Source organism: Oncorhynchus tshawytscha, linkage group LG30 (genome assembly GCF_018296145.1).
Source record: "Oncorhynchus tshawytscha isolate Ot180627B linkage group LG30, Otsh_v2.0, whole genome shotgun sequence".
NCBI lineage: Eukaryota > Metazoa > Chordata > Actinopteri > Salmoniformes > Salmonidae > Oncorhynchus > Oncorhynchus tshawytscha.
The window spans coordinates 2,472,020-2,593,915 of record NC_056458.1 but is presented as its reverse complement, the minus strand read 5'-3'; the positions used below and the strand labels follow the sequence as shown (position 1 = coordinate 2,593,915).

General features: G+C 42.5%; 1 protein-coding gene across 4 annotated transcripts; it reads right to left on the bottom strand.

The window, feature by feature from the left end:
* Positions 1-4,396: 4,396 nt before the first annotated feature.
* Positions 4,397-68,151, bottom strand: LOC112229004 (LHFPL tetraspan subfamily member 6 protein). Of its 4 annotated transcripts, none has more exons than XM_024394869.2 (4): positions 67,717-68,151; positions 66,698-67,278; positions 5,529-5,627; positions 4,397-5,354 (listed from the first exon to the last, which is right to left on the bottom strand). In XM_024394869.2, exons 2-4 carry the CDS (start codon positions 67,080-67,082, stop codon positions 5,236-5,238), a joined length of 603 nt encoding a protein of 200 aa, XP_024250637.1. In that variant the 5' UTR covers positions 67,083-67,278; positions 67,717-68,151; the 3' UTR covers positions 4,397-5,235. The 4 variants fall into 4 exon arrangements, with proteins under 4 accessions (XP_024250637.1, XP_024250634.1, XP_024250638.1 ...); XM_024394866.2 differs by having other exon boundaries at positions 66,698-67,245; XM_024394870.2 differs by having other exon boundaries at positions 67,867-68,151.
* Between the last annotated feature and the right edge of the window lie 53,745 nt (positions 68,152-121,896).

The following is a 121,896-nucleotide window of genomic DNA, read 5'->3' as shown; positions in this document are numbered from 1 at the left end:
GGCTTCTTAAAGAAAAACTAACCGGTCTGTGAGAGCCGGAATTCTTACTGGTTGGTAGGTGATCAAATACTTATGTCATGCAATAAAATGCAAAATAATTACTTAAAAATCATACAATGTGATTTTCTGGATTTTTGTTTTAGATTCAGTCTCTCACAGATGAAGTGTACCCATGATTAAAAAAATTACAGCTTTGTAAGTAGGAAAACCTGCAAAATCGGCAGTGTATCAAATACTTGTTCTCCCCACTGTAAGTAGAGCCCTGTATTCTGGATGATCATGTCACATGACCTGGATTTTAAACTTTATTTAAATGTCCTGAGAACATGATTTTAAATACACTACCGGTCAAAAGTTTTAGAACATCTACTCATTCAAGGGTTGTTCTTTGTTTTTTTAGTTTTTTTACATTTTCTACATTGTAGAATAATAGTGAAGACATCAACACTATGAAATAACATATATGGAATCATGTAGTAACCACAAAAGTGTTAAACAACTCAAAGTTGTTGCTGGGGCGGCAGCGTGGCCTAGTGGTTAGAGCGTTGGACTAGTAACCGGAAGGTTGCGAGTTCAAACCCCCGAGCTGACAAGGTACAAATCTGTCGTTCTGCCCCTGAACAGGCAGTTAACCCGCTGTTCCCAGGCCGTCATTGAAAATAAGAATGTGTTCTTAACTGACTTGCCTGGTTAAATAACAATAAAAAAGAGTATATTTTAGATTCTTCAAATAGCCACCCATTTCCTTGATGACAGCTTTAAACACTCAGCTTTGCAGACCAGAGGATGGCCTTTAAACAGGTGAAAACAGATTTGAAATGGTGGGTGATTGAGTTAGTTCTGCATTTCCCTGCTATACTGGAGATCAAGCACAAGTTTGACTCACCAGATGAAGCATCAGCCTTCATCCAGAGATGCACCAGCAGGGAGGACTGTTGAATCCAGAATTCAGTTTGAATCAGGACCATCAAGGACTGTCAAATAAGTTATTTATTTTAGCCATTGCTATGATTAATTTCTTACCATGTTGGTTTAGAATGTAGGTAGAGTTATTGGGCTACTGGAACGAGTCATCTTTTTCTTTTTTCTTTTATAGCCCACGCCTCTCTCATAATTTAAGTTACTGGAGTTGGATTTGTGGAGGGGGGTCTAATTTTCAGAAATGAAAATTAGACCAAAACTTAAAGCAATTGTCGGAGGATGGTGCAGGGCCATCTGTCTTATAAAGACATTTTGATGAAGAGGCTTTAAGCTTTATTTTGGTGTATTGCACTTGTGATTTTATGAAAGTTAAATATTTCTAATAATTTAATTTGAATTTCGCGCTCTGCAATTTCACCGGATGTTGTCGAAATAACATCTAGCCGTAACATTAAGAAAACTTTTCATAAAAAACAAAAGAAAACATTAATGACGTTCAAAGAATGTTCTAATAATGTTATTTAATTATCAGCTTTGTATTAGTTAAGACCTCTTTGGGCTAGGGGGCTGTATTTTTACGTCCGGACAAAAAGCGTGCCCAAAGTAGACTGCCTGTTACTCAGGCCCAGAAGCTAGGATATGCATATAATTAGATCTGGATAGAATCTGGATAGAAAACACTCTAAAGTTTCTAAAACTAAAACTGTTAAGATAATGTCTGTGAGTGTAACAGAACTGATATGGCATGCGAAACCCCGAGGACAAACCATCCAAAAAAAAAACATTTCAGCCTACCACTGTTTCCAATGGCTTTCATGTTTATTATGAGGCGAAGTCCTCCCAGATTGCAGTTCGTAGGGCTTCCACTAGATGTCAACAGTCTTTAGAAAGAGTTTCAGGCTGGTTTTTGGAAAAATGAGCTAGAAGTTGTAGTTTTTCTAAGTGGCTCCCATTTTGGCTGTCATGTTTCCATGCGCGTGGATGAAGCATGTTCTTTGTTATTTATCTCCGGTAATGAACCTACTATTCTCCGTCTTAATTTTTATAATTTATTTTGTATTAGGGTTCCTAAGGTTTGATTTATAAATGTTGTTTGACTTGTTTGGATAAGTTTATTGGTAACGTTTGGGATTCATTTTGTATGCATTTTGAAGGAGGGATACCGGTGGATTATTGACTGAAGTGCACCAGCTAAACTGAGTTTTTATGGATATAAAGAAGGACTTTATCAAACAAAAGGACCATTTGTGATGTAACTGGGACCTTTTGGAGTGCCAACAGAATAAGATCTTCAAAGGTAAGGCATTTATTATATTGCTATTTCTGACTTTCGTGGCGCACCTGACTGGTTGAAATATGTTTTTCATGCTTTCGTATGCTGGGCGCTGTCCTCAGATAATTGCATGGTGTGCTTTCGCCGTAAAGCCTTTTTGAAAGAAGTTAAGCTTTGAAAGAAGTTAAGCTTTATTTTGATGTATAACACTTGTATTTTCATGAATGTTAAATATTTATATTTCTGTAATTTGAATTTCGCACTCTGCAATTTCACCGGATGTTGTCGAGGTGGGTTGCTAGTGGAAAGCCTGCGCTAGAAAGGTTAAAAAACAAGGCATGTTGGCTCTATACTGATGGCGCAGCGTACAAATTCCCATGGATGGAGAACTGAAAGACCTTGGGTTCAAATCTTACTCATTGGTTTAAATCTCACTGATGTTGTGCCACAATATATAAATATATTTTTGCATGATTAATGCCTAAGGAAATTAGTTTCCATGTATCCTATTTCTGCTTGGTGTTCAAAACAGTTCAACTAAGCTAGCAATGTTGTTGAAACATGTTCTCAAAACGTTATTTATCTACCTTCATATATTCTATAATTTCCGTTCTGAGAATGTTAATAAAATCTTCCAGGAAAACTTTCAGGGAACCATAGTAAAATGTTCTCAGAACCTCCCTGCAGCCTACAAATAAATTAACATTCCCAGAACAGGCAGAATTTTTACCGCCGTTCTCAGAACGTTTTACCCATCAGGTAACTCATGGCTTTGTTCCCAGAACCAATGGGAAACTAAAAACGTATGTTCCCACAACTTCAAAGGAGCCAAATGTGCTAGCTGGGCTGCCATGTCACCTTTCTCTTCCTCTCACTGCCTGGAAAATCTCCTCCTTCCCCTAACGCAGCATGTTGACCATGTTGTTCCAGCATGGTCGGAATCTCCTGTAGGTAGGGGTATCATGTTCTTGTTTTCTGCCATCTCAGGAACACCCAAGATTTTAATATTATCTCTGTTATCCAAATGATACATTTTTGCATTTCCTTCTGGATTTCTTCTATCTGGTCTTTCATTGTGATGGCGACATTTTCCAATGTTGCTATATGGTCCTTTGCTTCGCCAACATGGTTGCTCAGCGTATACATTTTCCCCTCATTTTCTCCATCGTGGTCTTAATTTCTGATTATTCTTATTTTGCAGGGACACACAAATTGCTCCGATTTCTGAGGCAAGAATGCTCAGTGTGGGCTCGCCAGTGGCAGTATCTGGCTTGGCTGGCCTATCTGGCCTTCATTTTCTTGCTAAACTTGGGTGGTTGTGTCAGCAGTGAATCCTTTGCGCACTTTGATTTACGGCTATCCCGGATACATTTATTTTCTTGTTGTAACAAAGCTGCCTCTCGCTTGCATGAGAATAATTATGCGCCAAAATGGCTAAATATCATTTTCAAAATCAATTTAGTGTCGAGTTCCCCAGAGGTCCTCAACTACAAAGCCACCCTCGTCGAGAGCACACGTGCCCTACCTCTTTCTCAACCTCTACTCTCTGTTTCTGAAAATGAGCTTTGAAAGTAATCACTGTCCACCAAAAGGCTGAGGGAGAGTCACAAAACACATGACCAATTAACAAAATTACCATTTGAAGTGAAAAATAAGACATTGAGAGACTTATTGAACTGACCGTGTGTTATTTTGATTTTCTATAGCCTTTAGCTGCAGGCTGTGTCCTTCAATGAAGTGGCGTGTTTACTAAAGGTCTGGCAGTGGACCGATGACATCACACTCTCTAGACAACAGTTTGGTGATATAGAACACTTTTAAAACCATCTGTGAAAATCACTTAACCCCCAATTTACTGTTGACTTTTCACTAAATAGCCAGGTGTATTGCAAAGAGCATGAGCAGTGGTTTGTGGGACTAGTGAAGAGGTGTGTGTTAACCCTTACTAATGATTTATCTCCAGCAGCATCTGTTGAATGGTCCATTCACCTCTCTTTCCGCTGTTCATAGTAAAGCCTAAACTCCCAACAGAGGTCATAACAGCCACTGAATGTTGTTAGAGCTGGCCATCATCAATAAAGACAAACATGACAGATAATTTTAACCAGGATTAACCGAGCATATGAATCACCATAATCACCAACATTGCTGTTACAGTTTTAAGAAAGAGTAATAGGCTCATGCCAAGTGATTCAATTCAGATTAAATGGCGCTACAGTGGAACTACAACTTCTCCACTGCTGAATGTTTTATTTGTTCATTAAGACTTCAAAGTAACAATATATATTTACAATGTATTTACAAAACCAAGTCAAATTAGACATAGTGTTTCATACAAAAAGGTGCGAATATGTTATTATAATACAATAAACGTAATACACAAAAACATACATCATTCATATTTGACAGATGTACATGGTTAGGGACTTCAATAGTCCCTGTTTATAGATATACTGTAAATAGACATGAAAACAGTTAAAAATTATTGCAAGTTACCAGTAAAGGTTTATATATTTAAGGCAACACTAAGCCAACGTGGGGACACATAACATATTCATTAAATACAGGATATAAAATACTCACAATAACAAATTAACATCAAAAGTAGAGTAATTTCTCTTTACTACAGGATTGTGCCATTACTTCAGTTACGATGAAGAGTTATAGTACAGGGACTGGAACACGACAGACTAGAGGGGGAATAGAGGAGCAACCAAACAAAACATGGAAAATAGAAAAGAGAGATGGAAACACATGTTGTTGCTCTTGCTGTCAATGACAACCAAGTATGTAGACTCCACTCTTTGAAGCGCTCTGCAGAACGATGGAGTGTCTCATTACGTGTGTTATGTATTGCTTTCTACTGCAGCATCAAATACAGCACAAGGTGGTCTGCTCATTTACTTTTCACTTACGACAGAGTGCATAGCTAGCCTACAGACTCTGTCCCCCTGATATTCTCCCTTGCTCTGAGTCTCAAATGTTTGGTGATGACAAGTGTTGTTTCAAGTTGTCATCAAGGCCGTCCTCCCTTGATGCCATCAGTACGGGTACTGCTTCCGTCTCTTCCCAGCAAAGCAGGCCATCCAGGTACATAACATCATGGCTGCTGCTGCCCCTGCTCCTGTGCAGTAGAACGCCCAGCCAATCTCACAAGAACCTGGATACAGACAGACAGACACAGACAGGAGACATAAACAGTGAATTAAAATCAGAGCTAACATAGCATAATATGAGCTGTGATCAAATTGAATGACTTGTTTGCTTATCAACATGTGACTTGAATATGATGATGTTGTGTGGATGTGACTGTGTGTAGATGTTTGACCCGTACCAAGCTCAAACTGGTTGGATCTGTTGCTGCATGTCTGTCGGACTTCCTCACTGTCCCAACCTAGAGGGTAGAGTGCACACCCCGACCCAATCAGCAACGCTGTACAGAGAGAGAGAGAGAGAGAGAGAGAGAGAGCATGTGCTAAGCTATGTCATAACAAACCCATCATACAGTGAATAGTGCAGCTTGCATTATTCAAAACCACTTAAGTTAAAAAGATAACACGTTCCACTATGACACATGATTTCCTGAGATGGCACTTTCATCAAGAGCCAACGAACACTTCCCAACATATTAATGTGGGCAGTGAAGGCAACAGTTTTACTCTAGCATTTTGGATTTGACATCAAATGTGTTATATGAGGAAGCAGTACAGAATGTCACCTTTTATTTGAGGGCATTTTCATACATATCTGTTTTACCATCTACAAATGAATGCATTTTATTTATCTAGTCCCCACATTTGAAGGTGTCATAAGGATTTGGACTAATTCACTTATAGTATTATATTTAGCATTTGGTCCCATATTCTAAGCACGCAATGACTACAGCGTTGGACCAGCGTTGTCCAAGTTATCAGAGGGTTTGACAGGGAGGGCTTTGATTGGCTCATCGCGCTCTAGCGACTCGAGGGGGCTTTGCTTGGCTCATCGCGCTCTAGCGACTCCTTGTGGTAGGCCAGTTGCCTGCAAGCTGACAGCGGTTGTCAGTTGAACGGTGTTTCCTCTGACATATTGGTGCAGCTGGCTTCCGGTGTTAAGCGAGCTGGTGTTAAGAAGCAGTGCGGCTTGGCAGGTCATGTTTCAGAGGACGCATGACTCGACTTTCACCTCTCTCAAGCTTGATTGGGGAGTTGCAGCAATGAGACAAGATCGTAATTGGATATTACAAAATTGGGGAGAAAAAGAGGGTAAAAAAATAATGTAGTGTCATTTTGGAATTTACTATAGACGCAACAATATGTTTTGATTGGCCAATGCATCTTAACTATAGTGAGTTTTTCCCCTTCCTCTTTTTCCGTCAATACTCCATTTTCTTGAACAAAATTTGACACCTCAGCTGAGAACTCCATTCCCTAAATGGTCAGCCGATGGCGCCACGTCCGTTTGCTAGTTTTCCTTCAAAAAGGGGGTTCGAAATATTAGCACTATGCCATAAGCGAGACCTCAGGAGACATTTAAGAAATGACACTCGAATCACGGGAAAGGATAAAATATCAGGAGTGCCTTCCGTTTGAATATCATAGAAAGTTGTTGTTGATGTAATTAAAACAAATATTTTCTCTGCTGCTAATAATTATATTTTGCTGGAGGAGAAACAGAAAAGATAGACACAATTAGGTTTATAGATCATACAGTCTCAGTTAACGTGAGAATGTAGAATGTCTTGATTGTCTATGTTGAGGAATGTGACGTCGTTCTCTTGTCTAGACTAATTGTCACTGTTAGCAACCAGTAGCTAGCGGCACAAGTTATGAGCTAACTAGCTAACTACATAATGTTATATTCTGACATCATTGACGCTAAATATATTTTGTTAAATTGTTAGCAATATTCACAATTGAATTCAAATCAGAATGCTTAAATTTAATATGTTTTTGTTAGCTTATGTTGTAGCTAGGTAGCTAGCTAGCTAACTGTTGTTAGCTAGAAGGCTCCAGAGTTGAATGACCCTTCTCAGCGACCAACAACTAGCTAGTAACATTATAGCCATAGCTACCTCTCCGACCGGTGATGGCCACAGAGGAGGAATGCCTCTGCTGTCAGGAGTGTGTACAAGGGCAGGGACTGCTAACAGAAATTGAGGAGCGTGCATGCCTCCTCGCCCACCCCAGCATTGGACCCCACACTGACAGAGGCATACTTTCCACCTTCCACATGCTGAAGAGGAACTGTAGTGAGCTGCCCAGACCAGACCAGAGGGAGCGTGAGGACAGATGTCCAAGTTCCTTTGCTGCGCATAAGTTAGCTAATGTTAACTAGAACCAGTAACTTATCACTCCCTGATCGATTTCATCTGTCTTTGTGATTGTTTCCACTCCCCTCCAGGTGTCGCCCATCTTCCCCATTATCCCTTATGTATTTATACCTGTGTTCTCTGTTTGTCTGTTGCCAGTTCATTTTGTTCCTCAAACCTACCAGCATTTTCCCCCTTGCTCCTGCCTTGTCTATTTTCCTGTTTTTGTCCTGCCCTAACCCTGAGCCTGCCTGCTGTCCTGTACCTTTGCCCTCTACTCTGGATTACCGATCTCTGCCTGCCCTGACCCTGCCTGCCATCTGTTACCATTGCCCCACTACTCTGGATTACCGACCTCTGCCCTGACCTGAGCCTGCCTGCCATCCTGTACGTTTGCCTGCCTGTGTTCGAATGAATACACTTTTGTTACTTTGACATTGTCTGTACCTGGGTCTTACCTTCAAACGTGATAGTAACTAGCTGGCAGTAGCCAGCTAACTAGCCACGGTAGCTAGCTAGACTGGTTCTACCTAGCTAGCTGACTTGCATCACGAAGTCACGTTAACGTTACATTAATTCATTTCCATACTAGTAGCTAGCTACATTGTGAAAAAGTAATGAAACAATTTAGCTAGCTACAAAACAAACTTTCCCATACTGATGTACTCACCTTTCTGAAAAGCCCATGGTTTTGTATAAAGACATGTTCATTCAACGTTTTGGGTGGAGGATGTAGCATAACTGGAAGGAATGTCACTTTTTATTTTCACCCATTCAAACCTACCCATTCATTTTAGAAAATCCCCCAGCCCCACATATTACAATTATCAATGGCAATGATGGTATCATGAGAGACAGTATCTGTTACCATGTGAGTGACATGAATGTCTTGCTATCTATGGTGCCTGACAGATAATATTTGTTTAATTCTTTGTAGACAATTGTGCCTGCCTACTGGTGCCTGGAGTGGGACATGCGAGTATAGCGGCTGAGGCCAGACAACCAAGTGGTGCTGTTTTGTCAGCTGCACCAGGAGCAAATTCCCCTCTCCTGATGGGCACTACGTGGGGTTCCTGGAGGTTGAGGAGTTGCAAGATATATAATATATTAAATGTTTAATTAAACAAAAGTATAAAAACAGGCCAACTGCACATCCTTGTCATTATTCGATTCTGAATGGACACAGGTAGAGGACAAGAGAAACCAAGTTGAATCTGTCTAACAGGACTTCAAACAGGTACATTTAAGTTCTTGGCCGCTACGAAGACCATGTAATTACCCAATTGACAGTTACAACCAATACGATCAGACCCTTTTTCCCAATTTTTGCCTAAAATGACACCCAAATCTAACTGCCTGTAGCTCAGGACCTGAAGCAAGGATATGCATATTATTGATACCATTTTAAAGGAAAAACTTTGAAGTTTGTGGAAATGTGAAATTAATGTAGGAGAATATAACACATTAGATCTGGTAAAATATAATACAAAGAAATAAACATGCCTTTTCTGTTTTTAACATTTTTTATCATCTTTGAAATGAAAGAGAAAGGCCATAATATACAGGATCAATATCATGCCAAATGTATTTGCAAATGTAAATCACCAATCCACAAATATAAATCACTTTCCACAAATGTAAATCACTAATCCACAAATGTAAATCACTTTCCACAAATGTAAATCATTTTCCACAAATGTAAATCGCCATCCACAAATGCTGTTCACTATCCACAAACACATTTTGATTTGAATTTGTAAATCGAGGGCCTTACGTAAAATGACTGCCATAAAGATATGCACATAGGAGAGATATGCGCAAACATGACAGATATGGCAAACCTGCAACTGCATATTGGGAAGAGTTTAGGTCACCGGACTTTTGTCAGGGATTTGACGACAAGAAAAAGACGAAGTTCTCATACGTAGAAAAAGGTTCTCATGGTAGAAAGCGATTTGTAGTCGTAGAAAACAGTTATCACGCGTATAAAAAAGTTAGCACGCATAGAAAGCGATTTGTGGTCGTCGAAAAGTTGATCCCATTGATGCTGTTGACCAGGATCACTGGTTGGTGCAGAAAAAAGGGGGTGAGTGTGAAATGGCTAGTTAGTTAGCGGTGCGCGCTAATAGCGTTTCAATGAAGTAGGTGTTTTCCTTGCTCTGCAAGGGCTGTGGATTTTGTTGCACAATGGGTAACGATGCTTTGAGGGTGACTTGTCTGTGTGTAGAGGGTCCCTGGTTCAAGCCCAGGTTGGGGCGAGGAGAGAGACTTAAGCAATACTGTTACAAAGTCTGAACCCATGTCCTACACCTCCCCTCTACCTTTTGCATGCCTCTCCTGGGCAAATGGTTAGAGGCCTCAGGAATACTTATGTCTCCTTAATGCTCATTTTCTGTGCAACATGAGACAGCGGATGGATTATAGTCACTTACAATGTATGATTTATCCTTCACATTTAGTGGTGCTATCACACTGGCCAGCTAATTCAACTATTTGGGTGATGAACGGGTGTACACCGCAATAGTGTTGCAAATATAGAGTAATCTAGGGCTAGGGTTTTGATTATTTATGTTGGACATAGTATGGGTACATATATGGTTAACATATTATGGTTACAATACTATAATTTATGCAGCCTTGAAAAGCAGGCATCAAAATGGCCGAACGAGAGGCTACCAGCAGTTTATAAAAATCGCTTTCTATGGGTACAAACCTTTTTTTTATGACTACAAATCTCTTTCTACCGTGAGACTTGTTATCTATGTGTGAGAACTTCTTGTCTACGCCTGAGAACTTCTAATCTTTTTCTTGTCGTTATATCCGACAAAAGTCCGGTGACCTAAGCGATTCCAAATATGGAGTTGCAGGTTTGCCATATCTGTCATGTTTGCGCATGTCTCTTCTATGTGCAAATCTTTATGGCAGTCATTTTACTTAAGGCCCTCGATTTACAAATACAAATCAAAAGGTGTTTGTTTGTAGATAGTGAATTGCACGGGGCGGCAGGCAGCCTAGTGGTTCGTGCGTTGGACTAGTAACCAACTAGTGCCTATTTTAATGTTAGCTTGCTAATACAGTGGATATTCGTTAAATCCCTCATGTGGTTAGTGAAGTCCAATTTGGATATATTTGGCTGTTTTCGCTGAATAACATTTAGAAGTGTCCCTTTTCAGGTTTAGAAGAAGTGACTGCTAAATGCTAACTCCCGTTTGTTGTTGTTTTCCAGGTTACATTTTTGGATGACCACCAGGACCTCAGCTGCAATTTCGTCTGCTGTTTCTCCATTCAATTCAACAAAATCAAGATGTGCTGCCATCATATATCTTACAATATTGGACTACTATTGGCAGCAGCGTTATATGTCCATGATTGGACGCATCATTGGTCAGCGACACAAATTCAACCTGGTCTAGGTCCTGTGTTGCCCATGTTACTAACATGTTACTCACTATGGCGTCACATTTTGTCCTAGCACATGTAAACTTTGGCTCATAAAGCTTCCGTGTCAGTTGTGCTGTGGAGTCCATAGATCTGTAACTATGATTGTGTCGCATAGTGTGGCATGCAAAGACACCCTCCTGCACAGCTAAACCATATTCTTCTTGGGGAGGCTCTACCGTCTTGAAGAATGTGGTGACAGAGGACATACCAACACGGGCAAGCAGAGAGGCTTTATGCTTTTTCGTCTGCTGATGTTCTACCACTGCCATTCTTCCCCGGCTGCCAATTGAAAGAGAGGACGCAGTGAACCATTCTATCATCTTGACCTGAGCATATTAAATGGAAATTCTCTCATCATGTTCATCATAAAAAGTGCATTTTTGTTTCTTGGAAATAGTCATTGTATCTCCTCTGTCTGCTCTTCTTCACTCTCCTTGTGCCACTCTTAACTTTTTATTTTCCTCCAATCTTTCTTCTCTTTTCTTCACCTGTCTTCCTTTCTTGCTCTTCACCTTTCCACCTCACTCTTCTACACTCTCTTGCTTCCCTCTTTTTTACTCCCTTCATTTTCCCTTCTCCTTCCTCTCCAATCTGTATTAATACATAGCATACTATTAGATAACCAACGTATTTTAACAGATTCCCATTGCTTGCCTCATGTTTGGAAAAATAAATTGGCAGGCTCTGTAACCATATCTTTACCTTTTACCTTTCACTCTTCTTTCCTATCCAGTCTTCCTCCTCTCCTTCCTCTCCACTGCTAATGCTATCCATGAACATTTCTAAATATATTTTCACAATACTTATTATAATGCAAAACCATTAAAATTGTAATCTACAAAAATATTCTCTGAATAAATTGTGCATTCATTTTAATATAATCATATTTTCAAAATAGCCTGTCCACTGCATGTTTAAATGTGAACGTTTTTTTTAACCTAGCTACCATAAACAGTAGCTAGCTAACCTAGCTAGCTAACTTAGTCTACATAGCTAACGTTAGGTTATGCTAGCTATTTAAAACCTTATAGAGCAGATAATCTATCTATATAATAAGTTGTGACATTATAACATCACTAGCTAGTATCTCAAACGATTGTAATTTACCTGGCTTGAAAATACGATTGTGGTGATGTTGTGGATTCACTTTATACTTGCCAGCTTCTGGCTGAGTTTTCCACAGCAGTTTTCTCTAAAACTATCGCGAGCAAGTAGTTAGTAGAAGAAGAAGAGTGAATGAAGCTGCTGTAGAGAGCAGCCCCCTCTGTTGGCCTAAACAAGCACAACGCGATTGAGACGTCAACCCGTAGGCTCTGCTGCCCGGTCTTTCTTGCCAAGTAAAATATTTCACTTTGCGGTCTGTTTTTAACGCACAGTTAAAAATGGGGACATTTCCGGGGACAGCTCCAGCCGAGGACAGGCCACCAAAAACGGGGACATCTGGTCACCCTAATGTACTCTTCCTTGGCAAATAAAGGTGTGGTTCAGGTATGAATCTCTGTGAGACATTATTTTTCAGTCATATCCAATACCAGGTATATCAAACTCCATTATTTAATTAAGAACTAATTCTAATTTACAAGGACAGCCTACTCCTTCCTCCCCATTGGGGATTGAACCCCTGTCTCCTGCGTGCCTGCAATACAGAAGACCATCAAATGCTTCTCAAAGATGCCCTCTGGTGGTCAAACTAGCAATAACTTGCATTAACAAAAAAAAAAGTCTGACAAATAGATAACGTGCCACAGAATGCTGCAGCAGCCCACAAGGTGTGCCGAAACTTTTAAAGGAGGATCCACTGTATGACTTTCTGTGTGACACAGTCCCTTCAGAAAGTACACTCTTGACTTTTTTAACATTTTGTTGTGATTTAGTAATTCTTGTCAACGATCTACACAAAAAAAAAGTTATGTCAAAGTGGAAGAGAAATTCTAACATTTGTAAAACATTCATGAAAAATAAAACATCTCTTGATTACTTAAGTATTCAACCCCCTGAGTTAATACACGTTAGACTCACCTTTGGTAGTGATTACAGTTGTAAGTCTTTCTGAGTAAGTCTGTAAGAGCTTTGCACACCTGGATTGTATAATAATTGCCAAATTGGTTGTTGATCATTGCTAGACAGACATTTAAGTCTTGCCATAGATTTCAAAGCAGATTTAATTCATTCACAGTCTTGGTAAGGAACTCCAGTGTAGATATGGCCTTGTGTTTTAGGTTATTGTACTGTTGAAAGGTGAAATCATCTCCCAGTGTCTAGTGGAAAGCATTTAGGATTTTGCCTGTGCTTAGCTCCATTCCATTAATTTTTTTATCCTGGAAAACTACTCAGTCCTTAACGATTACAAGCATACCCATAACATGATGCAGCCATCCCTATGCTTGAAAATTGTGTGAGTTGTACTCAGTAATGTGTTGTATTAGGTTTTGCTCTACACATAACACTTTGTATTCAGGACAAAATGTTAATTCTTTGCCACATTGTATGCAGTATTACTTTTGTGCCTTGTTGCCAACCGGATGCATGTTTTGGAATATTTTTGTTCTGTACAAGCTTCTTACTTTTCACTCTCTCAATTAGGTTATTATTTTGAAATAACTACAATCTTGTTGATCCATCCTCAGTTTTCTCCTATCACAGTTGTTGAACTCTGTAACTGTTTTAAAGTCACCATTGGCCTCATGGTGAAATCCATGAGCGGTTTTCTCCCCCTCTGGCAACTGAGTTAGGAAGGACACCTGTATCTTTGTAGTGACTGGATTTATTGATACACTATCCAAAATGTAATTAATAACGTCACCATGCTCAAAGGGATATTCAATGTCTGTTTTTTTAGTTTTTTTAAACCATCTACAAATAGGTGTCCTTCTTTGCGAGGCATCGGAAAACGTCCCTGGTCTTTGTGGTTGAATCTGTTTGAAATTCACTGCTCAACTTTACAGATAACTGTATGTGTGAGGTACAGAAATGAGGTAGTTATTCGAAAATTATGTCAAGCACTATTATTGCACACAGTCAGTCCATGCTACTTATGTGACTTGTTACGCAAATTGTTACTCCTGAACGTATTTAGGCTTGCCATAACAAAGGGGTTGACTACTTATTGACTCAAGACATTTCAGCTTTTCATTTTTAAATAATTTGTTTTAAAAAATCCTGAAACATAATTCCAATATGGTGTGTGTGGGCCAGTGAAAAAATAAATCTCAATTTAATCCATTTTAAATTCAGGCTGTAACACAACAAAATGTGGAAATCCAGGGATGTGGATACTTTCCTGCCAGCTGTAGCTTATTGCTTTACCACATGAAAGGTGTCGGGATTGTTTTTGTGAAATGCTATAGCTACTTCATCACTGTATCTCACTTTATGTGCAGTAAATGTCCCTCTAACTGACTGTGTATTTTTTTAACAGTTATGGTAGTAGCTAAACCAGACTGAAAGTGTTGATTTGGAGGTGTGATGTTGTGAGGATGTGAGTGAGATGATAGTGGAAGCCCAAGCAACTGGAGCATGTGGCAGGAGGACTTGGGGCTGTGTCCCAAATAGCACCCTATTCCTCATGTAGTGCACTACTTTTGATCAGGGCCCATAGTACTCTGGCTTAAAAGTATTGCACCCGATAGAGAATAGGGTGCCATTTGGGAGGCACACAGACACTGGGGTCTGGGTTTATAGCCTGGAGTCAAACACAGAAACACCACAGATAGTCTGCATGGTGATATGCTGTTTGTCTTTGACTGTCTGTCTGTTACTTTCGGGAGGTTGTAAGAAGTTACAGATGAAAGCATGAATGCAGTGCCACCAGTAGTAGGCTATATCTAACAAAGCATATTGTCATGGGAATGGCTTTTATTCAGAATATTCTGAAACCCTGACCTGAAAAGAAGAAGAATTTATGTTTTACTCTTATTGAAAAGCAAATTCATTGGGAGCTTAGGGAGAGGTATTTTATTTAAGAGCCCTCTGAAGAACTTTTCGAATATAACTCAGCCAGCTGACACAAGTTGAAACCACTCACATGCATAAATAGATACATTGCAATGTCTTGTATTCAAATCATCCTCTTAGTTTGCTGCCACCCCCGGCCCACTATATCATTGTCTTTCTCTAAGCCCCTTTTGTCTGTATGCATCAAATCCTTTCTATAGACATTCCACACATGCCTAAGTGTCTCCCTCCATTTCTTATGAATACAACCCCAGAAAATGCAGTATGTCATTTTATACTCTTTACAATTGAATCTCAAATCATTCAAGGCATTTTCATCTGGGTTAAAAGGCTTTGTGAAATGTCCACAGGCAGTATATGAGAGCAGGAGAGAGTAGTAGGAGAGAAATGCCTGTCTGGGAATAAACCACACCCTGAACATGACCTATAGGTCATTATGCCCTGAGGGATGCCATAAAGGAACAAGGCGATACAATAGAGAGGTAGGGTCCGTCTGTGAACGTCATCAGATAATACAGATAACAAAACCAAAGTGGGAAAAACAAAGAGGGCGAAAAAAGAACAAAATAGAACAGACAACAATCACAGAATATTAAAAGGGACACTTCATTATTTTAATTAATCAAACATTTTCTTAGGACCTTTTCTTCTTTCTTTTCTTTTGGATTACAAAACATAGAAAACGTAAGTTTTTACTTATGTAGACACTGGTATAGTGCTTGAGATGATAGGAAGTTAAAAAGTGGTGGTGTCCCTTTAAATGGTTTCTGCATAGTGTGAAGGTTTAGGGGAAAGTGAGTCACGTCTAATTAACATTATACTGACTTTTGAGTGATTTGGTAAACATTTATCTACAGCACCCTACTAATCAGCACCCTACTCCTTTTAGTGGAGTCATTATCTGTGCACCCCTTAGAATAGTCTTGCCTTGTTAAATAAAAAGTGGGGGGGGGAGTATTGGAAGGAGAACTGCCTGATGACCCACTAGAACAGCTGCCCTCTCTGCAGTGAGTGTATTCAAACGTCGAGCCGTTTTTGTGTCCCAGAGAGAGTTCCTACCGACAGCTCTCTGATCTCACTACAGAACAGGTGGCATGCTGTCGGGCAGCCCTCTGTCGGAGTCGCTCGACAGCACCACCAAACCTTAAAACTGTTCACTGAACTTGACGTCTCTACAGAAACAGGTGGTGCACCGCACCGTTAAGAGGCTCTGCTGTCGAAGACTAGCTTGACAGGACCTTAAAAACGGTTCAATCAACACAAGAGCCCCAAACAACACAGAGACAGCTGGAATGACAACTGTGTGACGTTTAAAACACTACCGTAGACCACCGACTCCACCTGATACTTGCAGAGTATTCCGCACAAGACCTTCAGGTCACCACTAGAGAATCCCATCTCTCAATACTTTAAAGAAACCATGCAGGCCATTTCTGTGTGAATGCTAGGACTATGTACTCTCAATCAATCTGTCACATTTATTTATAAAGCCCTTTTTACATTAGAATATGTCACAAAGTGCTATACAGAAACTCAGCCTAAAACCCCAAACAGCAAGTACACGTAAAATCAAATCTAATGTTATGTCACATGCGTCGAATAGAAGTGAAATGTGAAATGTTTACTAGCAAGCCCTTAACCAACAATGCAGTTTAAGAAATATATTTATTTAAATATTTACTAAATAAACTAAAGTCAAAAATTAACACAAGAAATGTTCATAACAATAACGAGGCTATATGCAGGGGGTTACGGTACTGAGACAATGTGCGGGGGTACAGGTTAATCAAGGTAATTTGTAAAGTGACTATCCATAGATAATAAACAGCGAGTGGGGGGAGGGTGTCGATGTAAATAGTCCGGGTGGCCATTTTATTAGATTAGTTGTTCAGCAGTCTCATGGCTTGGGGGTAGAAGCTGTTAAGGAGCCTTTTGGTCCTAGACTTGGGGTTCCGGTACCACTTGCCATGCGGTAGCAGAGAGAACAGTCTATGACTTGGGTGACGGGAGTCTGACAATTGTCAAATCAAATCAAATCAAATTGTATTTGTCACATACACATGGTTAGCAGATGTTAATGCGAGTGTAGCGAAATGCTTGTGCTTCTAGTTCCGACAATGCAGTAATAACCAACAAGTAATCTAACTAACAATTCCAAAACTACTGTCTTATACACAGTGTAAGGGGATAAAGAATATGTACATAAGGATATATGAATGAGTGATGGTACAGAGCAGCATAGGCAAGATACAGTAGATGGTATCGAGTACAGTATATACATATCAGATGAGTATGTAAACAAAGTGGCATAGTTAAAGTGGCTTGTGATACATGTATTACATAAGGATGCAGTCGATGATATAGAGTACAGTATATACGTATGCATATGAGATGAATACTGTAGGGTAAGTAACATTATATAAGGTAGCATTGTGTAAAGTGGCTAGTGATATATTTACATCATTTCCCATCATTAAAAGTGGCTGGAGTTGAGTCAGTGTCAGTGTCAGTGTGTTGGCAGCAGCCACTCAATGTTAGTGGTGGCTGTTTAACAGTCTGATGGCCTTGAGATAGAAGCTGTTTTTCAGTCTCTCGGTCCCAGCTTTGATGCACCTGTACTGACCTCGTCTTCTGGATGATAGCGGGGTGAACAGGCAGTGGCTCGGGTGGTTGATGTCCTTGATGATCTTTATGGCCTTCCTGTAACATCGGGTGGTGTAGGTGTCCTGGAGGGCAGGTAGTTTCCCCCCGGTGATGCGTTGTGCAGACCTCACTACCCTCTGGAGAGCCTTTACGGTTGTGGGCGGAGCAGTTGCCGTACCAGGCGGTGATACAGCCCGCCAGGATGCTCTCGATTGTGCATCTGTAGAAGTTTGTGAGTGCTTTTGGTGACAAGCCGAATTTCTTCAGCCTCCTGAGGTTGAAAAGGCGCTGCTGCGCCTTCTTCACGATGCTGTCTGTGTGAGTGGACCAATTCAGTTTGTCTGTGATGTGTATGCCGAGGAACTTAAAACTTGCTAACCTCTCCACTACTGTTCCATCGATGTGGATAGGGGGGTGTTCCCTCTGCTGTTTCATGAAGTCCACAATCATCTCCTTAGTTTTGTTGATGTTGAGTGTGAGGTTATTTTCCTGACACCACACTCTGAGGGCCCTCACCTCCTCCCTGTAGGCCGTCTCGTCGTTGTTGGTAATCAAGCCTACCACTGTTGTGTCGTCCGCATACTTGATGATTGAGTTGGAGGCGTGCGTGGCCACGCAGTCGTGGGTGTACAGGGAGTACAGAAGAGGGCTCAGAACGCACCCTTGTGGGGCCCCAGTGTTGAGGATCAGCGGGGTGGAGATGTTGTTGCCTACCCTCACCACCTGGGGGCGGCCCGTCAGGAAGTCCAGTACCCAGTTGCACAGGGCGGGGTCGAGACCCAGGGTCTCGAGCTTGATGACGAGCTTGGAGGGTACTATGGTGTTGAATGCCGAGCTGTAGTCGATGAACAGCATTCTCACATAGGTATTCCTCTTGTCCAGATGGGTTAGGGCAGTGTGCAGTGTGGTTGAGATTGCATCGTCTGTGGACCTATTTGGGCGGTAAGCAAATTGGAGTGGGTCTAGGGTGTCAGGTAGGGTGGAGGTGATATGGTCCTTGACTAGTCTCTCAAAGCACTTCATGATGACGGAAGTGAGTGCTACGGGGCGGTAGTCGTTTAGCTCAGTTACCTTAGCTTTCTTGGGAACAGGAACATTGGTGGCCCTCTTGAAGCATGTGGGAACAGCAGACTGGTATAGGGATTGATTGAATATGTCCGTAAACACACCGGCCAGCTGGTCTGCGCATGCTCTGAGGGCGCGGCTGGGGATGCCGTCTGGGCCTGCAGCCTTGCGAGGGTTAACACGTTTAAATGTCTTACTCACCTCGGCTGCAGTGAAGGAGAGTCCGCATGTTTTCGTTGCAGGCCGTGTCAGTGGCACTGTATTGTCCTCAAAGCGGGCAAAAAGTTATTTAGTCTGCCTGGGAGCAAGACATCCTGGTCCGTGACTGGGCTGGATTTCTTCTTGTAGTCCGTGATTGACTGTAGACCCTGCCACATGCCTCTTGTGTCTGAGCCATTGAATTGAGATTCTACTTTGTCTCTGTACTGACGCTTAGCTTGTTTGATAGCCTTGCGGAGGGAATAGCTGCACTGTTTGTATTCAATCATGTTACCAGACACCTTGCCCTGATTAAAAGCAGTGGTTCGCGCTTTCAGTTTCACGCAAATGCTGCCATCAATCCACGGTTTCTGGTTAGGGAATGTTTTAATTGTTGCTATGGGAATGACATCTTCAACGCACGTTCTAATGAACTCGCACACCGAATCAGCGTATTTGTCAATATTGTTATCTGACGCAATACGAAACATATCCCAGTCCACGTGATGGAAGCAGTCTTGGAGTGTGGAGTCAGCTTGGTCGGACCAGCGTTGGACAGACCTCAGCGTGGGAGCCTCTTGTTTTAGTTTCTGTCTGTATGCAGGGATCAACAAAATGGAGTCGTGGTCAGCTTTTCCGAAAGGAGGGCGGGGCAGGGCCTTATATGCGTTGCGGAAGTTAGAGTAACAATGATCCAAGGTTTTTCCACCCCTGGTTGCACAATCTGATAAAATTTAGGGAGTCTTGTTTTCAGATTAGCCTTGTTAAAATCCCCAGCTACAATGAATGCAGCCAGATAAATGGATTCCAGTTTGCAAAGAGTCAAATAAAGTTAGTTCAGAGCCATCGATGTGTCTGCTTGGGGGGGGATATATACGGCTGTGATTATAATCGAAGAGAATTCTCTTGGTAGATAATGCGGTCTACATTTGATTGTGAGGAATTCTAAATCAGGTGAACAGAAGGATTTGAGTTCCTGTATGTTTCTTTCATCACACCATGTCTCGTTAGCCATAAGGCATACGCCCCCGCCCCTCTTCTTACCAGAAAGATGTTTGTTTCTGTCGGCGCGATGCGTGGAGAAACCCGCTGGCTGCACTGCCTCCGATAGCGTCTCTCCAGTGAGCCATGTTTCCGTGAAGCAAAGAACGTTACAGTCTCTGATGTCCCTCTGGAATGCTACCCTTTCTCGGATTTCATCAACCTTGTTGTCAAGAGACTGGACATTGGCGAGAAGAATGCTAGGGAGTGGTGCACGATGTGCCCGTCTCCGGAGTCTGACCAGAAGACCGCCTCGTTTCCCTCTTTTTCGGAGTCGTTTTTTTGGGTCGCCGCATAGGATCCATTCCGTTGTCCTGGCAGAACACAGGATCCGCGTCGCGAAAAACATATTCTTGGTCGTACTGATGGTGAGTTGACGCTGATCTTATATTCAGTAGTTCTTCTTGACTGTATGTAATGAAACCTAAGATGACCTGGGGTACTAATGTAAGAAATAACACGTAAAAAAACAAAACACTGCATAGTTTCCTAGGAACGCGAAGCGAGGCGGCCATCTCTGTCGGCGCCGGAGATGGCGCCGACAGAGAGGAATTGTTTGGGCCTTCCTCTGACACCGCCTAGTATATAGGTCCTGGATGTCAGGAAGCTTGGCCCCAGTGATGTACTAGGCCGTATGCACTACCCTCTGTAGCGCCTTATGGTCAGATGCCGAGCAGTTGCCATACCATAGGGTAATGCAACCTGTCAGGATGCTCTCGATGGTGCAGCTGTAGAACTTTTTGAGGATCTGGGGATCCATACCAAATCCTTTCAGGCTCCTCTTCACAACTGTCTTGGTGTGTTTGGACCATGATAGTTTGTTGGGATATGGATAAGGAACTTGAAACTCTTGACCCGCTCCACGGGTCATGGTCTGGGGGCCAAACACGCCCATCAATGTTAATGGGGGCCTGTTTGGCTCTCCTTTTCACAATCACAATCAGTTCACATTCAGCTCCTTTGTCTTACTCACATGTAGAAGCATCTTTCACACCGCCCTCCTCTCGTAAAACTCACCAAAACAGGCCTACTCCACTCACAAGACTAATTGTATGTATAGTATGCAGTGAGCAATCCAGAGTGGGGAAAGATCATTATTTTTTACTCAATACAGCTGTACACTGTACAGCTTGAACTATTAACAACTTGACACAAGCTAACTTTTTCACCATATAACAAGATAATATTTTCACCCAGCATGAACTCTGACTCAACTTTCTACATTCTTCTTTAGCCCTCTCAAAGATAAGGGAATGATACAGTGTTTGCATTAAGCACAGCAATGTGAACGATAATAACAAACCAAGGATATGCCTTTGAGAGCATGTGGGGGAGAAAAATGAGGAAATTAGCTAGAGGGATAAGGATTATAATAGTTGGGCTAACTTACCGTGATTATGGTAAGACTTTTCCATCCTCAGTGTCTGACACATTTCAGCTTTGCTACATCGCTGCAAAAGTAATTTCCCACAACCAATCTATCGTTGTCTGATTCATTTTTGAAGACTTCATCTTTGAAGACTTTCTAAAAATACTAATTAAAGGTCAATTGTCATTGTCTATTGGCATTGCCTACAGCAACGAGTGTATTATAGTGTTTCCCACGACCTTCTTTTCACTCTAGGAGAAGAGACCATGGGGAGACATGGAATGAGGTTGGGCCAAGGGCTGGAAAGTAGGGAAGGAAAACACAACCCCTACAATTCTGTCTGGTGGAAAATAGTTTAGCTGAACATCAAAAGCAAAATGGATTCTAAACTCAGCAAAAAAAGAAACTGCCCTGTCTTTCAAAGATAATTCGTAAAAATCCAAATAACTTCACAGAAATTCATTGTAAAGGATTAAAACATTGTTTCCCATGCTTGTTCAATGAACCATAAACAATTAATGAACATGTACCTGTGGCACGGTCGTTAAGACACTAACAGCTTACAGACGGTAGGCAATTAAGGTTACAGTTATGAAAACGTAGGACACTACAGACACCTTTCTACTGACTCTGAAAAACACCAAAAGAAAGATACCCAGGGTCCCTGCTCATCTGTGTGAACGTGCCTTGGGAATGCAGATGTGGCCGGGGCAATAAATTGCAATGTCCGTACTGTGAGATGCCTAAGACAGAGCTACAGGGAGACAGGAGGGACAGCTGATCGTCCTCGCAGTGGCAGACCATGTGTAACAAAACCTGCACAGGATCAGGACATCCGAACATCACACCTGCGGGACAGGTAGTGGATGGCAACAACAACTGCCCGAGTTACACCAGGAACGCACAATCCCTCCATCAGTGCTCAGACTGTCCGCAATAGGCTGAGAGAGGCTGGACTGTTGTAAGGCAGGTCCTCACCAGACATCACTGGCAACAACGTCGCCTATGGGCAAAATCCCAGACAGGACCTTCAAACCAGACAGGACTTGCTGGACCAGACAGGACTGGCAAAAAGTGCTCTTCACTGACGAGTCATAGTTTTGTCTCAACAGGGGTGATGGTCGGATTCGTGTTTATCGTCGAAGGAATGAGCGTTACACCGAGGCCTGTACTCTGGAGCAGAATCGATTTGGTGGTGGAGGGTCCGTCATGATCTGGGGCGGTGTGTCACAGCATCATCGGACTGAGCTTGTTGTCATTGCAGGCAATCTCAACGCTGTTCATTACAGGCAAGACATCCTCCTCCCTCATGTGGTACCCTTCCTGCAGGCTCATCCTGACATGACCCTCCAGAATGACAATGCCACCATCCATACTGTTCGTTCTGTGCGTGATTTCCTGAAAGACAGGATTGTCAGTGTTCTGCCATGGCCAGGGAAGAGCCCGGATCTCAATCCCATTGAACACGTCTGGGACCTGTTGGATCGGAGGGTGAGGGCTTGGGCCATTCCCCCCCAGAAATGTCCGGGAACTAGCAAGTGCCTTGGTGGAAGAGTGGGGTAACATCTGACAGCAAGAACTGACAAATCTGGTGCAGTCCATGAGGAGGAGATGCACTGCAGTACTTAATGCAGCTTGTGGCCACACCAGATACTGACTATTACTTTGATTTTGAACCCCCGGTGTTCAGGGACACATTATTCCATTTCTGTTAGTCACATGTCTGTGGAACTTGTTCAGTTTATGTCTCAGTTGTAGAATCTTGTTATGTTCATACAAATATTTACACGTTAAGTTTGATGAAAATAAATGCAGTTGACAGTGAGAGGACGTTTCTTTTTTTTGCTGAGTTTATAATGGTTGGAAAAGGATAATGCTCCAAATTTGGTCGGAAATAATGTTCAAAGGAGAACCTTTTTCATTATTTCCTCGACCTGATATGAATATGCCAAATGCATACAAAATCCTCAACTTTACTTGCAATTTATCAGGCTGTAGCAGATAAGATCTGTCAGGTATGCCAGTGCCAATGGAACCACTTTGAAGATTTTGCTTCCCTGAAATAGATCATGCAGCTGCTTAAGCGAATCTTGACAAAATTATTACAGAACAAGTGCACAATATTGCTCACACAGAACCCCGAGGGCACCTAACGGCACTACTGTAGTTACGCTATAACATTTCTCTGACAGCCATCTGCTTACTGTATGAATCAGCTTAAATAAAGAACTGATATGCCGTCATAGCTGCTCTGATGTTGCCCTTTTATGAAGCTGCCAAGTGCTATTTTTGGATACAGGAAGAGGACCTTGTCTTAATGGAATAAGATACACAGTGACATTATTCATGTATTTTAACTGCCTAGCAACTCCCTTTGGGGATTCCAATTCCAGCCTGTTTTGATTAGTGACATTCTATACATTCAGCAGAACTGAGGTGACTTTCACAATAACACAATCGTGTTCTCTCCGAATTCACAATAACATGTTGTTAATGCAGCTCACTTCAGATGGCTCACCTACGATAACCTTAGTGTTTGTGCTAACTGAACTGCCCAACAGGGCATGAAGTCATTACAATTTGGAGGGCACAGAGGAGCTGTAGCAACCCTTCACTGTTACCCAACCTTAAACTCATACTGACCTGGAACAGTCAAAACAGCTCACTTCCTACCTTGCGATTGTCTCAGAACCTGGTGACCTCACCCCATTGGGAGAGGGAGGGGGGGGATGAGGGAAGGAGATCTATTGTCAGCCGCAAAAACATAATTTGTTCCAGTCACAGAGCAGAATACACACCCTTTAGATTAGAAAGGTGAGGCATCAACTCCACACCTGCTTGCTCACTTCACAACAGAAATATCTTTCTGCTGAAAAGGTCAAGTGTGGAATTCTAGTGCCACTGACCTACAATTCCTTGTCTTTGTTATGTTGAAGTGATTGTTTAACCCATTTCTATATTGGAGTGAATTTTTTTATTTATTTTATTTCACCTTTATTTAACCAGGTAGGCTAGTTGAGAACATGTTCTCATTTACAACTGCGACCTGGCCAAGATAAAGTACAGCAGTGTGAACAGACAGCAACACAGAGTTACAAATGGAGTAAACAATAAACAAGTCAATAACACAGTATAATTTTTTATTTAAAAAAAAAATGTCTATATACATTGTGTGCAAAAGGCATGAGGGAGGTAGGCAAATAATTACAATTTAGCAGATTAACATTGGAGTGATAAATGATCAGATGGTCATGTGCAGGTAGAGATACTGGTGTGCAAAAGAGCAGAAAAGTAAATAAATAAAAACAGTATGGGGATGAGGTAGGTAAATTGGGTGGGCTATTTACCGATGGACTATGTACAGCTGCAGCGATCGGTTAGCTGCTCAGATAGCAGATGTTTAAAGTTGGTGCGGGAGATAAAAGTCTCCATTTCAACGATTTTTGCAATTCGTTCCAGTCACAGGCAGCAGAGAACTGAAAGGAAAGGCGGCCAAATGAGGTGTTGGCTTTAGGGATGATCAGTGAGATACACCTACTGGAGCGCGTGCTACGGGTGGGTGTTGCCATCGTGACCAGTGAACTGAGATAAGGCGGAGCTTTACCTAGCATGGACTTGTAGATGACCTGGAGCCAGTGGGTCTGGCGACGAATATGTAGCGAGGGCCAGCCGACTAGAGCATACAGGTCGCAGTGGTGGGTGGTATAAGGTGCTTTAGTAACAAAGCGGATGGCACTGTGATAAACTGCATCCAGTTTGCTGAGTAGAGTATTGGAAGCCATTTTGTAGAGGACATCGCCAAAGTCGAGGATCGGTAGGATAGTCAGTTTTACTAGGGTAAGTTTGGCGGCGTGAGTGAAGGAGGCTTTGTTGCGAAATAGAAAGCCGATTCTAGATTTGATTTTGGATTGGAGATGTTTGATATGAGTCTGGAAGGTGTCTAGCCAGACAAGGTGTCTAGCGGTCTAAGGCACTGCATCTCAGTCCAAAAGGCATCTGTCACTACAGTCCCTGGTTCAAATCCAGGCTGAATCACATCTGGCTGTGATTTGGAGTCCCATAGGGCGGTGCATAATTGGCCCCAATGTTGCCCCGAGTAGGCCGTCATTGTAAATAAGAATTTGTTCTTAACTGACTTGCCTAGTAAAATAAATAAAAGTTGACGAGGGATTTGGTAGAGGAGGAGGACTTGGAAGACCAGCGTGGCAGATGATGGGGGAGAGGAAGTGTGAGAACAGAGAGGGAAGACCCTCACTTGGGAAGAGGTCAGTGATTGAGGTGGGGGAGCCAAGAGAGGTCAAGTGCCAAATAAAGATTTGATAACTTTTAGTCTGTCAGTTTTTGTGCAGTTATAAAATGGTTTGACTTAATTTATTGTCTCTCCATCCAGGTCCACTGTCACTAATATGTGGTAGTGAAGTTTTTCTCTGCTTAGCTGACAGAGATAGGAGATACAGGAGTCCATTCTGTACCAAGTATGTTATATTGGCCCTCCTCTATGCACAGCACTCTGTGGACTTCCTGCAGGTAACCACGCCACTCACCAATCACCGTCATAACTTAATCATTAGTGGTACTGAGAGTTCCTCTAATTACTTTGACGGTGTATGAAGGCATTGTATATAGGACATTTGTCATGTATAGATGATGATGATGATGATGATGACCAGCTGCTGTCTATTGGTTAGAAAGATGGTTCTATACAGAGTATGCTTCTATACTGAATGTATAGGATAGTCATTGCTAAACAATATGTGGAATGTAGGTAAGGGATGAAGCTCTCCACAAGGTAGGTTGGGCATTAATTCACAGCAGGCTGTTTAATACTGAGCCTTGTTGACTGACAAGTGGCGTGGATTGGAACAGTGCAATTCCATGGAAACAGTGATGCTGAGACTCAGGTTTTTCCACTTTAAAATGTATGTTAAAACAAACCAATAATTGCAAATTGTCAACAGTGCATAGAGTTGTATGGTTTGTTACACTTTGAAATCATCGTTTTTTGTTTGACATACATGTTAAAGTACAAATCTGAGGGATCACTCTTAACATGTAATTGCCCTACAGCTCAGTCCCACAGTGTTTTATCACTTACTTGGCTAAATGATTAGCAATCATTGCCTCTTTTGATATGGCCACAGCTGTCTTAAAATGGACTGTTACCTTGAATGCAACATTAAGATGTTAAAACATTTGAACTCTAATTGAACTCTGTCTGCGACATTTCCTGACATCTTATTTTCCTCTCTCTCTTTCACTCCAGCTGTTCTCAGGAGACAGGTCAGTTGTGTGTAGAGAACACGTTTGACCAGGTGGAGTCAGGCTTCTACTTCATCGCCCTGAACCACTACACCAATGAGACAGAGGACCAGTGAGTCACCAACTCATCTTATGCCCTACACAACTCAGCACATACAGTGGGGCAAAAAAGTATTTAGTCAGCCACCAATTGTGCAAGTTCTCCCACTTAAAAAGATGAGAGAGGCCTGTAATTTTCATCATAGGACCACTTCAACAATGACAGACAAAATGAGGGGGAAAAAAATCCTGAAAATCACATTGTAGGATTTTTAATGCATTTATTTGCAAATAATGGTGGAAAATAAGTATTTGGTCACCTACAAACAAGCAAGATTTCTGGCTCTCACAGACCTGAAACTTCTTATTTAAGAGGCGACTCTGTCCTCCACTCGTTACCTGTATTAATGGCACCTGTTTGAACTTGTTATCAGTATAAAAGACACCTATCCACAACCTCAAACAGTTACACTCCAAACTCCACTATGGCCAAGACCAAAGAGCTGTCAAAGGACACCAGAAACAAAATTGTAGACCTGCACCAGGCTGGGAAGACTGAATCTGCAATAGGTAAGCAGCTTGGTTTGAAGAAATCAACTGTGGGAGCAATTATTAGGAAATGGAAGACATACAAGACCACTGATAATCTCCCTCGATCTGGGGCTCCACGCAAGATCTCACCCCGTGGGGTCAAAATGATCACAAGAACGGTGAGCAAAAATCCCAGAACCACACGGGGGGACCTAGTGAATGACCTGCAGAGAGCTGGGACCAAAGTATCAAAGCCTACCATCAGTGACACACTACGCTGCCAGGGACTCAAATCCTGCAGTGCCAGATGTGTCCCTCTGCTTAAGCCAGTACATGTCCAGGCCCGTCTGAAGTTTGCTAGAGAGCATTTGGATGATCCATAAGAAGATTGGGAGAATGTCATATGGTCAGATGAAACCAAAATATAACTTTTTGGTAAAAACTCAATTCGTTGGTTTTGGAGGACAAAGAATGCTGAGTTGCATCCAAAGAACACCATACCTACTGTGAAGCATGGGGTGGAAACATCATGCTTTTGGGCTGTTTTTCTGCAAAGGGACCAGGACGACTGAGACGTGTAAAGAAAAGAATGAATGGGGCCATGTATCGTGAGATTTTGAGTGAAAACCTCCTTCCATCAGCAAGGGCATTGAAGATGAAACGTGGCTGGGTCTTTCAGCATGACAATGATCCCAACGAAGGAGTGGCTTCGTAAGAAGCATTTCAAGGTCCTGGAGTGGCCTAGCCAGTCTCCAGATCTCAACCCCATAGAAAATCTTTGGATGGAGTTGAAAGTCCGTGTTGCCTAGCAACAGCCCCAAAACATCACTGCTCTAGAGGAGATCTGCATGGAGGAATGGGCCAAAATACCAGCACAGTGTGTGAAAACCTTGTGAAGACTTACAGAAAACGTTTGACCTCTGTCATTGCCAACAAAGGGTATATAACAAAGTATTGAGATAAACTTTTGTTATTGACCAAATACTTATTTACCACCATAATTTGCAAATAAATTCATTAAAATTACTACAATGTGATTTTCTGGATATTTTTTTCCCATTTTGTCTGTCATAGTTGAAGTGTACCTATGATGAAAATTACAGGCCTCATCTTTTTAAGTGGGAGAACTTGCACAATTGGTGGCTGACTAAATACTTTTTTGCCCCACTGTATGTATCGCACCACCGTCCTCAAACTCCCGTACCCTTCTTTTGTTGATCTTTTTACCAATGTTAATGGATTGTACAAGTTGGGACTTCGATTCCATGCTAAATCTAATTCCATCTCCTGTATTGTTCTGCCCTCTCTATAGATTATGCTGATGCTACACTGTAAGAACCTGGAGATCTTTACTGGTTCTGAGGGAGGTGACGTGGACACAAACAGTGCCTGGGACACCTTCCATCACTACCTCTGTCTAGAGAACAGTCGGAGGGTGGTCAAGACATCTGCCACAACTTTGTGTCAGCTCTGCTTCCCCTGGGATCTAAAGGTATGGCACCGCACTCCCAACAGTCATGTATAATGACCTCTTATGGAGCAGCCCTTTTTTTCTCTCCAATTCTCGCCTAAAATTACATACCCAAATCTAACTGCCTGTAGCTCAGGACCTGAAGCAAGGATATGCATATTCTTGATACTATTTCAAAGGAAACACTTTGAAGTTTGTGGAAATATGAAAGGAATGTAAGAGAATATAACACATTAGATCTGGTAAAAGATAATACAAAGAAAAACCAAACAGTTTTTTTTTGTACCATCATCTTTGAAATGCAAGAGAAAGGCCACAATGTATTATTCCAGCCCAGGTGTAATTTAGATTTTGGCCACTAGATGGCAGCAGTGTATGTGCAAAGTTTTACACTGATCCAATGAACCATTGCATATCTGTTCAAAATGTTGTATCAAGACTGCCCAAATGAGCCTAATTGGTTTATTCATACATTTTCAAGTTCATAATTGTGCACTCTCCTCAAACAATAGCATGGTATTCTTTCACTGTAATAGCTACTGTAAATTGGACAGTGCAGTTAGATTAACAACAATTTAAGCTTTCTGCCCATATCAGATATATGTCCTGAGAATTTTTGTTTCCTACAACCTCATGCTAATCACATTAGCCTATGTTAGCTCAACCGTGTTAGCTCATTTGTGTTTTTTAAAGCAGAAATCAGCAGTTGAAACAAAAACAAAGCCATTCCCACCCATTTTGGTAAAACGCTAGGGATGGGGCTGGAGAAATGTAACCATTCTCAAATTCATAGACAGAGCTATGGATGCAAGGACTGGCCATCGCGCCTCCTTCTAAAACCCCATTGGAGGAGACGACCCAAGGTTCCTCGCCTCAGACCTCCTCCAATGGGTTTTGAGAAGGATGCAAGTAGAGAGGAAGTGAGGAGTTGAGCAGAGATTAATTGGGACAGAGCTCATGTCATTGTTTTAGTTGTTAACTTATGTTGAATGATACACGTATTATCGTTTTGCACTTATATCTTTGTTCTACACAGATTTTATTTTTTTATTTAACCTTTATTTAACCAGGTAGGCAAGTTGAGAACAAGTTCTCATTTACAATTGCGACCTGGCCAAGATAAAGCAAAGCAGTTCGACACATACAACAACACAGAGTTACAAATGGAGTAAAAACAAACATAAAGTCAATAATACAGTAGAAAAATAAGTCTATATATAATGTGAGCAAATGAGGTGAGATAAGGGAGGTAAAGGCAAAACAAAGGCCATGGTGGTGAAGTAAATACAATATAGCAAGTAAAACACTGGAATGGTATATTTGCAGTGGAAGAATGTGCAAAGTAGAGATATATATAATGGAGTGCAAAGGAGCAAAATAAATCAATACAGTAGGGGGAGAGGTAGTTGTTTGGGCTAAATTATAGATGGGCTATGTACAGGGGCAGTAATCTGTGAGCTACTCTGACAGCTGGTGCTTAAAGCTAGTGAGGGAGATAAGTGTTTCCAGTTTCAGAGATTTTTATAGTTCGTTCCAGTCATTGGCAGTAGACAACTGGAAGTGGAGGCGGCCAAAGGAAGAATTGGTTTTGGGGGTGACCAAAGAGATATACCTGCTGGAGCACGTGCTACAGGTGGGTGCTGCTATGGTGACCAGCGAGCTGAGATAAGGGGGGACTTTACCTAGCAGGGTCTTGTAGATGACCTGGAGCCAGTGGGTTTGGCAACGAGTATGAAGCGAGGGCCAGCCAACGAGAGCATACAGGTCGCAGTGGTGGGTAGTATATGGGGCTTTGGTGACAAAACGGATGGCACTGTGATAGACTGCATCCAATTTATTGAGTAGGGTATTGGAGGCTATTTTGTAAATGACATCGCCGAAGTCGAGGATGGGTAGGATGGTCAGTTTTACAAAGGTATGTTTGGCAGCATGAGTGAAGGATGTTTTGTTGCGAAATAGGAAGCCAATTCTAGATTTAACTTTGGATTGGAGATGTTTGATGTGAGTTGGCTCTAGCTTGTTGATATCTGATGAGACACCCTATGTGATTTGACTCTTGTATTATTGACTGTATTCAATAAAACTTCCAATGCCAAATTGAAATAATTTGTGATTCTCTAATTGATAGAAAATTGGAGATCCCAATCAGACAATTACTATAAAACAAATGTGTTTTCCTCCGTGCAGTGTTTGGTGAACGCATGGTGTTGTCCTAAATCCTCCTTTGAATGCTGTGCGTCCATCCTCACCCCCTTGATCACTGCAACGTATTATCTGGTCTGCTGGGAGGGTCCTTGACTGCCACCTGCCCTCCATTGAGGTCCTGCACAACTCCAGGGCAAGGAAGCGTGCAGGAAAGATCATCACCGGCCTTTCCACACCCTCTTCCAAAGACTACCCTCTGGCAAAAGGTTCAGGTCAATCACAACAAAAACCTCCCACCACCTGAACGGTTTCTTCCCCCGTGCCGTGGCCCTAACCAACCAGCCACTTGGTCCACGATGATCCTCTCATCCATAGACTTTGCACTATGCTCAAGTTTAGCTAACTAAACATGCGGCTTTGCAGTGCATCGCATTTCACAGAGGGCCATCAATTGCTTTAAAATGTGGTGAATTAAAACCATAAATTAAGTGGTAGAATACCTCTATTCTGGAATAATTCTCAAGTTAAAATACTGCATTATTAAAGGGATAGTAGGCTAGCTGTTCCTGGAGACTTCCAGTCATTGCAATAATGATAATTAGCGATGGCTTCAGAAACTACCTTCAACTTCCATTAAACTGCATGCTGAGCCATAATAATGATATCCATAAGTTCATCTTACTCTGGGTAAATAGAAAAAGGGCTTGATTGAAAAAAAAACAGACCACTATCCCTTTAAAGAGCAGTCTTGATAATAAAACGTAGTGAAAGTGTATTTATGTTAGTCATGACTTGGATATCACAGTCTTCCCTGCTTCTATCTTAACAATCCCGACATTGCTGCCATGTAACGTAAGGAAAAAGATGGTGATAAATTCACTACTGCTTTGCAGTTTTAAACCAAGTCAGGATTTGACATAATCCACCAACTGCCTCCCCCTGAAATTGAGTGTAAACACCTTCTGTGTATATTTCTGTAAATATAGACAGTACTGTAGCTATGCCTGCATAATGAGGTGAGTGTGTGATTTTAAAAAATGTTGTGATTAAAATGATTTTGCAAAGGACCACTCACTCTCTCCCTTAGAATTCCACAGAAATAAAGCTTTCCTCTCAGAAAGGGAATACGACACAAATAGAACTCAGCTGTAAAGTAGACTTGAGCCTTAAAGAGATTCCCCAGACAGATTTTGACGGCCTCCGTGAACAGAACAGTCTTTCTGACATCTTTGTATGTCTTTCTGTTTTATGTCTCTCTGTGAAGTCTGTATACACTGAGTGTACAAAACATTATGAACACCTGTTCTTTCATAGACTGACCAGGTGAATCCAGGTGAAAGCTATGATCCCTTATTGATGTCACTTGTTACATCCACTTCAGTCAGTGTAAATGAAGAGGAAGAGACAGGTTAAAGAAGGATTTTTAAGCCTTGACACAATTAAGATGGGCCAATATCCCTGTCAAATGATTTCGACACCTTGTAGAGTCCATTCCTCGACTAATTGAGGCTGTTCTGAGGGCAAAAAATGGGTGCAAATCAATATTAGGAAGGTGTTCTTAATGTTTTGTAAATTCAGTTTACAGTGTGTCTCCAGTGAGCACTGAACAGCAGATAGAGTTACCCATACTAGACATGAAGGATCCTTACAGCCAGGATCTCTGGTACAGGAATATGATTGTCCCCTATGTTTTTAATTCACCACTAGTACCTATAGAAACCCACATCTGGACATACTTGAGCTCCAACACACGAGGTGGTGCAGCCAAAAGCACCACACCTAGAAAGTAGCTTGGCCTTCTCTGTATGGGGGACAGTGCTCTCTTTCTCTTAAAAAACCCATCTAAAACATCTGGACTCACTCAAGCTCTAACTTAACACAATGTAGCTAGTGGAGCCAAAAGCACCACAACTAGAAACACATTGGTAAAAAGGTGAAGAGTGGGGAAGCCTGCAGATGTAAGAAAATCTCATTGATTACTGGACTCAATGAAGCAAATGATGACATACAATGTGGACACCTGCTTGTCGAACATTTCATTCCAAAATCATGGGCATTAATATGGAGTTGGCCCCCCCTTTGCTGCTATAACAGCCTCCACTCGTTTGGGACGGCTTTCCACTAGATGTTGGAACATTGTTACAGGGACTTGCTTCCATTCAGCCACGAGCATTAGTGAGATCGGGCACTGACGTTGGGCGATTAGGCCTGGCTTGCAATCGGTGTTCCAATTCATCACAAAGGCGTTCGATGGGGTTGAGGTCAGGGTTCTGTGGAGGCCAGTCAAGTTCTTCCACACCGATCTTGACACCATTTCTGTGTGGACCTGGATTTGTGCATGGGGGGACTGTCATGCTGAAACAGGAAAGGGCCTTCCCCAAACTGTTGCCATAAAGTTGGAAGCACAGAATCGCTTAGGATTTCATCGTATGCAGTAGTGTTAAAATTTCCCTTCACTGGAACTAAAGGACCTAGCCCCAACCATGAAAAACAACCCTAGGCCATTATTCCTCCTCCACCAAACTTTACAGTTGACACAGTTGACACCAAACCCAGATTTGTCCGTCAGACTGCCAGATCGTTGAAGCGTGATTCATCACTCCAGAAAATGAGTTTCCACTGCTCCAAAGCCCAATGGCAGTGAGCTTTACACCACTCCAGCCAATGCTTGGCATTACGCATGGTGATCTTAGGCTTGTGTGCGGCTGCTCGGCTATGGAAACCCACTTCATGAAGCTCCCGACGAACAGTTCTTGTGCTGACGTTGCTTCAGGAAGCAGTTTGGTACTCGATATTGAGTGTTGCAACCGAGGAGAAATTATTTTCTGTGAGCTTGTTTTGTGAGCTTCTGTGAGCTTGTGTGGCCTACCACTTCACGGCTGAGCTTTTGTTGCTCCTAGACGTTACTGCTTCACAAAAACAGCACTTACAGTTGACCGGACCAGCTGTAGCATGGCAGAAATTTGACAAACTGACTTGTTGGAAAGGTGGCATCCTATGATGGTGCCACGTTGAAAGTGACTGAGCTCTTCAGTAAAGCCATTCTACTGCCAATGTTTGTCTATGGAGATTGCATGGCTGTGTGCTCGATTTTATACACCTGTCAGCAACGGGTGTGGCTGAAATAGCTGAATCCACTAGTTTGAAGAGATGTCCACATACTTTTGTATATGTGACTTGTTTCAGGAAACCAGGTGTATGTCGCATGTCACTACTTTACAGGAGACCATTTGAACATAAACTTTTTTCATCAAAATGCGTTTTTGGGCAGAAATGCCTTTTGTAACATATGATTTTTCATGTGCCTTAATAACAAACTTGTATGCAATCTGTAAATACTAATACAATTGTTAAATTACGAGCCTAGTTGGTTTAGCCACAGAAAAAGGCGGCAACCTTCCCACTAGCCATGATTGGCTGAGATAATAAGTGGGCTGGACATGCCGAGAGATGAGTTCGGATTGGTCTGCCATGTAGCATGCTTCTGTCTATCTGAGCTGGTCAGTATGTGTAGGTAATCCTGTCTAACGCAGCATTTTTAAATAATATATTTGCGTAGTAGAACTGCACAAGCATTGTCAACATGCATGTGTAAAGTTACATTGTCTGACATTTTTTCATATATACCATTGATTTTTGTTGTTGGTACATTAGAAATTGATGTTGAGTCATCAAAATTGAATGATCATATCCTGAAAATGTTTACTAATGAATGTAGCAACAGTTAGGTAGATACAAAAAACATTCAATTAAATTGGGAAACTGATGCCAGAACACCAATACGCCATACAGTAATACCACCAATACCAACAAATGTTATCAATTTATTAGTAATATTTTTAATTACAAATAATTTCAGATTTCACAAGATGAATTGATTTAAAATGAACAATAAAATGAGGGTTATTGTTCAAAGATTAAGATCAAAAGATGAAGCCTATTAACTCAAATGTGTCTTTCATAACACAACATTGTCAAACAAATATATACAATTTATGTCCACTAGAACATTAGAAACACAAACATTGAACATAAACTAAATCTGGTTTCCTAACCACACCGATACAAACATTTTGTATGCAGTAAAACATGTTCATGGAATTTGTCCTGTATTGTTCTTCACTTTTACTTCAGACATGTTTGTCTTTGCCATGTTATTGTGTCACGTCCATCTCTGAGCCCAATCTCCATTGCTTTCTAGCGACTGACGGCTTCTTCACTAGTATCCAGTTCACATATGCCACTTTCACACATTCGGGTGCTCCTCCAAGTACTTCCAGATACTGTGACAAATTTGAACTGATCTTTTGTTCACTTGCATTGGCTCTTGCATCAGACACAATCGGGTCATCCCCATACCAGTTTATATCATCTCTTGGGCTTGGCCAGTAGAACTTGTTGACACCATTCCTGTGCATGCACTTTACTTTGACATTATGTTCTTCAACCTACAGTACAATGCAAGGGTATGGTTGTTCATCATAGTTCACGATACACCACTGTCCACTGTGGTGAGACTCGATGACATCTGGACGAAGTGGAGCTGAGGTATCCAGGTCGATGACATCTGGTTGTTGTGGAGGTGAGAGATCACGACCATTAGCCGGCATTGTCGGGAGGGTGACTTCTTGGAATCCGTAACATGCGCAATCCCACATGCCTTCCGCTGCATGGCAGAGACAACTTATGTCTCTATATTTCAGGATGCCAGGAGTGATTACTTACAACCTGGTGCATTCGCATGGTTCCTTTTATGGTAACCAGAGATACCTCCTCTGTGCCTTTGTTTCCACCTCTTCCTCGCTGACATAATGCAACTGTATTTGACTGCCAGAGTCCCTCAACTCCTGGTAGGAATCTGGTAGAAATCTTTTTCTGGTAGAAATGTTTATTGCATCCGTTATGTCTCTCCCGTGGCGGACCAAGAGGTCGGCTGACCTCTTCAATGAACCCCCCAGTCCAGCCGGAGCACCTTTTCCGTGACTGGCGTCAAAAAAGTTCCACGTAGTCCCCTGGAAGCCCTTCATGTAAGATTCTGTGCAAACTATGTAAAAGTTAACTTCCTGACTGATGTCTTGAGATGTTGCTTCAATATATATCCACATAATTTTCCTGCCTCATGATACCATCTATTTTGTGAAGTGCTCCAGCCCCTCCTGCAGCAAAGCACCTCCACAACATGATGCTGCCACCCCCGTGCTTCACGGTTGGGATGGTGTTCTTCAGCTTGCAAGGCTCACCCTTTCCCTTCAAACATAACGATGGTCATTATGGCCAAACAGTTCTATTTTTGTTTCATCAGGCCAGAGGACATTTCTCCAAAAAGTACAATCTTTGTCCCCATGTGCAGTGGCAAACCGTAGTCTGGCTTTTTTATGGCAGTTTTGGAGCAGTGGCTTCTTCCTTGCTGAGGGCCTTTCAGGCTATGTCGATATGGGACTCGTTTTACTGTGGATATAGATATATACATTTGTACCTGTTTCCTCCACCATCTTCACAAGGTCCTCTGCTGTTGTTCTGGGATTGATTTGCACTTTTCGCACCAAAGTACGTTCATCTCTAGGAGATAGAACGCGTCTCCTTCCTGAGTGGTATGACGGCTGTGTGGTCCCATGGTGTTTATACTTGCCTACTATTGTTTGTACAGCTGAACGTGATTCCTTCAGGCATTTGGAAATTGCTCCCAAGGATTAATCACACTTTGTTTTCTAAGGTCTTGGCTGATTTCTTTTGATTTTCCCATAATGTCAAGGAAAGAGGCACTGAATGTGAAGGTAGGCCTTGAAATACATCCACAGGTACACCTCCAATTGACTCAAATGATGTCAATTAGCCTATCAAGCTTCTAAAGCCATGACATAATTTTCTGGAATTTTCCAAGCTGTTTAAATGCACAGTCAACTTAGTGTATGTAAACTTCTGACCCACTGGAATTGTGATACAGTGAATTATAAGTTAAATAATCTGTCTGTAAACAATTGTTGGAAAAATGACTTGTGTCATGCACAAAGCAATGTCCTAACTGACTTGTCCTAACCAAAACTATAGTTTGTTAACAAGACATTTGTGGAGTGGTTGAAAAAACGAGTAAACTTACGACTTCAACTGTATATTGTGTGGCAGGGCCATCACTGAAGAAATTAAGGTGTTGCACGGCAGGGTACTGGTGTTTTATCATGTCCAGAATGGGGTCCAGGTGAGCCCATATGGTTGCTGGATAATGCCTTCTGCTGGGTGAGATGGTGCAGAAGAAGATGGGGGGCTCCACTGCCACACAGAGGACACCAGTGTGGAGCGTCACTTGCTTGTGTGAACCCCCGAAGTGAACTGACTGGATCTCTGAAGCATACTTGCAAGTGATGTGTGATTTAGAATATTGAAACAGTTATAAAATGCAAAGTATTTTTTAATATAATTGTTGAGGGTTTTATAAAACATGACTTTGAGAAAAAAGTTTGTGCTGTTATTGATTGTCACTGGCGTTACCAGCAAGAACAGTAACACCAGTGACGATAACACCAGTGACAAATCTGCAGACAAGATGGCATATCTAAGATGGCGGTCACTGTAGCTCAAATCACACTTCTTAAATTGTAAATAAATCACTTAATCATGCAATTGTATAAATAATTTTAATCCAATTTCCTTTCCCCTTACTATAAACTGTATAACACAAGTGACACATCTTAAATCCTCACATGAAATTACCAAGTTAATCATGACATTTGATTTATCTGTTAATTTACCAGGTAAGTTGACTGAGAACACGTTCTCATTTACAGCAACGACCTGGGGAATAGTTACAGGGGATGAATGAGCCAATTGTAAACTGGGGATTATTAGGTGACCATGATGGTTTGAGGGCCAGATTGGGAATTTAGTCCGGACACCAGGGTTAACACCCCTACTCTTACGATAAGTGCCATTTGATCTTTAATGACCTCAGAGAGTCAGAACACCCGTATAACGTCCCATCTGAAAGATGGCACCCTTCACAGGGCAGTGTCCCCAATCACTGCCCTGGGGTATTGGGATATTTTTTAGACCAGAGAAAAGAGTGCCTCTTACTGGCCCTCCAACACCACTTCCAGCAGCATCTGGTATCCCATCCAGGGACTGTCCAGGACCAACCCTGCTTAGCTTCAGAAGCAAGCCAGCAGTGGTATGCAGAGTGGTATACTGCTGGCAAATTGTTGACATATTAAGAGAGAGTGCACACTCACCATGTGCTTTTCAAAACAGTCCCGTCTCCAATAAACCTTTGACCCAGGAAGAACTTGGCAAGGATGTTCCATTTTTTAAAAGTTGTGGTTTTCATACGTTTTAACACAAGTGACATGAAATTGAGGGACAGCTATTACTTGTAAATTGTGTTCTCTACAATATATAAAAACATTTGTTTGCAATATAACAATATAGCAAGGTCGATGAAGACGGCTGCACAGTACTGTATTTTTTTTATCGATGGCGGTTATGATATTGTTTAGTACCTTGAGCGTGGCTGAGGTGCACCCGTGACCGGCTCGGAAACCCGATTGCACAGCGGAGAAGGTACGGTGGGATTCGAGATGGTCAGTGACATGTTTGTTGACTTGGCTTTCGAGGACCTTAGATAGGCAGGGCAGGATAGATATAGGTCTGTAACAGTTTGGGTCCAGGGTGTCTCCCCTTTCAAGAGGGGGATAACTGCGGCAGCTTTCCAATCCTTGGGGATCTCAGACGATATGAAAGAGAGGTTGAACAGGCTGGTAATAGGGGTTGCGACAATGGCGGCGGTTAGTTTCAGAAATAGAGGGTCCAGATTGTCAAGCCCAGCTGATTTGTACGGGTCCAGGTTTTGCAGCTCTTTCAGAACATCTGCTATCTGGATTTGGGTAAAGGAGAACCTGGAGAGGCTTGGGCGAGTAGCTGCGGGGGGCTGTTGGCTGAGGTTGGAGTAGCCAGGCGGAAGGCATGGCCAGCTGTTGAGAAATGTTTGTTGAAGTTTTCGATAATCATGGATTTATCGGTGGTGACCGTGTTACCTAGCCTCAGTGCAGTGGGCAGCTGGGAGGAGGTGCTCTTGTTCACCATGGACTTCACAGTGTCCCAGAACTTTTTGGAGTTGGAGCTACAGGATGCAAACTTCTGCCTGAAGAAGCTGGCCTTAGCTTTCCTGACTGACTGCGTGTATTGGTTCCTGACTTCCCTGAACAGTTGCATATCGCGGGGACTATTCGATGCTATTGCAGTCCGCCACAGGATATTTTTGTGCTGGTCGAGGGCAGTCAGGTCTGGAGTGAACCAAGGGCTGTATCTGTTCTTAGTTCTGCATTTTTTGAACGGAGCATGCTTATCTAAAATGGTGAGGAAGTTACTTTTAAAGAATGACCAGGCATCCTCAACTGACGGGATGAGGTCAATGTCCTTCCAGGATACCCGGGCCAGGTCGATTAGAAAGGCCTGCTCACAGAAGTGTTTTAGGGAGCGTTTGACAGTGATGAGGGGTGGTCGTTTGACAGCGGCTCCATAGCGGATACAGGCAATGAGGCAGTGATCGCTGAGATCCTGGTTGAAGACAGCAGAGGTGTATTTGGAGGGCCAGTTGGTCAGGATGACGTCTATGAGGGTGCCCTTGTTTACAGATTTAAAGTTGTACCTGGTGGGTTCCTTGATGATTTGTGTGAGATTGAGGGCATCTTAGATTGTAGGACTGCCGAGGTGTTAAGCATATCCCAGTTTAGGTCATTGAAGCTAGATGGGGGCGATCAATTCACAAATGGTGTCCAGGGCACAGCTGGGAGCTGAGGGGGTCAGGGTGGCAACAGTGAGAGGCTTATTTCTGGAGAGAGTAATTTTCAAAATTAGTAGTTCGAACTGTTTGGGTATGGACCTGGAAAGAGCCAGGATTCAGACACGGCAAGGACATCAGGGTTAGCAGAGTGTGCTAAAGCAGTGAGTAAAACAAACTTAGGGAGGAGGCTTCTGATGTTGACATGCATGAAACCAAGGCTTTTTCGATCACAGAAGTCAACAAATGAGGGTGCCTGGGGACATGCAGGGCCTGGGTTTACCTCCACATCACCCGCGGAACAGAGGAGGAGTAGAATGAGGGTGCAGCTAAAGGCTATCAAAACTGGTCGCCTAGAGCGTTGGGGACAGAGAATAAAAGGAGCAGATTTCTGGGCATGGTAGAATATATTCAGGGCATAATGCGCAGACAGGGGTATGGTGGGGTGCGGGTACAGCGGAGGTAAGCCCAGGCACTGGGTGATGATGAGAGAGGTTGTATCTCTGGACATGCTGGTTGTAATGGGTGAGGTCACCGCATGTGTGGGAGGTGGGACAAAGGAGGTATCAGGGGTATGAAGAGTGGAACTAGGGGCTCCATTGTAAACTAAAACAATGATAACTAACCTGAACAACAGTATATGTCTTATTAATAATAAAACACTGAAACTAAGGAATGGGGTGTGGCTTTCAGATAGTTATTTTTAGCCACCTGTGAGAGTAAATGTCACTATTAACATGATAACTATACAACAGAACAGATTAAGGTTGAACTAAGGTTGAGCTTCAATAACGTTCCATAATGTTCCCTAAAAGCCTATGTAAATCCCAAATCTGTTAAATTATATGCAGTATGTACACTTCACATAATGAACAGGAATGACATACTACTTGACAATCAGAGAACTGATACTGTGTACTGGTTGTTAGGTTGGGATTGGCGTGGGGAGTCCGTGGGTGGCTTTTACATTTTTGGAGGAATTCCTCATGTCTTACTCATTGGTTGAAAGAAGGTGGATCCAAATCAGATGTTCGGTACTATATTTATTTAATATTATCTGAATCCTATAAATGAAAATGGCCAATTTGGGTGAAATCAATTTGCTTAATTTCTCTGAGATAAAATTTAATTTCAACAGAAATAATGTTTCAAGAATGCCAATCTTACCGGTTTCTAACTACATAAATAATTTCGGGAACATTCTGAGATGGTGGGTGTAATGGCTTGCTGAAGTGACATACAATGACTCTCCTGTCTGTGGCTGCAGCCCCCAGATCCTAACCCTGCTGGCCTGACTGAGCAGTGGAAGCAGAGGACCAGGGGAAAGAGACAGGCTCAGATAAGATAATATTCATCCCCCCCCCCCCTATTGAGGCATGAAGCAGACAGCAGGGGAGCTGGCAGGCCATGTGGTCACAGAGGAACATCCAGCCAGCCAGAGCCTGTCGAGGATGCATTCCAAATGCATCCCAAAAAACTAGATCACCTTTACCCTACACACAGATATGCATACAAAGCTCTCCCTTGCCCTCCATTTGGCTAATCTGACCATAACTCTATCCTCCTCATTCCTTTTTACAAGCATAAACTCAAAACCGGAATTACCAGTGACGTGCTTAAAACGGAAGTGGTCCGATGAAGCGGATACTAAGTTACAGGACTGTTTCACTAGCACAGACTGGAATATGTTTCGGAATTCATCCGATTAACATTGAGGATTTTTACCACCTCCGTCACCATCATGGTCCACACACACACCTTCCTATATTTACATATTACCTCGTACCCCTGCACATCGACTCGGTTACTGGTACCCCATGTATATAGCCAAGTTATCGTGGTGTATTTATTTCTTGTGTTATTATTTTTCTATTATTTTTATTTTTCTCTCTGCATTGTTAGGAAGAGCCTGAAAGCATTTCCCTGTTAGTCTACACCTGTTATTTACGAAGCATGTGACAAATAACAGATTTGAAATGGCACTCTTTTCCCTTTTATAGTGAACCACTTTTCATCAAAAGTAGTGCACCATAATAGGGAATAGGATTCTATTTGGTATAGTCCCAGAGACTTACGACTTCAACACCTAAAACACCCCATACCAGAGATTATAACACTCGGCTCTCTACTGCAGATCTGCATAATGCTGGGAAGAGAAAGGAGCAGAGAAGGGCATGATTCCTCTGATCAAATCCCACTATTGCAGACATCTACAGTATAGTCAGTGTATCTTATAGCACTACGTATTTTCTGTTATATTAATTTGATCCCAGTGCATGTAAACAGTTTAACTTTCAAACTAAAATGTAGATATTTTGGTGAAAAAACTAACGGGGAAGGAGTTTGACTGTGTCTATTGGAAAAGATCAACACAACGTGCCAGAGAAAGGAGCAAGGGGATTGTGAATGAGTGGGAGAAGATAACTTCAGTATGTACTGATAATGAGGTGTTCATAGATTAGGAGGTGTGTGTGTGTGTGTGTTTGTGTGTGTGTGTGTGTGTGTGTGAGAGAGCGAGGGAGAGAGAAGGGGGTGCAATGATGCTGGAAGGAAACGTAGTGTGACGGTATCCAGTGAGTCTGTGACTACGGTTTTAGAGGCTGGGAATAGATACGTGTGAGTGGGAAAATTAGGTCAAGACTGACTGAACTGAGCAGTAGCGGCAGCACTACAGAGCACAGCATGTGTTGATGTTTTTTTTTACAAACCTCTGAAGTGCCACAGGCCACAACACACCGGCAGAATAGGTGCCAGGAGAAAATTTGGTGTTTACATCCGGCACTGTATAAGACTTCTTACACTATCTTATGGGGATGGCATCCTTTTAACTAAAGCAAGAAAATTATCTCTATCTCGTCTCACTTCGGTTATGGGCACTGTATACACAACACTAACACTAAGGGCATGATTCAATCCAATGTCAAGTGTGCAACACGGCACGATGGGATTGTATCCCGACCTAAATACCAAACACTGAATAACATGTAGTTACTGGTTTAACACTGAGTGGATGTCCTTCAATCAGGCAGGTAGCCATAACTCCTCTCGTCTGCCAAAACAATGTTGAGGTACTCTCATTTAGCCCGCACAGTTCTGTTTTAAAATCAGGACACCCCCTGCGAGGATTCTTAATTATTGTGCCTCAAGATGTCTCACCACTCTGACTCATACATATTCATTCTTTCTTTCTTTCTGGTTTCTTTTTCACACCCTTCGGCGAGTCTTTGAAGTTGTATTCTGAAATTGTCGGTCTGCTGCTCAGATGAAAGTAGGGAGCCGTCTTGCTTTTGCCTGTTTTTTTGTTGTCAGAGGTTGTTGTTGTGTTGTAAATCTCAGCTCTTTACGTGGAGAAGAAGAAGAAAAAGAGGGAGACTGCTTCAACTGGTATCAACTCCAGTCTGATGGTGGAAGAACAGAACAGTTTCCAAGCCACATAGGGAGTGTGATTTGGATAGAGTATCTCCAATCTTCAAACCATGACAGAGTGTAATTGGGTTTCTTCCTCCTGGTCTGAAATGACATCTCCTTTGCAGTGCCTCTCTCCCCAACGTGGTCTCGTGGTCGTATTATTCTGTACCCAAATCCAAAACACTACGTTTAGTATGATATGTTACGTTTCATATGGTATGTATTCATTTGTGGATGTCCGTCACCCATTTCTTACAAACAAAAATATAAATACAACATGTAAAGGGTTGGTCCCATGATTCATGAGCTGATTATTTTTTTGTTTATGCTTATTTCTATCAAACATTTTGCACAAATGTGTTTACTGTACATCCCTGTTAGTGAGCATTTCTGCCAAGGTAATCCATCCACCTGACACGTGTGGCATATCAAAAAGCTGATTAAACAGAATGAAGTTTACACAGGTGCACCTTCTGCTGGGGACAATAAAAGCCTAATCTAAAAAATGCAGTTTTGTCAAACAACACAACGCCAAATTTTGAGGGAGCGTGCAATTGGCATGCTGACTGCAGGAATGTCCACCAGAGCTGTTGCCAGATAATGAAATGCTCATTTCTCTTCCATTAGCTACCTCCAACATTGTTTTAGATATTTTGGCAGAATGTCCAACCGGCCTCACAACCGCAGACTACGTGTAACCATGCCAGCCCAGGACTTCACTTGCGGGATCATCTGAGACCAGCCACCCGGACAGGTGATGAAACTGAGTATTTCGGTCTGTAATAAAGCCCTTTGTGGGGAAAAACTCATTCTGATATGCTGGAAGGGTTAGCTAACATGCTAAATAGTTGCAAAGTAGCTAAAAAGTAGTAAGTAATTGCAAATGAGCTAAAATGCTAAAGTTGTCAGTGATGAGATTCTAACTCGCAACCTTTGGGTTGCTAGACGTTTGCGTTATATACCCACCAACCACCCACCCACCTTTAATTTTTGCCTTAAGTAACCATCTGTCTTATGTAACCATTCCAAACGTTAAATAGTACATGTAAATGCAGGACATTAGTATATTGTGTTACGTCTAGTCTCCCCCATCGTAGTACCCTTCTCCGCATTTGCGGTGCCTCTCTCCCCCATTGCGGTGCCTCTCTCCCCCATTGCGGTGCCTCTCTCCCCCATTGCAGTGCCTCTCTCCGCAATGGGGGAGAGACTTCACGGTTGTCAGCAGGCCCCGATAAGGGCAGTCAGAGAGACAGAGGCACTGAGAGTCTTCTCAATCACTCCACTGAGCTCAGATTGAGACAATAAGTACGTGAAGGTGAGAGCGCACGTGTGTGTTCAAGCATGTTAATTAATTAATTTTATAGCAGCTAAATGCTTGACGAAGGAGAGCTTTATGGGAATAACAATCCTAGATGATTGTGAGAGAAAGACTCTCATATCATACCGTGGAGTATGGTTCAACATATTTACAACATTAGATAGTGTTGATACAACACAGGATATCCATCAAGTAAACAATGTCTATACTGGTTCACAGTGGATATACTGTACATTTCTGATTTGGAACATATTGTATATACAACATTCTTGTGATCCTAGATGTATCAAATGCTTTGGACATTCCAGCACATTGCAGAACTGAGTTACTGCACTTGCAGATAATACAATTACAAACATTGTGTCTGATTGGGATGTTTAGTTAGTTTGGGCTTGAAGCAGAGGTTCTCCTGGTATGTTGCATACTGTAGCTCCTTGGCAGTCAAGTGAACTAGAAATCACATTTCCTTAAACACTTTGGGTGGAGGCCAGAACTTAAAGTTTAGACAAAAAGCAGTAGGGCAGGATGGGGTAAATTGAGCCATTTCTTTTTACAATCAGCATCAATCTGTCAAGAGAAATATAGTATTTTTTCTAACAAGGATATCTACATATATTTCAAGATGTTGTGTATCCCTGGAGATAAATCAGAATTCATGTAAACATTACAGTTTGAAAACATAGCTTGTCCAAAACAGAGTTGTCTCGGGTATGGCCTAAATTGAGCCGTGGGACAGGGTAAGTTAAGCCACCTACACATTTCTGTAATGAATTAAATTACAAATCACTTTTAATCTTTTAATAATTTTAATCACACACATATTTTAACACAGGCTTAACACCTAACAAACACTTTGCACTTTTTATACACTTTTAACATAGGCCAGGCCCTGTTGTTGCATCATATTTCATCGGTAAGCCATGCATTACGCCTGGGAAGAAAACAATTACATTTTCTCAACTTGCCACTTGCTCAACCATTAGCTCAACTCACCCAAAGGCAAATATTTTGACTATATTAGCCAACACAGCTACAAGGATGCACTTTCATGCTAGGTTTAGGTTTAGGACTTCATATTGAATCTTATAGAGACCCCAACTGATGTATAGAACAGTCTTATAATTATCTACTTTGGTTTAGATATCATGAAACCTTGAACACAAATGAATTTATGTTTTTTGGACCTAACCTGCCTACCACTTTTCCTGTGGTTTCTTCCTTCACAAACTCCATGAAATGACGGCCACTTCCTAAATATTTGGTCAAATGATAATTTTTTTTGTATGGTTTCCTAGAAACAAGGGTGGCTCAACTTACCCAACTCTCCCCTACAGTAAGGTACTACCCAGAAATTATTTTAGATCAATATAAAAATGGCTGCATTGGGCCTTTAGGTAGGCAGGAATGAGCTAAGTTACAGCTTCATATGTTGATTTATTCACTGTACCCTAGTCAGTGTAAGATCAGCTTTAAGTTCATCATAATTTAGCTTGTAAGAGAAAGTCTTGAGCTGCACAAGCATGGCACACTAAAAAAGGTCCAATGCAGCCATTTTTATCTCAATATTAGAATTTCTGAGTAACAATTAAATACCTTACTGTGATTGTTTTCAGTTAAAATGGCCAAAAAGAAACAAAAATATCTTCTTAGCTAAGATCAATTTCTCAAGCAAGAAGTTTGCTAGGAATGTCTGGGACTGGTCTGAGTGGTGAGGGGAAAAAAATGGCAGAGAAGTTTGGAAATCTCTTTCTTATTGCTATATTAACTCATTACTGCATGGTGATGTCAAAAAAGGCTGACATTTCAGGTGGTCTTTTCAAACAGACCTGACACTAAAAGGGCATGGTCATATTTTATTTCAAATTTCACAGTATTATTCCAATCTCATAGTGTGGAAATGTACACTGAGTGTATGAAACATTTAGGACACCTGCTCTTTCCATGACATGGACTGACCAGGTGAAAGCTATGATCCCTTATTGATGTCACCTGTTAAATCCACATCAGACAGTGTGGATGAAGGGGAGGAGACAGGTTAAAGGATGATTTTTAAGCCTTGAATCCATTTTTTTCATTTATCCTTCACTTAACTAGGCAAGTCATTTATGAACAAATTCTTATTTACAATGGCGGCCTACCAAATGGCAAAATGCCTCCTGCTGGGACGGGGGCTGGGATAAAAATGTAATAAAAATATAGGACGAAATCACGACAAGAGATACCACACCACTACATAAAGAGAGACCTAAGAAAACAACATAGCATTGCAGCAACACATGACAACACAGCATGGCAGCAGCACAACATGGCAGCAGCCCAACATGGTAGCAGCACAAAACATGGCACAAACATTGGGCACAGACAACAGCAAATAAGGCAAGAAGGTAGAGACAACAATACATCACGCAAAGCAGCCACAACTGCCAGTAAGTGTGTCCATGATTGAGTCTTTGAATGAATAGATGGAGATAAAACTGTCCAGTTTGAGTGTTTTTTGCAGCTTGTTCCAGTCGCTAGCTGCAGTTGAGACATGGATTGTGTGTGTGTGCCATTCAGAAGATTCAGAAGATTTATTGTAAGTGTGTTTGAACGAGGTATGGTAGTAGGTGCCAGGCACACCAGTTTGTTTCAAGAACTGCAATGCTGCTGGGTTTCTCACGCTCAACAGTTTCCCGACCAAAGGACACCCAGCCAACTTGACAACTGTGGGAATCATTGCATTCAACATTGGCCAACATGCGCCAGCATCACAGCTTTCCACACCTTTAAGAGTCCATCTCCACACAAAAAAATGAAATAATGTATTTAACCTTAATTTAACTAGGCAAGTCAGTTAAGAACAAATTCTTATTTACAATGATGGCCTACCCCTCTGCAAATTGGGGGGGGAGGTGCAACTCAGGAATAGGAAAGTGTTCCTAATGTTTGGTATTCTCACTGTATAGAAAACACAGGAAAAATCATGTTTTTGACGCCAATGGGTCTTTAAGGAGGCGAGAGTAAGAAAAAGGGAGCAATATAGACTTATGGTTGTGGGTTTAAGAGGGAGAGGGATATAAATGATGTAGGATTAAAAAGACAGCAAAGGATGAGCTTTAGAGAAATCAGAAGTGGGAGAAGAAACGGTAGCAAGAAAAACAGCAAACGTGTGCTACGTTTGTGTAAAGCCTGTCGCATGCATCCCAGTCGAAACAGTTTGAGCATATATTATGATGACATTTTTGTTCGTTTTGATGTTAGGCAGGGGGGGGGTTGTCGGCTGTTTGCGCACACATTTTTTCTTGAGGAAAGTCGAAGTTCGGTAGCCGAAGTCTACGCCCTTTCATTGGTGATCGGTCAACAGTAGGGGTGGGAAATGTGGACGAGATTCTTCAATTAAGTGTTTGTTGTCATTTAACGAGAGCACAGCAGCAGCTACGCCCTACTGTCTGCAGTGCACTACTGGATTTCATGAAGTACTGCACCAAATATCTTAGCTATCTTAGCTATTATTATTTTGAGGAAGCATTACTGGCTATGTTGTTGCACGGTGGCTCAAGAGGGATAAACAGCAGCAATATTGCAGTTTTTTCCCAAGTTTTTCAAGCAAAGGTCTTTAGGGAGTATGCGAGCACATACAGTCGTTCACCTAGTCAAGTTCTGCTAGGTGCAAACCGAACCTATGGATGAGGATGACTCTTAAGAATCCACCCCTTTTTTTCAATTTTCGCCTAAAATGACATAATCAAATCTAACTGCCTGTAGCTCAGGCCCTGAAACAAGGATATTCTTGGTACCATTTGAAAGGAAACACTTTGCAGTTTGTAAAAATGTGAAAGAAATGTAAGAGAATATAATAGATCTGGTAAAAGAAAATACAAAGAAAAAAACAAACATTATTTTGAAATGCAATATAAAAAAAAATGAAATGCAAGAGAAAGGCCATAATATAATATTGCAGCCCAGGCGCAATTTAGATTTGTATGTGTATGTGCACCCCTACTCTGTCCCTGACCACAGGGTAAGAGAATAGTAGTCAACCAACCCAGCACCATTCCATTTAGCCTTCTAGAACCCCTACACCTACAGAACACTGACCGCAGAGTAAAGAACTTCAGACAGTCACCAACCAAACTGTTATTACCAAGGAGAATAAAACATCTACTGTGATTGGCTTATGAAAGCAGGACAGTGTGCGCAGCAGCAGTGTTGACAGACAGTCATGAGGGGAAATGAGAAAGTTGGTCACGAGGCAATTTACAGCTGTTAATTATGCAACGCAACCACTCTGCATATTTAACAACCTGCCTGAGAGGCAGTGATTTACTCCATATTGGATTGGATGTCTAAATGACTGTACTGTGGTGTGTGTGTGTGTGTGTGTGTGTTTGTCCGGTTCACTTGCCTGAGTGCGTATTGGGTTAGGATTCTGAACAATGTCTGAGACTTACCTCCTTGTCTGAGACTAACCTTGACAGCTGTAGAGAGAAAGGGATCAACTGAAGTAAAGTTGTCTATTTGCAGGCTATAATATAATGAAAGCCAATAGATTTTCCATAGAAGGTGGTTGGTCAGAGGAGGCATAATGCCACTGGCATGTCCGTGAGGCTGGAGAACAAAGGAGACTGTGTAGCTTTCAAAGATCTCCCTCTGGGCTGAATCCAGCCTGCCAGTAGCCCTACTGTGCCCCTGGACTAAACAGACTGGTTCTAATACATGTGCCATGCTCTCTGGACTGAACCCTTTTACAGTGACTTTTACTTGTTAAGATGGTTCTAAACGTCCCAATTGGTGATGTTTGTATAATTCAACCAGCAAGTAACTGGAATTTAAGCAAAGGTGATGATGCAATATTTAAAAAATATCTCTGAATCTCACATTTCCATGATTGCTACAAGTTGGCCTCATTGCTGATGTATTCCCATAAAGACTGTTGATAAAAGGGTGGATTGGAATCTGTCTTAAACCTTGGGTGTTTGTGTAGTGATTATATCTTCAGACTTTCACAGAGTCTGCTCAGGAATGACGGTATTAGCAAACGCAAGATGTTGTCTGGGGAATATGTTCAGATTAAACAGAACCAGAATGAGGCAGGGAAACACTCAAAGTGAAAAACATGTCAAGGATATAAAAACCTATAATGAAAGATCTTATCAGCACAACAGATCCGTTTCTTCTTGCCAACTGATTGCTAAAAACTGCAAAGCTAAATCATTTGGGGATGCGGTATTGTGAGTGTACCCATAGATATCAGCTTTCCCTGCACACATAAATGAATTGACAAGATCTAATGTCTGATAGTGAAAATGAGAGCAGTTGCAAGCAGCAGCCAACTAAAACAGTATATAAAAGCCCACCCTAAGCACTGGAGCATTGCCTGCCCTCACAGCCACATAGCAAGGCAGCATAACCTATTATGTGGCCATGGAAAGTGGCAGCTGTAGGTGGCTTTATTTTCTGGAGTGGTGAGATGGTGGGGGTGGCAGGGAGGGTTTAGAATGTCCTGCACTCTGACATTCTATGTGAATTCCAAGGCATTACAAACATTCCGTAGGCAGACTCAGAGGCCCCTGACAAGCTCTCCAAAACCCACAAGAATGGAAAGGACAGTGACACCATGACACACATGCATATGGAAAGTATTCAGATCCCTTTACTTTTTCCACATTTTGTTACGTTACAGCCTTATTCTAAAATTGATTAAATAGATTTGTTCCCTCATCAATCCACACACAATACCCCATAATGACAAAGCAAAAACAGTTTTTTTTAAATATCACATTGACATAAGTATTCAGATCCGGGGGGCAGTACTCAGTACTTTGTTGAAGCACCTTTGGCAGCAATACAGCCTTGAATCTTCTTGGGTATGATGCTACAAGCTTCGCACACCTGTATTTGGGGAGTTTCTCACAATCTTCTCTGCAGATCCTCTTCCAGCTCTGTCAGGTAGAATGGTGAGCTATTTTCAGGCCTCTCCAGAGATGTTCAATCGGGTTAAAGTCCGGGCTCCGGCTGGGCAACTCAAGGACAGAGACTTGTCCCAAAGCCACTTCAGAGACTTGTCCCAAAGCCACTCCTGCATTGTCTTGGCTGTGTGCTGAGGGTTTTTGTACTGTTGGAAGGTGAACCTTCGCCCCAGTCTCTGGTTCTAAATGCTCTGGAGCAGGTTTTCATCAAGGATCTCTCTGTACTTTGCTCCATTCATCTTTCCCTTGATCCTGACGAGTCTCCCAGTCCCTGCCACTACAAAACATCCCCACAGGATGATGCTGCCACCATGCTTCACCATAGGGATGGTGACGGGTTTTCTCCAGATGTGACGCTTGGCATTCAAGCAAGAGAGTTCAATCTTGGTTTCATGAGACCATAGAATTTTGTTTGTTATGGCCTGTGAGTCTTTAGGTGCCTTTTGGCAAACTCCAAATGAGCTGTTTAAAATGTTTTATTTTTTTTATTTCACCTTTTGTTTAACCAGGTGGGCTAGTGGAGAACACGTTCTCATTTGCAACTGCGACCTGGCCAAGATAAAGCAAAGCAGTGTGACACAGACAACAACACAGAGTTACACATGGAGTAAACAATAAACAAGCCAATAACACAATAAACAAGTCAATGACACCTTAGAAAAAAGAAAGTCTATATACAGTGTGTGCAAAAGGCATGAGGAGGTAGGCAATAAATAGGAGTGAATAATTTAGCAGATTAACATGAGTGATAAATGAGCAGATGAGGATGTGCAAGTAGAGATACTGGTGTGCAAAAGAGCAGAAAAGTAAATAAAATAAAAACAGTATGGGGATGAGGTAGATAGATTGGGTGGGCTATTTACAGATGGACTATGTACAGCTGCATCGATCGGATAGCTGCTCAGATAGTTGATGTTTAAAGTTGGTGAGGGAAATAAAAGTCTCCAACTTAAGCGATTTTTGCAATTCGTTCAAGTCGCTGGCAGCAGAGAACTGGAAGGAAAGGCGGCCAAATGAGGTGTTGGCTTTGGGGATGATCAGTGAGATATACCTGCTGGAACGTGTGCTACGGGTGGGTGTTGTTATCGTGACCAGTGAACTGAGATAAGGTGGAGTTTTACCTAGCATAGACTTATAGATGACCTGGAGCCAGCGGGTCTGGCGACGAATATGTAGCGAGGGCCAGCCAACGAGAGCATACAGGTCACAGTGGTGGGTGGTATAAGGTGATTTGGTAACAAAACGGATGGCACTGTGATAGACTACTCAGCAAACTGGATGCAGAGTATTGGAAGCTATTTTGTAGATAACATCGCCGAAGTCGAGGATCGGTAGGATAGTCAGTTTTACTAGGGTAAGTTTGGCGGCGGAGGAGGAGTGGCTTCGGTCTGGCCACTCTACCATAAAGGTGTGATTGGTGGAGTGCTGTAGAGATGGTTGTCCTTCTGGACGAGTCTCCCATCTCCACAGAGGAATTCTGGAGCTCTGTCAGAGTGACCATCCGGTTCTTGGTCATCTCCCTGACCAAGGCCATTCTCCCCCGATAGCTAAGTTTGGCCGGGTGTCCAGCTTTAGGAAGAGTCTTGGTGGTTCCAAACTTCCTCCATTTAAGAATGATGGACGTCACTGTGCTCTTGGGGACCTTCAATGCTGCAGAAATGTTTTTGTACCCTTCCCCAGATCTGTGTCTCAACACAATGCTGGCTCAGATCTCTACGAACAATTCCTTCAACCTTATTGCTTGGTTTTTGTTCTGACATGCACTGTCAACTGTGGGACCTTAAATAGATAGGTGTGTGCCTTTCCAAATCCTGTCCAATCAAGTTGTAGCAACATCTCAAGGATGATCAATGGAAACAGGATGCACCTGAGCTCAATTTTGAGTCTCATAGCAAAGGGTCTAAATACTTATGCAAATAAAAAATAAAACAACTTTTGTTTTGTCATTATGGGATATTGTTTGTCGATTGGTGAAAAAAAATTATTTCATAAATTTTAGAATAAGGCAGTAATGTAACAAAATGTGGTAAAAGTCAAGGGGCCTGAATACTTTCCGAATGCACTGTACGTTGAACGCACACACAGGTACGCACACACACAGACAGGGCTACATTATACACTAGGGTTGGACGGTATCCAGATTTCCATACCTTCATGCCTGTGCCATCCCAGGATGTACGGTATTACCGGTAGTGGACACAAGGGGTGCTATTTATATTTTATTTCTAAAAAAAAAAGTCACGTACCAGAATGCTAATAAAATGTTAACAAGTACTAAGGAATCCTCAGAGCAGATGCTAGGTAAATGCTAACGAGTGCACACAAATATTTATTACTAGGACAGACAACCCAGCTCATGAAGTTATGAAAGTATCTCAAACGCAGTTTGCAGCACACACAAAACAAACATTTTCTTAATCCAGGAGGGAATTTTCTCTGCTTCTGTTAGCAAGAAGCTTGATCTTCCAAGCTAACATTAGCCACTTAGCTAACATTAGCCAGTGAGCAAAACTCAGCTGGAGAGAATTTATTTGGCACATCTTAGATATATAACTATTAAATTAACTTCTTGGTGACAGGGGGGCAGTATTGAGTAGCTGGAAGTGGGAAATCTTGAGGTTTGTAGTTTCATTTAAGTGGATAGGCAATCACTTAAATGAAACTACAAACCTCAGATTCCCCACTTCCTGGTTGGATTTGTCTCAGGTTTTCACTAGCCATATGATTTCTGTTATACTCACAGACATCATTCAAACAGTTTTAGAAACTTCAGAGTGTTTTATATCCAATACTACTAATAATATGCCTATATTAGCATCTGGGACAGAGTAGTAGGCAGTTTATTCAATATGCTGTGTCTATGGGGTCAGATTGCACTTCCCAATGCTTCCAGCAGATGTCAACAGTCTTTAGAAAGTTGTTTGAGGCTTCTATTGTGGAAGGGTGTCGAATAAGAGCTGTTTCAACAAGTGGACTAGGCTGAGGCCAATCAGTAGTTTACTGCGCGGTCACGCGGGCGCGTTGTTCCTTCTTTTTCCTCTGTAATGAATACCCTATGGTCCAGTTGGAATATTATTGAAGATTTATTATAAAAAGACCCTAAGGATTGATTGTAAACATTGTTTGACATGTTTCTACAAACTGTAATGGAACTCTTGACTTTTCGTCTGGATTTTGCGCTCACATTGTGCCTTTGGAATAGTGAACTAAATGCGCGAAAAAAACAGAGGTATTTGGACATAAATATGGACGTAATCGAACAAAACAAAAGGTAAGGGTAAGTGAAAATTTATAATGCTATTTATGACTTTTGTTGGCTCCACAATTTGGCGGGTAACTTTATGGCTTGTTTTTGTGGTTGAACACTGTTCTCAGATTATTGAATATTGTGCTTTTGCCATAAAGCTTTCATTGTAAACCCAGTGTTGAGGATCAGCGGGGTGGAGATGTTGTTTCCTACACTCACCACCTGGGGGCGGCCCGTCAAAGTCAAGGATCCAGCTACACAGGGCGGGGTCGAGACCCAGGGTCTCGAGCTTAATGACGAGTTTGGAGGGTACAATGGTGTTAGATGCTGAGCTGTAGTCGATGAACAACATTCTTACATAGGTATTCCTCTTGTCCAGATGGGTTAGGGCAGTGTGCAGTGTGATTGGGTCGTCTGTGGACCTATTGGGACGGTAAGCAAATTGGAGTGGGTCTAGGTTGTCAGGTAGGGTGGAGGTGATATGATCCTTGACTGGTCTCTCAAAGCACTTCATGATGACGGAAGTGAGTGCTACGTGTCGGTAGTCGTTTAGCTCAGTTACCTTAGCTTTCTTGGGTGGCAGGTAGCATAGGTTAGGGCATTGGACTAGTAACCGGAAGGTTGCAAAATCGAATCCCCGAGCTGACAAGGTAAAAATCTGTAGTTCTGCCCCAGAACAAGGCAATTAACCTACTGTTCCTAGGCCGTCATTGAAAATAAGAATTTGTTCTTAATTGACTTGCCTAGTTAAAAAAATAAAATTAGGAACAGGAACAATGGTGGCCCTCTCGAAGCATGTGGGAACAGCAGACTGGCATAGGGATTGATTGAATATGTCTGCGCATGGTCTGTGCAGCCAGCAAGCCAGCTGGTCTGCGCATGCTCTGAGGATGCGGCTAGGGATGCAGTCTGGGCCAGCAGCCTAGTGAGGGTTAACACGTTTAAATATTTTACTCATGTTGGCTGCGGTGAAGGAGAGTCCGCAGGTTTTGGTAGCGGGCCGTGTCGGTGGCACTGTATTGTCCTCAAAGCGAGCAAAGAAGTTGCTTAGTTTTGTCTGGGAGCAAGACATCGGGGTCCGCGACGGACCAATCTGTTACGGCTTTCTTCCGTCGAAGGAGAGTCGGACCAAAATGCAGCGTGGTTAAATTGAGACATCTTTAATAACGATGGAAACGAACAATACAAAACAACAAACGGAAACATGTGAAAACCTATACAGCCTGTCTGGTGAATACAAACACATTGCGACAGGAACAATCACCCACAAACACACAGTGAAACCCAGGCTACCTAAATATGGTTCCCAATCAGAGACAACGAGAATCACCTGACTCTGATTGAGAACCGCCTCAGGCAGCCATAGGCTATGCTAGACACCCCTACTAGCCACAATCCCAAAACCTACGAAAAACCCCCATACATAAACACAACACAAAATAAACCCATGTCACACCGTGGCCTGACCAAATAAATATAGAAAACACAAAATACTAAGACCAGGGCGTGACACAATCTTTATCTCCTAACATATTTGCACAAATTGACTGTAGGTATTTCCTTAAAAAGTTGATACAAAACATAAGTTTTGGCCACCCACGAAATACATGTATAAACTGTTAAATACATGACACATGAGATATGAGCAAGCATACAGATACTGTACATATACCATTTACTACAGTATATACAATCCCCCAAACACGTGTACAGTAAACTGCCTACTCTTGAATCTGGTGCCACCAAGTCTCCTTTTGCATCTACAACTCTCTTTCTTATTGGTCTGTTAACTAATTTACTGGCTGGTGATGTCACTAGGCAGGCCAAAACTCCATTCCACCAAAACATGCTTAAATTTCAAGCGGTCTTTTCAAACAGCTCTTACACTTAAGACTGCGAAATGGTCATTTTCACAGTATTATTCCAACCTCAGTGTGGAAATATCTATCAAATACAGGGAAATCAAGTTTTTGACTGCAATGGGACTTTAAAAAAAACACACCCTAAAAATATCTACAATATTGACATTGTAAGGCACTGGAAGAACTTAAACCAATAAGAAAGACATTTACAAACCTTTCTGCCATTAACAGCTAGTTTTCAGTTTTCCCCTCCCCACTCAAACCACTCCCAGACAGTCCTAGCAAAATTCTTGCTTGAGAAATTGCTCTTTGCTAAGAAGCTCTTTTTGTTTCTTTTGGGAATGGAAAAGGACCCAAAGTACTCAGATGTACCCTGCCTGGTCAGTTGGCAAGACAGCACAAACAGATCTGGGATCAGGCTTGCTTCAGAGAAGGATCGCTTCAGAGAAATTACCGGTGCTTAATGGTCCAATGCAGCTGTATCTCAATATCATATTTATTAGTAACAATTAAGTACCATACTGTGATTGTTTTTGATGATTAAAAAAAAGTACAAAAATTAGCTTAGCTGAAAGTGTCTGGGAATGGTCTGAGTGGGGAGTGGAAAACTAGCTGTTTATTTATTTACTTGAAATTTTGCAGGATGAAATCTCTTGATGCACCATCTAGTTTCCAAGAGTGTCCAATTTTTTTAAAAACTAAACAAACAACACTTAATAACAAGAATAATATGGCAATTACTGTCTAATAATAATAACAATGAACAAATATTAATAATAAAAAATGTATATTAACAGCTGTTACTGGGAGAGAGGTTTGGAAATCTCTTATTTGTATAATATCATGATTTTCACAGTATTATTCCGACCTCATATTGTGGAAGTAGGGCTATACATAAAACATAGGAAAAATCACATTTTATGACTGCCATGGATGTTTAAAGCCCCCATGCAGTCTTTATTTATTAAATCACTGTATGTCTAATTTAAAAATATATATTTTATTTCATGAAAATATTTTTTATAAATTTACACCGAGCCTCCTTTTGCCATTGAAATGCTCAGTCTGATCGTGTGGGCATGTTGATAGAAATGTGTATATATTTACATACAAAGCCCTGATTTGGCGGATAGGATCATCTAGACTCTAGACCTACCTCACTTACCCATTCAAAGTAGGAGGATACATATGCAAACAAAAGATTACTGGTCATTAGTCAGAATAACCAGATCAGATTGTGATGTCATGCTGTGGGTCAAAAACTCCATCCCACCAGAACAGTCTGAAATGTGTCCCTTTTTTTATTTATTTCAAAAAGCTCTATCAGGCAGTATCATAATTTTCACAATTTCAGTGTTATTTCGACCTCAGTATTGGAAGTATATATTTTTTTAAACACATGAATATCACGTTTTTGACTGCACTGCTCCTTTAATATACACACCCATTCAAAAGTTTGGGGTCACTTAGACATGTCCTTGTTTTTGAAAGAAGAGCACATTTTTTGTCCATTAAAATAACTTCAAATTGATCATAAATACAGTGTAGACATGGTTAATATTGTAAATGACTATTGTAGCTAGAAAACAGCTGATTTTTTATGGAACATCTACATAGGCGTACAGAGGCCCATTGTCAGCAAACATCACTCCTGTGTTACAATGGCACGTTGAGTTAGCTAATCCAAGTTTATTTTAAAAGGCTAATTGATCTAATTAATTGATCATCATTAGAAAACACTTTTGCAATTATGTTAGCACAGCTGAAAACTGTTGTTCTGATTAAAGAAGAAATAAAACTGTCCTTCTTTAGACTAGTTGAGTATCTGGAGCGTCAGCATATGCGGGTTCGATTACAGGCTCAAAATGGCCTGAAACAAAGAACTTTCTTCTGAAACTCGTCAGTCTAATCTTGTTCTGAGAAATGAAGGCTATTCCATGTGAGAAATTGCCAAGAAACTGAAGATCTGGTAAAACGCTGTGTACGGCTCCCTTCACAGAACAGAGCAAACTGGCTCTAACCAGAATAGAAAGAGGAGTGGGAGGCCCCAGTGCGTAACTGAGCAAGAGGATAACTACAATAGAGTGTCTAGAAACAGACGCCTCACAAGTCCTCAACTGGCAGCCTCATTAAATTATACCCGCAAAACACAAGTCTCAACATCAACAGTGAAGAGGTGACTCCGGGATGCTGGCCTTCTTGGCAGAGTTCCACTGTCCAGTATCTGTGTTCTTTTGCCCATCTTAATTTTTTATTTTTATTGGCAGGTCTGAGATATGGCTTTTTCTTTGCAACTCTGCCTAGAAGGCCAGCATCCCGGAGTCGCCTCTTCACACTGTTGACGTTGAGACTGGTGCGGGCCTCTGTACGCCTATGTAGATATTCCATTTAAAAAATCTGTTTCCAGGTACAATAGTTATTTACAACATTAATGTCTACACTGTATTTCTGATCAATTTGATGTTATTTTAATGTACATTTTTTGCTTTTCTTTCAAAACAAGGACGTTTCTAAGTGACCCCAACTTTTGAACGGTAGTGTGTGTGTGTGTATATACACTGCTCAAAAAAATAAAGGGAACACTAAAATAACACATCCTAGATCTGAATGAATGAAATATTCTTATTAAATATGTTTTCTTTACATAGTTGAATGTGCTGACAACAAAATCACACAAAAATTATCAATGGAAATCAAATTTATCAACCCATGGAGGTCTGAATTTGGAGTCACACTCAAAATTAAAGTGGAAAACCACAGTACAGGCTGATCCAACTTTGATGTAATGTCCTTAAAACAAGTAAAAATGAGGCTCAGTAGTGTGTGTGGCCTCCACGTGCCTGTATGACCTCCCTACAACGCCTGGGCATGCTCCTGATGAGGTGGGGGATGGTCTCCTGAGGGATCTCCTCCCAGACCTGGACTAAAGCATCCGCCAACTCCTGGACAGTCTGTGGTGCAACGTGGCATTGGTGGATGGAGCGAGACATGATGTCCCAGATGTGCTCAATTGGATTCAGGTCTGGGGAACGGGCGGGCCAGTCCATAGCATCAATGCCTTCCTCTTGCAGGAACTGCTGACACACTCCAGCCACATGAGGTCTAGCATTGTCTTGCATTAGGAGGAACCCAGGGCCAACCGCACCAGCATATGGTCTCACAAGGGGTCTGAGGATCTCATCTCGGTACCTAATGGCAGTCAGGCTACCTCTGGCGAGCACATGGAGGGCTGTGCGGCCCCCCAAAGAAATGCCACCCCACACCATGACTGACCCACCGCCAAACCGGTCATGCTGGAGGATGTTGCAGGCAGCAGAACGTTCTCCACGGCATCTCCACACTCTGTCACGTCTGTCACATGTGCTCAGTGTGAACCTGCTTTCATCTGTGAAGAGCACAGGGCGCCAGTGGCGAATTTGCCAATCTTGGTGTTCTCTGGCAAATGCCAAACGTCCTGCACGGTGTTGGGCTGTAAGCACAACCCCCACCTGTGGACGTCGGGCCCTCCTACCACCCTCATGGAGTCTGTTTCTGACCGTTTGAGCAGACACATGCACATTTGTGGCCTGCTAGAGGCCATTTTGCAGGGCTCTGGCAGTGCCCCTCCTGCTCCTCCTTGCACAAAGGCGGAGATATCGGTCCTGCTGCTGGGTTGTTGCCCTCCTACGGCCTCCTCCACGTCTCCTGATGCACTGGCCTGTCTCCTGGTAGCGCCTCCATGCTCTGGACACTACGCTGACAGACACAGCAAACCTTCTTGCCACAGCTCGCATTGATGTGTCATTCTGGATGAGCTGTACTACCTGAGCCACTTGTGTGTTGTAGACTCTGTCTCATGCTACCACTAGAATGAAAGCACCGCCAGCATTCAAAAGTGACCAAAACATCAGCCAGGAAGCATAGGAACTGAGAAGTGGTCTGTGGTCACCACCTGCAGAACCACTCCTTTATTGGGGGTGTCTTGCTAATTGCCTATAATTTCCACCTGTTGTCTATTCCATTTGCACAACAGCATGTGAAATGTATTGTCAATCAGTGTTGTGGACAGTTTGATTTCACAGACGTGTGATTGACTTGGAGTTACATTGTGTTGTTTAAGTGTTCCCTTTATTTTTTTGAGCAGTGTATATGGCATTTGCCTGATCAGTTTGGATTCACCAAAACAAGCCACAGATCTGGTTTCTGGGAAAGAAACTCGTTTCTTGTTTTAGCAATTGATGAATGTGTTTTCCTTCAAATCTCCCCTTGTTTTGACAGGATGACCTCTCTTGGAGGATAATTGACATATTTACATGAGTGAGTCTCCAGTTGAGAAGGGTATAATTTCCACAGCAGCATGTTCAGTCTCTATTTGAGGAACCAGCCAATCCAGTCCATGATGTCTTCAGGTCACTGATTTACTCTACTGCTATTCCTTCGTGCGCTCTCTACCTCCCTCGCTCATTCCCTCTCTCTGTCCTTCTGTCTCTTTCCTCCCCTCCACTACCTATCTCTCCCTCTTTTGATGGACTGCCGGGCCATACATTAGGGAGACTGGAGGTATGGGGCCCTTTGTGGGAAATTAATGGGAGATTGATTGCAGAGAGAACAGTGTTATACTTAAAAAGACCAGAGTTTGGAGACCAGGGAGAAGGAAAGAGAAACAAGGGATTGGGTGGGAGATGAGCAACCACCTGGCACCTGTGGATATGTGGATATGTATGCTGTAGTAGATTGATAGAAGAACTGATAGACAGAGTGACAGAGACCAAACAGACAGACTGAAAAGCATGAAAATAAACAGACAGAATAATATGATTTTTTTGTTCCTTCTCTCGCACATCCAAGAGGTGAAATACTTCCAAGAGCACACATTTTGTGCTTTACCATACAATAATATATGATATAGCCTCTCAAGCGAATAGGATCAATTTCACCAGCTTTGGTTTAGCTTTTGGTTTCTGGATAACTCGTAAATTGTCTGAAACAGTGAAATATTACCTATGCAAGGCTCCATCTGAACCTCATCCTTCATACTGGGATTTAAAGCATGCAAAACAGAACAGAACATATAGCCCTAACCTGTCTAGACACAGTAGTGCTCAGTGTGTTGTGCTGAGCTGTGCTAGGGCTGGGTGATATGGCCAAAATATCATATCACAATATTTTCAATTTTTTTAATGGTATTTTAGGTTATCTTTCAATAATTTAGTTTTGATATCTCACGTGGGATTCACTGGAATCTCAGAAGCTCGAAGAACCAATCACACGTCTGTCGGATACAGATTGCTTTTCCGCTTCTTCTTCCTTTTGTCTCCTGTGGTAGCTAGCATCACTTTATTTCAATGTTAAGGATCTGCCCCTTTTATTCAATTTTCGCCTAAAATGACATACCCAAATCTAACTGCTCAGGGCCTGAAGCAAGGACATGCATATTCTTGATACCATTTGAAAGGAAACGTGAAATGAATGTAGGACAATATAACACATTAGATCTGGTAAAAGATAATACAAAGAAAAAAAAACATGTTTTTTTTTTGTTTTTTCATACCATCTTTGAAACGCAAAGAGAAAGGCCATAATGTATTATTCCAGCCCCATTTAAGTTCATAACTGTGCACTCTCCTCAAACAATAGCATGGTATTATTTCACTGTAATAGCTACTGTAAATTGAACAGTGCAGTTAGGTTAACCAGAATTGAAGCTCTCTGCCGATATCAGATGTCTATGTCCTGGGAAAGGTTCTTGTTACTTACAATCTCATGCTAATTGCATTAGCCTATGTTAGCGCAACTGATCCTGTAGAGGTTTTAAAGTGATACACCACTCTGTTTTATAATTTACTGTGCTACTTGCATCGGCTCTCTCCTTCTCTCACCAAGCCCCGGCCCCTGTCACTCAATGAGCGCAGTTGTTGTTGCTAGACCACGAGATCATTTGCCAACTGTTCACTCTTTAGTCTGCATGAATGCAGCAGATGCAACAATATGTTGATGACAACAATGCAGCTTTCCACTTTACTTCCCAAGAAGGAACAAATTCATTATTTAGGCTATATTATTTCAAGGCTGTACCCTACATAGAAATACATTGTGAAGCATTTGCGAGTGCGACACAATAGGCTGGTAGGGACATAAAGCGCTCAGCATTTAAACATGTTGTTGTATCAAATCATTATAGTCTATACATTTCACATATAGGCTGTGATTTACTTGAAATACTGAATGAACAAAAAAAAAATGACAATGCTTTTGAAATTATTTTTATAAATTCATATTTAGAAAGTTTTGGCCAGTCTGTGGCTTCAGGCTCGTGAGATGGCTCGAGAAGCGAAATTGTAGCGGACGAGAAGGCCTATGCTCCAGCCTTTGGGAATCTCGCTCCATGCTCCAGTCATAATGGGATCGCTCCGCTCCTCGCTTGTTACGTTACAACCTTATTCTAAAATTGATGAAATTGTTTTTTTCCCCACACAATCCCCCCAAAACAGATGAAGAAATGTTTTCACATTTATTGAAAATTAAACTGAAAAATTACATTTACATAAGTATTAAGACCCATTACTAAGTACTTTGTTGATATGAACTGAATAAACAGAAAATCGTTAGTTACTTAACAAGTGAATTTCCATGAAAATTGCACTACAATTTCCATGAAAATTGAGATAAAGTATTGTATCATTTCATAAGTGAGGATCTCTAAGAATCCCCACTGCTGGCATTATAGCCATTACCTAATGGAAGTGTATTTCTGAGCATGTAAGAACCACTGCATGGACCATAGAACAGAATTTAGAGGAGAATTGAGTAGGATAAACAGTCTCCCTCCTCTTTTATTAATAAATAATGAGGCGGACGCTGTGTTCTCAGAGAGCAAAATGTCGGGAGATATTTATCGTGCATGAAATGGCCAGTGGCCTCCTGAGAGAGGGGAGAGATACAGTATGTTTACATGCACACTAATAATTCAGTATTAAACTGATTGTGGCAGTAAGCCGAGTGTGGCAATAAGCAGAGTAAAGCGTTTGTGACTATCTTGATTGGTGTAAGGTAAAAATCTAGGTTAGCATACGCCAATTAAAACACCTGGTTTTCTGAGCAAATTTACAAATTATTAGGACATGTAAACAGCTTAATCAGAGTTCAAGAAGTTTATTTGATCTGTACATGTACCTGCACCAGTGGGGAAAGCCTCCCTCTTTTGCACGAGTGAAGCGAGTTCAGAAAAACATCTTAGAAATAGTTCACACAAACAAACTTAATATGTCCGAACTCAGCATCAAATAGGCTTTGCAAAAATAACATAGTTGCTTTGGTAGAACGTTTATTTTGATTGGTGATTTTCCGCATTTATTTCAGTCCCATCGGGTAGCCTGATTTCAGATGTGTCCATGTAAATTGGATTATTTGGGAAATTGTTGTTCTTGCAAAGTATGTAAACATTTTAAACAAACTATTACACTAATCTCACTATCCACAACAACTGTATTATTGTGTACATGTAACCGTACTCGGTGAGGTCCAAAAATATTTAGACATTAACACATTTGTTGTTGTTTTGGATCTGTACTCCAGCACTTTGGATTTGAGATGATACAATGACTAGGAGGATAAACTGTCAGCTTTAATCTGAGGGCATTTCCATCCATATTGGGTAAACTGTTTAGAAATTACAGCACTTTTGAACACCATGGCTATGCCTCCATGGGATGACAATGTCCCATCCACAGGGCACGAGTTGTCACAAATTGTTTGATGAGCATGACAACGATGTAAACCATATGCCATGGCCATCTCAGTCACCAGATCTCAACCAAAGATTGTCTATTATATTGACAAGACAGCTCTAACAATGGAAATAGATGTCCTCAAAGATAGAAGGCAGGCAGGAGAGATCAGGTGGGACCATTCTAGCCAATGAAAGAACAGATACGTGAGTGAACAGCAGGCCATGTTTGTATCTGTGCCACAATAGTGTCTGTGACAGCATGGGCAGCACCATTGAGGCCTAGTCCATTTTCTTCTTCATCGGCTGATTGCTACCAACTCATAGGAATCTCCACCCAGTTGACAACTTTAATAAATGGTGGAATCCCTCAATGGCAATATGTGTGGTAAAGCGCGTTATATCCAGTGGTGACCCGTCATTCAGGGCTGGTGGCCCACATTTCTTTGGGGGGGGGGCTTTCCCAGTATTGCATGTTATTTTGGCATTAATATGTGTCACATATCAGTTTGCAAACAATGTAGAAAAATATATATATATCATTGAGTTAATAAAGCCACATACAAACATGGTCTCTTTTTTGTTTTCTTGAGTAAGGCAGCCTATCTCAATGCTTTCTGTGGTGGTGGTGATGCAAGCCAGCAGAAAATACAGAGCGTTGCGGCGTGATTGGCTCACTGTTCTGTCACTCATGGGGACAGTACATCACCACCAAGTCTAAGGGTAGATCTACATTAGAAGTTCCCATCCAAGAAGGCACAATGTCATTTTCCACAGATAAAATGAAGTCAAATCACATAATAGCTAGTGGCTTTGATTGGACTGATCATGTCAATATCATACTTCAATATCTTAGCAAGAAGTTATCATCATGAATCAAGTCGACAATCTTCTGGCAAATTATTTTTAATCCTTGTCATATGAAGAGAAATAATGAAGAAATTATAAATAAAAAGTATCGGTGCTCATCGGCCATTGGGCATAAACAACAAGTTGGAAATCGCAAATTCAACAATGAGTGGTTTGGAAAGAATCAGTGTCTTGCAAAGCAATCACTAGCCTGCTATTCAGTGGATTGGCAGTGTGGTCACAAGTCTAAGATTAAAGGGTCTCTTTTCCTAGTTTAAAATTATAAACATTGAGCTGTCAATGAAGCATGATTTGTGCCGCTCCCAAAACAACAAATTCATTCAGAACTGCAAAATCTGACTTAAGTGAGTTCAAGACAACTGGGCACTTGGGAAAACTTTAATTCTGAGAATTGTAAATTCGGAACTCGGGCCCCTTTCTAGGTCTACGACCTGAAGATCACTGGCATCATCATGATTCTACCCCCCCCGAGTTCCCAGTTGTCTTGAAAGCACCATACCTTCACAGAATGCCAGACTTTGATGACAAAGTTTGCCCATGAAGGACCACCGCGCCACCCAGCTGTTCAAGTGAGCACAGCACAACAAGGTGAGTCCAAAAATGTCTTGTATGCTGCTGCATAAATTATGTAATATGCCAGGAAGATATGTATACTGTAGCTAAGTAATGGTATGTTGTGTAGTAAGCTGTTAGTAGCCCATGTGCCTCACCATAATAATTTGGTCCCTTTTCCCTACATAATTTCACCTACTGTTCTGACTTGGTGGTGCACATGTAGCCTATAGACTGTTTTTGAGAAATGTAATCATCGAACATTGTAAGAGCTTTCATTGTCTGTTTATATGCCCCCTTTATTTATCCTACGGTTCTGACTTGGTGTACAGGGAGAATACTAAGAACAGCCCATGTTCTGAATTCTGTTGGTGTACATTTCAAAAGTGCTGAACAAAGTTATTGACTACGTCCGTCTTAGCTCGCTCAATGTCTCTTATCCACTTGTCATCCCCTTATGCCATATGTTGTACACCTCGATTGTCAGTAGAAACCACATTTGTGTAAGCAAGTCAGCCATATCAGCTATGTTTTTTTAAAGGTAGTAAATGAGGCTGAATGAACTATCTTGCTGCCAGACAAGGCTCCGCTGATAGCCAGGTGTAGCAGTGGTAACTGCCGTTGGGACTGCTGTTGGGACAGCTTTATGTAGGCCCTAACAGTTTATGGGCACCGCTTGTCACCATTATAGTGCAATTAATGTGTTGTCTAGGTGGCTTTGCTGGCATGCATCCCACAAAATGATTTTTTTGTCCCACCAAGATTTACATGCTAAAATCGCCACTGGTTATATCCATGATGATTCCTCTATCTCTATGACAGAAGGCATAACTCCCAGATAAATTGTATTTTAACGTCGCCGAAACACCACGTGCATCCAGTAATATATCAATGCTAATATAACTTAACTCGATCAAATAAGCTTTACATAGCAAATTGGCAATTACATTTTTTTGTTGTCCAAATTCAATACTTTCTCATTGACCTCCACACACAAATTCCTCACTTCATGGGCTTATTTTTGTGGACAAATTTAGGGTGGAGTAAAACCTCTCACTTGGCCTCTTTCTCTCTGTCTCAACCCAATTGAACACTTATGGGAGATTCTGGACAGCGTTTTCCACCACCATAAAAAAAACACCAAATGATGGAATTTCTTTTGGAAGAATGATGTAACATACTGTAAGAATATGTTGAAGATAAATACACAACTCAGAGAGAGGACGAGAGGTCAAAAGGACGAGAGGTCAAAAGGACGAGAAGTCAAAAGAGTAATAACGAGTTTGACGTGTTTTTTCTGTAATAGGGTATTAATGAGCAATGGGTCAGAGACATGGGAGGAATATGTCTTCTGAAATAGGATACTTTGTTATTCGGCCATTGGCTAGTTTTATTACAAGAAATTCTAATTGGCTAGGGCTGGGTTATAAAACTACATGCGGTCCCTTTGTTCTGGGGAGAATCACTGGAGAGAATCACTGAGGACAGGGGAGCATGACCATCTACTTCCTAGCATGATTTGTCCTTTTTGAATAAACCTATTTTCCTCCCCCTGATTTGCCTTGCGGTCTGTGTTATTAAAGAATAACATAAATTGCTAACAATACCTCCAATGGAGTTCCAGACACTTGTAAAATCTATGCCAAGGGCACATTGCTGTTCTGGCCCAACATCCTATCCTAATAATGGAAACCCCATGTAGGGGTTTCCATTATTTTTGGCAGATGCGTGCAGATGCGTGTATATTTAGTATTATAGCTAATATTCTCATTGTCCCGGTTGTTTTCATACTTTTTATGTGTATCGCTTTAGCAACATTTACCTCGTCATTCATGCCATTAAAGCATACAGAATTTGAGAGAGACAGAGCGAGGACTCCGAGGCCCTGATATGCAAGCATGAAAAGGTCACACTAAATCAACCCCAGTCCCCCACACTGGCTGAATGAAAAGAGTGATCAAAGTCTTTATACAGATGGAGGAGAGGGGGATGAGTGCATGAGGGGGAAGAGAAGCAGTATGCTCTGATTTACTACAGAGGCCTTTCCTCTTATAGAGGAATTTTTCTTAGAGGACACACACCACATGTTCTGTGTGTTGCATCTGGGTCAGGAAGCCCCCGCCATCACCACCTCATGTCTCTCTCCTCAGACCCCCAAGGTCCGAAAAATAAGACAAAATAAGACAAACAGAGAAACCAAGAATAACGCTGTGGAGTCGTCGTTCAGCCCAGCTTCGTTCTATTAAACCATTCAACGATAACATTCTACACCCATTGGTGGAGGAGTCAGTCTACTCATTATTGTATCCATCCTTTCTTCCACCCATCCATCCTTCCACCCATCCAATCTTAACAGCGCTTAATGATTTTAACTTACCCCCTACAAACTGGATGCCCCCGGCCACCCGTCCAATGGTCCTGGAGATGAGGTCAGACACACAGCAGCCCATCAGGGCCGTGAGGGACACCAGGAGCAGCAGGCCACAGCCCACCCCTGTCACCACCGTACAGATCCTCCACTCCAAACTGGGGATACCCTGAAACGAGGCGTAACGCCCACACTGCTCCAGCATCACAGTGGCCTGGTGAACCTCATCACGCACCGGGTACGAGCACCGGCGGAAGGTCCCGAAAGAGACCGGTTTACCCATCTGGGACCCTAGGAGCCAGTATGGCATAAAGAAACCCACACAGGAGGCCGCCGCACACAGGAAGGAGAGCAGGGCCCACACCACGCCCGCACATGTCAGGCTAGAACCCATATCTCAGTATCTCAATGACCAGTAACAACGATGACCCAAATTTTTTGGTTTTTTTTTATCCCACAGAAGTTGTTTGCTTTTTATCAGCAGCTCTGTTGATGAATAATTCCCAGGCTAGCACCAGCAGTGTTCTTCGTCCAGCCTCTTCTCTGTACGATGACCCCTGGTGAGAGAGAGAGAGAGACATAGAGAGAGACTGAGTGAGGGGGAGAGAGAGTTGGATTTGAGGTACAGACAGGAAAAACAACTATACTGTCACTGGATACATGAAGGTTAAGGGATCATAAACTATGGACCTCACAATTGCAAAACATCTTTATAATTTGAGCTAAGACTTATTACAGTGCTATTAAATAATGCAAGTGGCATCTCTTGACTTTGTTAATGTGCCCTTAATTTCAACGGGTGATTCATTTTAACAATACATAGATGTAATTATTTACATAGGTAATAATTATAATAGCTTCCTACATAATTACAATACTGCATATGAGCTTTAAAATTCAGACCTGCTCAACCTTAGCCTACTAATAATAACCCAAGGCAATCAAGGCTATTCTTAGAATGTAATGGCCTGACAAGTCTGCAGTGTTTGTTCCCATATCAAAAGTTGCTAAGTATAAAAAATAATTACCTCTCATGCATAGATGTCCGTGTGTTCATAGATATTTCCTATTTCCTTTCATCTCAGCACCATAGGCGCTTAATTTCGAAGCAAACAGACATTGTGTCGAGCATTCTATTCTATTCTTGTAATGCAAGGGAAAGTTTTCAAAAATCTTACGTTTCAAATCCTCAACGTGATCCCAAACGTGTAGGTGAGAGGTCGATTTCAAAGTGCAATCTAATTGATAAAGAGAAGAGCAACACGACTTCAATAAAGTGCCCGCCGTCGGTACAGCTCTCGTTTATCGAAAAAAAGATATCCAATATGTCAAACTCGCTCAGTTACTGTAGGCAAAGCGGTCCGTGTTCTGGAGTTAACCGGAAACTGAAAACACCTCTGTCCCAATGCAGCGACCAGAGCAACATTCCTTGGCTTCGAAGTGAGTGACGACGACGTAGGCTTGAACACAATTATTCTGTGAGCAGCAGAATGTGGGTTGGTTCCTGTTTGCCTCCTGCGGTTGCAGCTTGGTCTCATAGACTAGACGTAACATAGTCCATTTAAATCCGGAACAATCAATTTCGTATACTGTAAATAACATTTGGTATGGTTACATGAGACAAAAGGTTATTTAAGGAAAACACGAACAGCCTGGTTTCAGACTAGACGTAATATAGTAAATCCAGGACAATCAAATGTATATAATATGTTACGTTTGGTATGGTTACATAAGACAGAAGGTTACTTAAGGCAAATACGAAAGGAGTTTGTTTGGTCGCAACCTAGTCCCAGAGCATTTCTTATTATTCTGTACATAAATCTGAGAAACTTCATTTAGTGTGATATGTTACATTTTGTATGGGATGTATTCATTTGTGGATGTCCATCACCCATTTTATATGATATGTTACAAATTACAATTCGTATTATATGTTACAAATTTGCAAAACGCATGATATGATATTCTAGCTAGGTGGCTAACGTTAGCTAAACTATGGGTTAGGGTTAAGTTTAGGAGTTAGGTTAAAAGGTTAAGGTTGGGGTTAGGGGAAGTGTTAGCGAAAAGGGTTAAGGTTAGGGGAAGGGTTAGCTAAAAGGGTTCAAGTTGGGGTTATGGGAAGGGTCAGCTAACATGGTAAGTAGTTGCAATGTATCTAAAAAAAAGTAGTAAGTAGTTGAAAAGTTGCTAGTTAGCAAACAAAGTTGTCCGTGATGAGATTCGAACTCGCAAACTTTTGGTACACCTGACCAATCACCCTACTTTTGTTTTGGAGTAAACAACCGTCTGTCTTATGTTACCACACAAAGCATAATACTGTATATTATACTAATTTCAGTATTTCTGATTTTACATGTACTATGTTACGTCTAGTCTATGAGACCAGGCTGAATGTAGGGGAATAGAAAACTAATGACCATCAATCTAATTATCTAATACACTCGTTCAAACAGGCATCACTGTCCACTCACGTTTATCAATCTAATGATCCAATAACTCGCATGTACACGCACGCATACACCAAGTTTACCCCTGTTAATGTCAGACTAAAGGCATACACTCTTCTAACCTTCTAACACACTCTTCTAATGGTGGGTTAAGAGCACAAACAAAAATAGTTTTGGGCACTGTCACTGAATGCGAAAAGAACTGGGGTTGAGTCCCTTTCAGTCTTCCACCCGAATTCGCCATACAACGTTCTACTGTGTAGCCTAGGCAAACTTGTAAAAAAACTGCATAATGGCAATTATTAACGACCTTATCCGTGGTGCTTTACCAACAGGAGTCCCATGTCAAACTACTCTCCAAATTAGCTACAATACTGCTATTTTGCAGCCTATTATAAACCTATAGTGACACACTATATCGAGTTCCCTGTAGGTTAACCTGTAGGATAATCGTACATTGCACAGTGGGCAAGTGAAAGTAAATTATAGGTATTAACGGCCGCGTAGGAATGAACAATGAAGCAGGGGTGCGAGGAGAGGCAACTCAGAAACACTCCTGCATGCGCAAAGCATGATCTGAGGCACTGTTTGAATATATTCATGGGTGGATTCTCCCTCTCTTTAAACTGTCAATGATCTAAATATAGGCCTATTAGATCAATTATGATAGGCTATATACAGTACCAGTCAAAGGTTTGGACACACCTACTCATCCAGGGTTTTTCTTTATTTTTACTATATTCGACATTGTAGAATAATAGTGAAGACATCAAAACTAGGAGATAACATTGAATCGTGTAGTAACCGAAAAAGTGTTAAACAAATCAAAAAATATTTTATATTTGAGAATCTTCAAAGTAGCCACCCTTTGCCTTGATGACAGCTTTGCACACTCTTGGCATTCTTTCATCCAGCTTCATGAGGTAGTAACCTGGAATGCATTTCAATTAACAGGTGTTCAAAACCTGAGGTGACAAGGTCGTTTTGTCCCTAAGCAAGGCATTAACCCACTGTTCCCCGGGCGCCAAAGACGTGGATGTCGATTAAGACTCCTCTCTGATTCAGAGGTTAAATGCGGAATACACATTTCAGTTGAAGGCATTCAGTTGTACAACTGACTAGGTAACCCACCTTTCCTTTCCTTTCCTTGTTAAAAGTACATTTTTGGAATTTATTTCCTTCTTAATGTGTTTGAGCCAATCAATTGTGTTGTGACAAGGTAGGGATGGTATACCGAAGAAAGTCCTATTTCATAAAAGACCAATTCCATATTATGGAGAGAACAGCTCAAATAAGCAAAGGGAAATTACAGTCCATCATTACTACTGGATCGGTGTCCCGAAATCGGGCTAGTTGTTGCTCAATATGCGATAATGTTTTTTTTATTAACATTTCTTTATTTCACCTTTATTTAACAAGGTAGGTCAGTTGAGAACAAGTTCTCATTTACAACTGCGACCTGGCCAAGATAAAGCAAAGCAGTGCGACAAAAACAACACAGAGTTACACATGGGACAAACAAACGTACAGCCAATAACACAATAGAAATATCTGTGTGTGCAAATGAAGTAAGGAGATGAGGCAATAAATAGGCCATAGTGGCAAAGTTTTTACAATTTAGCAATTTACACTGGAGTGATAGTGAGCAGATGAGGATGTGCTTCCGGCGCCGACAGAGATGGCCGCCTCGCTTCGCGTTCCTAGGAAACTATGCAGTTTTTTGTTTTTTTTACGTGTTATTTCTTACACTAGTACCCCAGGTCATCTTAGGTTTCTTTACATACAGCCGAGAAGAACTACTGAATATAAGATCAGCGTCAACTCACCATCAGTACGACCAAGAATATGTTTTTCGCGATGCGGATCCTGTGTTCTGCCTTACAACCAGTGTAACCGAGTGGATCACATGCAGCGACCCAAAAAAAAAAACGACTCAGAAAAAGAGGGAAACGAAGCAGTCTTCTGGTCAGACTCCGGAGACGGGCACATCGTGCACCACTCCCTAGCATTCTTCTTGCCAATGTCCAGTCTCTTGACAACAAGGTTGATGAAATCCGAGCAAGGGTAGCATTCCAGAGGGACATCAGAGACTGTAACGTTCTTTGCTTCACGGAAACATGGCTAACTGGAGAGACGCAATCCGAAGCGGTGCAGCCAGCGGGTTTCTCCACGCATCGCGCCGACAGAAACAAACATCTTTCTGGTAAGAAGACGGGCGGGGGCGTATGCCTTATGGCCAACGTGACATGGTGTGATGAAAGAAACATACAGGAACTCAAATCATTCTGTTCACCTGATTTAGAATTCCTCACAATCAAATGTAGACCGCATTATCTACCAAGAGAATTCTCTTCGATTATAATCACAGCCGTATATATCCCCCCCAAGCAGACACATCGATGGCTCTGAACGAACTTTATTTAACTCTCTGCAAACTGGAAACGATTTATCCGGAGGCTGCATTCATTGTAGCTGGGGATTTTAACAAGGCTAATCTGAAAACAAGACTCCCTAAATTTTATCAGCATATCGATTGCGCAACCAGGGGTGGAAAGACCCTGGATCATTGTTACTCTAACTTCCGCGACGCATATAAGGCCCTGCCCCGCCCCCTTTCGGAAAAGCTGACCACGACTCCATTTTGTTGATCCCTGCCTACAGACAGAAACTAAAACAAGAAGCTCCCACGCTGAGGTCTGTCCAACGCTGGTCCGACCAAGCTGACTCCACACTCCAAGACTGCTTCTATCACGTGGACTGGGAGATGTTTCGTATTGCGTCAGACAACAACATTGACGAATACGCTGATACGGTGTGCGAGTTCATTAGAACGTGCGTTGAAGATGTCGTTCCCATAGCAACGATTAAAACATTCCCTAACCAGAAACCGTGGATTGATGGCAGCATTCGTGTGAAACTGAAGGCACGAACCACTGCTTTTAATCAGGGCAAGGTGTCTGGTAACATGATTGAATACAAACAGTGCAGCTATTCCCTCCGCAAGGCTATCAAACAAGCTAAGCGCCAGTACAGAGACAAAGTAGAATCTCAATTCAACGGCTCAGACACAAGAGGCATGTGGCAGGGTCTACAGTCAATCACGGACTACAGGAAGAAACCCAGCCCAGTCACGGACCAGGATGTCTTGCTCCCAGGCAGACTAAATAACTTTTTGCCCGCTTTGAGGACAATACAGTGCCACTGACACGGCCTGCAACGGAAACATGCGGTCTCTCCTTCACTGCAGCCGAAGTGAGTAAGACATTTAAACGTGTTAACCCTCGCAAGGCTGCAGGCCCAGACGGCATCCCCAGCCGCGCCCTCAGAGCATGCGCAGACCAGCTGGCCGGTGTGTTTACGGACATATTCAATCAATCCCTATACCAGTCTGCTGTTCCCACATGCTTCAAGAGGGCCACCATTGTTCCTGTTCCCAAGAAAGCTAAGGTAACTGAGCTAAACGACTACCGCCCGTAGCACTCACATCCGTCATCATGAAGTGCTTTGAGAGACTAGTCAAGGACCATATCACCTCCACCCTACCTGACACCCTTGACCCACTCCAATTTGCTTACCGCCCAAATAGGTCCACAGACGATGCAATCTCAACCACACTGCACACTGCCCTAACCCATCTGGACAAGAGGAATACCTATGTGAGAATGCTGTTCATCGACTACAGCTCGGCATTCAACACCATAGTACCCTCCAAGCTCGTCATCAAGCTCGAGACCCTGGGTCCCGACCCCGCCCTGTGCAACTGGGTACTGGACTTCCTGACGGGCCGCCCCCAGGTGGTGAGGGTAGGCAACAACATCTCCTCCCCGCTGATCCTCAACACTGGGGCCCCACAAGGGTGCGTTCTGAGCCCTCTCCTGTACTCCCTGTTCACCCACGACTGCGTGGCCATGCACGCCTCCAACTCAATCATCAAGTTTGCGGACGACACAACAGTGGTAGGCTTGATTACCAACAACGACGAGACGGCCTACAGGGAGGAGGTGAGGGCCCTCGGAGTGTGGTGTCAGGAAAATAACCTCACACTCAACGTCAACAAAACTAAGGAGATGATTGTGGACTTCAGGAAACAGCAGAGGGAACACCCCCCATCCACATCGATGGAACAGTAGTGGAGAGGGTAGCAAGTTTTAAGTTCCTCGGCATACACATCACAGACAAACTGAATTGGTCCACTCACACAGACAGCATCGTGAGGAAGGCGCAGCAGCGCCTCTTCAACCTCAGGAGGCTGAAGAAATTCGGCTTGTCACCAAAAGCACTCACAAACTTCTACAGATGCACAATCGAGGCATCCTGGCGGGCTGTATCACCGCCTGGTATGGCAACTGCACCGCCCTCAACCGTAAGGCTCTCCAGAGGGTAGTGAGGTCTGCACAATGCATCACCGGGGGCAAACTACCTGCCCTCCAGGACATCTACACCACCCGATGCTACAGGAAGGCCATAAAGATCATCAAGGACATCAACCACCCGAGCCACTGCCTGTTCACCCCGCTGCCATCCAGAAGGCGAGGTCAGTACAGGTGCATCAAAGCTGGGACCGAGAGACTGAAAAACAGCTTCTATCTCAAGGCCATCAGACTGTTAAACAGCCACCACTAACATTGAGTGGCTACTGCCAACACACTGTCAATGACACTGACTCTACTCCAGCCACTTTAATCATGGGAATTGATGGGAAATGATGTAAATATATCACTAGCCACTTTAAACAATGCTACCTTATATAATGTTACTTACCCTACATTGTTCATCTCATATGCATACGTTCATACTGTACTCTATATCATCGACTGCATCCTTATGTAATACATGTATCACTAGCCACTTTAACTATGCCACTTGGTTTACATACTTATCTCATATGTATATACTGTACTCGATATCATCTACTGTATCTTGCCTATGCTGCTCTGTACCATCACTCATTCATATATCCTTATGTACATATTCTTTATCCCCTTACACTGTGTATGACAGTAGTTTTTTTTGGAATTGTTAGATTGTTGTTAGATAGATTGTTAGATTACTTGCTCGTTATTACTGCATTGTCGGAACTAGAAGCACAAGCATTTCTCTACACTCGCATTAACATCTGCTAACCATGTGTATGTGACAAATAAAATTTGATTTGATTTGATTTGATTTGATGTAGAAATACTGGTGTGCAAAAGAGCAGAAAAACAAAAACAAAAATGGGATGAGGTAGGTAGTTGGTTGGATGGGCTATTTACAGATGGGCTGTGCATAGCTGCAGCGATCGTTAAGCTGCTTTGATGCTTAAAGCTAGTGAGGGAGATATAAGTCTCCAACTTCAGTGATTTTTGCAATTCGTTCCCGTCATTGGCAGCAGAGAACTGGAAGGAAAGGCAGCCAAAGCAGGTGTTGGCTTTGGGGTTGACCAGTGAAATATACCTGCAGGAACGTGTGCTACGGGTGGGTGTTGCTATGGTGACCAGTGAGCTGAGATAAGGCAGAGCTTTACCTAGCAAAGACTTATAGATGACCTGGAGCCAGTGGGTTAGATGATACCTGGCTATTCTTTAAAAGTACCTTCCTCACCATCTTAAACAAGCATGCCCTGTTAAAAAAAATTGAACTAGGAATAGATATAGTCTTTGGATCACTCCAGACCTGTCTGCCCTTGACCAGCACAAAAACATCCTGTGGCGTTCTGCATTAGCATTGAATAGCCCCGTGATATGCAACTTGTCAGGGAAGTTAGGAACAAATATACACAGGTAGTTGGGAAAGCTAAGGCTAGCTTTTTCAAACAGAAATTTGCATCCTGTAGTACTAACTCAAAAAAGTTCTGGGACACTGTAAAGTCCATGGAGAATAAGAGCACCTCCTCCCAGCTGCCCACTGCACTGAGGCTAGGAAACACTGTCACCCCCGATAAATCCACTAGAATTGAGAATTTCAATAAGCATTTCTCTACGGCTGGCCATGCTTTCCACCTGGCTAGCCCTACCCCGGTCAACTGCCCGGCACCCTCCACAGCAACCCGCCAAAGCCCCCACCATTTCTCATTTACCCAAATCCAGATAGCTGATGTTCTGAAAGAGCTGCAAAATCTGGACCCCTACAAATCAGCCGGGCTAGACAATCTGGACCCTTTCTTTCTAAAAAATGATTTGCAATAATTGTTGCCACCCCTATTAATAGCCTGTTCAACCTCTCCTTCGTGTCGTCTGAGATTCCCAAAGATTGGAAAGCTGACACGGTCATACCCCTCTTCAAAGGGGGAGACACTCTACACCCAAACTGCTATAGACCTATATCCATCCTACCCTGCCTTTCTAAGGTCTTCGAAAGCCAAGTTAACAAACCGATTACCAACCATTTTGAATCCCACCGTACCTTCTCCGCTATGCAATCTGGCTTCAGAGCTGGTCATGGGTGCACCTCAGGCACGCTTAAGGTCCTAAACGATATCATAATCCCCATCGATAAGAGACATTACTGTGCAGCCGTATTCATCGACCTGGCCAAGGCTTTCGACTCTGTCAACCAGCACATTCTTATCGGCAGACTCAACAGCCTTGGTTTCTCAAATGATTGCCTCGCCTGGTACACCAACTACTTCTCTGATAGAGTTCAGTGTGGCAAATCAGGGGGGCCTGTTGTCTGGACCTCTGGCAGTCTCTATGGGGGTGCCACGGGGTTCAATTCTCGGGCAGACTCTCTTCTCTGTATACTTCAATGATGTCGCTCTTGCTGCTGGTGATTCTCTGATCCACCTCTACGCAGACGACACCATTCTGTATACCTCTGACCCTTCTTTGGACACTGTGTTACCTAACCTCCAGATAAGCTTCGATGCCATACAACTCTCCTTCCGTGGCCTATAACTGCTCTTAAATGCAAATAAAACTAAATGCATGCTCTTCAACCAATCGCTTCCTGGACCTGCCCACCAGCATCACTACCCTGGACAGTTCTGACTTAGAATATGTGGACAACTACAAATACCTAGGTGTCTGGTTAGACTGTAAACTCTCCTTCCAGACTCCCATTAATCATCTCAAATCCAAAATTAAATCTAGAATCGGCTTCCTATTTCGCAACAAAGCATCCTTCACTCATGCTGCCAAACATACCCTCGTAAAACCGACTATCCTACCGATCCTCGACTTCGGCGATGTCATTTAGAAAATAGCCTCCAACACTCTACTCAACAAACTGGATGCAGTCTATCACAGGGCCATTCGTTTTGTCACCAAAGCCCCATATACTACCTACCACTGCGACCTGTATGCTCTCGTTGGCTGGCCCTCGCTTCATACTCGCCATCAAACCCACTGGCTCCAGGTCATCTACAAGTCTCTGCTAGGTAAAGCCCCGTCTTGTCTCAGCTCACTGGTCACCGTAGCAGCATCCACCCGTAGCACGCGCTGCAGCAGGTATATTTCACTGGTCACCCCCAATGCCAATTCTTCCCTTTGCCGCCTTTCCTTCCAGTTCTCTGCTGCCAATGGCTGGAATGAACTGCAAAAATCCCTGAAGCTGGAGACTCATATCCCCCTCACTAGCTGTAAACATCAGCTGTCAGAGGAGCTCACAGATCACTGCACCTGTACATAGCCCATCTGTAAATAGCCCATCCAACTACCTCATCCCCATAATGTATTTATTTATTTATCTTGCTCTTTTGCACCCCAGTATCTCTACTTGCACATTCACCTTCTGCACATCTTCCATTCCAGTGTTTAATTGCTATATTGTAATTATTTCGCCACCATGGCCTATTTTATTGCCTTACCTCCCTTACCCTACCTCGTTTGCACTCACTGTATATAGACTTTTCTCTACTGTATTATTGACTGTATGTTTGTTTATTCCATGTGTAACTCCGTGTTGTTGTATGTATGTCGTACTGCTTTGCTTTATCTTGGCCAGGTCGCAGTTGTAAATGAGAACTTGGTCTCAACTAGACTATCTGGTTAAATAAAAGGTGAAATAAAAATATATATATTTTTTTAATCTACAATGTAGAAAATAGTCAAAATAAAGAAAACCCTTGAATGAATGGGTGTGTCATTCTTCATTCTTCCCCTGAACATGGCAGTTAACCCACTGTTCCTAGGCTGTCATTGTAAATAAGAATTTGTTCTTAACTGACTTGCCTAGATAAATAAAGGTTAAATAAAAAAATATAACAACATTTTAAAAATTCATTTGTAAGTAGGGAACTTTGGCCTCTTCCTTGAGCTCCGACCTGAAGATCACTGATGTCATCATGATTCTAAAAAAAAATCTTAGAGTTTCCAGTTGTCTTGAAAGCACCACAAATCCAGAGAATGCCAGACTTTTATGACCAAATTTGAAAACAAAATTTGCCCACGAAGGACCACCGCGCCACCTTGCTGTTCAAGTGAGCACAGCACAACAAGGTGAGTCCAAAAATGTATTGTACGCTGCTGCATAAATTATGTAATATACCAGGGAGATATGTATACTGTAGCTAAGAAAGTAATGCTAATTGTATGTTGTGTAGTAAGCTGTTAGTAGCCCATGTGCCTCACTGTAATAATTTGGTCCCTTTTCCCTACATAATTTAGCCTACTGTTCTGACTTGGTGGTGCACATGTAGCCTATAGACTGCTTTAGAGAAATGCAATCATTGAATATTGTAAGAGCTTTCATTGTCTGCTTATATACCTCCTTTATTTATCCTATGGTTCTGACTTTGTGTACAGGGAGAATACTGTAAGAACGGCCCCTGTTCTGAATTCTATCGCTGCACATTTCAAAAGTGCTGAATAAATAGTTATATTGACTACGTTGGTCCTACCTCACTCATTAATGTCTTAATCGAAATTACGGATTGCCTCGTATCTGCTCGTCATCCCCTCATGCCATAGTTTGTACATCTCAATTCTCAGTAGAAACCACATTTGTTTAAACAAGTCAGCCATATCAGCTGGTTTTTTAAAGGCAGTAAATGAGGCTGAATGAACTGTTTCGCCCGACAAGGCTCTACTGATAGACAGGTGTAGCAGTTGTAAGCTGTTGGGACTCTGGTGTTGGGACAGCTTTATGTAGGCCCTAAGAGTTTGTGGGCACCGTTTGTCACCATTACAGTGCAATTCATATATTGTTTAGTGTGGTGTTGTGTAGTGGATTTTCTGTCATGCATCAAAACTATTTTGGGGGGAGTTTTCCCCACTAAGATTTACATGCTAAAATCGCCACTGTCCATGACAGGGGTTTGAGACAGCTCTTGAACCCGACAGGGACATGCAATCCTTACCCATGCAATCCGTGACTTAAATTCACAAGATAATAAGCATAGGCCTATGAGGTTACTTCATTTGAAGTGTAGCCTACATAAAACACCATGTCATTATGCACACATTTGTAAGTTTACCTTTCGTTTCGATTTATAGGCTGCTGGCTTAGCTGTTACTCTCTAAAAGATACTCTGCAAGGTGTTGACATACGCAGGGGATTGAGGATAACATTGTAGCAAATTCAAAGGGCACCATGACAGGTACTTATACACGTAACACTGTGTCTCTTCGCAGTCTGACATGGCCGTTAGAATGGTATTTCTTTGGGGATTCCTGCACACAAAGACAACCCACCTGTCTCTACCTCAAATCAAATTTTATTTGTCACATGCGCCGAACACAACAGGTGCATACCATCCGAATGCAACCAACAGTGCAGTTTAAAAGAATACGGATAAAAATAAGAGATAAAAGTAACAAGTAATTAAATAGCAGCAGTAAAAATAATAATAACAACAAATACAGGGGGGTGCCGGTACAGAGTCAATATGCGGGGGCACCGGTTCGTTGAGGTAGTATGTACATGTAAGTAGAGTTAATTAAAGTGACTATGCATAGATGACAACAGAGAATGGCAGTGGTGTGGAGAGGGGAGGGGGGGCACAATGCGAATAGTCTGGGTAGCCATTAGACTAGATGTTCTTATGGTTTGGGGGTAGAAGCTGTTTCGAAGCCTCTTGGACCTAGACTTGGCGCTCCGGTATCACTTGCCGTGTGGTAGCCGAGAGAACAGTCTATTACTAGGGTGGCTGGAGTCTTTGACAATTTTTAGGGCCTTCCTCTGACACCGACTGGTATAGAGGTCCTGGACTGCAGGAAGCTTGGTCCCAGTGATGTACTGGGCCGTTCACACTACCCTCTGTTGTGCTTTGTGGTCGGAGCCTGAGCAGTTGCCATACCAGGCAGTGATGCAAACAGGATGCTCTTGATGGTGCAGCTGTAGAAGCCAAATATTTTCAGTCTCCTGAGGGGGAATAGGTTTTGTCGTGCATGCTTCATGACTTGGAACATGTTACTTTGTTGGTGATGTGGACACCAAGGAGCTTGAAGCTCTCAACCTGCTCCACTGCAGCCCGTCGATGAGAATTGGGGCGTGCTCGGTCCTCTTTTCCTGTAGTCCACAATCATCTCCTTTGTCTTGATCATGTTGAGGGAGAAGTTGTTGTCCTGGCACCACACAGCCAGGTCTCTGAACTACCTATAGGCTGTCTAGTTGTTGTCGGTGATCAGGCCTAGCACTGTTGTGCCATCGGCAAATGTAATGATGGTGTTGGAGTCATGCCTGGCCATGTAGTCATGAGTGAACAGGGAGTAACAGGAGGGGGCTGAGCACGCACCCCTGAGGGGCCCCTGTGTTGAGGATCAGCATGGCAGATGTGTTGTTACCTACCCTTAATTAACAACTGGGGGCGGCCTATCAGGAAGTCCAGGATCCAGTTGCAGAGGGAGGTGTTTAGTCCCAGGGTCCTTATTGATGAGCTTTGAGGGCACTATGGTGTTGAACCCTGAGCTGTAGTCAATGAATAACATTCTCACATAGGTGTTCCTTTTGTCCAGATGGGAAAAGGCAGTGTGGAGTGCAATAGAGACTGCATCATCTGTGGATCTGTTGGGGCGATATGCAAATTGGAGTGGGTCTAGGGATTCTGGAATGATGGTGTTGATGTGAGCCATGATCAGCCTTTAAAACCACTTCATGGCTACAGACAGCTACAAAGAATATAGATGAAAACTCTCTCGGTGGGTAATGTGGTCTGCGGCTTATTATGAAAAACACTATCTCAGGCGAGCAACAGCTCGAGACTTCCTTAGATATCGTGCACTAGCTTTTGTTTACAAAAATACATAGACCGCCGCCCCTTGTCTTACCAGATGCCGATGTTCTACCCTACCGGTACATCGTATAACCAGCCAGCTGTATCTTTCTCCACCTTCTCTTCACGCAGATCGCTGGGGTCAGGACCTGTTCCTGAGGGAGCCTTATATCCTCTGCCTTGGGCTCATCAGAGTCATGAAACTAGAAAAAGGATTCTGCTAGTCATTGGTGAGTAATTGCAGTCCTGATGTCGAAGTTATTTTCAGTCATAAGAGACGGTAGTGGCAACATTATGTATAGAAAGAGTAAAAAAATAAGTTAAACAACGCAGATAAACAAAAAAACACAATTGGTTCGGGGCACGTAAAATGTCTGCCTTCTGCTTCGGCGCCATCTTACATGGTGGTGAATGTTGCAACACAATCTCACACTCAATTCATGCAAATATGTACAAAATGTATTTTGTGGCTTAATTCATGTGAAAATGCAAAAAAATGTTTTGACTTCATTCGTAGGAAAATACACATTTTTGTGCGACTTCATATGAAAATACATTTTTGGGGGGCAAACTTTGTAAAAATCTTTTGAAATTTATTGGAGAAATGCAGAAAACAAACCCGTTAGCAACCCAATATTGTTAATCAACCAGTGTCACCGAAATACTTATATAATAGTAGCCTTACGTTTATTTTTTGTATTTTTATTAATGCCAATACTGTTTTCTATGCTTGTTTTCACTTAATACTTTGGGGTACTGGTGCTATGTCAGATTTTATTATGTCTTTCTTTTTCGAGTCTCTGATATTTATTATAATCCACGGGACAGCCAAAAGATCAGAAACAAGGTCAGAGTCCAGGAGGTACAGAGTGGTAGGCAGGCTCGAGTTCAGGGCAGGCAGTGTGGTCAGGCAGGTGGGATCAGAGGCAAGGCAGGCAAGGGTCAAAACCAGGGGGACTAGCAAAAGAGAGCTAAGAAACAGCAGGAGCATGGAAAAACACACTGGTTGACTTGACAAGACAAACTGGCAACAGACAAGCAGGGAATGGATTAATAAATACCCAGGGACTAATGGGGAAAACGGGTGACACCTGGAGGTGGGTGGCGACAATCACAAAGACAGGTGAAACAGATCAGGGCGTGACAGGTATTTGATTGGGGAATGGGGATACAGTTTCATGATGGGAAATGAATTAATCAATAAATCTGTGGAAACAGAAGACCCTAAAAAAAAATCCCCTGGTGCAACCACATGGTGTTTGCACTATAACGAGTCTGGACTATGATCAAAGATAGGGCTGACTACTGCCCCCTTTGGAGGAATTGCGTGCCCATAGTAAACAGAAAAAAAATCGGTCAAAAATTGCTAATATATGAATATAATAATTATTATTGAATAGAAAACACTCTAAAGCTTCTAAAACCATTCAAATTATGTCTGTATGTAAAGCAGTTTTGGCGGGCTGAAACCTCCGGATCACGCGAAAATAGATGTACTTTCATGCGCGCGTCGGGTCCGGAGCTCTCTTTCTTCCAGGATTGACCAAACGATGTAGGTTTGTCTGTTCGAGCTAAGGATTGTTTTGCATGTTTAGAACATGCTAAAGTTTGATTCTGCACTTAGTTTGACCAGTTTAGTCGACATATAATTTGTAATTTTGAAGTTTAGATGCGCATCCACTAGAATTTTGGCTGCATTTCAACCGGAATTTGTCGTGTTTGATAACCTAAAGACACAGACTTGAAAACCAAACTCAGTTTTTGGTAAGTATAACTCCTTCCACGTCTTCTGACCGAAGAACATCAAAGGTAAGGGAATATTTATGTGTTAATTTTGGGTTTCTGTGGACTCCAAGATAGCGGAGTCATATTGCTAATCTATGAGCGCCGTCTCATATTATAGCCTAGTGAACGAATTCTGTAACGTTAAAAATAAATGTAACACAGCGGTTGTATTAAGAAGAAGTGTATCTTTCTAACTATATGTAGAACATGTATATTTAGTCAAAGTTTATGATGTGTATTGCTTGTTATCTGACGTTATCTGCCGGGGCTATCATCATTTCTCCGGACATTTGAGTAGCATTTTTTGAACATGGCGTCATTGTAAACAGAGATTTATGGATATAAATGGCATATTATTGAAAAAAACATAAATGTACTGTATAACATGTCCTATTACTGTCATCTGATGAAGATTTTCAAAAGGTTAGTGAATTATTTTTCTTTTAATCCTGCGGTTGTTGATTGCATATTTTGTTCAACGTGGCTATTCAAATTAGCTGTGTCTTTGGTGGTGGTTTGACGTAAAACATTTTAGAAATCTGACTTGCTGGCTAGATGAACAAGGTGTTTATCTTTCATTTGAGCTATTGGACTTGTTAATGTGTGGAGGTTAAATATTTATAAGAATATTTTTGCGTTCCATGCGCCACGTTCCAGCTGAACGGGGGAGGGGTCGTTCCCAAAAGGGAACCCTAACCCGTCAACAGGTTTTAAGCCATATCAACGCAGTTAAACAGGTTAATGTAAAATAATGAATTATGCTGGCTTACACTTATGGAACATCCAAGGCCATTTCATGGTGATTATTATGGTCGTGTCAATCATGTTATATACTTAAACTATTGTAACAAGGCATATGCCAGCATTGTAGGACTACTGCCTCTGCCCAGAGGCCTACTAGGCTTTCATGGCAATGGCCCTTAGAGTTAACTTTGCCATGAATGAGCCCTGGTTAGAGTCCCTGTTGCAGCTTTCACTTTCTTCCGCTACACAGGTGGCAGTGTTGGGATCACTTCCAGCTCACGTCTAGTTATGTGATCTAGTGGTGGGAAGCATTCTGTTTTTCAACATTGTGTTGGGTGTAATTACATTGATATATCTAGTGAACAATGGATAAGCAACAATGGGTGTGACAGATAGAAGTAGTCACTACAGGTGTGATCAAAACTTACATCAATGTTGCCTGAAGCTGAATGGAAAGTGCTATGCCCTGACCAGTTATTCAGAAGAAAATCCTCAGTGACTGTCTAATTTACAGAAGTCAACTTACCAGTGAAGACTTAAAACAAACACATTCTACACATTTACTAACTACCTGTTTAAAGTGTTATTACAACCATGGTGTTCTTCTGTTACTGAAGCTTATACATCAAATAACCTGACAATGATGGGTAGGCAAATAATGTAAGTGTGTTGTGCAGCAAAACACAACTATCTTTTTTTTAGGATGCAATCCAGTAATATGAATCAGTTGATCCATCCTGTTCTGATCTAATGAGATGGATGTACGTAGGATTTCCTACGGCCTAGAATTGAGGCCATTCCTAGTCATGAAGGACAAAGCTAGGCCCGTCTTGGTTCTCATTGGCGAAGACTGCACTCAAGTTGGTATCATGTTTTAGGGAAGGCCCAGATGCAGACAGTGTCGAAGTAACAAAAGTTTATTACTAGGACAGGGGCAGGCAAAACAACAGGTCAAGGGCAGGCAGAGGTCAGTAATCCAGATCAGAGTCAAAAGGTACAGAACCGCAGGCAGTCTCAGGGTCAGGGCAGGCAGAGGTCAATAATCCATGGCGGTGTGACAAGGTACAGAACGGCAGGCATGATCAGGGTCAGGGCAGGCAGAATGGTCAAAACCGGGGAAACAAGAAAACAGGAAGTATAGAAAAAGACAGGAGCAATGTGAAACCACTGGTAGGCTTGACAGACAAAACGAACTGGCAACAGCCAAACAGAGAACACAGGTCAGCAGCAATACATTGGGGATAATTGGGGAGATGGGCAACACCTGGAGCGGGGTGGAGACAAGCACAAAGACATGTGAAACAGATCAGGGTGTGACAGTTAGGGGTTATGAGACTCTCCTATAGCACTTTGCCCAACGTGTTGTTAATAAAACCATTTTCAGGTGCTATAACTTGTATCATTTTTATAGGGCTATGAAACCCATAGCCGAATGACTTTAGACTGAGCATTTTTCACTGGAAAATTCTGCTGACATTGAACATAGCTTATGGTTAGTGTATTTAATCAATTTCTGAATCTCTTATTCCACTATTCTCAACATCTTATAGGTTGTAAATAAGGCTTTTTAAATTGATATAACGTGTATCATTATTATACTGTAGGGCTGTAGGGCTGTAAATACATGTCTAACATCATTTCAAAGATTAACATTTTATTAATCCAGCTGCTGTGTCAGATTTCAGAAAGGCTTTACGTCAAAAGCAAACCATGCGATTATCTGAGGAGAGCACCCAGCTAACAAAAGTATTATTAGCATTTTCCAACCAAGCATTAGCGTCACAGAAGTCAGAAATAACAATAAAATAAATTGCTTACCTTTGAAAATATTCCTCTGGTGGCAATGCCAATTGTCCTAGCTCCACAGTGAATGTTAGTTTTGTTTGATAAAATACATTTTTATAGCCTAACACGAAACATTTGTAAACCGCTTGCGTCGTGATTTCCGTCTCATTCAACTTTGGACGAAACATTCGTGGTAAATACACACACTAAACACATGTTTATCCAGTCATGGTTGGTTTCATTGCAATCCTCTGTTTGTTAGTAACACAATCACACTTGATGGCTCTTTTCCCGGGATGTATTGACCGAAACAAACCGATTTGAAGACACCAATCAATGTCCTCATTGCGCACCAATGGTTGGAGCGGTCTATCGTTGATTGACTGTATTTTGGCCCAATGACCACTGATCATCTTGAAATCTAGCTTGGAAGATAGCCAATGAGCTGAGGTAAACAGCAGTATTGTCACGTTCTGACCTTAGTTCCTTTGTTTTGTCTTTGTTTTAGTATGGTCAGGGTGTGAGTTGGGATGGGCAATCTATGTTCTTTTTTCTATAATTTGGGATTTCTGTGTTTGGCCTGGTATGGTTCTCAATCAGAGGCAGCTGTCAATTGTTGTCCCTGATTGAGAACCATACTTACGTAGCCTGGTTTCACCTTTGAGTTGTGGGTGATTATTTTCTGTTCAGTATTTTTTGTATTCACCGTTCAGGACTGTTTCGTTTCGTGTCGTTCTCGTTATTTTGTGTTGTGTTCATGATAATACATTATCAATATGGACACTTACCACGCTGTGCATTGGTCCTATCTCTCCTACTCCTCTCAGAGGAAGAAGACGAGCGTTACAGAATCACCCACCAACCAAGGACCAAGCAGCGTGGTAACGGGCAGCAGCAGCGATCTCCAGACTCCTGGACATTGGAGGAGATTTTGGATGGCAAAGGACCCTGGGCACAGGCTGGGGAATGTCGCGGCCCCAAGGCAGAGCTGGAGGCAGTGAAAGCAGAGAGGCGGCGATATGAGGAGGCAGCACGGCAGCGCGGCTGAGACGAGAGGCAGCCCCATTTCTTGGGAGGGGGCACACGGGGAGTGTGGCTAAGTCCGGTAGGAGACCTGAGCCAACTCCCCGTGCTTACCGTGGAGGGAGGTGGACCGGGCAAGCACCGTGTTATGCCGTGAGGTGCACGGTGTCCCCGGTGCGCAGGCATAGCCCGGTGCGCTACATAGCAGCGCCTCATATCGACCGGGCTAGAGTGGGCATCGAGCCAGGTGCCATGAAGCCGGCTCAGCGCATCTTGTCTCCAGTGCGTCTCCTCAGGCCGGAGTACATTGCACCAGCCCTATGCATAGTGTCCCCGGTTCGCCAGCATAGCCCAGTCCGGTCTATTCCACCTCGCCGCACTGGCCTGGCTACGGGGAGCATCCAGCCAGGTAGGGTTGTACAGGCTCGGTGCTCGAGACCTCCAGTGAGCCTCCACGGTCCGTTCTATCCGGTGCCTCCTCCACGCACCAGCCCTCCGATGGCAGCCCCCCGCACCAGGCTGTCTCTTCGTCTCCTCCCTACAGGTGCTCCCGCCTGTCCAGTGCTGCCAGAGTCTTTTTCCTGTCCAGAGCTGCCAGAGTCTTCCTCCTGTCCAGAGCTGCCAGAGTCTTCCTCCTGTCCAGAGCTGCCAGAGTCTTCCTCCTGTCCAGAGCTGCCAGAGTCTTCCTCCTGTCCAGAGCTGCCAGAGTCTTCCTCCTGTCCAGAGCTGCCAGAGTCTTCCTCCTGTCCAGAGCTGCCAGAGTCTTCCTCCTGTCCAGAGCTGCCAGAGTCTTCCTCCTGTCCAGAGCTGCCAGAGTCTTCCTCCTGTCCTGAGCTGCCGGAATCGCCCTTCACTCCGGAGCAGCCGGAATCGCCCTTCACCCCGGAGCTGCCGGAGTCTCCCACCTGTCCGGTGCTGCCGGAATCTCCCGTCCATTCGGAACCCGCTGCTAGGGTCCTCAGTCCGAGGTCGGCGGCGAGGGTCGCCGCTCTAAAGAGACTACGGAGGCAGGTTAAGAGGCGGACAAAATCTATGGTGGAGTGGGATACACGTCCCGCGCCAGAGCCACCACCGCGGACAGACGCCCACCCAGACCCCCTCCTATATGTTCAGGTATTGTGACCGGATTCTGCACCTTTGGGGGGGTACTGTCACGTTCTGACCTTAGTTTCTATGTTTTGTCTTTGTTTTAGTATGGTCAGGGCGTGAGTTGGGGTGGGCAGTCTGTTCTTTTTTCTATAATTTGGGATTTCTGTGTTTGGCCTGGTATGGTTCTCAATCAGAGGCAGCTGTCAATCGTTGTCCCTGATTGAGAACCATACTTAGGTAGCCTGGTTTCACCCTTTAGTTGTGGGTGATTATTTTCTGTTCAGTGTTTTTTGTATTCACCGTTCAGGACTGTTTCGTTTCGTTCTCGTTATTTTGTTTTGTGTTCATGATAATAAATTATCAATATGGACACTTACCACGCTGCGCATTGGTCCTCCTCTTCTTCCACCTACGACGAACGTTACAAATATGTAATGGTTATACGTTCGAAGAGTGTCAAAATATTGTCTGTGAGTATAACAGAACTGATATTGCAGGCGAAACCCTGAGAAAAATCAAACCAGGAAGTGGCTTCTATTTTGAAAACCCAATGTTCCATAGCCTCCCATTGCTCCATTTAAAGGGATATCAACCAGATTCCTTTTCCTATCACTTCCTCAAGGTGCCAACAGTCTTCAGACATAGTTTCAGGCTTTTATTTTGAAAAATGAGCCAGAATGATAACATCGCGTCAAGTGGTCACATGGGTTTTACTCGTGCAACAGACTTTGGATAGGTATTGCTTTTCCCTCTCCTACTGTGATATATTATCGATTTATAAAAAAACGTTTGACATGTTTCTGTGGACATTACGGATATTATTTGGAATTTGTCTGCGTTGTCGTGACTGCCCTTTCCTCTGGATTTCTGAACATAATGTGCCAAACAAACGGAGGTATTTTGGATATAAAAATAATCTTTATGGAACAAAAGGAACATTTGTTGTGTAACTGGGAGTCTCGTGAGTGAAAACATCCGAAGATCATCAAAGGTAAACGATTAATTTGATTGCTTTTCTGATTTTCGTGACCAAGCTACCTGATGCTAAGTGTACTTAATGTTTTGTCATGCGATCAATAAACTTACACAAACGCTTGGATTGCTTTCGCTGTAAAGCATAATTTCAAAATCTGAGACGACAGATGGATTAACAAAAGGCTAAACTGTGTTTTGCAATATTGCACTTGTAATTTCATGAATATGAATATTTTTAGTAATATTATTTGACTGAGGCGCTATGCTATTCAGCGGTTGCTGATGACAATTATCCGCTTAAGGGATGGGTAGCGTCAAGAAGTTAATTCGCCATTGAAAATCATACTTGACGGAGCTACGAGTGTTACGCATAGCAGTACATAGTGAAGAGCATTTTTAGAAATGTTATATATTTAAATTATGGTGAATAAATCAGGAAAAGCTAAATCAAAGTCTAGATATACAGATGTAACCCAAATTATAGAAGAAATTGATAGAGAACGCGAGACCGAGTTGCTTCAGGAAGATGAATCTTTCTGTGTTTGTGTGTGTGATATTTTTATTTTTTATTTTATATAAACATGGAATGGAACAGCACTTCACCATAGTGATTATGTTCTGTGTACTCTATATAATACACCTATTTATTTTACGTGTTGATACAGGGCTCATACGTGAAAGTATACTTACTGAAACAATTTTTTTCTCCCACAGTGGCAGTGATTTTGATTATGCGCCACCAATGTCTAGGTGTCCATCGCCCTCTGAAGCTTGTTCAACAAGCCGGACCACTGCTGTCTTTGGCTCCACACCTACCCTGCCATCTAGAGGTTTGAAGTCAGTGACAAAGAAGCGGAGGTGGGGAAGACAGAAATCTGTAGACAGAGGGCCAGAGGGTCGTTGGCACTCTGTGTTGGAAGATGATGTGGAACCAATTCCATCAGTTTTTAGACCAAAAAGGCAGCCAGGACCTCAACTAGACATGACTGCAAAGTACAGCCCCCTTCAACTTTTTCAACTGTTTTTCACCTCATCAGTTGTTGATTCCCTGGTGGAAAACACCAATAAGTACAGGGCTAAGAAGCAGGCAGAAAAGAAAGAGGCATGGAATACCATTTCCATGTCAGACCTTTTCTGCTTTCTTTCACTGGTCATTTACATGGGGCTGGTGAAGTTCAAAACTCTGAGGGACTACTGAAAAACATCAGCTCTCTATCAACTGCCTTTCCCCACCAATGTCATGTCTTCTTAAAGGTTTCTGACTATCTCACGGGCGCTTCACATCAGTGACCCAGAAGTTGATGGGGAGAATGACAAGAAGAGAGGCACAGCAAGGTTTCATAGGCTCTGCAAAATCAAACCTCTCTACCCCAGCATCGTTGAGGCCTGCAAGACCTTTTTTCAGCCTGCCCAGAACCTGTCCATCGATGAGAGGATGGTAGCCTCAAAGGACAGAATCAGCATCAAACAATAAATGCGTAACAAACCAACCAAATGGGGTTACAAACGGTTTGTTTTGGCTGATTCTGTGTGCCTACACTTGCAATTTTTTTGTTTATGAGGGGAAAAACAGTTTTGCTACTGGTAATGGACTGAGTTATGATTCCGTTGTGGAGTTATTGTATTTTCAACTGCTGGGGAAGGGCTGCAAACTGTTTGTGAACACCTTCTACAAAAGCCCTACCCTGTTTACAGAGCTGAGGAAGCTGGAGATGTGGGCCTGTGGCACCATTCGGACCAACAGAGTGGGCTTTCCAAAAACAAAGGTGAACGACATGCCTAAGCGGGCTGAGCGGGGTACCATGCGATGGATTCGTGAAAATGGCCTGCTCTTTTTAAAGTGGATGGATACCAGAGAGGTGGTCAACTATCCACAAGTCCTTCAGTAGAGATCACATCGTCAGGTGTGTGAGGGACAGTAGCAAAAAAATGTCCCCATTCCAGCTGCTTTGAAGGACTACAACAAGGGCATGGGAGGTGTGGACCTGTCGGATGCACTGATAGGATACTACAATGTTCTCCACAAGACCACGAAATGGTACAAGACATTTTTCTATCATTTCATTGATATTGCTGTGGTGAATGCCTTGATCCTCCAGGAGGAAATGGCCAAGAGCTGTGGACAGCCCCCCATTTCACAGCTAGCCTTCAGGGAGCTGCTCATCTAGAGGCTTGCTATCTACAGCAAGTCCACTGTAACACCTTCTGTCCCCTCTACCTCTGTCCCTTCTGCTCCAACCAGTGGTGTTCACCTGTCCAGATTCATCTCTGCAGGCATGAATATGCCTCAGGGCAAAAAGGGCACAACGACGTCTCCCTACTGTCACAGGAAGTGCCCCACCACCTGTTCAGTAAGCATCTGCTTTACAGCAGAAAGAGACTGCTATGGGCCACGGCACCAGCAGCACAATATTGAGTAGAGGACTGAGGGTCTTCACAATATTGTAAATAGAAAATGTGTAAATAGTTACCCTTGTAATTTTTTAAAATTGTATTATTAGTATTTTTTAAATATTTTTTATATATATTTTTGGGGTGTGTGTCAGAATAGCATTTATGTATTTTGTATATAGTTCTTTCCTTCAAAATGTATCACTGTACCAATTCGGCCACTTGGGTACATGTGTATGGGACACCTGGGTGACTTCATGCTCAATGTCGTTCATTTTTTTTTATGTGTCTAATACTTTGCTCAGCTATTGTTGCCATCTTACGTTCTTCATTCAAATCATCCCCAGCATCCTATCTGTATGTTTGGCTGTTCTTGGTCATTTGAAAGATGCAGCAACAATAAAAAACAGAAAAAGTATGTTTATTTCCTAATATTTTCTTCCACCAGATCTAAATGTAATCAATTTTAGAATAAGGCTGCAACATAACGAAATGTGGAAAAAAGTAAAGTGGTCTGAATACTTTCTGAATGCACTGTACATAGAGTCATGACTTCATGGAGCTCTCTTCCACATCAGTTAACTCACGCTAGCAGTGAAATCAGATTTTATTTAAACTAATAAAACAACACCATGGCACAACACAGACTGTGAAGAGACACACACTAGTGATGCGCAGGTCAGCTTTTTGAACGTCAACATTTATTTTTAATCTAAATGTGTTTTTCACATTTTTCACATGCCTTAATAACAAACTTGTGTTCCATCCATAAATATGAAGAGAAAAAATAATTATGAGCCTAGTTGGTTTCGCCATGGAAAAAGGCAGGAATCTTCCCGCTAGCCATGATTGGCTGAGAAATGGATGGGCTAGACATGCCTGGAGATGGGTTTGGATTGGCCTGCCATGTAGCGTGCTTCTGTCTATAAAGTGAGCTGTTCAGTACTTTCTACCACACCATTTTTGAAAGATATAACGTTAGCCATCAAGAACTACAAAAGTTTTGCTACTTTTCTCAACATTGATGCCCTGAATTTAGCAGGCGCTATCGACAGATCAGTTTGAAAAAGTTATGAGCTACTTTCTGCACACACCTCGATCAGTGTGAACTGGAATGACTTGACACAACGCTGGCCAAATAAGATGTAGCTACAAACAGACTGAGTTAAATGGTTCCAGTCTGTCGTGAAGCGTTCATCCATGTATGCAAGTAAGAGTCTAGCTATATTTTTCATATATAATTTCCTAATTTTGTCAGTCATTTTTATTGCAAGTTAAAGCATACTGTTAGTTAGCTAGCGAACGTTAACTTGCTGGCTCGCTAGCTAACGTTACGTGTATGATCTATGTAGTAATATTATTTGTTTGCATTGCTAGTTATAGGCTAGCAAGCTAACATTGAACCTAGTTTGTTAGCTTTAGCTACCTGCAGATTCATACTACAGCTATGACAATGTTTGTATTGGTAGTGGTATTAGTTGGGATTTTGCCGGTTCATTGTCTAGCTAGCTTGCTAGCTACACAAAATTACTCCACTTCAGTCATATTATTACATGATCCATCATGTATTGCATTTCATGAACATTTGTACAGTACATGTCCAGACAAAAGTGACCCATCCACTTAGCTAGATGTGGCTTGGGGGTGGTTAAGAGGGTGTGAATGATTCTGAACAGGTGTAGACTAAAATGCTCTCCAGTAGGTGTACCAAAGATTCAAGGGCCAAATTTCTCAAAGCAGAATTACTTTCCTATTGCTCCCCCAACTGCAGTGTACGATATACAATTTTCCACTGGTGGAAAAAGTACCCAATTGTCATACTTGTAACGACCAACGCTGTAGATGAGAAGCAGGTACAGGGAGTTGAACATTTAATGAACGGACAAGTGACAGAACAGGAACAGCATTAAAGCAGGGGAAACAAAATGAGCTGACGACAATAATGCTGAAGTGGGGAACAACCTCGGGAACAGACAGATATAGGGGAGGTAATGAAAGCAGGTGATTGAATCCAGGTGACTCCAAAGAATCGCTGATGCTTAAAAACCTGACAAACCCCCTGAGGTGTGGGAGCCCGGCGAACCGGCTGAGGCGTGGGAGCCTGATGATCCTCCTCGGGGCAGTACAAACAAAGGCCAGGGTGATGGCTATCCCAAAAAAAGAAAATCAGTTGGTACTAAACGCAAAACCAACAGCTTGATCTGAACATATAACAGGGAATCAGAGTGTTGTGGAATTCGCCATAGCCTCCAGCTTGTAATCACTCTGCCCCTTCAGTCCGGTCCTTAAGAGAGCACAAACAAAATTAGTCAATTGACCTCAGGTGAGCTCATAAGTAGTGGCTGGACTGCGGCCCACCTCCAGGAGAGGGCGCAGTCAGACCACTTGATCTGGCTGATTCCCCACAGTGTATATATGTGCCCTCTGTTCCTCATTGTCCTTGTCGGTTATTGTTACCATGTCCGTTGGGCTTGTAAGCACCTGTACTGTTGTTTTGGCTTCCATGCTAAGTGTTTTTGTGCACTTGTTTTACGGGTCTCGTCCCGTGTATTATTTAGAGGTTTACACCTCACATTTTGTATTGGAAGAGAAAATAAAAAACCCTATTATATATTCCTGCGCTTGTCTCCTATCTTTATACAGCGTGACAGAATAACCAACCCACTAAATGGAGACAGCAGGAAAGACCAAGCTGTCGACCATCGTAGAGACAGTCCAGCATCAAGAGGACTGTCCCTTCCAGACTCGGCAGCGCCATGGACAGCGTGCTGGCAACCATCGTGCGTTTGGAGGGGAATATGCAGTCTCTCCAGTCTCCAGCACTGGTTCTGGCACCAGCCCCCACACCTGCCTCCATCCCATGTGAGTCGGTCTGCTGAATAACCCTCCCTCCTGGAGCGATTTGATGGCGCACTAGCGAGATGCAAGAGATTCCTTTTGCAATGCGACCTGTACCTCGCTCGCTACGCCAAGGCTATCTCTGGGAGGGACAGGGTTGCCTCATCATGTCGGCACTGAACGGATGGGCCCTGGACTGGGGTGCCGCGGTCTGGGAAACGGGCGGACCTGAGGTTGTGTCCTACGAGCGCTTCACCCTCCTCTTCCGCTCGGTTTGATCATCCTGTGAAGGGCCGATAGGGGGGTGAGTACCTACTCCGACTATGCCAGGGATCTAGGAGTGCCTTGGAGTTCGCTCTGGAGTTCCGGTCCATCGCGGCATCCACCGGATGGAACGAGTCGGCTCTGGTCACCGTGTTCCACAGCTGACTGCGGTAGGAGGTACAGATGGAGTTAGCCTGCCGTGATGACAACCTGTCACTGGACCAGCTCATCAGCATGGCGTTTGGACGACAACCTGCAGTCTTGACGAAGACCTGTGCGGAATCTGGAGCCCATAGCTACACCTGCTCTGTGGCCAGAACCGATGGAGTTGAGTTCTGCATGTTTGCCCAAGCAGAGCGTGGGAGAAGGAGGAATCTGGGCCTATTGTGGAGAAAGGGGTCAATTATCCCCGACCTGCCTTCTATCCACTAATAGGAGAGGAGGTGACAAGCCAGGGAATTCTCCTGCTCCAACCCAGGTAGGATGCAAGATCTCCCCTCCTTTCCTGTCAACTCAACCAGTATGTTTTCTCATTAAATACCCTGAATACCCTAGCCACTCACTCCCGTTAGCTCTGATTTGATTCCGGAGCTGCCGGGAACCTTTTAGCGCACTGGCCACTGCATTACGCATTCGTTTGGTTGCCCTACAGTCACCCATTCCGGTTCAAGCCTTGGATAATCGTCCAATAGGGACAGGGCTTGTACATCTCATCACTGTTCCTGTTTCTCTGATGACCCATGACACTCATTTAGAACAGATCTCCTTTTTGACTATAGACACCCCCATGCACCCCGTTGTGTTAGGTCGCCTCTGGTTGAGTTGGCATAACCCTGTTATTCCCTGGTCTGAGGGGAGACTGTTGGGTTGGTCACAGCAGTGTCAGGGGAGGTATCTCGTGGTGTCTGTCAACACCACTACTATGAGGAAAGTCTGGACAATGCCCCTCAAGTGGAGTTACTGGAGGAATACCAGGATCTGCACAGGGTTTTCTCTAAAACGCCTGCCTCCTCATCGCCCCTGGGACTGTGCCATTGACCTGCTGTCTGATGCAGCCCTGCCGAGAGGACACGTCTATCCCCTCTGACATGCGGAGACCGAGGCCATGGAGACCTACATACAGGAGAGGCTCCAGCAGGGTTTTATCCGTCCCTCTGTAAAGCTTATATTTTGTTTAATTAAAAGAAAGATGGGGGACTGCATCCCTGCATTGATTATCGAACTCTGAATAAAGCCATCGTTAAGTTCAGCTATTCTTTACCCCTCATGCAAACCATCATCAAACAAATGCACGGAGCGCAGTACTTCACGAAACTGGACTTGAGGAATGCCTACAATCTGGTGTTCATTTGTACAGGTGACAAATGGAAAACTGCCTTTTCCACATCCACGGTCCATTACGAGTATCTCATAATGCCTTTTGGCCTGTCTAATACTCCTTCAGTGTTCCAGGCCTTTATTAATAAAGTGTTTCGGGGCGTGGCGGTTTATATAGACAATATTTGTTCTATTCTGCTGATCGCGCCCAGCATGTCTCTTTAGTCAGGTCTGTGCTGGAAAGACTGTTGGAGCATGATCTATATATTAAACAAGAGAAGTGTTTGTTTTTCCAGCGGTCCGTGTCCTTTTTGGGCTACCTCATATCCACGGAGGGAGTGTAAATGAAGGAGCAACGCGTCAGCGCAGTCAGGTCATGGCCCATCCCCAACTCCGTGAAAGCAGTCCAGCGATTTCTGATGTCCTCCAACTATTTTCGCAGGTTCATCCGGGGCCTCTTACCTCCCTGCTGAGAGGAAGTCCCCAGGGAGGCAGAAAGGGCGTTCAAGACACTCAAGGCAAGCTTCACCACTGCTACTGTGCTGGCAAATTCTGACCCCTCACTTCCCTTCATCATCAAGATGGATGCCGCCGAAGTAGGAGTTAGGGGAATGCTGACCCACTGCACCAGAACCCCTCCAAAGCTGGCACCCTGCGCCCTTTACTCCAACCAGCTGAGGCCAGCCCAGAGGGACTAAGACATAGGGGACTGGGAACTCTTGGTGGTCAAGAAGGCTCTGAAGGCATGGAGGCAATGGCTGGAGGGGTCCAAACACCCTTTCCTGGTGTGAATGGACCACCGCAACCTGGAGTACATCAGGGCAGTGAAGAGGCTAAACCCGAGACAGGCCAGGTGGCTCTATTCTTCGCCAAGTTCGAATTCACGCTTTCTTATAAGGCCAGGCTCGAAGAATGTGAAGGTGGATGCCGCCTCGTCTCTATGACGCAGAGGAGAGGCAGGGAGCGGAGACCCCATCATCCTTCTGTCCCGTATCATCACGCCAGTGATGTGGGATATGGACGCCGACATACGACAAGCCCTGCCATCCTGGGATAAGCCATACCATCGCCTTGCCTGCTTGAGAAGTACTGGTGGCCCACCTTGGCTCAGGATGCCCGGTTTATGTCTCCTCCTGCTCCATCTGTGCCCAGTCAAAGACAACAAGACATATCCCTTATGGAAAGCTCCTTCCCCTGCCAGTTCCACAACAACCCTGGTCTCACCTCTCTGTGAACTTGGTCACTGACCTTCCCCCCCTCCCAGGGGAACACCACTGTTCTCGTCGTTGTGGACTGGATTTCCATAGCTTGTCGCCTCCTTCCTCTGCTTGAGCTGTTGTCGGCCATGCAAACAGCACATCTTCCAGCACTACGGGATCCCGGAGGACATTATGTCAGATCGTGGCCCTCAGTTCACCTCATGCATATGGAAAGCGTTCATTGACCGTGACCCCCAACCGTTCCGTCTCACCTCCATGTACCGTCCTCAAGCTAATGGGCAGGTGGAGAGGGTCAATCAGAAAGTGGGCAGGTTGCTGAGGTGTTACTGTCAGGACCGGCCAGGGGAGGGGACTGATTTTCTACCTTGGGCTGAGTATGGGCAGAATTCCCTCCGCTACTCCTGAACTAACTTCACTTCTTTCCAGTGCGTGTTGGGGAATCACCAGGCCCTGGCCCCTTGGCATCCGAACCAGACTGAGGCCCCTGTGGTGGACTAGTGGTTTCGGCGTGCTGAGGAGACCTAGAACGCTGCGGACACTCGTCTCCATTGGGCAGATCGACCGCCGCCACAGTGAGGTGACTATCTTCTCTCCAGGCGACCGGGTCTGGCTCTCCACGGTCCCCTCGCTGAGGCTGGACCCAGTGATGCCCTGCCCCCACCTTTGGACATCGAGGGAGGTCCGGCATAGTCGGTCCATGAAGTCGAGGTGTCGGGCGGGGCGTCTCCAGTACCTCATCGACTGGTAGGGGTACGGCCCAGAGGAGCGGTGTTAGGCTCCTGCAGTGGACATCCTGGACGCGTCGCTGACTAGGGATTTTCACTGCCCTGACCGGCCCACACCGCGTCCCTGTGGTCTTCCCCGAGGCCGGTGTTTTCCCGCTGCTTGTGCAGCGTGTCATGGGGGGGTACAGTCACGGACCCCCCCCGGTACTGCTGCTCATTCTGTTCACCAGCTCCGGAGGTCTACGTCACATGCCTTCTCGGCATCACTGAAATGGATTCATTTCCACCAACCCCGGACTGTCTTGTCTCATTACGCACACCTGATTACAATTCCCCCTGATTAGTATGTGTATACAGTGGGGAGAACAAGTATTTGATACAATGCTGATTTTTCAGGTTTTCCTACTTACAAAGCATGCAGAGGTCTGTAATTGTTATCATAGGTACACAACTGTGAGAGACAAAATCTAAAATAAAAATCCAGAAAATCACATTGTATGATTTTTAAGTAATTAATTAACATTTTATTACATGACATAAGTATTTGATACATCAGAAAAGCAGAACTTAATATTTGGTACAGAAACCTTTGTTTGCAATTACAGAGATCATACGTTTCCTGTAGTTCTTGATAAGAATGGCACACACTGCAGCAGGGATTTTGACCCACTCCTCCATACAGACCTTCTCCAGAACATTCAGGTTTTGGGGCTGTCGCTGGGCAATACGGACTTTCAGCTCCCTCCAAAGATTTTCTATTGGGTTCAGGTCTGGAGACTGGCTAGGCCACTCCAGGGCCTTGAGATGCTTCTTACTCCTTAGTTTCCCTGGCTGTGTGTTTCAGGTCGTTGTCATGCTGGAAGACCCAGCCACGACCCATCTGCAATGTTCTTACTGAGGGAAGGAGGTTGTTGGCCAAGACTTCGCGATACATGGCCCCCTCCATCCTCTCCTCAATACGGTGCAGTCGTCCTGTCCCCTTTGCAGAAAAGCATCAAAAGCATCTCTCATCAGACCACATGACCTTCTCCCATTCCTACTCTGGATCATCCAGATGGTCATTGGCAAACTTCAGACGGGCCTGGACATGCGCTGGCTTGAGCAGGGGGACCTTGCGTGCACTGCATGATTTTAATCCATGATGACGCAGTGTTTTACTAATGGTTTTCTTTGAGACTGTGGTCCCAGCTCTCTTCAGGTCATTGACCAGGTCCTGCCGTGTAGTTCTGGGCTGATCCCTCACCTTCGTCATTATCATTGATGCCCCACAAGGTGAGATCTTGCATGGAGCCCCAGACCGAGGGTGATTGACCGTCATCTTGAACTTCTTCCATTTTCTAATAATTGCGCCAACAGTTGTTGCCTTCTAACCAAGCTGCTTGCCTATTGTCCTGTTGCCCATCCCAGCCTTGTGCAGGTCTACAATTTTATCCCTGATGTCCTTACACAGCTCCCTGGTCTTGGCCAATGTGGAGAGGTTGGTGTCTTTTATACAGGTAACGAGTTCAAACAGGTGCAGTTAACACAGGTAATGAGTGGAGAGCAGGAGGACTTCTTAAAGAAAAACTAACCGGTCTGTGAGAGCCGGAATTCTTACTGGTTGGTAGGTGATCAAATACTTATGTCATGCAATAAAATGCTAATTAATTATTTAAAAATCATACATTGTGATTTTCTGGATTTTTGTTTTAGATTCCGTCTCTCACAGTTGTAGTGTACCTATGATAAAAATCACAGACCTCTACATGCTTTGTAAGTAGGAAAACCTGCAAAATCGGCAGTGTATCAAATATTTGTTCTCCCCACTGTACACATTATGTGCCCTCTGTTCCCCATTGTCCTTGTCGGTTATTGTTACCGTGTCCGTTGGTCTTGGGAGCACCTGTGCTGTTGTATCGGCTTCCATGCTACGTGTTACTGTGCACTTGTTTTACGTGTCCCATGCATTATTCAGAGGTTTACGTATTCCTGTGCTTGTCTCCTATCTTTATACATCTTGACATGGCTGACAACTTCATGAAAACAATGTGTGTGCTTCCATGCTGCAGAAGTCAGCCTGTTGTTGTGATTCTGGATGGCCAGATTGCTCGCAAGAATGACAAACTACCAAGTGGCTTGTTTCATGCCTTCTTTTGAGGTGTTTTGACTGATTTCATGTCCATGCTAATTTCCCTGCAATTCTCTAGCTAACCAACAACTGTAACAATCTATTGCAGAGACAGAGTCATTGTGCAAAAGTGTTTTCAATAAATATTGAAGACAAAATATACACAAAACAAAAATATAAACGCAACAAGCAGCAGTTTCAAAGATTTTACTGAGTTCATATAAGGAAATCAGTCAATTGAAATACATTCATTACGCCCTAATCTATGGATTTCACATGACTGGGAATACAGATATGCATCTGTTGGTCACAGATACCTTTAAAGAAAAAGGTAGGGCCGTGGCCACCATTTACGTCATGCAGCACAACACAGCTCCTTCGCATATATATGATCAGACTGATTATCGGGCGGTTCTCCACATTAAGCAACGAGTTGGAGTCAAAGGCCATACCTTCTCTGGTCTCTCCTCCACCATTAGCTCTGACAAATTGAAAACCTTAGTCATTGGCGACTCCATTACCCGCAGTATTAGACTTAAAAAGAATCATCCAGCGATCATACACTGTTTACCAGGGGGCAGGGCTACCAACGTTAAGGATAATCTGAAGATGGTGCTGGCTAAGACTACAACTGGCGAGTGTAGAGAGTATAGGGAAATTGTTATCCACATCGGCACCAACGATGTTAGGATGAAACTGTCAGAGGTCACAAAGTGCAACATATCTTCAGCGTGTAATTCATCTAGAAAGATGTTTTGGCATCAAGTAATTGTCTCTGGCCACCTCTCAGTTAGGGGGAGTGATGAGCTCTACAGCCAGCAGTCTCACAACTGTTTTCTGCCCCTCCCAAAAGATAGAATTTGTAGATAATTGGCCCTCTTTCTGGGACTCACCAACAAACAGGACCAAGCCTGGCCTGCTGAAGAGTGACAGACTCTATCCTGGCTGGAGGGGTGCTCTCATCTTATCTATGAACATAGACAGGGCTCTAACTCCTCTAGCTCCACATTGAGATAGGGTGCAGGCCAGGCAGCAGGCTGTTAGCCAGTCTACTATCTTAGTGGAGTCTGCCACTAGCACAGTCAGTGTAGTCAGCTCAGCTATCCCCATTGGGACCGTGCCTGTGCCCTGATCTAGGTTGGGCAAAACTAAACATGGCGGTGTTCGCCTTAGCAATCTCACTGGAATAAAGACCTCCTCCATTCCTGTCATTATTGAAAGATATTGTGGTATCTCACATCTCAAAAAATAGCTACTTAATGTTAAATCCCTCTCTTCCAAGGCAGTTATAGTCAATAAACTAATCACTGATCATAATCTTGACATGATTGGCCTGACTGAAACATGGCTTAAGCCTGATATATTTACTGTGTTAAATGAGAAATCTCCTCCTGGTCACACTTATATCACCAGCGCATCCCGCAAAGGCAGAGGTGTTGCTACAGGTGTTGCTGCCAGAGTCATACTCTGGACCTAGTGTTGTCCTGTAGAATAAATATTGTGGATCTTAATGTTTTTCTTCATAATCGGACCACCATTTTATTACTTTTACAATCACAACAAATGATCTGCTCAGACCCCAACCAAGGATCATCAAAAGCTGTGCTATAAATTCTCAGACAACCCAAAGATTCCTAGATGCCCTTCCAGACTCCCTCCACCTACCCAAGAACATCAGAGTACAACAACCGGTTAAAACTTGCTGGGGATAGGGGGCAGTATTTTCACTTTGGATGAATTGCGTGCCCATAGTGAACTGCATCCTACTCTGTTCTAGATTGCTAATATATGCATATTATTATTACTATTGGATAGAAAACACTCTGAAGTTTCTAAAACTGTTTGAATTATGTCTGAGTATAACAGAACTCATAGGGCAGGCAATCTTCCAAACAAGAAGTGAAATTCTGAATGTGGGTCAAATTTGACGTCATCGCCCCTTCCTTTCCAAACAAGATATGGATCTGGTAGCACTTCCTACGCCTTCCACTAGATGTCCTCATTCAGTAGAACGTGGAATGGAGCTTCTGGTGTGAACTTTGACCGAATGGGAGGGGAAATAGTCACGGTCTTGGCAGAATGCAATTTCCCGGTGGCGCATTTCTCTGTGGGTGCCACCGTCGATCCATTTGGCTGCAGATGAAAACGTATGATCCGGTTGGAACGTTATTGGATACATATAAAAATAACATCCTGAAGATTGATTCTCTACTTAGTTTGACCAGTTTATTCGACCTGAAATATATCTTTTTGAAGTTTTCGTGCGAGTTGTCCTGGACCAGCATCAGCTTTTGGGCACGTGAGCTGAAAGTGCTAGCAAATGCAGCTAATTGGACACTAGCATTGGACATTATGGAACAAAACAACGATTTATGGTGGAACTAGGACTCCTTGCACTGCATTCTGATGAAAGATCATCAAAGGTAAGGGAATATTTATGATGTAATTTCGTATTTCTGTTGACTCCAACATGGCGGAGAAATATATTTACGCCTGAGCGCTGTCTCAGATTATTGCATGGTAGGCTTTTTTCGTAACGTTTTTTAAAAATCTGACACAGTAGATGCATTAAGAACCAGTGTATCTTTAATTATATGTAGAACATGTATCTTTAGTCAAAGTTTATGATGAGTATTTCTGTTATCTGGCGTAGCTTTCTATAATTCCTCCGGATATTTTGGAGGCATTTCTGAACATGGCGTCAATGTAAACCGAGATTTGTGGTTATAAATATGCATATTATCGAACAAAACATAAATGTATTGTATAACATGTCATATGAGTGTCATCTGATGAAGATTTTCAAAAGGATAGTGATTCATTTTATCTCTAATCCTGCTTTTGTGACTCTATCTTTGGCTGGGAAAAATGGCTGTTTTTTTTTATTTGGTGGTGGTCTAACATAAATATATGTTGTGTTTACGCTGTAAAACATTTTAAAAATGTTGTATTGGTGTATTGGACTTGTTAATGTGTGAAAGTTAAATATTTCAAAAGAATATTTTTGAATTCCCAGTGCCACCTTTTCAGCTGAATGGGGGGGTTCCCCTAGGGGAACTCCTCGCCATAACAGGTTTTGACCACCTAACTGCGGAACTTAATTGACCCTTGCATAATACAAAACAATGTTTGTCGTAAGAAACTAGCTCACTGGTATACAGAAAATACCCGAGCCCTGAAGCAAGCTTCCAGAAAATTGGAAAAGAAATTGCACTACACCAAACTGGAAGTCGTCCTATTAGCTTGGAAAGACAGTACCATGCAGTATCGAAGAGCCCTCACTGCTGGTTGATCCTATTTTTCAAAATGAATTGAGAAGAATAAGAACAATCCTACATTTCTTTTTGATACTGTCGCAAAGCTAACTAAAAAGCAGCATTCCCAAGAGAGTATGGTTCTCATGGTTTTCACACAAATTCAACTTCATTGACGAAAAGATCATGATCATTAGAAAGCAAATTACGGACTCCTTTTTAAATCTGCAGATTTCGCCAAAGCTCAATTGTCCTGAGTCTGCACAACACTGCCAGGACCTAGGATCAATGAAGACACTCAGGGTTTTAATACTATATCTCTTGACACATTGATGAAAATACTGGACCCTATTCCTACTAAACTACTGAAAGAGCTGCTTTCTGTGCTTGGCCAACCTATGTTGACCATAATAAACATCTCCCTACCCACTGGATGTGTACCAAACTCACTAAAAGTGACAGTAACAAAGCCTCTTTTGAAAAAGCCAAACCTTGACCCAGAAAATATTTTTTAAACCATCAGCCTATATCAAATCTCCCATTCCTCTCAACATTTTTTGAAAAAGCTGTTGCACAGAAACTCACTGACTTCCTGAAGACTAACAATGTACATTGAAATGTACAGCAGTTATTGTACTAACAGTATATAGTCTGGTTTTAGATCATAGCACTGACTGCACTCGTGAAGGTGGTAAATGACCTTTAAATAGTGTCAGACCAAGGCTCTGCATATGTCCTTGTGCTCCTAGACCTTAGTGATGCTTTTGATACCATCGATCACCACATTCTTTTGGAGAGATTGGAAACCCACATTTTTCTACACGGACAACTTCTGGCCTGGTTTAGAGCTTATCTGTCAGAAAGACATCAGTTTGTCTCTGTGGATGATTTGTCCTCTGACAAATCAACTGTACATTTTGGTATTCCTCAAGGTTCAATTTTAGGACCTCTATTGTTTTCACTATATATTTTACCTCTTGGTGATGTCATTGGTAAACATAATGTTAACTTTCACTGCTACGCAGACGAATAACTGCTGTACATTTCGATGAAACATGGTATAGCCCCAAAACAGAGATCCTAGTTCTCGGTCCCAAGAAACAAAGAGATCGTCTGTTGAATCTTACAATTAATCTTGATGATTGTACAGTCGTCTCAAATAAAACTGTAATGGACCTCGGCATTACTCTGGACCCTGATCTCTCTTTTGACGAACATATCAAGACCATTTAAAGGACAGCTTTTTCCCATCTACGTAACATTGCAAAAATCAGAAACTTTCTGTCCAAAAATTATGCAGAAAATTGAATCCATGCTTTTCTCATGTTATTTAATTCTCAGACATTTCTTCTGTTACTGCAAGTTATTGCTAGTTTGACTACCAGAGGGCATCTTTGAGAAACATTTGATACTATTCCGTATTGGCTTTACCAGAGAATTTAACATTTTTGTAATAACATAGTATATGGAATTGATTTTAAGAAATTTGGCTTAATTAATTTGATTAATATTATGGTGTATCCATTCAGAGAAAAATTGTCCGTTTGTAAATTCTGACTGCTTCGCTCTCGGAGCTCACACTGGACGTTCAGGCCGTGGAGTAGGGTTGATTTGAGCGTTCTGGCCTTACAACTTCTATCAAGCACCCAAGCTAACATTGGCTAGCTACTTCCAGACACAAATGAGACCACTCTGACCATTTTACTCGCCCTAGCAGAGCTGGTAAGGCAGTTTTCGTGTTAACCAGAGCGTTGGTGACTGTAAATGTAATGATGGAAACAATTTAATTCTGCTTTTTTCTGACGTTTATTGACACCAGCCATATTCAACGGATGTTGGGCGCTCGTAAAGTAATTATTCTGCGCTCTGGTTTACTCAGACAAGAGTGCTCTGAAATCTGTCTAGATAGTAGGCTGGACACATGACATATTTAACAAAGTTCTTTTCTGATAAAAACTTGTTCATTGCATCCGCCGTGGAGCCCAATTTTATAATATGACCATATTTCCCAGCTGCTTGCCGTCGTTTTGAAGTAATCACAAAAAAACAGGCCTTATTTTAGTGCATTTTTCACCCTGCCAGCTCCTATTAGTTCTATTGAGCACCGTGGCACCAACTCGCCTTCCGAACATTTTATTCCCAGCTTATTGTTCAACGTCACAATGCCTGCTTCACTATTGTTGGCAATGAGACCTGCTCACATTGGTTTGTAGTTCAAATGTAAACAACAAAATGTAAACAACAAAAATAACATTGGAATGGTCTTCCCATTGTTTCCTATGGGGGAAATATGTCTATTTCGCCAAATATCTCGCAAAGTGTAAATTTAGATTTTTTTCAAGTCAGGTGTAACCGGTGTGAAATGGCTAGCTAGTTAGTGGGGTTCGCACTAATAGCATTTCAATCGGTGACGTCACTCGTTCTGAGACCTTGAAGTAGTTGTTCCCCTTGCCCTGCAAGGGCCTTGGCTTTTGTGTAGCGATGGTTAACGATGCTTCGAGGGTGGCTGTTTTCTATGTGTGCAGAGGGTCCCTGGTTTGAGCACCGGTAGGGACGAGGAGAGGGACGGAAGCAAAACTGTTACACGGGCACCATTTTAATCAGGAGAATCTCCTTTTTGTAATTATATACAGTGGGGCAAAAAAGTATTTAGTCAGCCACCAATTGTGCAAGTTCTCCCACTTAAAAAGATGAGGCCTGTAATTTTCATCATAGGTACACTTCAACTATGACAGACAAAATGAGAAAAAAATCCAGGAAATCACATTGTAGGATTTTTAATTAATTTATTTGCAAATTATGGTGGAAAATAAGTATTTGGTCACCTACAACAGAGCAAGATTTCTGGCTCTCACAGACCTGTAACTTCTTCTTTAAGAGGCTCCTCTGTCCTCCACTCGTTATCTGTATTAATGGAACATGTTTGAACTTGCTATCAGTATAAAATACACCTGTCCACAACCTCAAACAGTCACACTCAACTCCACTATGGCCAAGACCAAAGAGCTGTCAAAGGACACCAGAAACAAAATTGTAGACCTGCACCAGGCTGGGAAGACTGCATCTGCAATAGGTAAGCAGCTTAGTTTGAAGAAATCAACTGTGGGAGCAATTATTAGGAAATGAAAGACATACAAGACCACTGATAATCTCCCTCGATCTGGGGCTCCACGCGAGATCTCACCCCGTGGGGTTAAAATGATCACAAGAATGGTGAGCAAAAATCCCAGAACCACATGGTGGGACCTAGTGAAAGACCTGCAGAGAGCTGGGACCAAAGTAACAAAGCCTACCATCAGTAACACACTACGCCGCCAGGGACTCAAATCCTGCAGTGCCAGACGTGTCCACCTGCTTAAGCCAGTACATGTCCAGGCCCATCTGAAGTTTGCTAGAGAGCATTTGGATGATCCAGAAGAAGATTGGGAGAATGTCATATGGTCAGATGAAACCAAAATATAACTTTTTGGTAAAAACTCAACTCGTCGTGTTTGGAGGACAAAGAATGCTAAGTTGCATCCAAAGAACGCCATAGCTACTGTGAAGCATGGGGGTGAAAACATCATGCTTTGGGGATGTTTTTCTGCAAAGGGACCAGGACGACTGATCCGTGTAAAGGAAAGAATGAATGGGGCCATGTATCGTGACATTTTGAGTGAAAACCTCCTTCCATCAGCAAGGGCATTGAAGATGAAACGTGGCTGGGTCTTTCAGCATGACAATGATCTCAAACACACCGCCCAGGCAACAAAGGAGTGGCTTCATAAGAAGCATTTCAAGGTCCTGGAGTGGCCTAGCCAGTCTCCAGATCTCAACCCCATAGAAAATCTTTGGAGGGAGTTGAAAGTCCGTGTTGCCCAACAACAGCCCCAAAACATCACTGCTCTAGAGGAGATCTGCATGGAGGAATGGGCCAAAATATCAGCAACAGTGTGTGAAAACCTTGTGAAGACTTACAGAAAACGTTTGACCTCTGTCATTGCCAACAAAGGGTATATAACAAAGTATTGAGATAAACTTTTGTTATTGACCAAATACTTATTTTCCACCATAATTTGCAAATAAATTCATAAAAAATCCTACAATGTGATTTTCTGGATATTTTTTTCTCATTTTATCTGTCATAGTTGAAGTGTACCTATGATGAAAATTACAGGCCTCTCTCATTTTTTTAAGTGGGAGAACTTGCACAATTGGTGGATGACTAAATATCTTTTTGCCCCACTGTAAGTCTGGGCAGCGAGCACGTTTGTCATCGATCGCTAGACCAGAAATAGTCAGAAGTTTTGATTTTTTTCCCCCTACTTTTTCATAATGCAGACGTAAGCACAGTTGACACCATCGAGGTGCGGATGTTTACTTTCTACACAAGTTGTTTTTTTCCAGTTTCGTCCGACGAACAGATTGTAGTGGTAAAATAAAAAGCTATACATTTTTTATGGAATTCTAAGCATCACTCCAGTCAAAACAGGCTATGTGGACATTTGATTCCATTAATTTGCTATGGGCTCGCTAGTGTTCCAAGTTTGGCCAACGTTCTTGAGCCATTTTTCAGCCTTGGGTGAATTTTGGCTCGTTCTATTGTCCAGCCTATAGATAGCCAGAGCAAATTTACGAAAGCACCCAAATGTCCATTGAGAAAGCACAACGACTATACCATTTAGCTAAGCTAAGAATGACGAGAATAATCAAGTCAATAAACGTTGGGTAGTTAGATAGCCTATAGTTAATATACTGGCAAGTTTTATGTATAACTACTAACGTTAGGTAGCTAGCTAACACACCGGTACATACTGCTGTAATGATATGCTATGTGGTTCGTAAGGACAGTGTAGCTAGCAAATTGTCAGCCAACATAACGTGTAAAGTAACTTGCTTGTGGGCGTGCTGGCAGGATATGGCAGCATCTTCGGTTGTGCGTCAAGAATTCTGCATACAGTAGCACGTTTGTATGAAGATGTGGTTATTCACAGGCAAATTGTTATATGTTATGGAGGTACATTTGTGTCTTTTTGTCGAGAGCAAAACCTTTTTAATTTCCAATCAAAAAGAATTGTTCTGAAAGCAACTTTTTTCCGACAAAAAGGAAGTCAAAGCGGAAACATAAGAAGACATCTCAGGAAAGCAGCACTGGGCTGTATTGACGTATCCTAAAAATGACATGTGCTGCTTTGAATTGAACGGTCATATCGCAGTTATTGTTTTCATATGTATAAAAAAATAAGCTGTTTTCTTTACTTTTAGAGAGCGAGCTGACCAAGGGATCGAAAATGTAGATATTGCCAGATGTTCACTGTCCGAGGAACAGGCCGTGGAAGCTTTATTGCTGGCAAAAGTGTCCATAACCAGAGGTAATTAAACTGTTCTGTGTTATTTTTCTCCATCTCTGCCTGTCTTGTTGTACATGGAACCTGTCTCATATGCATTAATTTAAAAACCTTAAGATGTCAGCTGCTAATTTTCAGATTTACACCACAAAAACACACCCATTTTCACTGGACCATCTGTTGCTGCCAAGTCATGATTTCCCTGGGGGTTAGCCTTGCAATAACCAAGTGGTGAGACACATAGCCCTCTATATTTAAATGTTTCAGGTACACTCCGATACGTGTCTGCGTCACATGCAGTATCTTCTATTGACATTATCTTCTATTGTTTGTCCTCATGTGTCTGTTTTTCAGCATAAAGTACTCTGTAGCCACTTAGTGTGGACTTAGTGTGGACTTGGTGACTCTGTCTTCTACGCCTCTTTCCCCACCACACCATATGTGAATTGAAGTACAGATTGAACTTGTATTGATAATTATACAAATATCAAAATTATAATGCATTTAGGTATTTATAACACCTGGATAATGAACTTCTTTCAGTAAAGCGTTTTACATTCTCCTCTGGTTTAAATTAAGTATCTCATTGAAATACTATCCCGTGTCCTCAGATTAATGCAGATGAAGGGAGTTAGATATGCATAGATTTTTTTCTGTATATACGAATTACAAATCAATAATGTTTATAGTCTATTGCATAGTTACAGTGTGTAATCATTGATGTCCCAGGAGCAGGAGTGGTAAACATTGTTGAAGTGTATAATTGTAATATATCCATGCAGACACAGCATCATTCAAATAATGGAGTTTGATATGACTGAAAAAGAGATTCATACCTGAACCGCACCTTTATTTGCCAAGGAAGAGTACATGATCAGTGAATATATATGTACATGCTACAATGTGGGAATCTCATGTGTGGTAATAACTACAGTACATGTGTACTTGCATACTTGGCACAATAAAGTTATTATATTCTACTCTATCCATAGGCTTCATTAATGCCATTCAGACATGTTGTTACAACAACTATGATAGCTGAGGTTCATAGATTGGTAGGACTATTAGTTCAGAACCTAATGTTTTAGGGTCCATACACAGACCGGCTACATACTGTAGCTAGCTACACAGTAAGCAAGTAAATAGTTAGCTAGCTATGCTACTTCAGCTGCATTGCAAGGCAAGCTTACACAATTGTGCATGACATTTGCAGTGAATGCTTTAGCATTCATCCACTGTTTCACAAGAAGACAGCCTGGTTTGCTGGTTTTCTCAGGAGACCCTAAAACATTAAACAACACGAATTACAAATTCATTCTCTTAACACTAGGTAGCTGGCTGATGTTAGCTAGTCAGATATCTTGCTAAATAGAGATTTTCGTAAATTAACTTTATGACAAAAAAATATGCACAAACATTTGTCTTTACATTAACTAACATATTCCTCTCAATTGTACAGTTTTTGCTTGACTCGTTTTGACGTCATAACAACTTATATCTGGTTCCACTGTAATGTTTTGTTAGCCATCTTTGTTGAAGAACGCCACAAGGCAAGGGCTCGTGTCAAAATTCGTCATTGGAGCCACTCTATATGATTGGTCATATAAAAACCTTGGGACCCAAATGCATAATGAGTGCTCTAACTCCCCCTTGTGGTGGGCTGGAGCAATGAAGCTCTGACGCTGGGTACCTCTAAGTCCCGCAGTGTAAGCTCGCAACTTTAAAGGAGGAACCACTGTATGTGTCTAAAAACCATTATCCCCAAAAAAGTTAAATCACATTTACCACAAAAACCAAGATATGAATACTGTCGTATTATTTGTATAATTACTATTTTTTGGATTCACAGACTTCACCCTCCGAAACACCTCTGATGAATATAAACAGGAAACTTGTTCGATCACCATGCACCGCAAAATCATTCTGGCTATAGATACAGAGAACATCAACACATTATCATCAACATGCCAGAGGATATACCAACTGGACTTGGGTCTCTGCTGGGAGTTTCCCTCATATTTAGATTTTTTAATTCTGCTTTGTCACTAAAACATAATAAACACTGACAACTAAAATATTGTGTTATTGTTGTTATGCGTATTATTAACATTGGTGTAAAGTACTTAAGTAAAAAATACTTTGAAATACTACTTACTGTAAGTTGTTTTGTGGGGTATCTGTACTTTATGTTACTATTTATATTTTAGACAACTTTTACTTTTACTTCACTTACATTCCAAAAGAAAATGATGTACTTTTTACTCCATACATTTATCCTGACACCCAAAAGTACTCGTTACATTTTGAATGCTTAGAAGGAAAGAAAAAAGGTCAAAATTACGCACTTGTTCAACACATGTTCATCCCTTCTGCATCTGATATGGCGGTTTCATTGGTTTCCTCCATTTAAGAATTGTTAGGTTCTAAATTAACCTTGTAATAATTCACAGACGATTAGTAAAGCTCAAACCAAGTTTTTTCACCCATTGGATCATACAGCTGCAAAGACAAAGACATGGTTCCACCAGTGGTAGTATGTACTGTATATACCCCCATTTGGGTGACGTCCTCATTCTCTCTAAACATTACATCTTTATTGCAAGGCAGAAAATTAAGTGATGCGAGCCATAAACTGTTCCTTCTCCCTTAATGTGACCTGAACTGACCTCGACCCCCTTCCTCACTAAACCACAACTCTCCACTATTGTCAGTGCCTGCCACATGATTGACCTTCCTTTACTCAGTACATTCCCCCTGCAGATAACCATTAACTTCTGGTGTAGAAACTAGACTATGGTACTCAATATTCCAATAGGATACCTGATCATTAACAATATTTCAAGTTTAGAACTCATCAGAATGATGGAGGACACTGTGTTCTTGGGGACCTTCAATGCTGCACACATTTTTTGGTAGCCTTCCCCAGATCTGTGCCTCGACACAATCCTGTCTCGGACAGTTCCTTCGACCTCATGTCTTGGTTTTTGCTCTGACATGCACTGTCAACTCTGGGACCTTATACAGTATAGGTCCAAATCATGTCCAATCTATTGAATTTACCACAGATGGACTCCAGTCAAGTTATTGAAACATCTCAAGGATGATCAATGGAAACAGGATGCACCTGAGCAAAATGTTGAGTCTCACAGCAAAGGGTCTGAATAATTATGTAAATGTTTTTATAAATTAAAAATTAAATGTTTTAATACTTTTGCAAAATGTTCTAAAAAACAGTTTTTCGCATTATCATTGTGAGGAATTGTGTGTAGACTAATGATGAAAAATGTGTATTTAATCCATTTTAAAATAAGTCTGTAATGTAATAAAATGTGGAAAAGGTTAAGGGGTCTGAATATTTTCTGAATGCACTGTATAGCCCGCTAGCTGTCTGAATCGCCGTGTCTCCGGCTCGCCTAGCTACTCACTGGACCCCTATGATCGCTCGGCTACGCATGCCTCTCCCTAATGTCAATACGCCTTATCCATTGCTGTTGTTGTTAAACCAGGTGACCTCACCAGGTTTAAATGAGGTTTCTAGAGTCAATATCTCTCTCATCGTCACTCAATACATAGGTTTACCTCCACTGTATTCACATCCTACCATACCATTGTCTGTACATTATGCCTTGAATCTATTCTACCATACCCAGAAACCTGTTCCTTTTACTCTCTGTTCCTAACGTACTAGACGACCAGTTCTTATAGCCTTTAGCCGTACCCTTATCCTACTCTTCCTCTGTTCCTCTGGTGATGTAGAGGTTAATCCAGGCCCTGCAGTGCCTAGCTCCACTCCCATTCCCCAGGCGCTCTCATTTGTTTACTTCTGTTACCATAAAAGCCTTGGTTTCATGCATGTAAACATTAGAAGCCTCCTAACCTAAGTTTGTTTTATTCACTGCTTTAGCACATTCTGATGTCCTAGCTGTGTCTGAATCCTGGCTTAGGAAGACCACCAAAAAACCCTGACATATCCATCACTAACTATAACATTTTCGGACAAGATAGAACTGCCAAAGGGGGCGGAGTTACAATCTACTGCAGAGAGAGCCTGCAGAGTTCTGTCTAACTATCCAGATCTGTACCCAAACAATTTGAGCTTCTACTTTAAAAAACCCACCTTTCCAGAAACAAGTCTCTCACCATTGCCGCTTGCTATAGACCACCTTCTGCCCCCAGCTCTGCCCTGGACACCATATGTGAATTGATTGCCCCAGAGCTCGTGCTGTTTGGTGACCTAAACTGAGACATGCTTAACACCCCGGCTATCCTACAATCTAAGTTTGATGTCCTCAATCTCATACAAATGATCAATGAACCTACCAGGTACAACCCCAAATCTGTATACACGGGCAACCTCACAGATATCATCCGAACCAACCTGCCCTCCAAATACACCTCTGCTGTCTTTAACCAGGATCTCAGCGATCACTGCCTCATTGCCTGTGTTCGTAATGGGTCTGGTGTCAAACAACCTCCCCTCATCTCTGTCAAACACTCCCTAATACACTTCAGTGAACATGCCTTTCTAATCAACCTGGCCCGGGTATCCTGGAAGGATATTGACCTCATTGCATCAGTAGAGGATGCCTGTATTCCTTAAAAGTGTTTCCTCACAATCTGAAATAAGCATGCACCATTCAAAAAATGTAGAACCAGGAACAGATATAGCCCTTGGTTCACTCCAGACCCGACTGCCCTTGACCAGCACAAAAACATCCTGTGGCATCCTATTAGCATTGAATAGCCCCCGCGATATGCAACTTTTCAGGGAAGTTAGGAACCAATATACACAGGCAGTTAGGAAAGCAAAGACTAGCTTTGTCAAACAGAAATTTGAAATCCTGTAGCACAAACTCAAAAAAGTTCTGGGACACTGTAAAGTCCATGGAGAATAAGAGCACCTCCTCCCAGCTGCCCACTGCACTGAGGCTAGGAAACACTGTCACCACCGATAAATCCACGATATTTGAGAATTTCATTAAGCATTTTTCTACAGCTGGCCATGCTTTCCACCTGGCTACCCCTACCCCAATCAACAGTCCTGCACCCCCCACAGCAACTTGCCCAAGCCTCCCCCATTTCTTCTTCACCCAAATCCAGATAGCTGAGGTTTTGAAAGAGTTGAAAAATCTCAACAATCTGGACCCTTTCTTTCTAAAGATTATCTGACAAAATTGTTGCAACCCCTATTGCTAGCCTGTTCAACCCCTATTGCTAGACTCTCTTCTGTATCATCTGAGATCCCCAAAGATTGGAAAGCTGCCGCGGTCATCCCCCTCTTCAAAGGGGGGATACTCTAGACCCAAATTGCTACAGACCTATATCTATCCTACCCTGCCTTTCTAAGGTCTTTGAAAGCCAAGTTAACAGACAGATCACCGACCATTTCGAATCCCACCTTACCTTCTCCGTTATGAAATCTGGTTTCTGAGCTGGCCATGGGTGCACCTCAGCCATGCTCAAGTTCCTAAACTATATCATAATCGCCATCGATAAGAGACAATACTGTGCAGCTGTATTCATCGACCTGGCCAAGGCTTTCGACTCTGTCAATCACCACATTCTTATCGGCAGACTCAACAGCCTTGGTTTCTCAAATGACTGCCTCACCTGGTTCATCAACTACTTCTCAGACACAGTTCAGTGTGTCAAATCGGGGGCCTGTTGTCCGGACCTCTGGCAGTCTCTATGGTGGTGCCATAGGGTTAAATTCTCGGGCCGACTCTTTTCTCTGTATACATCAATGATGTCGCTCTTGCTGCTGGTGATTCTCTGATCCACCAATACGCAGAAGACACCATTCTGTATACTTCTGGCCCTTCATTGGACACTGTGTTAACAAACCTCCAGACGAGCATCAATGCCATACAACTCTCCTTCCGTGGCCTCCAACTGCTCTTAAATGCAGGTAAAACGAAATGCATGCTCTTCATCGGAACCCACACCTGCCCGCCCATACAGCATTACTACTCTGGACGGTTCTGACTTAGAATATGTGGACATCTACAAATACCTAGGTGTCTGGTTAGACTGTAAACTCTCCTTCCAGACTCACATTAAGCATCTCCAATCCAAAATGAAATCTAGAATCGGCTTCCTATTTTGCAACAAAGCATCCTTCACTCATGCTGCCAAACATACCCTCGTAAAACTGACCATCCTACCGATCCTCGACTTCGGCGATGTCATTTACAAAATAGCCTCCAACACTCTACTCAGCAAATTGGATGCAGTCTATCACAATGGTTCCAGGTCATCGATAAGTTTTTGCTAGGTAATGCCCCGCCTTATCTCAGCTCATTGATCACCATAGCAGCACCCACCCATAGCACGCGCTCCAGCAGGTACAGTGCCTTGCAAAAGTATTCGGCCCCCTTGAACTTTGCGACCTTTTGCCACATTTCAGGCTTCAAACATAAAGACATAAAACTTTATTTTTTTGTGAAGAATCAACAACAAGTGGGACACAATCATGAAGTGGAACGACATTTATTGGATATTTCAAACTTTTTTAACAAATCAAAAACTGAAAAATTGGGCGTGCAAAATTATTCAGCCCCCTTAAGTTAATACTTTGTAGCGCCACCTTTTGCTGCGATTACAGCTGTAAGTCGCTTGGGGTATGTCTCTATCAGTTTTGCACATCGAGAGACTGACATTTTTTCCCATTCCTCCTTGCAAAACAGCTCGAGCTCAGTGAGGTTGGATGGAGAGCATTTGTGAACAGCAGTTTTCAGTTCTTTCCACAGATTCTCGATTGGATTCAGGTCTGGACTTTGACTTGGCCATTCTAACACCTGGATATGTTCATTTTTGAACCATTCCATTGTAGATTTTGCTTTATGTTTTGGATCATTGTCTTGTTGGAAGACAAATCTCCGTCCCAGTCTCAGGTCTTTTGCAGACTCCATCAGGTTTTCTTCCAGAATGGTCCTGTATTTGGCTCCATCCATCTTCCCATCAATTTTAACCATCTTCCCTGTCCCTGCTGAAGAAAAGCAGGCCCAAACCATGATGCTGCCACCACCATGTTTGACAGTGGGGATGGTGTGTTCAGGGTGATGAGCTGTGTTGCTTTTACGCCAAACATAACGTTTTGCATTGTTGCCAAAAAGTTCAATTTTGGTTTCATCTGACCAGAACACCTTCTTCCACATGTTTCGTGTGTCTCCCAGGTGGCTTGTGGCAAACTTTAAACAACACTTTTTATGGATATCTTTAAGAAATGGCTTTCTTCTTGCCACTCTTCCATAAAGGCCAGATTTGTGCAATATACGACTGATTGTTGTCTTATGGACAGAGTCTCCCACCTCAGCTGTAGATCTCTGCAGTTCATCCAGAGTGATCATGGGCCTCTTGGCTGCATCTCTGATCAGTCTTCTCCTTGTATGAGCTGAAGGTTTAGAGGGACGGCCAGGTCTTGGTAGATTTGCAGTGGTCTGATACTCCTTCCATTTCAATATTATCGCTTGCACAGTGCTCCTTGGGATGTTTAAAGCTTGGGAAATCTTTTTGTATCCAAATCCGGCTTTAAACTTCTTCACAACAGTATCTCGGACCTGCCTGGTGTGTTCCTTGTTCTTCATGATGCTCTCTGCGCTTTTAACGGACCTCTGAGACTATCACAGTGCAGGTGCATTTATACGTAGACTTGATTACACACAGGTGGATTGTATTTATCATCATTAGTCATTTAGGTCAACATTGGATCCTCACTGAACTTCTGGAGAGAGTTTGCTGCACTGAAAGTAAAGGGGCTGAATAATTTTGCACGCCCAATTTTTTAGTTTTTGATTTGTTAAGAAAGTTTGAAATATCCAATAAATGTCGTTCCACTTCATGATTGTGTCCCACTTGTTGATTCTTCACAAAAAAATACAGTTTTATATCTTTATGTTTGAAGCCTGAAATGTGGCAAAAGGTCGCAAAGTTCAAGGGGGCCGAATACTTTCGCAAGGCACTGTATATTTCATTGGTCACCCCCGAAGCCAATTCCTCCTTCGGCCACCTTTCCTTCCAGTTCTCTGCTGCCAATGACTGAAAGAACTGCAAAAATCGCTGAAGCTGGAGACTCATATCTCCCTCACTAGCTTTAAGCACCAGCTGTCATAGGAGCTCACAGATCACTGCATCTGTACATAGCCCATCTGTAAATAGCCCATCCAACTACCTCATCCCCATACAGTTATTTATTTTGATCCTTTGTACCCCTGTATCTCTACTTGCACACTCATCTTCTGCACATCTATCACTCCAGTGTTTAATTGCTATATTGTAATTATTTTGCCACCATGGCCTATTTATTGCCCTACCTCCCTTATCCTACCTCATTTGCACACACTGTATATAGACTTTTTCTATTGTATTATTGACTGTATGTTTGTTTATTCCATGTGTAACCCGGATTTGTTGTTTGTGTCGCACTGCTTTGCTTTATCTTGGCCAGGTCGCAGTTGTAAATGAGAACTTGTTCTCAGCTAGCCTACCTGGTTAAATAAAGATGAAATAAAATAAATACAAATAGCGCCTCACAATCACCACACATAACATCCTATTTTACCACTTCACCAAATCTTTCCCAAACATTACTTTTCGAGCCCTCCCTTCTCTTTACTTTCAACTCTCTACTTTGCAGATTTTCTCTTGAATTAAACTGACATTTTTCCATCAGTGGATCCACATGAACTTTTTCTGCAGTTCCGAAAAGCATATGGCGATTGGCGTTTAGGCTATTAGGTTCAAGTTTTAAATTTAATGTTGTACATTTGTAATGGTGGAAAATTTAAATGTGTATAGTGCAGAATGTCTTGTGTGATGTATTGTTGTATTTATGATATAGACTTTTGTTTTGTTTCTGTTTGGACCCAAGGAAGAGTAGAGACTGCCTTGGAAGCTTCAGTTTATGGGGATTCTAATTTTACTATGCAGATAATTGTGTTTTCAATGCAGATGTTTTATGTACTGATTATACAGTACAAGAGCAAGGTAATGTTCATAAGAATGTCTTTACTTCAGCATCATCAGGTAGCCTGCATACAGTTCCATTCAGTGCACAATCAATGGCTGTGTTCCGGCGGTAAGCCTAACTAAGCCGACTGTAGATGAAAGTCAGGTGAGTGAAGTCGGGGGAGGTGCATCTGCGAATGCCGAAATTCGGACACTGTGGTGGTTTTCCAACCACACGCCTCAGCAGATCAACATGGCAGTGTCAACACAGCTGCTATTGGTTATAGACGTTTTTCTGTATAAATGTCGAACACTTTTCTATACCCCCATATCACACACACACACGAACTGAAAACATAATGTGAGTACAATTAAATGGTTAGAGAGGTCTCATATCACTTTCATTGGTGGAACCTGTAGTTTAAGAATAGCGGCAAAGTTGGTTTCTGTTTCTGTCACGTCTTTGGCGAGGATCAAACAAAAACACCGTAATAATTGGTCGACAAATAGTGCCTCCCACAATGCAGGCGATGTCTGCATGGTGCAGTTGGTGAGAAGCAACTGCAGCAACTTGAATGTGACTTCATCAAAAACTGCATGACCTTTGATCGCATGATTTTTGTAAAGTTCATGCAGTCAACATGTAGTCGCAAATCTGACAATATTTATAACCATAATGCAACACACTTTGAAAGGCAAATTGATCAGCTCGAACGCCTCACTGGACTCACTCATACAACAGAGAACCAAACTAAGCTACACATAACAGCAGCGCCATCTACTGTACTCAGTAGGAAACATCTCGTAACACCGTAACACGCAAGGGGTTGAGTTTGGATCCGCCTGCCTTTGACCATTGCTTGACACAGATACAGATCTCCTAATACCACTTGAGTAAATTTGAGAGACGATTCATCTACACCAGTCTTGATAAAGATAATGTTCTGTCTTTGGGCATACCATTGGAACACCATGTGTAGAACACATTGGCTGCACATTTTGTTATCTTCTATTTCTAGTATAGCTCTAGATCTATCGAACAAATTCTTAGCCTTGAGGCTCAATTTGGTAAGTCACACTAAGCTAAGGCGCTATAAATTAACTGTGTGTCTTCTAAGTCTATGACAAAACAGTAATGGAAATGGCAAAACATTTACTGTTAGAGGAGTAATTACGTTGGTAACCAGTTTATAATAGCAATAAGGCACCTCGGGTGTTTGATATACAGCCAATATACCACTAAGTCCTTAGGGGGTGTGGTATATGGACAATGTACCACGGCTAAGGGCTGGGTCCAGACACTCAGTGTTGCATCTTGTTGCTTAAGTATATCACACATACAGTATATCTGTTTTTAGATCAGTGGTACAATACACAAGGGTTTTTCCTCACTGAACATAGCCTCTGAAAATAAGTGGCCCACTTTTTACACTTTTGATTAGTAACCCTTTGCGCCAAGCAACATTTTTTGTGTACATAGCCCCTTGAATTTTACCACGATTGTCATGACAACCCACTGACTGAATTACCATTGTGCTGTAATGATATCAATTCAAAGGCTGTCACTGTGGTGTGGACAGCTGTGCAGGACATAGATGGATGGGGATGCATAGGGTAAGAAGAAATAGCAAGTCATATTAGCACATTCATGAATATAGTACACAGTATGTGTACCATAAATTAGACATTTTTTTCAGGCAATTTCCTGGACCCAGGTTAAGCATATTACTGGACTAAAAAGCACTTTCAATGGAGATTCTCCGCTGACCATGCTTTCTAGTCCAGGAGAAGGTTTACTCTGGTCGTGGGGAACTAGCCAGTATTATCCATTAAATGCTTAGTGTACACGATCTTTAGATTGTATCTCTCCCTTTCTAATCTTACACTACATTCTATATAATATACTGTATGTCGACATGCGGTTCAGTACACTGTTTAGTACACCAAAATGAATCAGTTGGACGGGAATTTGACTTCTACGGGCAGGCCCGTTTTGTTTCCCGGGACCTGTTGTGTGCTTGTGCATGCATTTGTTAATGGGTGTTATAATAAAGATCATAGGCAGCTCATGAGTTTTGAGTTTGGGGAAGCTTCCAATGTATCCTACCATTTTGCCTATCTGCGTGCCAGTTATGATAATAATAACGTTTTCGTTTCTCAAACTCATTGTCACATGGTTAATCATAGAAATCTGAGTTCAAATGACACATTGATGCTCCATTGGCAGCTTGTAACGGTCATCGTATGAAGGAGAAGAGGATGACGTAAATGCAGCACGGTAAGTGTCCATATTGATAATTTATTATCATAAGAACACTAAACAAAATAACAACGAAGAATGAACGAAACGAAACAGTCCTGTCTGGTGTAGACACAAAACAGAAAACAATCACCCACGAAACACAATAGAAAACAGGCTACCTAAATATGGTTCTCAATCGGGGACAACGATTGACAGCTGCCTCTGATTGAAAACCATACCAGGCCAAACACAGAAATAGCAAATCATAGAAAAACTAACATAGACAACCCACTAAAAACAAAAACATAACAAAAGAACTAAGGTCAGAACGTGACACAGCTAAAGAAATCAGCGCATGGAACTCAGAGATAGCCTACAGGCCAATGCAGCGGTAGGCCTATAACTTCCATCGTCAACTAATTCATAAACAGTGGGGCAAAAAAGTATTTAGTCAGCCACCAATTGTGCAAGTTCTCCCACTTAAAAAGATGAGAGAGGCCTGTAATTTTCATCAGAGGTACACCTCAACCACGACAGACAAAATGAGGGAAAAAAATCCAGAAAATCTAATTGTAGGATTTTTAATGAATTTATTTGCAAATTATGGTGGAAAATAAGTATTTGGTCACCTACAAACAAGCAAGATTTCTGGCTCTCACAGACCTGTAACTTAAGAGGCGCCTCTGTCCTCCACTCGTTACCTGTATTAATGGCACCTGTTTGAACTTGTTATCAGTATAAAAGACACCTGTCCACAACCTCAAACAGTCACACTCCAAACTCCACTATGGCCAAGACCAAAGAGCTGTCAAAGGACACCAGAAACAAAATTGTAGACCTGCACCAGGCTGGGAAGACTGAATCTGCAATAGGTAAGCAGCTTGGTTTGAAAAAATCAACTGTGGGAGCAATTATTAGGAAATGGAAGACATACAAGACCACTGATAATCTCCCTCGATCTGGGGCTCCACGCAAGATCTCACCCCGTGGGGTCAAAATGATCACAAGAACGGTGAGCAAAAATCCCAGAACCACACAGAAGGACCTAGTGAATGACCTGCAGAGAGCTGGGACCAAAGTAACAAAGCCTACCATCAGTAACACACTACGCCGCCAGGGACTCAAATCCTGCAGTGCCAGACGTGTCCCCCTGCTTAAGCCAGTACATGTCCAGGCCCATCTGAAGTTTGCTAGAGAGCATTTGGATGATCCAGAAGAAGATTGGCAGAATGTCATATGGTCAGATGAAACCAAAATATAACTTTTTGGTAAAAACTCAACTCGTCGTGTTTGGAGGACAAAGAATGCTGAGTTGCATCCAAAGAACACCATACCTACTGTGAAGAATGGGGGTGGAAACATCATGCTTTGGGGCTGTTTTTCTGCAAAGAATGAATGGGGCCATGTATCGTGAGATTTTGAGTGAAAACCTCCTTCCATCAGCAAGGGCATTGAAGATGAAACATGGCTGGGTCTTTCAGCATGACAATGATCCCAAACACACCGCCCGGGCAATGAAGGAGTGGCTTCGTAAGAAGCATTTCAAGGTCCTGGAGTGGCCTAGCCAGTCTCCAGATCTCAACCCCATAGAAAATCTTTGGAGGGAGTTGAAAGTCTGTGTTGCGCAGCAACAGCCCCAAAACATCACTGCTCTAGAGGAGATCTGCATGGAGGAATGGGCCAAAATACCAGCAACAGTGTGTGAAAACCTTGTGAAGACTTACAGAAAACGTTTGACCTCTGTCATTGCCAACAAAGGGTATATAACAAAGTATTGAGATAAACTTTTGTTATTGACCAAATACTTATTTACCACCATAATTTGCAAATAAATTCATTAAAATCCTACAATGTGATTTTCTGGATTTTTTTTCTCGTTTTGTCTGTCATAGTTGAAGTGTACCTATGATGAAAATTACAGGCCTCTCTCATCTTTTTAAGTGGGAGAACTTGCACAATTGGTGGCTGACTAAATACTTTTTTGCCCCACTGTACATTGGCCTAAAATGAACAAATAAAAACAGTAGAAAATATCCTGATGAAAATGCAGGTTCTTACATGCTGTTTCCTCACTACTCCGCCTGTCTGACTCGAGTAAGAGCCAGACAAGCTATCTCTAGTAAGATAAATGTATATAACCAAATTACCTGGATTAATGGTACATTTACTAAGCCAACTGGTTACATATGTAATGGGGAATTTTTTTTTTTTAAAGAAACAATCAAAGGTAAAACAATTCAGACAATTAACAATGTGCAAGGATTGGCGGGAGACAGCGGAGCACATTCTGGAGAGACTCCCATATCTTCGCAACGCACCTTCTTCTTGTCTCAACATTTTAAATTATACTCAATACAGATGATCTTTACACATTTAAGAAGCTTTTCACTGACAGACGTAACTCAATAATCAGCTAGCCTACTGCCATGCTCGCAGTAGGCCTAGCTGATTAGTCAAGCTCTCTGGTAAAGTATTTTGAATGATTTTATTTAGACAGTAGTAATTATATAATGTTGTCAAAACATCAATTTACTTTAGGGGAAGCCAACATCCGAACTGTGTGTAACAGGGTTGGTTATGTTTCCACTTGCCTCCAAAGAAAGGTGTATTTAATGTTCAAGCATTCTTATTGGTTGGTTCAACTCTGATGACCATAAGGCGTGTTGTGATTGGCCCCGCTTGCAGATAGGGGGATATTGCGAACGTCAGGTCTTCCCAGTATGAAAATGTGATGCCAGTTTGCTGTACATTACTGATTTATACATGTGTGGGTATACGGTACCTGTTAGGGATTGAGGGGATTTCTGGGATGTGCTTTGGCATATGATTGCTGTAAATAAGTGTGTTAGCTAGCATACACCGACGTAATGGTCACATAAGCGCACTGCTAACACAGTTGTCTTCATGCTACAGATTTTGCTATCGACAGCCATCAATACCGTTAAGCCCTGCACAACTAACATGCTGTTTCCTATTTAACAACAGCAATAGAAATAAATGATGCTCAACTGGAACCACTGGCTGATGTGATTTATTTGGACAAAACACAACACAAGGAGAGTACGATCTACATCTGTTACACGTGCACTGTGCACCTCTCAACTTTCCTTTTTTATTTGCCTGTGGCTGAAACCAGAGATCTGTGTATAATGACGATATGGTCATGTCTCCATCCTAACAATGCGAGTCGATGTCCCAAAGGCGGGAATGCAGGCGACAAGCTTAGGTCTGCATATCATGCCCATAGAAACACATTTGGCTTATTCAGGACAGATTTTCGCTACTTCCTCTCTGCTGAAACTAGCGAGCGAAACGGCGTCCCACTGTTTAACAACATGTAGCTAATCTATCTGATTCTGTCTGCCATACTCCGTTTGTCCAGACAGCATCAGATTCATAGTCTACAAATATGGAAGCAGAGGGGCGCTCCTTCGCTCGCTCGGATGCTTAATCTGAGACTGATGCGTCTTTCTGTCAGCGCTCGTCTCGGTGAGTGAGAGAGAGGGCCTCCTTACCCAAGAAGAAATGAAGAGCTGTTAAAACTCCCAAGAAGTTAGAGGAGTTCACTCTTCCTGAAACACACACTCCTCCTGAAACA

Bases quoted from the DNA above. Each gene is read 5' to 3' on its own strand.
- LOC112229004 (XM_024394869.2), bottom strand. From the start codon at position 67,082: ATGGGTTCTAGCCTGACATGTGCGGGCGTGGTGTGGGCCCTGCTCTCC. The intron at 5,628-66,697 runs GTAAGTTAAAAT...CTCTCTGTACAG, and splicing joins GGGCATCCAGTTTGTAGGGG to CGTTGCTGATTGGGTCGGGG. The intron at 5,355-5,528 runs GTACGGGTCAAA...GTCTGTATCCAG, and splicing joins ATCCAACCAGTTTGAGCTTG to GTTCTTGTGAGATTGGCTGG.